Source organism: Anabas testudineus, chromosome 5 (assembly GCF_900324465.2).
Source record: "Anabas testudineus chromosome 5, fAnaTes1.2, whole genome shotgun sequence".
Taxonomy (NCBI): domain Eukaryota; kingdom Metazoa; phylum Chordata; class Actinopteri; order Anabantiformes; family Anabantidae; genus Anabas; species Anabas testudineus.
The window spans coordinates 25,565,755-25,709,933 of NC_046614.1; the positions used below are offsets into that span (position 1 = coordinate 25,565,755).

The following is a 144,179-nucleotide window of genomic DNA, read 5'->3' on the forward strand; positions in this document are numbered from 1 at the left end:
CGCCAATGTGGTCATAGAGAGACGGCCGCCTGTGACGCACGGCGGGAACGAGCAGACAGAGAAAGAAAGGATCCGAGGCGAACAGAGACAAGGCAGTGCCAACCATACCAGATGTTTTATCGTTTCAGCTCGGAGCTGCTCGGTCTGCTCCAACCAGCCCTCTGGCAACACCTCGCTATGTGACGCTCACGTTAATGCCAGAAGTGTCTGTGTCCCCCCCCCCCCCCCCCCCATCCATGTCTGCTGTCTTTTCATGAGTTTTATAGGAAGCAACAGAGAGGGTGGTTTAGCAGAGTGGGGTCGTGTGTGTGCTGGTCCATTCTTCCCTTCAAGCAGTTTGATCATGGTGGGAGTTCGGGTTTAGGGTTAAAGTAATAATCTATTACATTTGCATGTAAATTAATCAGTTGTGTAACTTCTGATCTCTGACATATTAGCAGTTGATCCCGTGCCCTGCACAACGGCAGGATGTTTGTCTGGACACAGGGTGTCTGCAATTTAGTGGTTTTTACTCTCTGCTAAATTTTAACCCGTACAGGCATCCTGCTGTTTTTTCTGTATTGAATCCCAGATTCGTTAGTATTTTCTGACTTTTAGTGTCCAAATGAGACCAGATATTGTATTTAGAGGCCAAACATGTTGTAAATCTGATTAGAATCTAGTTATTATTGGTTGTTGAGCAGCCTGTTTGAAGCACATAGAACAGGACATGAAGTGACCGCTGCAGGAGAGATTAACAGTGAACCGGTCCCTGCTTGAACCTGCTGTTTCAAGCGACTTATCATGTTTGGTAAATGGTTTTGTTTTCTCTTAATTATTACATCTGTCTGTGACATGTTTCCTTGTCTCCTGCTATATCCTGTAGTTAAAGTCATAACAGCAACAACATTTGAATGTCTGAGCTGCAGGAGTGTGTTCAGGTCAAGGACAAAGTACAAGCTGTCGAAACGAAAAGACTTTTATTCTCTTGGCTTACGTGACTGTACAAGAGACTAAATGTTAATGTATGTGTAGCTGTGATGGAGGGAATGACCCCACCCTTAACCCTTCACCTCATGCTATAATCTCTTCAACCTCAAGCTTGTTCTGGTTTGTTTTAACTTGAAAAGACACAGTTTTTAACAGAACGCACTCTTCCTTCTTCTTACACAGAAAACCTGCTGTATTGTTGTAAAAGCCCTGACAACAATATTCTGACCATGGATTCAGTTTCCAGCAGCAACATGAGTTTGAGGAGAAACAGGTACAGACCACTATGACCTGCAGCTCACGATGCACTGGATAGAGCTGGAGTAAGACTGGGGGCAGTCCACCCTGGTTGGGGGGGTCATTAAAAACTGACCACATACTTGCACATTGTGGTAGCCCCTTTGAGAGTCTCCATGTTTCTGTGTCTGATCACTCAAATGAAACTGAATGTAGCTGTAATTAATGTTTCCCTCTATGTGAGTCCTAATCCAGCTGTAAATACTGCAGGGTAAGTGGGAGATTCTACCTGGAGTAAATACAACTTCACACTCTTTCTCCCGCCTTGGGTTTTTTACACAGGACGGACTCTGACACTGCCCCTCGAGGAGGCTGAAGGAGGGTCAAGAGTGACACCCCAGGCTGGTTTGGTACATTTTCTACAGAACTGTGAGGTGGAAGAAGGAGAATTATTTCTTTTGATATGAATTAATATTAATATTCTTTAATCCAGAGTTAATCTGTACTCTTAAATACTCCCACAAAACAGAATCAGCTTCAATGAAACATGAAATGTTGATTGTTAAGTCTTTTTCTCTGTTAGTCTGTTTTTTCTACAGACATATCTGAGAATTGACATTAGTACCAAATTAAACAACGTTTTACAAAGAGTCAACAGCAGCTGTACGTCTTGTGGAAGCTCCTTCACTCTCTCATTCAGAGGATCTTGTCAGTCTGCATCCTCTGCTGGCAGCAACACTGAATATTTCCAACAAAATAATTGGTTCTCAGCGAGACAGCGTCTGTGATATTCACACAACTCAGTAGCCTCTCAAAAACCTGAACGTTTGCCACTTCATCCACAGCTCTCCCAGACTTTGGGCCAAACTGTCAAGAGTAGCAACAAGAAATCATTTTCCCATCAAATCCCAAAACAGCTTTAAATAACATACAAACATGAGCTGTAGTTTAAACGTGAGTGTTGTTCTCACAGTATAATTATAGTTTATGCTGTAGAACAGAAAGAGTTACGTATATTTTGTACTGTTGTTACACAAATGTCTTCGAGTTTCTCATGCTGAGTCTTTGCACTTGATAATTGATGCAGAGCAGTGTTGTGTGTAGACACTGTCTTTACTTCTTCATTCCTTCTTTGATTGTGTTTGTGCCTATTCTGCAAATTGATTTCCCTCTGGGTAAATAAGCTCCATTTACAATCCAGTGAGGGATGGGTCATGAAATGTTAGGCAGATTTAACCAACAGATGCAGCGCATGTAGTAGAAGTAACAGCACACAGTAGGAGGGTTGTCGCAACCACGTGCTGCAGAGACCACGTCTTCGGCAGCATCCATTGTCTTGTATGTTCTGTTTTCATGTGGTAAAAAGACTCGGTGCACTTTCACTGAGCAGCTGACAGGTAAACGTCACAATAATGAGCTCAAGTCCCTTCGATGGCCTAATAAACACTTTAGAATGAAAAACATCTCTTGAACAACCAGCTTATTTTTAATTGATGTAACAGCAGCGTTGTGCAAGAAATGAGTTGTGCACAAACGCAGAGCATTGTACGTCCTACAGCCCTGCTATCCATTCAGTTGGCGTCTGTTGCTGTCAGACTTGTAATTCATTCAGTCTTAATCTTGTATTATTATGCTAATACCACCCAATCAAAAACATTTCAACAGTAAATTGAAAATGCAGAGTATTTCAACAGCAAACAATTCAACAGTGACAGCAAATTTGGCAGTGCTGAGCTTAGGGAAGCATTTGGCATGGCTGATTCATGTTTTGAATACCACTGGGCCACAAGCTTTAAGCACTGAGAACCACTGACAACATTCAGACATGTTGATCCAAGTGGCGGATCCTCAGCTTCACCAAAGACGCTCGGATGTGTGGAAGTGAAGTGATGTTTTCACAGAGAGTGGAACGAGAGGGCCGCGTTAAATTAGGGCGTTCGCTTGGATGTACAAGTACATTTTAAAACTTATATTTACAGTGCATTTCTCACTGTTAGAAACCATCAGATGGTGCAGAAATAACAGGGCTGTAACCAAACTAGCTTGGAGAAGTTTTTAAAGCTTTGCCAGTGACTTTGGACCTTGTATGCAATAGTCTGCAAAGTTTATTAACCATTCTGCAAATCCTGTTAACTGTAATTACACCAGTGAGCCAAAACATTATGAACACCTCCGATCATGTTCTCCACAAAACAACTCAGCTCCACCGAGACATCAACCTCTGAAGGAGCCCTGTGATGTTAGCAGTAGATACTGTGTTTTTGTGCACTGGAGCCACCGTGGATCAGACTTGTTCTGGTACATCGTCCGACTGTTTCAGGTCCAACACTCATCTGTCTAGACCTGTTCGTATCTCTGCATCCAACACATTCACTATGAGAACCACCCAACTTAAAGCAACTTCTAATATATCCAGAGTTAATCAACATAATTAGTGCTATTCACCTTATTGAGTGGTTATAGTGTTTATTCATTTATCTTTGTATGACGTGAAAATCAACTTGCAAGTTTGCTAGAGGGTTGATGGATGATTCGGATTGATTCGTCAGAGAAACACTGTCATTAACCTTTAAAGGGAAATAGCTTGTGTGTCTTTCCCATAAACTCTGTCCAGTAGATATTTTGGTTCGGATTCATGAATTAAGCGTGATGAGAAAACTCAATACAAAAAGTTGCCTTGTGAAAGTAAAATGAGGGTTGTCAGTGAATGTCAACCATACCTGAAGACAGGACTTGTGTGATTGTCCAGAGGCTGATTCCAGTTCACTTAAATTAACCTCAGAATCCTCAATGAGCCCACTGTCCCTCAGTTTGGAAACATTAGCCCCTGCTACAGCTCCGCAAACAGAGCCAGAGCCTGTAAGGTCACTGATATTATTAGCAACTCGCTGACATTTGGTTGCCATGACAAGAAACAGCAACTGGACCAGCTGAATCAAGCTGAGACTGTGTTGGTCAAAGAGCCAACAACAGAGGGCAATGAAAGATCAGCGAGGCCCAATGATGGACCAAACAACGAGGGGTAAACCACCTGTATCAGGACGCTGTTTCCTGTTTCCTCATAACTCAAATATACAGGTTAGATTCTTGAAGATAGGAGTTTTTTAATGCTGCTTTAACTTTTTTTTTGGAAGGTAACTTTACCCAGAGTCAAAAAATGAATTCTGCTTTCTAAGAACCAACTCATCTGGATCAGAAATTATTTTAGCCTGACATCAGCACAGTAGCATAAATTACTGTCACCGCCTTTGAAGAACAGGGTCCTGGGCTCATATGTGCAGCATTTGATCTATGCATACTGCCTAGGAAATTAGAAACTCGATTTTTCTGGGTGGGTTGGTTTAAGTTTGATGTTGTGCTGTGTGATAATTTCTGTATTATAAGCTCACACCTTACTGTCCCGTCCTTAGTCAGGTTCTCCTACCACCAGTTGGGACACTTCTCAGTCTCTCGGCGTCATAAAATCGTCTATTACATCCGTTTTTATCCGTCTCACATTTTGACTGTCATAAAAGACAAATTAGTCTCAGTCCACATCCCTGTCTCACCCTCCGTCCCCCCCATGTCACCCCACCTCTTTCTTTTTCACAGCTCATCAAACCCAATCAGTCTTGTGGATTCCAGTTTTGTTAAAGAATTACAGAGTTGTGGGGCTGGAAAAACCTCTCCCCCAGATGTTCAGTTCACATGACTAGAGACAGACAGTGGTGCTAGTGGGGGTGATTGAAAGGGCGGTGCAGACTGGTACCAACTAATTAAAGAAACTCCCAGAATCCACTGTTTTTTTTTTTGTTGTTTTTTTCCCGGCTGGCTGAGGCAAAGCCATGTGACCCATGAAGAGAATGAAGCAAGTGACCCGCGAAAGACCACAGGAAATAGAGTCTGGGGGAGAGAGAGAGAGAGACAGAGATGACAGAAACAGAAGTGGAGAGAGATAGGGGAGGTGAGTGAGTGCGCAACTGAAAACGGGAAATGAAGGAGGGAATGAGTGAGAAAGGCAGAGAATTAGCAGGACACAATAGTAATAATGTCAGGTCACGCCCTCGTGGGTGGAGATTTGTAGAGAGGGATCAGGAAATGCACTGAAACAAGTAATGAGTTTGGTCTGGATTTTATTACACGGCTGGCATGAGGTCTTGTGCAACACTTGTCCACCAACTCATCAACACCAGCTGAGAACTACGGTTACTACATATATGATAAAGAAAGAAAAGGAGAGCAGCAAATAAAGACGGAGGAGTAACGCTGGATATTATGGAAGCATGCGCGTCCCTAACAACAGAGTCTCACTTACTTTGTCCTCTTTATGTGACGTGATTCTTCAAATCTACTGTACAGTATGTCCTGGATTGCCAAAATATCTGATCCTGCAATACGACATCCTATTATTAAAGTTTTTATAGCTGGTTCAGACACTCAGAGCCCTGGGTTAAGGTCAGAGAAAGACGGTGATTGATAGAGGAAAAATTCAAGTCACTTCACACACAAAACACCGTCTTTCTCTAACTCTAACTAACTCTAAGTGTCTGAACCTGACTGAACACGGGAGTCTGGACTCGGTGAACAGACCCACAATATTAATGTTTGCACCTTCTGATATCTGCGAATATTCTCTTCACCTTCTGGTTCTTCTTTCATTGTAGAATATAAAAAATAAATAAATGTCACAAATGGTTGTTGTGATGTTCACTGCAGCCACGAAATGTCGTTTAACCGTACAACTTGGTGGCTGTTAGAAATGACCTATAGGGTTGTGTTTTACAGGAGGGCAGTGTTGGATACAAGCACCTTTTTGAAACTGTCACTGAACAAATCTATAGTTCATCATAGATATCAAGTACCACTGATGTTGATGGAAAATGCTAGGTTTGCAGGTATTTGGTAATAAACCAATAAAGTGTTGACCTGATGATGGTGCTCGATGAAAACTCGGAAGGATTTATTGTCTTGAAACCACAAATCTCTGTGCAAAAATCTTTAACTTGCATAATGTCATGAAGCGCCTCAGGGATTTTAAGTCAGGGCCTGAGTGATAACAAACACATAAATACTGTCTTGTTTAAATCTCATGTCACATTTTATTGCAACAAAACTGTAACTCGCTCTGTTGTGTCATGTCCCTCTGTGGTTTAAACAATATAACCAATAGGATGAGTGTCCAGAGCACCAAGGCACTTTAAAGCTCTGTAGAAATGCTTGTATTTGAGGCTGTGTGATAGTAAAATGCCACTTGTCCGGTCTGATTCTACATTACTGCCCCCCTGGCCGAACACTTAGCCTCTAGCCATGCATCAGCATTCGTAATAAGGTGCACTAAGGCAACCGTTTGCTCATCACAGATAAGTGCCAGGGAATGCACTGGGTCAGTTTTATTTTATTGCCCTTATGCTTTGTCCATCTGACAAATGCACACAGCAGGAATACGTGCATAAACATGTACAGGCAGTTACTCACACATACACTTTTATTACACTTGTGAGAGCTTTTTACTGACCTAATTTAATTTCCTTAACTTTAACTTTAAAACCTAAATGATAAATTTCAGGCTCGTAAAATGAAAAATGATGCCGATCCTCTAAGACCCAGGCAAGGAGGAATGGCTTCTTTTTCATTTGGTTCTCTATTGTTGTTGGAACATTTGGGCCCTAAAATAAAAGAATATATAGCCTTTTCTCTCCCTTATCTCCATCTTCCTTTCCCTCGCTCGCTCCATCCTCTCTCCCTCTCGATATATAAACAGAAAAAACACAAATGAAGAAATAGCCTTCTGCTTCTGCAGGCATTTGTCACATATTAAGCACATTTTATATCACAGAACCTAAATCAACGCTGTAACAACAGAGCTCCTTCAGCAAATAACAAAACACCCATATGTAAATAACCTGCACAGCACATCAGGGGTTGGGTTTTGTATTCTGAAGACACAATCTGACCAGTAAATATCAGCAGTAGTTGCCAAATGTTAGTGATTGAAAGGAACAACTAGCAGTGCACCTGCTGTGCCGATATCTGCACTGGAACCACTACAGGTTTCCACAGGCCCTCTTGTTTCTGAGGACCTGAGAACAAAAGTCGCTGACTGACGATTTAGCAGAACGACTGAAGTAACTGCTGAATTCTTGTTTTGAGATCGACAAGACAAACATGAAAAATAATAAAGTTCAAGACAAATTAGTGAAGAATGTCTTTTTGATTTGGATGAGCTCTGATCACACTGTGTCCAGGTCAAAACTGAACTCCTGTGTCAGACTCTTTTGTTTGCCCAGTAACAACCAACCCCCATGTTGTAGGTTGTAGAAAGCAGCTGATTATGACCCATGGTTAGGTTTAATAGTTGAGTGACTGGCTGTGATGGGAACAAAGGAGGAAGTCAGGTGATGTACAGCAAATGGAGCGACAAAGTCTGCACTAAGAGGAAGAATTCAGTTTGTTGCCCATGTGAAACCAATGGTATGTTGTTTCTTTTATCCGCGACCTTAACCACACGTCTTCTAAAATAATGAAGGACTTTTTTATGACCTATAAGTAGCTCCTGTGTCTAACTCTAAAGGCCAGTTCATGTTTTCACTTTTTTCAACACATATGTACTCATAAACATGCACTAGTTGGGATGTAGACAGACATGTTGTCCTCATGGCAGTCTGCAACAGAAACAAGAAGAGCTCCTCTGTTTCTAGTATTTGGCTTAACTACAAGAAAAAGTGGTCAAGTACGTGAAATAAACAGTTCATACTTTCAATGCATAAAACAGCTGTCTAGTGTACTTGTCTTGTACACGTGCACTTTCAGACAAACAGTCTACTGTGACCGTTGTTTGTGGTCACGGATACAGAGAACATGCAATAGCCTTCGGCTGTTTTTATGCCTAAACCTGACCAAACTGTGGTCATTCTCTAACACTGTGTTTATTATGCTCGTTGGTGTATCGGTGTGTCCAGTAAATTAGTAGAACTGCATGCACCACAGCGTGTTCAATAGAAGTTTTAAACACTAGTAAAGATGGTGTGTTGTTTACTGACAGATTGCTGATAACCAGTATCACCAATGTTAAAGGAAAACAGCAGAATCCTCTGATCTGACAACAAGTTTTCATCAGGTCAGTAGCTGAAACAGTTCAACAATAGTCAGAGTTGAGGAGGAGGTTAAGAAAATCTGTAGTGAGCTGTTATTTGAATAGTTTTTGTGGATGTTACAGAACCACAGTGTCTCCAGCTCATGTCTGCTGTTGCACATCAGGCTTCTTCACTGCCAAAACTGTCAAACATAGGCAAAAAGCACCCCTGAAATTAATCTCAAATAAATATATACACAATAAAATGTAGTTGTATCGACTACATAAGACATTAAGTTGGTGAAGGAAACAACTACACAGCATTTATGCATTGAATTCTTTGGAATTGAATTTTCCTCCCAACTGCAATCAAACTTTCTCAGCCACTACACCTAATCATTGCACTCAATAACCAACTTCTTACTCTGTCACACACCCACACACCAAGCTGACAAAAACATATGGTTCCAAGGCTATTTGTCAAGCAGATTTTTTGCAGATTTGTCATTTAAGTCTCTTTGCTGATTTATCACTCTTGCTGTGCTTCACTTCAGCTGTTCTTAACTACAGCTGAAGTGAAGGTTGCTACACTGGAACAATTCTTCATATGCGAATACTCGTAGCATTTTCTTCTGCAGGGTGATACGTCTTATTCATACACACATTAACACCTGGGAGCTTCCCTTGATCACCACAGCTTTGTACTGAGAAGCTCCATTATACTGAATCACAGGTATTACTGTTACACATATGCTCTTTACTCATGTACATTTGGGTTTCATGACTTTAAATGTGCAGCTGAAGTGTCTTGTGAAGTGTGTTTTCACAAAGACTACTATGGCTCAGAGTTCAGGTGTATGTGTACTGTATGTGTCTGCCTGTGGATTTATGCACCCCCTGAACAAACATGGTTTCTGGGTGCATCTGTGTGTGAAGGTAGGGGTGTGTGTACTGTATGCGTCTCTCTGTGCATAACAGTGGAACAGAAGAGCTGCCATCTGGTAAAGCTCCCCACCTGCTCACACTTTTGGTGGTCCTCCATTGTTTGTGTGTGTCTGGGAGTGTGTATGTGTGAGGTAGGTAGGATCTTGGTGGTCTCCTAAATCCCTGGATCTGTCTTGGTCTGATTAAGCATAGACATGTGTGTGTGCTGACATGCTTCTGTGCAGCAAGGACCAGAAAACTGTATGCAGCGGCTTGTTCTCTGCTTGGAGACAGTTGCATTACTGTCTGCACACACACTTTCCAGCATGCACTGCTAAAGTCACCAACATCAGACTGCAAATTTAGCAGGGAGAAGGTTACATGTGCTGTTACTGCACATATTTCTCACAAAGCTTTATATTATTGTGCCAGAAATATTTACACTTAATTAATTATTGTAAAAATCTGAAACATTACAATCTGCAGTATGGCCCAATGGTCCTGGTTCAATTTTGATGATTAGTTTTCTTGTTGATTGTTTAGGGAAAACGTGATTTGAAAACTGCTTTAAATTCTCCAGAATAGTAAAAATAAGTAAAACTGCACTAAACTATCTGTGGGTGATCCTTGTGTTATCTCCTGGTGATTTTCAAGTGGTCTTGCTGCACAGTTTTTTCACAGTACAAATTACTTTGTCAAAGTACAGAAGCAACTTCTGTGAGGTCGGGAGCACAGCAGCACACATCAGTGATCTCAGAGAAGACGGTGCGCTGACAGGTGCAGTGGCGATGACAAACGCTTTACCAGTTGGAGGTGGCTTCACTGCTGGATTAGGACAGGGTCAGTGCTGAGAACTTAGATGATTGATTATACTTCATCGTACGTTGAGCTCAGATCCTTAATACATTTTTTTGCATTTTTTCTGCGACCATGGCAGCTACACTGGGAGCAACACATTCACCGTCTGACCTGTTTGTCAGTTGGAACAGTGGGAGGTTAAAGGCCTTGCCCAAGGACGCTGCACCCATGGCAAGTGTTCATCAACCCCTCCCAGATTCTTTCATTTACAAGACAGTGGATTTACCTATAACCATACCAGCTGGTTGAATGCATGCAAAAGTAGCGCTAATACACCAACTATACTGCGCTATAACTATACTAAATGTCTTGACTGAAAAGTAAGTAAGTAACTGAAATGTTTGAACAAAAACCTGAGTGGTCCACAAAGTCCAGGGTTGCACCACTGAAAGGTTCATTTTAATCTCCTCTTTTACACAGTGTTGGTTTTATAGTAGTGTGAAGGATATTGTGTGTTGGTATAGCATTATGTTTTACAATATCAGTTAGTGTGAGAAGTGTTAAAATGTAAAAATGAACAAACAGATGAAAAGCACACAATGAACAAGCTTTGGCTCATCATGTTAAAATGTCACCTTCAGTTAAAGTCAGTTCCCACAAACATCCTGCAGAAAATATCCTCAACTGTTAGAAACTGGAGGTTGAAGGAGGTGAAGTCATCCTATTCTCAGTGCCTTCACTCCCACCATATTAGTTCAGTCTCCGTCTGCATTCTGCCTCTGGTCATGGCTCCATGTTTGTTTTAGTGTACTAAACACAGCATCACATTAAAGGCAGAACAAGAGACCCAGTTGGTTAAAAAAATTCTAACTGCTCCACATCGATGTGAATATTTTAAATGCCCAGTGAGAATAGCCCATCGTCAGCCAGGCCTGTAATGACTTGTTTGCTTCTTTCATTAACTGTCACTTTAGATTGTCAAGAGCAATTCCTCTGACACAAAGTGCAGTTCATATTAATGTGCAAGTCAAACAAACAGCCCAATAAAAGGCCGCTCTAATATCGTCGTTTGTGCTGCTTATGAGATAAGATTTGTTTCGTGCTACCTGCCATAATCTCCATACTGCTGCTGTAATACGGATTTTATTTTATAGCAGGATTTAGTTTATGTACTTATGGTATTCTTCCTGTGGAGTAAGGTTGTAAATGATGCAGAGCGTAGCCCTGCAGTCGGAAACAAAACCAAAATAAAAGAAGGAAACAAAGAGAGAAAGATGGCATCATAAAGAGAAAAAGGAAAACAAAGACAGAGGGTGGGCGTGGGGAGGGAGAGGCCTGCAGAGAGAGGACAGAGAGGGGGTGAGGACAACAGAGAGATAGATGGATGGAGGAAGAAAGAAGAGAGAGGCTGGGTGATCACGAGAGCAGGATACACAGGAAGAGAGGGGATCTTCAGTAGCTGCTGACCAAATGATTCATGACAAGTTAGCTCAGCGCACAGACCTCTGGGGTCACCCAGGAAGATAATGGGGAAGAGATGAGGAACGGGGGGCGGGGGAGGTGAGGAGGATGACGCAATGAGTCAGAGCAGAACACAAAGAAAGAGAAGGAGGAGAAAGCTGGGAAGATTACCAGACAGGGAGAAACTGTGAAGAAGTAGCCAACACAAATGTGGGTCATGTGCTGCAGTGTGGAGGTCACAGTGGGAACAGCATCAGAGCAGGGGGAAGCAGGTCACTGCACTCTGGACACTCTGTGTGTGTAAGTTAATGGAAACGTAGCATTCAGTGCACCACTGTGATCCAGAATACCTGATTACGTGTTAGGCTGAAATGTTTAGGGAAAAAACATTTTGTGCAGACATTCAAGTCCTTTACATGATGCATCCTCATAACTTTGGTCACAAGTTCACGTTTGTGCTTTTGAATGAAACATAGCAGCAACAAATAAATGGACAGCATGGAGTTTAGTTCACATATTCATGTCTTTGTCAGGTTTAATGATCCTTTCTCACAGCCATGAGGGGTTGGAATTTTGTTTACTGCTAATCAGCAAATTTTACCATGTTAACATACTGAACTAGGACAGTAAACATGGTAAATGTTGAATCTTCGGGTTCCTTCCATGTCCTCACCATCACTGAGAGCATCTTTCTCATCTGTAAGTTCAGCTGCTGAAGACTGTTGTTATTGGTTATTGATGAAGTTAAAATCAGTGAGAAACTGCAGTAACAGCCTGGATTTTAGAAGAGGGATTGATGATTGCATATCTCCAAATATAACGGCATACATCAGGTTCATCTGGCCAAAGTGCGAGTTCTCATTTACCACTGGACCAAGTCGAGGAAACTACGCTGCAGCCACTCACCACACACAGTCGGAAACATGAGACTGAAGAGAGCTAACGACTAATGATAGCTTTGCTCAGGAGACCAGCTACATGGAGGCACACATAGATGCTGTAACAGGATGGGACAGGCATGAAGAGAAGGCATTTAGTCCGATGGGAGCTATGGGTATATAAAAATCCACGTTTAAAGAAACAAAATGCTCTACTGTCTTTTACCGTTCTTAATGTGTTATACAGTATGTGCTACATACTGAACTAGATTTCACCTTGTGTAAAACTGTCTTAGGGAAGGTCAAGTGGCCAAATGCTTGGTTTTATTATTAAATACTGAGTGTTCAGAGCTTTTCTCTGTTTATATTTAACATTTTCACATTGTCTTCCACTAATTATATACCTTATTTTCACATATGCAGCAGCACCGCCAGAGCTTGGACTTGAGAAAGGTAAAATTGGTGGAGTTTCCCCACTTTCAATTATGCTGTAATTATTCTTTTAGCCCCAAACTATCAGTAGACTAATGTTAGCTGCTTTTCCAGGAGAGAATCTGAAACAAAGATGGCAAGAGAAAGAAATTAATGGTGTTTGAAGAAGCAGTGACAGAAAGAAATGATATGAGAATGGGCGAGAGACATTCACTGAAATACAGAGGGAGAGAGGTGCCTTGACTCATCACAGAGCCCATTATGTCTGTGGAAGGAAATTGGACTTGTGTGAAAGAGAGAACACAACACTAGAGAGAAAGAAAATATCAGATTGTGCCAATGAATGCCACCTCCCCCTGCGATGGTGGTTAACAATAACAGGTCGAGGAGAGGGTCAGCACAAACATGTCATTAGGAGGAGATGAGATGAGCAGAAGATGAGGCTGGCAGTTTTAACAGCTAGTCATCTCTCATCTCAGCCGCACTAAGAGCCAGACTGGCTGCGATGGCATTTCTAGTGCTGTACAGTGACTGCTGCAGCTGTGTGGAAATGCACTTCACAGGGAACACTTGACAAACTGTGAAGGGGGAAAATATGGACTCAATCCACAACGAGAAATCTAGCATTTAATAAAAGTGACACACACACTGGAAACGTGATTTACAGCACAAATGTACAGTGGTCGTTTGAATGTCAAGTTAAAAGTTAAGCAGCTGGTTAGTGTAGTGATAAGATCACCACCTTCCATGTGGGAGACTGGGGTTTGAATCCCAGCTATGGCCTATCTCCAGTAGGGTCCTTACCCTGTCTATCCTTGTAAGTAGCTTTGGATAAAATGATCTGCCAAATGACTAAATGTGAAAGTGTAGTGAACATTCAGTAATCATTCCAATAATGTTATACAGATTACATTATAATATTATTGGATAGAGAGTACTTTTACTTTTTGGACTTTAAATTATCTATCATTTAATGCGACTACTTTTACTTTAGTTAACTTTCCAATGCAGGAGTTTCACTTTTATTTCCACTGAAGATTTGAGGATTTTTTAACCTGAAACACAGAGTTGGCAAATAAAACGTTTTCTCCTCCTGCCACTTGACAGCTGCTGTTTTGTTCCACACCAAGTCTCTAGGTAACAGAGTTTTTTGGCACTTTTCTTTTTCATTAATTACTACGATTTTTTTAAACTTTCACATTTAAAGATTTGTTCACAGTTTACAACACAGATGTGAAATGAGATGACAAATATTTTCTCTATTTAAAAGTTGAATTTCTCTGATGTGTAGCTCTAACATTGTTTTTTTCTGCTACTAACTTAAGGGTCAGATTGTGAAGAGCACAATTACATGATTTTTAACAGTAAATGTTCAAAAATCAAACAAATTAAACTTAACAAGCTTCTTTCTTCAGAAATCTTATTCATGAGACAGGTGGTACAAATCTGGACTAGATCTGAAGCATTTTTTGAGTAGTTTTTAACATGCTTTGTTTCTGACACAGTTTCTTCAACTCATAATTTAAATTGTACATCTGTAGTAGGCTGCTTGTAGTCTACCTCAATACATAAAGTAAATTGTACACTGTAGTATCCAGGTTACTGCTTCAAATTGATTACATGTAGTGGAGCATGTAGTACCTGCACTTGATGCAGTACTGAGCAGAGGTGCTAAGTAACCAGGCAGATGAACTCAGGTACTATAGGTCCTGCTGTAGTTCAGTATCTAATAAACTAAGTACAGTATCTAACGAACTAAGGACAGTATCTAACGAACTAAGTTCAGTATTTAATGAACTAAGTTCAGTATTTATTAAACTAAGTTCAGTATTTATTAAACTAAGCTCAGTATTTATTAAACTAAGTTCAGTATTTATTAAACTAAGTTCAGTATTTATTAAACTAAGTTCAGTTTTTAATAAACTAAGTTTAGTATTTATTAAACTAAGTTCAGTATTTATTAAACTAAGTTCAGTATTTATTAAACTAAGTTCAGTATTTATTAAACTAAGCTCAGTATTTAATGAACTAAGTTCAGTATTTATTAAACTAAGTTCAGTATTTAATGAACTAAGTTCAGTATTTATTAAACTAAACTCAGTATTTATTAAACTAAGCTCAGTTTTTATTAAACTAAGCTCAGTTTTTATTAAACTAAGCTCAGTTTTTATTAAACTAAGCTCAGTATTTATTAAACTAAGCTCAGTATTTATTAAACTAAGCTCAGTATTTATTAAACTAAGCTCAGTATTTATTAAACTAAGTTCAGTATTTATTAAACTAAGTTCAGTATTTATTAAACTAAGCTCAGTTTTTATTAAACTAAGTTCAGTATTTATTAAACTAAGCTCAGTTTTTATTAAACTAAGCTCAGTTTTTATTAAACTAAGCTCAGTTTTTATTAAACTAAGGGTTAGGGTTATTAGTAAACTAATAATGATGGTTCTTCTTATAATAACCCAGCTGTGTTGTTACCTTTGACCTTTTAACACCTGCACATCCACAGCACTGACTGACTTTAAGTATATTTTACAACATGTCCACAGAAGACTTTAACTTGAGTTAATCACCTCTACTTCTACTTGTTCAACTTTTATCACGTAGCATTTCGTTTTATTATTCATTTCTGTTTCCTCTGGTGCCTCTGACTCACAGGCCGCTCTCCGCCCTGAGCTTGGCCGTGTTAGTGCGCAGGGCTCCCGGGCGCATTACGGCCAGGTCCACGGTGAGAGGCGACAGCAGCGTGGACGCGCCAGTAAAAGCTAGAGGAGGACAGGACCCGTAATGAGTGTGACGTTAGTACAGGTAGGGTCCGTAATGAGTGTGACGTTAGTACAGGTAGGGTCCGTAATGAGTGTGACGTTAGTACAGGTAGGGTCCGTAGTGAGTGTGACGTTAGTACAGGTAGGACCCGTAATGAGTGTGACGTTAGTACAGGTAGGGTCCGTAATGAGTGTGACGTTAGTACAGGTAGGGTCCGTAGTGAGTGTGACGTTAGTACAGGTAGGGTCCGTAATGAGTGTGACGTTAGTACAGGTAGGGTCCGTAGTGAGTGTGACGTTAGTACAGGTAGGGTCCGTAATGAGTGTGACGTTAGTACAGGTAGGGTCCGTAGTGAGTGTGACGTTAGTACAGGTAGGGTCCGTAGTGAGTGTGACGTTAGTACAGGTAGGGTCCGTAATGAGTGTGACGTTAGTACAGGTAGGGTCCGTAATGAGTGTGACGTTGGTACAGGTAGGGTCCGTAATGAGTGTGACGTTAGTACAGGTAGGGTCCGTAGTGAGTGTGACGTTAGTACAGGTAGGGTCCGTAGTGAGTGTGACGTTAGTACAGGTAGGGTCCGTAATGAGTGTGACGTTAGTACAGGTAGGACCCGTAGTGAGTGTGACGTTAGTACAGGTAGGGTCCGTAGTGAGTGTGACGTTAGTACAGGTAGGACCCGTAGTGAGTGTGACGTTAGTACAGGTAGGGTCCGTAGTGAGTGTGACGTTAGTACAGGTAGGGTCCGTAATGAGTGTGACGTTAGTACAGGTAGGGTCCGTAATGAGTGTGACGTTAGTACAGGTAGGGTCCGTAGTGAGTGTGACGTTAGTACAGGTAGGACCCGTAATGAGCGTGACGTTAGTACAGGTAGGACCCGTAATGAGCGTGACGTTAGTACAGGTAGGGTCCGTAGTGAGCGTGACGTTAGTACAGGTAGGGTCCGTAGTGAGTGTGACGTTAGTACAGGTAGGGTCCGTAGTGAGTGTGACGTTAGTACAGGTAGGGTCCGTAGTGAGTGTGACGTTAGTACAGGTAGGGTCCGTAGTGAGTGTGACGTTAGTACAGGTAGGACCCGTAATGAGTGTGACGTTAGTACAGGTAGGGTCCGTAATGAGTGTGACGTTGGTACAGGTAGGGTCCGTAATGAGTGTGACGTTAGTACAGGTAGGGTCCGTAGTGAGTGTGACGTTAGTACAGGTAGGGTCCGTAGTGAGTGTGACGTTAGTACAGGTAGGGTCCGTAGTGAGTGTGACGTTAGTACAGGTAGGGTCCGTAGTGAGTGTGACGTTAGTACAGGTAGGGTCCGTAGTGAGTGTGACGTTAGTACAGGTAGGGTCCGTAGTGAGTGTGACGTTAGTACAGGTAGGGTCCGTAGTGAGTGTGACGTTAGTACAGGTAGGGTCCGTAGTGAGTGTGACGTTAGTACAGGTAGGGTCCGTAGTGAGTGTGACGTTAGTACAGGTAGGGTCCGTAATGAGCGTGACGTTAGTACAGGTAGGGTCCGTAATGAGTGTGACGTTAGTACAGGTAGGGTCCGTAATGAGTGTGACGTTAGTACAGGTAGGACCCGTAATGAGTGTGACGTTAGTACAGGTAGGGTCCGTAATGAGTGTGACGTTAGTACAGGTAGGGTCCGTAATGAGTGTGACGTTAGTACAGGTAGGACCCGTAGTGAGTGTGACGTTAGTACAGGTAGGACCCGTAATGAGTGTGACGTTAGTACAGGTAGGGTCCGTAGTGAGTGTGACGTTAGTACAGGTAGGGTCCGTAGTGAGTGTGACGTTAGTACAGGTAGGGTCCGTAATGAGTGTGACGTTAGTACAGGTAGGGTCCGTAATGAGTGTGACGTTAGTACAGGTAGGGTCCGTAGTGAGTGTGACGTTAGTACAGGTAGGGTCCGTAGTGAGTGTGACGTTAGTACAGGTAGGGTCCGTAGAGCCGCTGCTGTGTTGTACCAGTTAACACGGTCCACCTGCGGGGTGTGGGTATGTGCTGGAACTAATAGCATTTAGCTACTAGCGTTAGCACGACGCAGGCTAATGTGTGTTATCGATTAGCATACTGATTAGCATTAGCGACTCACAGCTTAGTGCTAGATGTCGTTATTGTTAAGTTAATGATATTAGCTTAATTATAGTCCTAGTCCTTTGTTATATTATAGACTTTCCTTGGACATTCGAAGGGCGTTTTGTGTATTTGAATTTGCTGAATGTAGTAGTTAACATTAGTGAAACTACTGTTCACAGCTTTTAGTGACTTAAGTAAAATTAGCAACTGCGTTAGCATAGTGCGAAGATTCAACAAGCTAACTGTCTGTTAGCGTAACGGTACGTGTTGCTTTATATTTTCTAATAATCTGAAACTACAGATTTTACGTTATGCTATGAAATAAATGTTGTACATCTGCTTTTTACATGTAGAGGAGTAAAAGTACAACATGTAAAATAAAGCAGTTAAAGTACTGGGACTCACTAATGTGCAGTGCTTGAGTAAATATACTTAATTCACTGCAGACAGACAGTAAGATAGAAAGTCTAAATATTATTAAGAAATGCTGTTAAAGGGCTTTAAAGAGGTTTTCAACCTGTAAAAGTGTGAATTAGAGAAGTGTGTGGGGTACACTACATTATACATTAAATCTGCTTATTGTAATCTAATGTGTAATTTAATAGAAATTAGGTGTAGTGTTTGAATTATGAATAAGCTGCAGGGGCCTCAAAAACACATAAATAACATTTCTAAAGCTAAATAAATAAAAGAAGTTCTTAAATTCTAATGAAAATCTTATCACTAGTAATTTGAGATGTGTACGGCCTCTGTCAGTACACTAAAACCTTTTCTTTTCTTCCATGATTAATTGTGATGTGTGGGGAAATGTTTAGCTATCAAGGTCCTGTTAACTGCTTTCATGTGTATGTTTCATGTTTTTTATGCATGAATCTGGTTTTCAGATCTGATTTGCAGTGGGTGTCTGAGGCACCATCAGCACATTCAGTTCAGCTGTCTCTCTGTCAGCCTCCACTCAGTGACACATGATTAGCAAAACACACTTTTAATGAAACTAGAAAAAGGCCCAAATTTCTAATTAGTGTTTTTCTTTCAGTTCAACTTGATAAAGATTCTCTCTCTTTGTCTGTTTTTGTTGTTTAAAGTTAACTACTATGAGATGTTAATATCTATCTTAAATATATTTTGCACAGGCAACCCCTGAACTTGAATGTGTTTGGAAGTTTGGACACAACGCTTCCTTCTGTACCTCTTAACAGGTAAGAAAAAAGATCACCAGGAGAAACATAAACACATAAATATTGACTCACTTGCTGGTGGTTAGCAGGCGTGGGTGTATACTGTGACAGTGCTTTTAATTTTCCTCAAGAGTTCACAGAGTTCAGCTCACAAGTTTGAGCAGAGAAAATAAGTCAGTCACTGTGACAGATAGGAGAGCGTGTAGTGTACTCACAACACTGCTCAATCAAATTAAGCAAGGTTTGCGTTTCAAAAATGATGCACTCTGTTATTTGTTCCGGCAGGGAAAAAAGATGTGGTTCAAGAAAATCTGCTGTAACCTGTTTTATGATTGATGCGTTTTCTTGTATTGCTTGATTTATTTGGTTGGTAAAATTCTGGCCGTTCTCAACTTGGGCCTCAAATCAAATATGTGCTTTCTATTTCCATATCTGTCCCTTTAGTGTTCTTTAACTTTTGTTGTAGTTGTTTTTATCTGCTATCATCATCAGTTTCACATTGTTTCTTTCAGCGGTGAGTTTATTTTATGCATTGCCGTCCTGCTGCTGCTGAATAAGTTTTAGATAAAACACTGGTGTGCCTTCTCCCTAAGATTCTGTGTCTGATAGCTGAAAAATTACCACAAAAGCAGCTCATTGTGTTTGAATGTGACGCTGTAGCTATTCAGTGTGTGGGGCTGATGAGTGTAACCTTGCTGTTTGATGACAACACAGAATGTTCTCTGATAATCTCCGGAAGAAAACTACTTTAATAACAGATTGGCAGCCACACATCTGTGACTCTATATGATGAGTTGTGAATGGACTTTACTTGCAACAGCTGTTAAAAACACATCTGCTGGATGATGATGATAGTAGACATACACATATATATATATATATATATATATATATATATATATATATATATATATATATATATATATATATACTTTTCTGTAGCATAACCGGTAAATCATAGGTAACTGCGATTAAGTTTGAAAGCCCAAACACGATATAGTATAACAATAAATTAAGAATTTCAGTGTTAGAATTTCATACTAACCTCAGTGCTTTGCACCAGTGTTTAACAGTTATACAGGGATGAATCTACAGAGACACATATGAGATATTTATAGTTCTCTTCACAGAGAAAAGCTGTAGCTCTTATAGAGTGACCATCGGGTTCTTGGTCATCTCCCCAACTAAGGCCTTCTCTATCGATCGCTCAGTGTGGCCTAGTCGTCCTCTAGGGAGAGTCCTAGTGGTTCCAAACTTCTTCCATTACAGACAAACATCATTGCAAAGACATGTACATGTGATTTTTATCTTTTTCTCCATAATTATGCAAAGATTTCAAACAAACTTTTAAACTCTCACATTTTGGAGTATTGTTTGTAGAATCTTGTGAATACTTTCTGGATGCACTATAAATGAGACATTCTCGTTGATGTCATGAAAATATTATAGATCAGCCCATCAACCAGAGTGCGGCTGTATATGCACAAAGGATCATAGATTTAATTTAAATAAAATAATAAAGTTTCAGTCTCATTAATCAACACTTTGTCCCGTTGGTTTTCACTGACTTACAGTAAACACATATTGTATTTTCTCTTCATTATCTGCACATTTTATTAGCTGTGCCTCATTATGTGGAACCGCCTCGCTACACGCTCAGCTGAAGTGAAGACAGGCAGTTGGTGTCCAAGAACTTTATTAATCCCAGCAAATTGCTCACATTAGGGTACTTGGATGGAAAACTGTATATACAGTGTGTTTTTCTGTCATATTTACCATTTGTTTCATACTTGAACCAGCACGATAATGTGCCCACAAGCTCTTGAACTTAAACATCATTCATTAATGTAAAATGATATCTCACTGTGTTTCACTCTACAGCTACCACAGCCTGTCATCCATTTCAGCCCCAGTGAAGTGCACTGGAGATAATGAGCAGCATGATGAAGCAGGTAGGGCAGACCTTTATTTTTACATACGACATATCTGCAGGTTTGAAACAATGGCTTAAACAACGTATTTATCCTCAAATGGTAAATTACATGTTAGGGCTGCAGAGATGCCTGATGAGAGCTGTGATTAGGAGTGCGTTAGTGTTTTATTTGCAGCTCCTCAAAGTCATCTCTATTGTACACCTTCTGCTCACTGTGACCTGCTTTTGTGGCAGAGTAAATTGAACAACAGAAATATGCTAGCTGCACAGAATAGTTGCTAAAAACACAAGAATGATCATAGTGAAGAGAATTGTTATACTATAATATGGCCTAATGACATATAATAATACTGATAAATACATTATTTATTTGGACTGTGTTAGTGTGGTTTGATTTAAAATAACTAAATAGCCAACTGTTATTTGATATTGTGATTAATTCTAGATTAAATGGAGAAATCGATCCTGTTGACTTAAACTGTTTCAACTTGTTCAGAATATAAAGGTGATTAAGAAAATGTATTGTCACGGCCTTTAAGATTCTCTTCCTGCTATGAGGCGTGTGGGACAGGAGAAGCACTGAGGAGGTGATCAGTTGTAAAGAAAGTTGTGCTTCCCTTTGGACTCGTAATTGTAGTCTAGATTAGGCAACAGGGATGCTGGTGAATTTTATTGTACTGCTGTGGAGCCAACTGAGCCCATTAGCCTTACTGTAACAGAACAGTGAAGTTCTGCCAGAAGGAATTGGCCAAGCTATGTCAGATACTGACTGATAAACTTAATCTCACCTATTGTAATACAGGACATTTACAGTTATTTACTTTTTACTTTGGGTATTGATTCACCACTGAAAGCAACACTAAAAATATCTGTGAATATTGAGCACACTGGTGTATCCTGTAAAGAGCAGCAACAGGGACTCATTTTGAGTCTAATGGCCATATTGTCATCCATAAATGTTTTTGACCTTTGTCAGACAAACTGTAAACTACATCAGCACCTGTTTGCCTCTCTTTAAGCCTGTTGTTCTTTAATTGGTAGAACAATTTAGAGTAAATACACATATTTGATAGGTTCGTCCATGATTTGTTCGCAGATAAAGAACCCCATTTTAAAGGACATTTTCTTTGTTTTCCATTCAAGCTAATGTCGATGTTATAAGAAAATAGTCACAGTGTTTTGTCAGAGCTGTCATATGGAGTGATTGTGTGGCAGTGGCCTCTCTTTGAACCGCTGTACTGAAATAAAGAGATGCCTCAAAGCTAACGAGTGTGAGGACGTCTTGAATCCACAATGCACTAAACAAACATTGTCGGCTACAATGTGCCTCTGTAAACATTGGTAAAGGCACCCTGCTTTTACCAATGTTTGTTTATGAGATGCATTCACCGCTGTGGCACCGACCCAGGCTCATAATGTTCAGCACTATTGCATCAGAGCAGCAGAGTGATGGTTGGACTTGTTCTTTGCTGAGGTCTGATACAAAATTTAAAGTTTCCAGGGTGATTTGAATAGTAAGTTGAAAAACTCAGAGGGTTAGGAAGTGTGATGGTGCACAACCCCGAGATGACTTCAGGGGAAGTGAGCTTGTTCCTGCAAAGCAGCATAGCAAATGTAAGAGACCACAGCATGTGTTTACACAGTGGTGAGTGTAACTTAGTGAAATCTCTCCCTGTCTGTCTCTGTCCCCCTTGGCTTCTGGATGTGCAATGTCTATCAAAGAGAACTGTTGAAGTTGTAAAAGATTTCTGCTCTGTTTTTATTTCTCTCCCTTTTAAAATCAATATGTGTTGTGTCTAGATGGTGTTAAGGGGGCGATGGGGCCGAAGGAATAAGTAGTGGGTTAAACAGGAAATAAGGTAGATATGAACTGACAGAAGGGGGAAATAGATTTTTTTTTTTTTAGGAATTAAATAACTTAAAAACCTGAAGGAAATGGATGAGAAAGAAATAGCAAGAGATTTCTCTATGAACCGAGGGAAAGATGGTTGAGCAAGATCAAGTGTAAAGAGAACCAGTGTGTTGGGACTATAGAAATATTTTCAGGTTCTAACTCTAAGGAGTCCACAGATGATTTGCTGGATTGAAGCTACCCTAAGGCCAGAGCACAGATCTTTTGATTCTGGTAATGTTCCTCCACGCGTCAACTCTCTTATCAGCCTCAGCACTTAACACCAGTTCACAAAAGCTAAAGCAGCATGGTGATTTTTGAAAATTATTTTAAATTTAAAATCAACCTTTTACTTTGCAAGTTGGCAACAAAAAATAACTAAAGTTTAAAATATTTTCACATTTCTAATATTTCCAGATCAAAGCAGAAGAAGAAGTTTGGGTCATTTACAGTAGAAGTTAAAACCACAAAGCTAAGAATGAAATAATTTGTTATCAAACGGTAAAGTTTGGATCTGATTAATAGAGGTAGATGTGTTTGATCCAGGAAATTAGACATCAAGCAACAGATATCTGATAATTTAGTCTTTGATTTTTGGTCAAAAGCTGCTAAAGATAATCTTCAACCACAGTGATAACATATAATCTCTGAAACAAACGATTGGACTCAATTTGGAAAAAAAAAATCAACATAGGGTGACAGAAGAACTAACCCCAAGACTTAATTACACTTTGTGTGTAAATGTGTGTAATTGAGTTAGGGAGCAACCAATCTGGACACAGAATGAAAAATATAGCATTGTATCAGTATATTAAAGGGGATTTTAATCAGTTTTACACATAACCTTTAGTGTCGCCAGATGGAGCTGTGCACAGTGAGAACCACCAGGTGCTTTTTAAGTTGTAACAGTAACAGTATCTCCTTTGTTGGATGATGTAATAAGAATTGTTTATATTGACATTTTATGCCATTGACGGAGAGCTTCCTAAACATAATGACGTACTCCATACAGTTCCCGAATGCCTTACTTCTCTGTGACTTCTACACGTGTCATTGTTTGTCTGTTGTGTTCCAACGTGTAGTGGCTCAGCTGGCGGGTTGAGTGCTCTCTGCTTTGCGAGCAGTTATTGCATTTGCACATACGACACAGAGACCATATAGTGTGGCGGTGATATTTATTCCCATGTTAAACACACATGTAGACCCAGTAGTCAGTATCAAGGTCAGCAAAAATGATTGAAGTCATATAATGTGTATATGTCATTATGTAACTATTGTAATCATTTATTATTATTATTATTATTATCATTACCACGGCAATCGTCTCACTCATCATCTGTGCTGTCAGTCTATCTTCAATAGACCCTCGTTTGTTTTCACTGACATCGAAGCTTGACCCTTGGGTCCAGGGCAGAGGCCATGTTAAGTAACTCTTGTGTCGCTGGGTCGCTGTATTTTTCATTGAGGTAGTCTACTATCTTCTGTTTAATGCTTTTGGCAAGGTCTGTGTCATCCTCCTGCACTTCCAATATTGAATTGCTAAAAAGGTGGAGGGTTGGTATCAGAAGAGACATACTTATTTATTTTTTCACCAGTAAGTGTGTCAGTGAATTCAACGTGAAGGCTAAGAGACTTATTGATGGCCTCCAGTGCGTCAATGTCCTGCCAAGAGAGGGTGAGATGTCTGAGTTTTCGGTCGCTAGAATGAACCTAGGCAATGGCCTTATGCTGTTCAAGGACTCTGTCGATCATGGCTAGGTAGCTTCAGCTGCCTTTGTGCCTCTGCAAGTTCCCTCTTTATTTTCCAAAAATAGGAAAAGCTGCTGACAAGCTTTCTACAGACTCACATTGCACTTTCGATACTATGATCCTTCATTGCATTCTCAAGATTACAATAAGTAATATGTAGTATTAACAATATGATCATTGTTACCCTCGTCAAAGTCTCGTTTGTTAAAACAGGGTAAGATAGCATTAAAGATTAGTTCAAGTCATAGTAATAATACCAGTAAAAGGTTAGAATGAGAGATACACACAGACATTTGAATACTTTTTTTGGCCTATAATTTCTAGTATTGTTATTGCTGTTTTTAAAATCACATGCAGTTAAATCCCCACATTACAAATAATCTGTATGAAGGATTCCTACTCTATGGCCAAGTGGAGTCTGTGCCTGAAACACTGAAGCCAAATTCATCCATTTATCTCAGCTGCCAGCTTTATGTTTGCAGCATTGTCTGTAGTGATTCAGGTCAGCTTTTCCCCATTTAAACCCCATGCAGCCATAACTTCCCTGACTCTATGGGCTATGTTTTGCCCAGTATGGTCATCAGGAATAAACACAGTTTGGAGACATTTAGTATTCAAATTGAAGGGGAGGGACGAAAGTCTGCCTGAAGAATAATAATAGTTTTTTCTAAATTACATAATTTTTGTGATCGTTCATACCCGAAATCAAAATTTGATTAATTGCACAGCCCTATTTTATATATCCATTAACTAATATCATTAGATAAGGAAGCATCCTGTAAGATTTGACTCTCAGTGGTTTTTACTTTTCATCAGACCAAATTGTTTGAAACAGAATTTCCATATGATCTTTTTTTACTCTTTAAACACTCAGGTTTTTCTTGCAAGGTAGTATATAGTCTCTGGGTTCTACGGCCTCCAGATCAGACACTTAAATGTAAAACCATGACTAGGTAAAAGATATAGCTGCAAAGTGTGCCTTAAGAAATCTGTTACTGTTGGTCCACACCACCAATCTGCAATAAATGAAACTATACGTTATCTATATACTTATCTAATTATACATCTTTGGCAGAAGTAGAATCAATTGTGGCAAATGAATTGTCTCTAAGAAAAACAGTTTGCTAATATGAAGCAAACATTGTATAATGTGAGTACACTTTAAATTATGTGTAATAAATAAATCTATTCACCGCTGACAGAGTGAATAAAGTCAGATTCTGTATTGATGTTTCTTTATACACTATGTTGTGAATCAGTCTTTACATGAGGTGAAGTATTACTCAGGATCTTGCATAACGATCCTTTGTATAGTCCTATTAAAATGGAGTAAATACATACACATATTTCTTCATCTCCTCTAACAAGAGTGCCAGTTTCTATATGTGTGGGTGTGCTTATATATGTGCAATTAGTTTGGTATATGGGTTATCAAATGGGCACCTCCCACCACAGATGTTTCATTAAATTAAACCCACAGCACCTCCAGAAGGCTCAGCAGTAAATTCTTACAAACCAGAACACTTAACTGCTCAGAACCCACAGAACGTACACTGTACCAGTACTTGGACTTATGCTGTGGTATAATTATAGCTGATTAGTCTTACTGGGGGAAAACTGTGATGCCATGCAACAATAGGTGTTGTCAAACCTTCAGATGTTTTAGTATCAATAGCTGACCCATTATATACGTTTGTGGTTTCCTCTAGAGAAAAGCAGCTATGGTCAACTTGAGGTTACATACATTTATACCTAAATGGTAAAGTCCTTTGTCAAGAGAAACCTACTGTATGAAATCACTTATGCAGTATAATCCACTTCACTGCTCTAAATGCTGCTTTGAAATATACCTGCGTAGCGTTATTTTGTTTCTCACACAGCTGAAAACAACCAGACGCTGTGTGCATTTTGGTCATTATTTAAGCTTATCCTTATTTTTCAACGGCACTGCCTGAAATAACTTTGATTATTTTAGAACTTTTTTAACCCAGAGATGTGTCCAACACATCATAAGAAACCTTGATCTTAAAAGTAGTTTTTCCTCTGTAGTATCTCTCTTGCACTCAGATACAAAAACATTTGAAACAGCTCTTTAATAACTGGTTAAACCATCTTTGGCAGCAACAATCCCAACCAAGCACTTCCTATAGCTGCACATTACACCTGCACAACAGACAGCTCAGACATATTTGTAGGATGTTGGGATATGTTTATGTATGTAATGTAAATCTACTGGGTTATTCTGTTGCAATTCCTGACTTTTCATCCATTGTTTTTGCCCTTTAAAGTTTTTTGGGAGTTTTTCTTTATTTACTTTGAGCATCTAAGGACAGAGGATGGCTTGTGGTGTACAGACCGTAAAGCAAATTTGTGATTTATGATATTGGGCTTTATACGTGAAATTTGGTTTAATGACTAATATCTACAAAAACTGTGTGTTTAAGAAAAGGCCAGTATGGTGCAGACTATTTTCTGGCCAAGAGCAGTAACTGCCTGACAACCTCACAGTAATTTTTCAGGAAGTCATGGCTCCAGGCCAAAGTTTAGTCAGCATCATCCTTACTATTGGGCAGAGACAGGGTGGTTGAAAGTAAAACATGTGAAGTTGTATGATTGTGAACTAGTAGTGAGCATATCTGACACAAAAATGTACACAATGTACAAAATTACAAACCAAGGGAATAGAGTTTGCATGTGAGAGCAAGAACTTCAGTAATTCACTGTGAAAAGCATAAAACTAAACTTTACAATGGCTTATTGAGACATTGTGTTCAAGAGACAGGGTCACAACTACAGGACATGAAGTGTTCTGCTCTGCTCTGTAGAGAACGGCAAAGAGAGCTTGACAGACAGCCAGTAACAGACAGGGAGCAGTCAAGTCAAGGGAGTTGGGGGATGAACAGGCAAAACTGAGCAATCTATCTGCTCTACAGCAGCTGTTTAACATATGATGTGTGCCAATCAGAGCCCTGGGAACATGAGTGCTTCAGAGCAGGCGAGGAGAAAGTGGGAGAGGAGAAGAAGAAGAATGCTTGAAGTTGCCTGATGGGAATGTGAGTGGGATGGAGAGTTGGAGAGAAATGTAGAGAGACTCGGTGGAAGAGGGGGAAAAATAGAAAGATTTAGAGGAGGCCAGTGAGAGAGCAAAAGAAAGGAATACAAAGAGATGGTGATGGAAAGGAAGTGATTGTGAATGAGAAGAGAGACCAAGAAAAGCATTGATAGTTGAAAAGGAGAAGAAAGAAAAGTAAAGACGAGAGAGAGATGAGAGGGGATAAGTCTTCAGAGCATTAAACTTAATTAAAGATTGAACGTTGAACACTTTAGTGGTTGAGAGGAGAAGAGGAGTGAAGAAAGAGGGAATGGGCGGGAGGCCCAGAAAGATAAAAAAAAAAAAGATGATGGAGAGCCAAAAAAGTTAAAAAGTGTAGGTGAAAAGTGAGCATGTAGTTCTGTGGATTAAAGGAACAGCATCTGCACACACACGGGTCATTATTGTGGGCAGTGAAGTTGGACTTAATGATTCTGTGTTCATTTTGTGTTTATGATGATAATTCGTTCACGCTAAGTAAAAATAAAATAAAATAAAATGTTTGCATAAAGTTTTTCTTAGCATTATCAAAACATTTTCCTATGTTTGACAAGTTGATCACTATAATTTAGGAAGTCTTTAAAGTTAAATGACCCCTGGCCCCTGCTGAAGGGGCAGCCATCTTCATTAAAATACATGGTTTATACATGGTTTGGGGGCAGCAGTAGCTCAGGGGGTAGAGCAGTCGCCTACGGACCCCAGGGTGAGTGGTTTGATTCCTGGTTCCTCCTGACTACTTGCTGAGGTGTCCTTGGACAAGACACCGAAACCCCGTAGTAGCGCCGACTCAGTCTGGCAGCTGTCCAAAACGAATTTCCCCAAGGGGATCAATAAAGTATACATTATTATTATTATTATTATTATTATTATTATAATGGTTGAGGTTCGGTTTGGTGAGCAAACCACTTGGTTTGGTTTAGGGAAAGATCCTTGTACTCTACATACTAAACATTTATAACTGATGCTCTGAGCTGCTCTGTTCATTTTCGGTGCAATAAATTAATAGATGAGTGCAGTCCGTGGACAATTTTACCTTAGGGTCTACTGCCGGACACTGATGTTTCCCTCAGTGGTTAGGGTTAGGGTTAGCCTAACCCTTCTCTCTGCATATTTTTCCATTTACAACATGAATTGTCCCTGAACTTTAAGGTTTAGTGAGATTTTTCTTTTGATTACCAAGGCACAGATGTCTTTACCTGTGATGACTATAGTACTGTAAACAGACATGATAAGCAGTCTGCGTTTTCATGTAGTTTATTTAAAAAAGGAGTACTGTGTACTGTTATTATGAGGTACAAGTTTGTCTGTTTGATTGTTGGTTATTTTTTTGTGTGAATTTTTTTTCCTCTTTTTCTCCTACTGTACATCAATGAGGTGATAAGAGCCAAACGGACAAGTTCATACTGTATGGTCCCTCAATAAATTCTGCGTCTTTCTGATTAGGCAAGAAAACGATTTTAAGATGTGTCTGACATTGAGAGCAAACACTATGTAAATAACTGTTATGATCTCTGTGGGTGGTGCAGAAAGTAGGGTAAGAAAAATAAACATTAAATTCACAGCTACAAGCCCTCCATCATCTCAAACAGCCTCCCTCTGCCTGTTGTTAAAAAAGCATACCGAAAATCTTGCAAACATTTGTGCAGTTTTTTAATGTATGTGCTTTTTAATGTGACAGTGATTCATGCTGTATTTTCTATGTTAGATCGCATTGAGTAAGTTAACTTCAGGAGCCTGACTATTGGCCAGTGAGCATGAAAACTTTGGTGTTCATTTTCTCTACGTCCACTGCTAGTCTAAAACTTATTTTGAACAAACAGAAACCAGTTCACCACACTAAATACATGCATTTACTACATTTCTGTTCTACTGAATTTCATTAAGTCCCGACAGGATTGCTGACACTGTCAGCGCTTTTACACTCTTGCTCCATTCCAGTAGTTCAGAATAACATGAGGCAAGTTTGTGGTGATAATTGGAACTAAAATAGTATACCCACTGTTGGGTTTTATTAGAAAGAATCCACACACTGTTAATTATCTCACTGTAAATTATAAATGCCATATTTCAGTCATCACCACCTTCTCTCTGCGTTGGCAGCAGAAACAGCCTTCTATTAATTTTAATTTTTTTTTTGTGTATCAAATACACATACACACATACAAATACAATATCATAATACATAATGAACAAAATCACTGTTGCTGTAATTCAAAGACTTATTTAGAGCTTTAGCTTTTACTATATGGAAACAATTCTAGTGTGTATTGTAATCAGTGGTGTTGAGGAGAAATGTTGTGATAATATTTAAAAAAAACAACGAAAACCTCTCTAGGGAGGATGTGATAGAAACTTTTACATTTTCGAGTGCTTTGGTTTTAAGTTTTCCCCAATTTGGAGTGACAACCAAAGTAAGACAATCAAAACACAGTATATAGTATATGTATATTACTAATCTGAAATAGCAGATGCATGTGGTGAGAATTGTAAAGCAACATAAGTTAATGTTTTAAATGAACATAAGTTTCTTCTGTGTGTGTAGTAGCAAAGTCACCAAATAATAGGCAGCCTGATGCTGTATTTGATCTATTTTTCTAACAATATCCAATCTTAATGTGACTGTTGTGAAAGATGATAGCTTTTAAAAATTAAAAAGCCAACAATCACTTCAAGCACATATTGACTTTAATAACATTTAGCCATAACCCCAGTCATTCCCTGACCACAGTGCTTTTGTTGCTTCATGGACTAGGACTAAGGACTAGAACTCTGGTCTGTTGTATTAAAATCCTGTGTCTGAGTTTTTTTTTTTTTTTAACCCAATTACACCATTTACTGTTGAGTATTTATTTGAAGTGATAAGTACTCCAGTTTGCCCCAGAGTAATTGCTATGAAAAGAATAAACTATATTACAATTCTAAAACTGTTTTTTCCAATGAGAGTTCATCAGTCTTTGTGAAAAACTGAAGACTGGATTTGATGTAAGAAAATGCAGCGGTTAAAGCATCAAGGCTGTCCAGTGATTTCCCAGAAAGTAGCTCCCTGTTAACATGTACCCATGATAGAGAAAATGTTAAGATTGTAGGTGAAGGTGTTTACAGCTAGCCTTTCTTAAATCTTCAGTGGCATAGATTGACAATGAAAAGTGAGTAAAAGGCACAATAGTCAGTGGCCAAACATTTGCAGAATGTCGTCTTATTCTCGTTCATAATCTCTTTTTATTGTAAAACTTTTGGAACTATGTAAAACTCTCCTTTGTCGATCACTTTTGCGGACTTACATAGATTAATCTGGATCAGTGGGAGGCAAATTACAGGGATTTAATCTCTTTTTCTTACAATTTTTACCTGCCTCAGCATTTAATGGGTATTAAAGAAAAAAATCAATTTTCTTTTAAATCTAATAACCTAAATGAAGCCATATATCTGAAAAACCATTTTGGTGACTCTGGGGGACCGACAGTTGCAAGAGTGGCACATTGTTCCTCCTAATTGGGGGAACTCTAGATTTTAATTAGCCAAAGTCTTGCTAGGCTTGCACAATGCCTTCTCACCTGTGAGTCTAATTACATGATGTCTCGCTCCAGGCAGTGTTTAACTTAAATACAGAACACGGGGGATATATTAACTAATGGAGTCAGGATCACTCCATTTTGGCATGAAACTATATGAAAAAAGTTGCTTCTCACTACAGGAGCAATGCAGAGTTAGATTAACTGAGCGTACAGGAAACCAGAAATGGGTGAAGGAGGTTCAGAAATGTGTTCCTAGTTAAAAAAGAATCTCACCTCAAAGTTCATTTGAAGTTCTTGACCACATCACTACTTGTAATGGAAACATACATTAGATTAGATTCAAATTTCCTTGGCACTTAAAATAACTTTTGTAAAAAAAAATAAATAAAAATGTTTGACTGAAGGAAGTTTAATTTGAGAAATGCTACAAACAACAGCTGTGAAATAAACCAATCAATTGTTTTTTTTAATGTAAAATATTAAGTTACAAATGAACATTTAAAATGATATCACAATACAGTTCTTGGTTAAGGCAACTACACCAAATAGGGAAATATTTGATTTAAAGCTACAAAATGATTGTGATGTTCTACTATTTACTGTAACTCACCAAGTTACAAGTTGGACCTTAGTGACCTTTAAATGTCAAAACATTGTGAAATGATTGTTTGGTGATATATATATAACCTCCTCATAAATATTTTCTCACTGTAACAAATATCAATTCTGCTCTCCTGGGATATTTAGTATATGCTGGAGCAGGTAGTGCTTCCAAATCCTCATTTACAGTTCTACCATAAACTGTATTGTATAATTGCTGACATAGACATTTTGATTGTAAAATGGGATGTATTTATTGAAATGCTACAAAACTAATTGTGGAAACGGTACTAGTTTACTTTGCTATTTCAGTACTTCAGTACACATGCAGATGTGCACATGTGCTGCAGAGAGATATTAAGGATTTGCATTCCTTAATCACTATTTTTAATAGGAGCTCTGCACATAGTAAATTTGTAACTAGTAGGTTCAGTTCAGTTTCAGTTTCAGATTTGTTTAGACTTTACTGTCTTGTAGCTTAAATCAACATTTAATTAAAGTTTTTTTCCTATTGGTCTACATTCAGTAATCCACAATAAAAAGGGAAATCTCTTATTATTAAACAGAAACAGATTTTTTCAGTTACAGTTACATAGTATGACGCTGCCACCACCATTTTTCACCATAAGGATGGCATTAGCAGGTGAGGAGCAGTGGGGTTGGCCAGGCGCAGTGCTTGGTGTTCTGCCCAAAGATTTTTATTTTGTTCCATCCAGTTCTTTGAAGGTGTTTTAGCAATGTTCAAGTGAACTGTCATGTGCCCTTTACACAAAGTGGCTTCTGTCAATGCCATTACACCATAATAGTCCAACTGATGGAGTGCTGCTGAGATAGTTGTTCTTCTGGACATTCTTTACTTAGACATATGGTGGCTAGGAACAGTCCCAGTGATTCCTAATTTCTTTCATTTCAAAAAAGAAAAATAATTAGCAAGGAAATGCTAACAGACACAGGCTAACTAAAAAGTGCTGAGTCATGGCAGTTTAAACAGAATCAGACCTCTCAAAAAGACAATGTTTCTGGCAAAACTGTAAATCCTACTACCAAGAAAATGTGATTTCCTGACACAGTAGAGTTTAGTGAGTTGCCTGTGCAAATTTTATGTTTACGGACTGAAAACTGTGGTCACAGGAGCAACTTACAGAAGTGGGCCCTTCAGCATGTTGACTATAAACTCAGACAAAATTCAACACAGATAAACCTAGTTGTTAGGCAAACAGCTGATCAGAATCAGAACCAGTATTCCTACAATTTTGTAAAGAAAGTATATAGAAAGAATGAAAATTGTGGCCGACAGTTTGAGAAAAGATTTTGGTTTAAAAAATGAGCCTTTCCACTGTAACCTGTGACATCACATCATCATTGAGCTAAAAATACCTAAAACTAAAACTGACTCGTTTAAAGTTTAAATGACGTTTCTACTACAAAGTACGATGTTACGGGAAGCTGAGGAAAAGAGGAAAGATGATAGAAAATTGAACAATGACGTTCATAGACGGCCATTCAAAAATAATATTGATGAAAAAAGTTGAATAAAATAAAAAGTTGAAATGTAATAGAACCCGTCGCCTAAAGAAAACACACGTTTAGAAAGTTGAATTACTTTTCTATAACAAAGCGTCGAGAACTAGTTAATGACCGAAGGAACTGGCGAAATAATAATAATCAAAATAATAAAGATCGAAGATAACAGTAATTATGGATCATTTGGTGGAGATTGGGCAGATTGGCAGTTATGCCCATTTTACAGGTCTACCGCAGATTAAAGTGTAATGAAAGTGAAGGAGTCTGAATATTTTCTGAAGCAAAACTGTTTGTCAGTCCTGTGCACATCCTCAGAGAATATTCACACCAGCAAACTTCTCATTTCCATCAAGGTCAGAGGGGGGGCGAAACTTGCAGCCAAATACTGGGCCATGCTCTCCCTGAAGTTTTCTCAAACTGTTGTCAAGTTCTTCCAGGGCTAGGGGCCATTCAGAGAGTTTTTCTATGACACATACCAGAATTTCTTGATGCTGTGCCAGCACCGCTTAGCCCCAGCCTGGCTGTGACATTCCTCCTGGCAGAACAAGTTTGTGACTCGGGCGAGATTTTCAAACATTTCTCAAAGCTCCAACGAGCAAAATTATGGCTAATTAGTCACCAGGCTGCCATGGTTTATTAGGAGTGACAATGGCATATCTGTAGCTGACAGCACGTCTCTCTCTCTTTCTCTCTGTACATTTGCTTGCGCCATCCATTGCTCGCTGCCGTCAGCAATGACATTACAGAAATGGAAGACATTATTGAAATAAATAATTCACCATCACATCTGTTATCTATTCACGGTAAACATTTCTCTCATCAGCATTGTGATGTGTGTGGCTCCTCTGCCAGGTCCTTTGACGGTGTGATAATTTTGTGCTGAATGAACAGTAGCAGCCATTCAGATGTGTATGGTTTTCACTCTCCACAGCTTTTTAGCATGCTGTGTTTCCTGGTTGGCCTACATGCTGCTTGGCCTACATTTAGACTAGTTCAAATTAGAATTCCACTTACAAGTGTGTAGAGACAGTGTCATTGGTAGTTAATACCCGGGCTGAGACTGTCTTAGTTCATTTCCAATACAAGAAAATGTAAAATAACATATAATCAGTTACACTTGGGTCTTTTGGAGATGGCAAAAACAAGCTGTAAACAAATTAAATGATCTCAATTTATGGTGTTTGCAATTAGATATACATCCAGCAAGTATTCAATTCAATTTTATTTGTATAGCGCCAATTTACAACAGAAGTTATCTCAAGGCACTTTACAATGTGTAAGGTTTAAAACCTTACAGAAAATATTTATACAAAAAATTATAGAGAAAACCCAACAATCCCATTTGAGCAAGCTTTAGGCAACAGTGGAGAGGAAAAACTCCCTTTAGAGGAAGAAACCTCCAGCAGAACCAGGCTCATAGTGGGCGGCCATCTGCCTCGACCGGTTGGAGTGAGTGGAAAGAGAAGAGAGAAAAGAACAGCAGGCAATAAAGACAACAACAAGCATCAAGAACATTGGGCAGATGAACTGGATTCTGGAGATGTACAGCTCCAGGCCGAGGATACCTGCAGAAAAGTACAGAGAGAGGGAGAAAGAGAGGAGGAAACACAACTACAGGAGAGAGAAGACACAAAGTTAATGACATGAAATGGTAGAATTTGAATGGATAGAGGAGAAAGGAGAGAGGAGAGGAGCTCAGTTTATCAGTAGAGGTCCCCCAGCAGACTAACCTATAGCAGCAGAACTAAGAGATGGTTCAGAGTCACCTGATCCATCTCTAACTATAAGCTTTATAAAAAAGGTAAGTTTTAAGTCTAGTCTTAAATGTAGAGAGGGTGTCTGCCTCCCGAACCTGAACTGGAAGCTGGTTCCACAGGAGAGGAGCTTAGCTAAAGGCTCTGCCTCCCATTCTACATTTGGAAACTCTAGGAACCACAAGTAAACCTGCAGTCTGAGAACGGAGAGTTCTGCTTTGTATGGAGCAACATTAGCATTTATTTGGACTTAAATATTGGATCAATATTCACTCTATTTTAGCTCTGCTTTACTCTCCATCAACTGTGGAAGTAAATAGATAGATAGTACATGGCTCTTTAGATGCCAAGTGCTCCCACATAGTCCACAGCGGTGCCTATCTGCCATTTGTTGCTAGGCTGATGAGAGCAATATGAAAGTGGTGAGTGAACTGAAATAGTAATGTTGTGACTTGAAAAAACAAAATGGTGAGCTGAAAGACGCTGCATAGTTGTCACATGCTGCATAGAAAGAGAGGAGTAGTGGTGATAATTTGATATAAAATATCAAAAACATCATATAATCTGGTTGTATAGAAACAAGTTGTCTATCTATAGTAGGCTTTGTAAATAAAAAAAAAATAACTCTATAGTATTGGATTGAATTTATGCAATTTAGTAATGCCATCATGAAACAACAAAAATAAACAAATCAAAAATATCCATTTAATTTTTCTGATTTAGTTTTTTATAATAGGCCAGAGTGAGTAAAAATACATGGTGCTTATTTATCATGTCATTCGTAATTTAGTATAATTCCATTTATACAACAATTCTGATTATTGTGTTTCTGAACTGGCATGTTTCACATTTTGTATTTACATTATGAATGAAGGTTTATATACACTTATCACAAACGCGACTGTCATAGCAATATTTGTCTTTATATGATTATTTACTACTATGAAGTCGGTCTTGGCCTCGGCGGACGTCGGCAGCTGTTTCTTGGAGGTCTCGACTCAACGCTCGATAGTCCAGGAATGGAACAAATCTGCCTGCAATTAACTAACTGGACTCCACATTAACTTAAAGACATTAACTGTTATACTGGACTTCTGCCTACACAGCATGTAATCACCCATATGAGGATGGGTTCCCTGTTGAGTCTGGTTCCTCTCAAGGTTTCTTCCTGTTGCCTTCTCAGGGAGTTTTTCTTGCCACTGTCGCCCTCGGCTTGCTCATCAGGGACAATCTGATTATTATGATTCATACACATTCACTGTTCATGTACTGTTCTTTGGTTGTGCAAAGCTGCTTTGTGACAATGTCAATTGTAAAAAGCGCTCTACAAATAAAATTGAATTGAATTGAATTATGTGAGATGTAATTTCTTTAAACTCTTTTTTTAGGCAGAGTGATTTTCCAACATACATATTTCATTAACCAACAAAAAATAATTTGTGCACATTACCTCATTAATTAATTAGCACAGGATCAAAACCACACTCAGATCATTAATTCAGTGGTGCTAAAAGATCCATATTTTAATTTGCAAGGCCCAGGGCCTTATCCTGTTAGTGATCATGATAAACTGGTAGCTTATAAAAGCCAATGACTGCTGTCATTGGATTGAACAACACACAATGAAGAGGATGGTCTAGAGGATGGTCTAGAAATGTCTCTTGGAACCATTTCTAAACATCTGCATATTCCAAGATTAACAGTTCAAACAATCAAACAATACATAAGTTATTAGGAGGTAGAGACACTTTTCAAGATGGAGAAGAATTCCAAACTATCTCAGCTGAGGGGGGCGTTGGTTTGGATAGCCAGGAAAAATCCAAGAAGCGTCAGGCCTGCTGTGAAGTGATTACTGTTGAAATGCGAATGTCACTGTCTTAACCAGTTTTACATTGTCATGGACTTAAAGGCTGCTGTCCAAGTAAGAACCCACAGCTCCTAAATCACACCTTCAAACTTGACAAAAGGTTGTAGGATAAAGCAGGGTTTTTTTTTTCTTAATGACCTACCCAAAGCCATGAGCTCAGCTCTATTAAATATATGTGGGCCATATTTAAAAGGTAATTAAATAGATTCTGTGAGACGAGAGGTCACCTATCCAGAATTCTACCAGAAGCTTGTTGTTCGTTATCAAATATGTCTGCAAAAGGGGAAAATTGCTGCATGTATAATTCTGAGAGTGTGTTGATGAAAAAAACCTAATATGAATCAAACCATACACCAATTTTCTGCAGTTTTTATTTACTGAATATGTATGTGGTGCAGTAATTCTAACTAAAGCAGTAAAAACAGTTCAAATAAATAATTTAAGGGCTAATCTTGTCATGGCATTCATGCCTATGTAGAGTGTTTGGAAACCTTTGTATTTAACACTATGTAATTTCAGGTATTAGGTCACATCCACCAAAGTTTTGCATTTCATTTGTAATTTATGTGTTTATATTTGTTACAAACTTCATTTTATAGAACAAATGTTATGTCCTACGGAGTAATTATCTTTGCATTCCTTCATCTCTCTGCCTGTCTCTCGTTCTCACTCTTCTCTTCCTCTCTCCCTCCCCACTTTCTTCCTTCAGGTCCTTATAAAAACCATATTAGTTGGATGTGAGTAGCAGTAACAGCCGCTGGCGACGTGTGGGGCTAGGGGACCTTAATTAAGATACCCATTTATAGTTCCTCATGCCAGCATGGCAAAGCTACAGCTTTTAGCTTTGACAGTGCTGTCCGTCTATTTGAGTCTCTGTCTGTCTCTCTCCATCTGTCTTTGTCTCCATATTGTTCTAGCGGGCCTGACTGACCTCATGAGTGAATGTAATGAGCAGAACAGGGCTTAAACTGAATGATATACTGTGACAAAATAAGAGTTATACTGAACTTGTCTGTACTGGCAATCACCATGCCACTGAAACTGTAGCACGAGAAGTAGTCATGAAAAACTAAAAATGTTCACAACAGCAGGTGAAGGTCTGGAAAGTTTGGTATAAGGTGATCAGAAGTGGGTGTGTTAGTAAGCCTCTATCTGTGGTGTAACACTGAAGCCACTGTGTTTGATTTCTGGTGACTAAAATATAAAGAGGTTTGAAATTGATTTGTACTGGGCAACAAGCACAGTGATGCATCCGAGCTTCCCTCCCAGACTGTCTCTCAAACTGTCTCAAGAAAAATAAAAGAAGAAAGCAGTACATGACCAATTCTGAATCAGGGCAGTTGTTTGACACTTACTTGTATTGTGAATATATTTTCTCTCAGAATTCCAGCAGACAGAGTTGGAAATTCTGGTTTTAATAGTACAGTTGTGCATAAGTGAATGTACGCTTTTTTTAAAACTATGTCTTTTAATGTAAAAACATTGTGTAAAAACCACAATAAAAATCATCTGATGATAGTGCGTTTTAGTGTTTGGCAAATACAGCCTTAAACAAAGAATCCATATAATTTAAGAGCATAAGTTGCAGCCAGGTGTTGCTATTCATTAGCTTTAATTATTAATTAATTGCACCAGGTGTGCAGACCTTGAGAAAAACAGAGGTTTGCTAGTCTGGAGCATTCAGGTGTGTGCCAACACAATGCCAACAGGAAAAGCCATAATTGTTGCTGCACATCAGTGTGGAAAGTATTATAAAACAATGTCTTAACCATTTGAATTTAGTGGTCTACAGTGAAAAGATTATTCACAAGTAGAAAGCACTCAGTCTTCCCAGCAGTGGATGTCCCAGCACATTCACCCCAAGTCAGACCGTACAATGCTCAGACAAATGCAAAAAACAATAACATCCCAGAACCTACAGTCCTTACAGATCATGTTAAAAGTCCATGACAGCACTATTAGAAACAACTGAACAAGTACATTTTGTTTGGAAGGGTTCCAGGAGAATACCTCTTCTGTATGTAAAGAACATGATGACACAACTAAATTATCCACAAGGCTTTTGGAACAATGTCCTGTGGACAGATGTGAGTAAAGTGGGGTCTTTTGGCTTTAAATCCCAGTTCTTTGTTTGGTGAAAAGTGAACACAACATTTTGGCAGAAACACCTCATAACCACCGACAAGCGCCACAGTGGAGGGTTGATGATTTGGGCTTGTTTTGCATCCACAGGACCTGGGCACCTTGCAGTCAATGAGTTGATTGTTAACTCCTGTTGAATATTATAAAGGCATTTCTTTCTCCTAACATTTGAACATGTCAGTATTTGTAAGGTTTTAGCTTCTTTTTGAACAGCATTGTTTTAGTAGTTTCTCCTTTTCCATGACACTGTGGACATTTATGTCATGCTTTCAGCCTCAATTTTAAAACTGAGTGTAGGTCACTTAGGTGTAGTTTCTCTGTTGTCAGTATTACATATGACTATAGTTTCTGGGGAATGGCATAAAGTTTCAGTAAATAAAATTAGTCATAACTTAATCTGAATATATCAATTTTTATTGTTTTGTCTAATACAGAGAATGTTTTGTCTTTGATATCCAGAAACACAAGAGAAATTTGGCAATTCAAAAGAAACAAGAACGTAACAAGATTTGATCATCATTTCAAAAGGGAAATTTCACTTTCATCCTCTGTATAGAGAATTTCATATAGGGAGGCTACTATTTGATCCTTCTATCATTTATTCTGTTAGTAAGGGTGTTTTTGTGATCTAAGACTGTGACAAGACGAACAATATATTAACTTCAAAGGGGTATTTTATATATGTTCAGACCCTTCCTCACGTAGTAGCAATAGTAATTTGGTATTCGGAGTGAACAATATAGAAAGCACAAGCATTAGGGCATATCGGGCTCATTTGACATTTACATATGCCAAGAATCCCTCATATGTTATGTTGTTGTTTATTTTATGCATGCTGTCCTAAGGCACTGTACAAACTGTCTAAATATACACAGAACTAAACATGTAGTCCACAATTTAAACTAATTTCAGTAATGAAGAGTACTGTATATCTTTGGACAGTCTCATACTTGGACAGTTATATGACAGAGAATTGAATCTGCAGAGTTATAACAATGACACTGATAATAAAATGTTACCAGCACTGCTTTTTAATCACACACAGTGTGAAATTTCATTATGCCATTCAAATGATTTATATGCTGCTCAGTGCACCCTGTGGAGTGCATATTCGAGTGTTTGAGAGGTGTCCCATAGTAATTTCATATGTGTCTCACCTTAAATTTATATTAAATCTCATGCACTCCACACATGTGCGAACAGTCAGCATCACTATTCCTTTTTTAGTCATAAATGCAGTGTCTCTCTGTAATTAAAAGTCATGAACCACAAATGTGTGCCATTTATCAAATGTTAGATTCATATTATACAGACAATATTCAGAACACCCAAGGGTAGCCACATTTGTATTAATGAATAAACACCATAATTATTCATGGGCATAAACAAGGAAAGGCAAGGAAGGAAGTTTAGGATAACAAATTAGTATTGGGCTTCAAGTATACTTAAAAGGAAAGATTTATATTACTGCTGACACACACATAAGAAATCAAATGCTCCTGTAAACTATTAGAAATGTCCTGCTTTCCAACATAAATTGGTCATGAAAGTGATCTGATCTTCAGCAAAGTCACAAATATCAACACAATATTTCTTAGCTTCTAAAACATATTCAGGGCATTTTATGTCTTCAGTGAACACACCATTAAACAAATTATGTGCTGGTGGTGGTAAAAAAAATGTTTTTTTTAATTACTGGTTACTGGATGAACCACCTTCAACCTTTGGCAGCAATAGCTAGCAGGTTGTTCCTGTGGCTGTGGATTGGACCTGTACAACATTCTGAAAGAATTTCTTCCACAGCTGAGGTCTGAGCTGAGCAGCTCTCTCAAGGTCATTCACTTGGTAGGGCAATAGATCATGAACCTCTGGGTTGGTGGTTTAGTGAAAAGAACACTCAACCCCAAACCCTTGGTGCTTTAGTTAAACCGCCTGTCCCCAATAATTTCCCCAAGGAGATTAATAAAGTTATCAATTATTATTATCTTTTATTGTTATACATTTTCATTTCTGCACCTGCCAGCTGGTGGACCAACAAGCCATCGGTAACCATCAAAGTGTAACTCCAAAGGGTTTATAAGCCCTGCTACTCCAGTCAGTCAGAACTCATGTTGCTTTCTGGATGGAAGAAGACATACGGTGCATCCAGAAAGTATTCACAGCACAGTATTCCAGATTTTGTTACAGTTACGGTGTTATTCCAAAACAGATTAAATTCATTATTTTCCTAAACAATCTACAAACAGTACTCCGTAATGTGAAAGTGTTTTTTTTTTTTTTTTTTTTGCAAATTTATAAAAAATAAATAACATGTACATGTACATAAGTATTCACAGCCTTTGCTCAAAAATTTGTTAAACCACCTTTAGCACCAATTATTTTGAGTATGATGCTACAAGCTTGGCACCTATTTTTGGGCAGTTTCTCCCATTCTCTCACTCTAACATACACAGTGATTGGTGGAGATGGTTGTTCTCTCTCCACAGAGAAATGCTGGAGCTCTTTCAGAGTGACCATCAGGTTCTTGGTCACCTCTCTGACTAAGGCCATTTTCTCTTGGTCACTCAGTTTGGCTGAAACACAGCCTTTGCAAAGAGTCCTGGTGGTTCCAAACTTCTTCCATGTATGGCTTATTGAGACCACTGTCATTGGGATCTTCAATGCTGCAGCAATGTTTCTGTACCCTTCCCCAGATCTGTTTCTTGATACAAACTTGTTTGAGTTCTACAGACAATTTTTGGATTTCATGCCTTGGTTTGTGCTGGTAACTGTGGGACAGGTTAATGCATTTCAAATCAACTGAATTTCCCACTGATGGACTCCAAATATGTTGTAGAAACATCTCAAGGATGATCGGTAGTATCAGAATGCACCAGGGCTCAATCTTGAGTGTCATGGCAAAGAATTTATTTTTTATTTTTAATAATATTTCAAGAATTTATTTATTTTTTTTTTTTTACTTTGTCATTATGGGGGATTTACAAATAACGAATTTAACCAATTTTATAAAGAGGCTGTAACCATAACAAAATCTTGAAAAAATTTCTGGATGCACTGTCCTGTTTTAAGCAACTTAAAACAGGACCACGGATATATATATATATGTGTGAGAGAGAGAGAGAGGAAGTCTCGTATTTGTGACGTTGGTCACAAGATCAGATCACATTTTACCAATTTATGTAGGAAACCAGGAAATCTGCAACTGTTTTCTTGCCATTGTAAGTTGTAGCTTTCACAGTCTGGCAGTAAAGAAAATCCACCTGAGTTGTTAACATGATGGTTTTACTAGCTATTGTTTCCAATTTTGAAATATTTTAGAGTAAAGTCAATACGAGAAATAGCTCATGGAGCAAGTGAGTCTATCTACGACTGCCAGACAGGTTGCTGAGGCCAAAAGAGTCAAACTCCAAACTGAGCGCCAGCTGTGAAGAATCCTACAGAATTGGCTCTCAATTATTTTATGTTACCCCCCCCCCCCCCCCCCCCCCCCCCCACAGGAAGAACTAGTGACTGGGCTACAGTAACGTAAACAACAATATGCACTCACCCCCTATCTGAAGGAAAAACTTCTATGTACAAGGTTAACCATTTACTTTAATAAGGTCAGGACTTGGTTTTGGTTAGGGTGGGGTTAAGTCTCCAAGTACTTGATGTTGGTCAATGAAATGTCCTCACAAGTCCCAGAACACTTTGTGAGATAGAGATACTTGGAGAGACCTACACACAGCTTCCACCACAATTTCAGACAGTCATCAATAAGCTATTTTCTTACCGCTCCAGTGTCGTTTGTCTGGGCGGCAGAAACCAATAGGAATCCATTATATTGAGCACTATCCTGATTTCAGTTGGACAGTCAGGCTCACTGTGTCCTGACAGTGACCAATTGAACACTGAGATACAGTCTTTGCTGTCCAATACAGTTCAAGGAGAATGGAGGGAGATCGGGATTCTTAATTGCTAATAGACTCAGTGGCAGATTCTGTTCTTTATCTTCCCCCGTCTACTCCAAAAGCTGTTAGTTTCAAATACCCATTCATAGCTTAAATACACAGAAAACCAGAATATTTAGTTTGAATTCACTACTCAAACATGTTGTGGTACTTATACTACTACTAACCATCTTTCCCCACTCAATGACCTGTTTTATTTTCCTGTATTCCTTAGTGTCATAGTGGCAGAATTGTTCAGAGAAACTTTTTATTTTCTCTTTCTCAAGGTGAAAACGTCGACATTGTAGCTATATAAGAGTAGTTTTAGAGAGCTTTTCTGTCTTCCTGCAGGTTACTTTAGTCAAGGAGATACCTATGCACATATTAATTGACACATTCCATATAGTTGTCTTAATGAAAACAAAATCCAAATCCCCACTGCTTTATAAGTGCTGTTGTTAGATCTCATGGCCTTACACCCTGATGGAGCTGCAGCAGTTCTAACTAATGAGTTAAGTCAGGCCCACTGGAGCCTGTAAGCTCTCCCCAGGCTTCTGTGCTTGTATGTAATTTGCGCTGTAAACATCTCCCCATCTCTCTTGACCTTTAACACTCCAGCTGGGATGAAGAAAATACTGCCAAGCAAAAACCATCAGCCTGCCAACTATATTCTGGCTTATAGAACCGTTAATATCTGAATAAGTTCTGTGAAACTATATTTCCTTTTGGTCGTTGCATTGCTAAGTGAGGTCTTGACAGTGTTAGATGATAAATATGTTTTTGGTTAATTTCTTCTCACCAGTGCTTATGGAAGGGAGAGCTACTACTGAGCAGTGCTGTATCTGTCTTTTAACTAAACACGTCCCATCTGTATCTTGATTGTACTAATATGATTGAGTGAAACATCAGAGATAGACAAAATTCTTCTCAGTAGGAGTCATTCATTTCTACTGTTGTATTACCATTCATTGTAAAAGAAGTGATGATAAAACACAATAATTGCATACAAGCCACATTTCGAATGCAGTTCTAATTATAGTTATAATTATTAGAATTATGTATGCAAGCAACACATCAAAACAAAGCAGTAAATATTTGAGCTGAACGCAAACATATGAATTGCTCTTTGGCTTTTTTTTTTTTAGTTCAATTATTCTTTCTAGTTTTAGTTTCCAAGACTCTGAGTAACTTTATTTAACTAATAGCCACCTGAAGCACTGGTTATTAAAATAATTAGGGTCTGAACCTTCCTGTCAGGCTCTCGTTTTTATTATTGCACAACAGTTTTTCTTTTTGTAAGTGCAATGTAATAATTTCCTTAACGGAAAGACTGTCCAACCTGTCCTTCACACAGGGGAAACCATTTTTGCATGAGTCCCACCTCAGTAACACTAGGCTTTAGCTTTGAATGTGCTGTTAAAACTTTAACCTTCAGACTTTATTAAATGGTGTGATGTACGATCTAATTCAGATTAATGCATGAAGTTGCCTTTACAGTAGTAGTAGTTGTATATTTGGAAATGTAAACTCATCTGTTGGCTTTTAAATAAAACCAACTCTTTATTAGTGTGTCTGTGAGTCTCCAAACTAAGAAGCAATCCATCCAAATAATCACTTTTAAAAATCACAACTGTAAAAACATTATAGTGGTGCTAAAGGAAAAGTCAGAGCATTGTCATTGGTCTAGGATTCATCTACTGGGAACCATGACTGGACACAAAAAAGGTTATTTGAAAGATTTTTTTTTAGAAACTTTTATATCAACACATTGGGATAATAATAATAAACTATATTTTGTCGATGCCTTCTGCAGTGTGCATTAGCTTTTCCATTCTGTGATTGATCTGCTTTGGTTCTTCACCTGTGAGTGTCAGTTTATCATTAACAGGTGTATCAAGTGGCCTCTGCTTTCACGGGTGTCCCCAGATCTGCCTTTCTAAAATTCCCACAAGGCAAATGATCTTTTTTTTCAGTCTGGGCAAAGAGAGAAAAGATTGTTTTCAACAACTCTATTTTACCTTTCATTCTCCTGAACACTTTTTTCTTTTTATCTCCTCTACCACGCTCCTTCTGCTTTGCTCGTCTGCCATCCCTTGACCCATGAGGGAGATGGACAAATAAAAGACCTTGGCAAGAGTAGACGACAACTTTACTTTTTGTTCTTTGGCTGGCATCCACTGTATTTCTGTTCTTTTCTAATGCCTCTTTACAGTACATTTGTCTTCCACAGTTCTGTCCTTTCCTCTCCTCTTACTTCTCTCCCCAATTTTCATGTCTCTTCTCTCTCTTCCGTCACTGCTTTCATCTAACCCATCTGCCCTAGTGCAGTATGGCAAATCTTGCCCCCAAAATAATTTTTCTTCTACACTTTCCTCCTCTTCTCCTTCCTCCTCCGCTTCTCTTCGCGTCTCATTTAGCCTCTTCCTGACTCGACCCCTCTGATCCTGAACCCTTAGGGGGCTAAGACAACCTTTGATATCAGCTCTTCTCTATTTGACATGACTCCTTGGGGGAATGAGTGTACCCAGAGAGAGAGAGGGTGGAAGGAAGGAAGTAGAAGAGGGAGACTAAGATTTCACTGATGTTTTAAACACTGTCTCAGTCTCTATCTCAGTGCCCACGGCAAGAAATGTAGCAACATGATACAAAGGTCACAATGCTTCAAGCGGCAATATATGTTCAGAACAGAACTCAGAAAGACTCATCATTAGAGGGAAACACAGAGGCTGGAACATGTCTTATACTGCCAACCAATTAACTTTCTGTTACTGTTATAATAATTTATGTTTAACTTGCATTCTAATCATTTAATGTTAAACAACTATTGACAAAGTCAAACTTACTCATAAATAGCTAAACTAACTTATCTAGTCACGAATCAAAGGAAGGCTGATTGTCCTGTCATCTGCTCTGCAATTTACAGCTTCACTGGTGAAAGGTTTCATCACATTAGGTTTTGATCTCAGCCAGAGAAAAGCAGCGTCATTTTTTGTTGGCAAACAACCGTTTTACTGACCCAGTTACTTGCTGATTTCACTAGGTGTAGCTAGTTGGCTAATCAAACTTAGCTCTGTGAGTTGGTTAAATACTCTGACAGACTCTGAAATTGATGGCTACATGATATTTTGTTGGCACCATGAGGCTGAAGCTAATTAGCAAAATGTGAAACTCAGCAGTAGGGATGGATATCAACACCAGTTTCCTATTTTGATAAAATATTGGTACAGAATGATTTTATTGTACTTGTTGAAAATTCTGTTACATCAGATAAATACCTATGTTGTATTAGGAGCTAAATTTATTCTGTGAAGTCTAAAGATTGAAGTAGCGAGCAACATTGCCTACTGAATTTAAAATATGGAAATAAAGCATTATTTTTAGTAGTACCTTGCAGAGGTAATAACTCCTAGTATTAAATACATTAAGGCAAAAGGTAGGATGAGATATTTACTTGGTTCTTCATATTCCTGTGTTCTGTAATAAGGAGGAATTAAACTCTATGCAGATTTGAGTACAAAATATTTAAAAGATGTGAATGAGGTTTAGTACCCCTTTACAAACAGCATCTGAATGGCTAGTAGAAATACCAGTGAGCCAGTCAGTGCCCATAGGTGTGGTAAAATTCTGACAAGGTATTGGGATGAATCTCACACAGCTCAGTGAGAAAATTACATCATTCAGATAAATTGCAAACAGGGCACGGTTTAAAGGTCAGTGTGATCAGATAACACAATTACTTTCATGACGCAAGTGAGAAAATTGACCTCCCGTCACTGTCGGAGCAACACTCCAGTCCTTGACCCAGGATAGTTTATAGTATCTCTCAATAACAAATGGACACGTACAAAACAAATACCAGAGCAAGCACAAGGTAGGTCTATAGCAGGTGAAGGGTTGGTTGGTTTTTTTAGATGTGCACATCGAGTATAATCACTTTTTTAAAGGTTTTTAATGTCTATATTTGACTACTTCTGTAATTTCGTAAGGCCCCTTCACTCTTCGAATTTGTTCATTCTGTTTATTGTTGGCCAACACAGAAGAGAAGTCACATTCCTTCCCTGTTGAAATAGAAAAGGATATACAGAATTAAGGTTCAGATAACTGTCTGCTGGGTCATTTGGAAGGTCAGCGTTTGTTAAACTTGTTAAGGCCAGATATAATAATATGTTGACAGAGGATACAGTAAGAGTGGGGACACAATCATATATATATATATATATTATTCTGATAGAAATGACCTGCTAGATGTGGATCATTATTTGAAAAAAATAGTAATACAAAAGCTCCGTGCTTTAACACACAGAGGGGGTGGACAACAGACCAAACAGACTCCTCATTAAACCAGCTAAGCTACTCATAACGTTGTTGTGAAAGATTGTAAAAGTAAGTGCCTGTCTGACGTGAGCTTTACCATCTTATCTGTTGTCTTGAGCAAACATTGGCTTAATCCCTCACACACCTCTTGGGACAAGACAGGAAACCGAGACAATGCACAAAAACACTCCCACACCAAGAAATGGTACATACATAAATACATATACACATGAAAGAAAGGACATGTTAATAGGTCTTGACTGGCACATAAACAGTCACACACATACATTTGGCAACAAAAACAGACACACACACACTTCCACCCTTGCTGGCAGGACAATGTGTTGCTTGGCATTCTGCAAATGTCAGAAGGATAGTGTTCAGAAATTCAGCCAGGCACCTGGGAGATTACATTTTATCAACATACAAATGAGCACTGCTTCATACTACGCTGGGCACTGTGACAGAATACTAACCACGGCTGAGATGATAGGAAAATGGCTGCGACATTGAATTGTGCTGCCCCTGTGTGTGTGACAGTGTGCTTGTGCATTTTGCTGTTTGTTTGCTTTTGCACTACTTTGAGCAATTTTTTGATTTGGTTTTGAGGTTCAGGTTACAGTTAGGTATGGTTTTAATTAGTGGTTCAGGTTCAACTTTTAGTTTTTTGTTTTTATAGTTAAGGTTAGGGAAGGCGGTTGGGGACTGTTAATTCCTGACATCTGGATCAGCAGACTCTTCATACCACTTTAGGGACGGGCTTACAACTATAGGAACACCATTGTGTGTATTGGTGTGACGTTAAATAAGTGGATGCAGCTGAATATGAAAGCAGAATAATCAAACAGGGAACCTGACTCTCACTTTAATTTATTTCATCTGCAGTCCAGAGACTTGAATTTAAGCTCAGATAGCTGTAGGACAACACATCCTATTAACGTAATCTTAGCATTTGAAACAGCCAAGGTAACTTTAGTCTCACTTGAAAGACTCACAATGTGATGTTTAATAAATTTGGGCTGCAAACGTGTAATTTTCTAGTGGTTAATTTCAATTTAAAGAAATGGAATTTAATGTCATGTGACTGAATTTCCAAAATGTATATGAAACTAATTAGTTCTCCTGTGATGTTTTGGAAGCCAATGTTGTCACTGATGATGTAATATGTGATGATGACAAGTGGACAATTAAGGTGCCTAATGAGGACAGGAAGTAAGGAGAGGAAGAGATGAGCTGTGAGGAGGAAGTATCCCTATTTACTTGCTAAATAGTTGTGAAGGTCAGATTGTGTGTTAGATAATGAATTGATGATTGCAGCAGGAGCTCAGTGAGACACTGATCCCAGATCCTTTTTATTGTGAGCTGCAGTGTCATGTTTGACTCCCTGAACAACTCATGAAACAGATGAGATATTGATGTTCCAATATGCTCGAGCTATTTCACAGGTATCGATATGTGATTTAGTCTTTTTCATCATGCACTTCAAATATCTATCTTGTATATGTGCATGTTTTTGTTTGTGTGGGCTATTTGTTTTTCTATCAGTATGTAAAGTATTAAGGTTGCGATGTAATACCTCCTGACTGCAAAGAAGTGCAGGTTATACAACAACGGATGTAGTGTGATATAAAGAGATGGAGGGAGAGCAGAACTCTGCATCTTTCATCTTAAATCAACCTTCCTTATGTTAGGTATGCTGTGTATAAGTGACAAAATGCTGTCGATGTTCATGTGAACATGTGGAGGAGAGATCAGGCAGTGAGAGAGATGGAGAATAAATATAAACAGACAGAAGTGGGGAAAAAATAACCTTAAGAGTTAAGAGCTGGGAGGAAATGTCATTTCTTTTTAAATCACGTCTGATTTAGTTGCTTTCTCTATATTTTCAAAACTTAATGAGGTCCATCGTCACAGAGGTGAAAAGGGTGAGAGAAGCATTAAATCCAGATACAGGTGACAGTTGTTGTTGTTTTCTTTTAGTAGTATATAATATAATATACTGTATGATATATTATCCAATGGGAGTCTCTTACCTATTTGCTTAGTTAAATCCAGGTGGTGACCTTTTTCGGACGGGCAGTGTATGATGGAGCTTAATTATTAAGTACTTTATATCATTATCAGCACTGTGACAGGTCTGCAGCTTCACAGGAGCTGGTACTCATTGTGTTGTAGTTCTGACACGTGTCGAACACAGCCAGCATTAAAATGAAACTACAAGTCAAACCACTGGTGTAATCGCTCACTTTAAAACTCTCCAAGGCAGAAGCTGTTAATGTAAATAAGACTAGGTCTGCTAGTCCACCCGCTGTCAGTCAACTACGTTCTGGATGACAAATTTAGAATAAAAAAACAGCCGGTATATTTTATTTTGTTTTCACTTTCATCTTTATTTTATTTGCTATTCAATAATATTTTTACTTGTTACTCATACCTGCAAATTTAATAAGAATCATTTCTTTACCCACTGCATATTATTGATATAACGGCACCATGAAAGGTGACATGACTAAAACACTGATTAAAACACTGAGTTTCTCTGACTAAATCTTGTCTAAAACTAAGAACCAACCCAGTGCTTCAGCTAGTTGTTATAAAATACCAAAACTAAAAGTTCTCCACAAATGACTGAACTCGATTTGAAGTTTGTTGCTCTATCTTTGCTCTGCTGTTTAATAAGTCTAAACATGTGATAGCATGTCTCCACATTAAGTTTCCACATTACTGAAACATGTTAAGAAGCTGTTGTAAACTGTAGGTAACATAAATATTTAAAGACACAACAAGAGCACACTTCAAATGATGGGTTTGGAGAAGAAGGTGGAGTCAAAAGCTGCGAAATATGGGAGGAAAATGAGCAACTGCTCATGCAGCTTACAAAGGGAATAGAGAGGTGGGTGGTGTAGAGACTATTCACACCCCCTGTTAGAAGACGGAAGGTCAAGAACACTCAGCCTGACAAGATGAGTGATTGGAGGAGTTTAAGGAAAAATCTGTTCCATTAAAATTGTTGCAAATCAGAAGTGGAGGCGCCTTCGTGTGTCTGTTGAAACATCACAGGAAGATGACAGATCTGGATCACTAGACAAACAGCCCATCGCATATACAGCTTCATAATAAGGAAAACTTCTTAAATCCGCTCTTTTCTAAATGTTTTTAGTTATGTGCTCACCATGAACTGAGACTGTGTACAGACAAATGATGTGATAGCTGCTGTGGCCCATTAATGGCCCATTAAAATGCAGTTATGCGTTTTGTTTTTCCTTGTATTTATTCACAGTGGTTCCAAAAAATCTTTTTCTTTTTTGCATATTTTCATACTAAATCTTCTAAAATAAACAGTTGAGCACCTCCAAAGGGTTTGTGTAGTTAAAACATCTTTAGTGGTGTTTGGAAGAAAGAAAGGCGAAGACGACCAACGTGTTATATCAGCAGAAAACAAGTAGAGCATCGAAGTGGTTTGAATGTTTTTCAGTCCTATGACATGACAACATGACAATGACACGATTCATCAGGCTCATGTTGTGGAAGAGTGGTTCAGGGAGCAGGACACATGGATTGGCCACCACAGAGTCCAGACCTTAACCCCACTGAGTCCAGACCTTAACCCCACTGAGTCCAGACCTTAACCCCACAGAGTCCAGACCTTAACCCCACAGAGTCCAGACCTTAACCCCACTGAGTCCAGACCTTAACCCCACTGAGAGTCTTTGGGATGTGCTGGAGAAGACTTTATGCAGCGTCCGACTCTCCATCATCAAAACAAGATCTTGGAGAAAAATGTATGCAACTCTGGATGAGAATAAATGTTGTGACATTACAGAAGCTGATTGAAACGATGCCACGTGAATGTGCTGTAATCAAAACTAAAGGCAACGAAATATTAGCTTTTTTTTTTTTTTGGACGGGCAGTTTATAACACAGTGAAAAGGAAATACAGCCCCTGACCAAGTTCTTTTGCCCATAAAGTTCTTTCTACCAGAGTGATTAAAGTTGTTTTGGGGTCCGTTAGTAATAATAACTTAATAAGTGTTAATGCTCCTGAAAACCAGGCTGAGCTCTCTGTAGCTATACAATAGAAACCGTTGTGCATGTAGTAGTGTGTTACAAAGTTATGAAAGTGACACATGACACTTCCTTCTTCATGTAGTAGTCCAGTGATTAGACAGTTCTGTCTTCAGTGTGATACTGTCATACTGATAGTATACACTTTCCTTTGTAGTATTTTCTTTTTAATTGTATGAACAAATCCCCTGATTAGACCACCACTAGCTTTAGTGTTGGTCTAATCAGTTGGTTGCTTACGCCTCATTTCCACAGAACTGCTGTTCTGGGCCACATATTCTACATTTATTACATTAAACACAGGCTGTACTTTATTCTGGTGTGTTTACAGCAGCTATCACTTCCAACTCAGAGACTCATGTTGACTCTGTTGAGTAGAGTAATGCACAATGGTCATGTCCATAGTAATGAAAGACTATGTCACAGTCCCCATGATTGTATGTGTGAAGGCAAACAGCAGGAGACTCGCTGAATTGTTTTCTGAGTGACTTTCCCTTGGATGGAGAGTGAATTTATTTTCAATTTCCCAATCCTAAACTGCACAGCACAGTTTCTGCCAAACCATCAGACTCCATATGGTCCCCTTTCTGAAACAAGCACACTCCAACACATGGGTTACAGTTGAATATAATCCACGTGGACTCGTTCTAAACCTTTACTGCAAAAAGAGCCTTTGTAACTGTGGTTCTTTCTTCAATGTACAGCTCAGCTGTCAAAGGGTACAACCTTGTACCTTTCATGAGATTAATTTACTGAAAAAAGTCACCTGAAATGACATCCCATAAAGACACAGTTCTAGAGAGAACTAATCTAATCAGATGGCTGGCTCTAAGAAAATGTCTTTTTTCCCCTCTTTGTTCCATTTTGTCAAATAGATTTTTACCTGGTTATCATTTTTGGAAATGTGCACTTATATTAAAGGGGTTCTTGTAAATTATATCATATTCTATTATATCTTGTCAAATTATATTGTATGTTACAAATCTGAAAGTGTAGATTGAACATTTAACTGTCTTAAAGTCTGAGTTAAGGACCACGTGAAGGGAAATCTACAATAAATTGTACTTGTTAATATTCATACTGCATGTCAGAGATATTCAAACCTTTTTACCTTTTGCAGTTTTAACAGGATAATATTGGCACTAACGAGTTACTGAGAGCAGTTTTTTTTTTAATAGCACTTTCTTATTGGAACCTCTGCATATAAATGCTTATCAAGCTGAGCTGCTTATCAGCTGCAGAAAACGAGTCACTCTTTTCTTTGTGTTTCCTCTGTTTGCAGACTTTGACCAGATTAAAGCCATGGCAAAACATTAGACCTTTTCCATGAAACTGACTGAACTAGCTTGTGCTGTAAAAGCATTTTAAAGCCCTGTAGTATACAACTCGTTCCCAAAGATCAAAGAAAAGTGTTGGGTGTTTCTGCGTTCTCTCTTCTCCTTTGTAGCAGCCATAGGCCTCAACAACTAGAACGCTAAAGTAATTAAATCAAATGCTACAGAAGCCGATAGTGAACATCACCGCTTTGCTTAAATGTGCCTGCTTGTTATTTATCTTTGTGTTTCTTCATCTTCTCTAGAACAGGATCAAGGCGTCCAGGCTTGTGACTGAGATATCACAGGGACACGATCTTCGGAATCACAAGTGAGTATTGTACATGCACATTCACGGGCCATCTTTAACATCAGTGTCGAGGGAAACAGAACTTTACACTCCCAAGAGTCTCTTCTGATCTGAATTTAGGCCAGTATGTATCCGGTGTCTGAGAATTGGAACATAAGAACTGGGTATCCAGGGAACGTGGAGTCGGTGCTAAGTGTACAGTCTGATAAGTGGTCCTGCACAGCAGCTTCTATTCTGAGAAGTTCTCCTATTCTTATATTTATCAAGTGTAGTTCTGCTACTCTGAGGCTTTAAAAAGCAGCAGCCACAGCCTCTTCATCACAAGTGTCCTACAAAAAGCTTTCCATTATAATTCAGCCTCCGTAAACTTTTACAAGCAGCTGTTGTCTTTGCTTATGATGAACTCGTGATTTAAGCTTAATTATTAGTTTGACCTTAAATTCTACAGAGGAAAGTTGACTTTTTGTGTTACGATGTTCCTGCAGGATACAGACAAAATGACGCTACAAATCATTTTAGCAACTTCCCTGTGATAGATGGAGCTTGTCTGGTGCTTTGAAGGCGACTGATTAGGCCCTGTAAAATGCAAACTCAGCACATCTACAATCTGCCAGAATCCTCCATCAGATATGCTGCACACATGACAATTTGCTTGTCAGTCCTGAAGTTACTGTATGTTTATGCTTAGTTAGTCTTCATCTTATTTAAATATCGTACTGGTGATTCTTTCAGTTATAAACACACAATCTAAGCCTGAAGACACGTCTTTATCTCTAATTTCTGTCAGCCACCACACAAAGTTTCTCAATCAAAGATCAATCCTCCATTAATCTTTGTCATCACTATGCTCATTTTAGCAGCTAGAAATGTCGTGGGGATGGATTCATGGTCGCCTCCTCGGCTTCCAAATTAAACTCTGTCATGAATTATCACAGAGGTGCAATAGAGCTGGCAAATAGTTTACATCTAATCAATATTCCAAGTAGTCAATGCAAATTATCTGTATGCAATGTGCGGAAAGACAGATGGAGCTGAGAGACTGTTTTCACAGCGTAGCCTTTTTAATGGGCAGAGCTTTCAAACTGAATTGTCCAACTAGTCATTCAATAGCAGAATAATTTAGTACAAAAAGGACAGCAGTACAACTGTGTCAATGAGTCCAAAGACTGTAGATGGTTGCCAGGCAGCAGGCCATCTAGGGAGGTAAAACCTCCTGTGGACTCCAGACAGATTGATTTATCAATTCAAGGCTAAGTGGGAGCAGTAGAAAAGTGACAGTGACCAAAAACCTCATTCATGAACATCATTCAGGTTTTGATCAGGGAGCAAGACAGGATAAGACATTTCCCATTCCCAGAAAACTCCCAACAGAAGCATCAAGGACAAGTTAAATCTGATACATGAATGAAGAGGGGTGGTTTGTTTTAATCGTACCAGTTGGTTTTATTATGACAATGCACACTTGATAAGCAAAAGAGCCTTGGCATCCTGCAAAACCAACAATGTCTTGACAATACGAGTCACTCGCTTGAGCCTGCATCAACCAGTCACTGAGCGGACTACATTATTATTGCAAAGGGTCACTTTCAGTTGAAACTCATCAGCAAACATAAGGACATAAAATTAAAATCTGATTACATAAAATGTGGGTCATTCCATCTTTGTATAGTGGGAGATACATTTTAAATGCAAACACACACAGTAAAATAACACTTGAAATATGTGACCCATGACAAAAAAAAGTACATAATTGAATCATAATTAAAATTCTAGGCTACGATTTTACAAATCACAGAAGACTATTCATTAATCATGGTTTATTTTAATAATTAACAATTTGAGGCTGTATCAAAAACGTAAAAAAAAAAAAAAAATTAGATTTTTGTTGACAGTTTTCCAGTGAGCTAATTACTGTAAATCTCCTCTGTGACCCCTAAAATGTGAATACCTGTACAATCCCGTCTGGGACGGTCTCATGGCACAACGAACTGCCTCCTGCATAAAAAAATAATTATTCCAGGACCAAAATAAGCTGTGGGCTCTTATTCCTGTTTAGGTACGTGATGGGGTTGTGTATAAAATAACAATAGTTTCATTATGTGTTCACTGTAATTTTGTTAATTTGGTGACAAGGCTAAATAAGATTAAGGTCAAATTGTATGAGCTGAAATTGAATTCTCTTTGTAATAACAGTAGTTAACGGTAAGATTTTCTGTCATTGGTTTTTACCAAAACAGGAGGAAAAAAAGCTTTCAGGTTATTTTAGTGAGGCAATTCTGTTCTTCCTGATTTCTTCCACCACCAAAAAAATAGAACACAATTTATCAGAACATCTTCCAGATATACAGTGAATTTTAAAACCAATGAAACAAAAAATAATAATTCTTCTTCTCTAAATCTTTTTAGGCTACCTTGTTATTGTCAACTTTACTAGACATTGTGAATAAGAATAGAAACAGACAGCTAGTGTTAAAGGCAAACCGTATTGAATCTGAAGAAACACACCCACTCATTCGCACCTCGGCCTTCCATTCTCTTGTCGGCTGCAGGGGTGATTGGAGAACCTCGTGATGAGCTTCTCTCTGAATTCAGAGAATCACACTCTCCTTCATAAAAACATGAGTTGTTGCCTGCAGTGGTCTGACGGCAGTTCACTGTCTTCTCGTATTGTTTAAAAGCAAGACCAAAAAATATATATAATAAAATAAAGAGGTGTTAGGCAAACGATTTAGTCCAGAATCAAAACAAAACTCTTGGGATAAAGATGAAAAAGCTAAATCAAAGCCAGTTTCCAAATCAACAGAGAACAAAATGAAATGCTGAAAAGGGAGAGCACGTCTCCCATTTGTCGCTTCTGACCAACAGGTTGACCCTGAAAGCCAATATGACGAGAATTTGTCTTAGGCCACTGTAGCAGCTGGGCCACCACTGAAACAGTAGTAGTCCCTCTTAGCTGTTTCAACCAATCATCCCATCCGTCTACAGTAAAACCCCACCCGACTCAATACTTCCCCTCCCGAATAAGTCCCCAGTAGCTGTTTTGTACTTTAGCACCTCATGTCATCTCTCCCTGTAAATGTCCAGACAGACAAACACCAGAAAGGAAACCGTTAGAGTTCCTCAGGCATCCTCTCCCTCCACCCTATGAGGGGAGGGTTAAACAAGTCTTAGGGTGGCACGTAGGGTGGAGGAGATCTGTAGGGAGTCATGTTCTTGGGACGGGAGCCCTTGCCCTCCATGGGAGTGGTGAAGGGAGGTGGTGGCTGGTAAGGAGGTGCGTTAGGGTCCTCGTCCCGCAGAGCTGTGTACTCCCCCAGCAGCTCCTGGTTGAGGGGAGTGGTTTCTGGTGTGGCCATGTTCGGGTATTCAGGGGGCGGAAGAGGGGGCTTCTCTTCCTGGAGAATCAGGGGCATACTGGAAGATGGAGGTGGCTTAGAGTCATCAAGTTCATCAGCAAAGATAATCGGCACCCCTTTTTTGATGAAGGTGGCCTGATCCTCGATCGTCATCTTGCCCTTTCGTTTCTTTCTGTAGCAGATCATTGCAATGATACCTGCTATTAACAAGATGGCTGCGACCACCACAGCAGGAATGACCGTGTGGAGGTAGACATCATCCGTGCTCTGCCGACCTGTTCCCAGAGCCGGAGTGACTGCTGGAGGTTCTGCTACATCGATCTCTCCTGGTGGGATGAAAGAATACGTTCTGCAGCTTGCTCTTCCCTTGACCATGACATCCAGTGGTTTGAACTCAGGCTCCATTGAGTACCTGAAGGTTTGTGTGGGCCTTCCGTCAGCGTTGGCAAGTGTCCTGCTCATCACTGTGAGCTGCTCCTTTGGACATGGGTGCTGTGGGAGGCTGGTGTTTGTCCACTCTACCACAATAGACCCTTTGCTGATATTCCGTAGACTCACTGTACTACTGTTGCGGTCTCCCAGTGCATATGCCAGCTTTTTGACCAGAAGGATCTTCTTATGGATATCATTTGTTATTGAACGAGGCTCACCTTCAAATCGAGCAGTGAAAATAACAGGGGTCTTGTCATTGATGGGCCACCGGTTCACACGGACTTCAAAAGCATCAATTGCATTTAAGCCACCTTTGTCGGTCGCCTGCATGAAGTACTCATGTTTTCCCACATGTTGGACATCAGGCAGGCCATAAAGAAGTTGGCTAGTGGTGTTGAACTGGATCCAGGAGCCCTCTCCCACCACTTCATTGTGGTTCTGTCTCAGGGTGAGACGCAGCTTGTCTGTTGTTCCATCTTCTTTATCAAAGAATGTGTCAGATGGGATCTTAACTTCAAAATAGGTGCCCACAAGTGCGTTGACCTGGTCGATAGGATTACGCAGGACAGGTTTCTCATTGTATGGATCTGGGATGACACCAGGGGATGGTGTGGTGCGCCTGGATGGCTTTGCTGTAGAGGTCTTTGGCTCTCTGGGCACTGGTGTGGTTTTGGGCTTCTTAGGTCTCTTGGTGGGTTTTCTGGTAGGTGTAGGTGGTGTGGCAGTGGCTTCCAAATAGGTAGGTCTCGTCATAGTTGGCTGAATGGGAATAGTGCTGGTTGTCTCCATTACCCTTGTTGGTTGAGGGGGCCCCAAGGTTGGAGTGTGGGCAATAGGGTCACGGACTCTGTTTGTTGGCTTGATTGGTAAGGGAACAGGGCCTCTTACTGGGGGAGCAGAGCTTTCTGTTGGTGCAGCTATTGAGGGAGAGGAAAGTGTTGGGATAATCCTCACTGGAGGCTCCATTACAGTTGTTGGAGGAAGCACTGCCAAAACAGGTGTTGGAGTGTTGTTTAACTGGCGCCTCACCCGCTTGGGGATGTGGGGTTTCTTGTTGGCAATGTGCCATCCCACTACAGGGTAGCCCAGCTTGGCTGACATTGTGCCTTCCTTTGCAGGATCTTGGACACTGTTGATATTTGGGACTGTGCTCTGGTCCAGTGAGCAGCCAAGCTTCCAGGATAAGAGAGCACCATTTTCCACCACCTGAAGAGAGAAAAAGAGTTGTTAATTTAAATCACTAAATGATTCACTGATAAGCAAATATTCATTTTCCCACAGAATGATGCACCAGTTCCACTCATTTACACATCCGCTCACCTTTTTGGCATTCCCTGGACCAGCCATGAACGCAGACATATCAAACAGCCTATTGTTGACCACAGGGAGTATCTTCATGTGCTGGAGCTCCACACCACTAAAGCTTCTCATTTTATCAAGGAGCTTCACCCTCTGTTCAGAGCTCATCTTTGTCAAATCGGCATCCAGGATCACTGTCAGCACCGTGACTGGTTCCTCGTTGCCGCACATGAATGGCTGGACTTCATCTTCAATGGAAGCTTGGTTGGATGCCAGCTGGGCTGCATCTGCATCCAAATGATCTTCAGGGTGAACCTCGATGGAAAACACCTCTGAAGAGGAGGATTTTGTGTGATTGGAGATGGATACAGAGATGTAATGGACACCTTTGTCCTCCTCCAAAGGTAGACCCTGCAGGGTTCTGTTGTTGGCATCCCAGTGCAGCCAGGCAGGGAGGGAATCTTTACCCATCTCAGTAATCTGAAAGAAACAAAGCAGAAAACAAATATATATATTAAGAGTTTTTTGATTTAAAGACGGTGGAGAGTTAGAGAAAGAAAAAAAAAGATTGATGAAATGTAGATGAGGGAAAACAAAAAAAAGTATGAAGCTTTGTTCACTACACAACAGTTTACCAGATTCTATGTTAGGTGGTTTTATTGGTTGTGGTACGAATCAGTGAAATGCAGATACCATCTGGCTTTACCTTCTTTTAAATATCAGTTATTTATCATTTTGTCATTTGACTTAATTTAACTGATTTGTTACTGATGTAGGTTGTGCTTTAAATATCACACTGTCCTCCACTAATTCCTGTTCCTTGTACACAAACATACATGCAGACACACTGAAGTGTAATTTAAACCTGACTAAAATTAAAATAACTAACTTAATTATACAGCTGGGGACGTCCCTGTGGCAGGAGGCTCACGGAGAGAAATAGATTACAGCAGACTGACAATGCGTCTGCACACACAAATCCAAAAACAAGAACAAATGCATCCTGTGCTCCCCCAGCTCCTAAAAGTTAATTCTGCGGCTAATAAATCCTGGTTGATAAATTATGTAGAGGCAGTGCTCCCTAGACACATCATTAATGGTCTAACCAGCGCACAGGCAGCGCCGGGGGAAAAGACACACACTCACAAATGCAGACATAGACGCACACAAGGCCACAGACGGGCTACACATAGAAAGCTGCATGTGCGTTTTGTCTCAGACATGCAGTAGACGTGTGGCCACCTACATTAAATGAAATGTGCACACGCTCATCCACGCACCTTGCCAGGAGCTTAGCTTTTAACAATGATCCCCTCATGGACAGCAAATGAAACCCAACCCGCTGGACCAGCATCCACACCTCCTCATGCCTCTTCCCTTTTTCTCAGAGTTGTTTTTTTTTTTACCCAAATTTTCTGGCACGGCTGAAAATACTGACAAATCTGATAAAAGATCAATCCTGTGGTGGTCATTTAAGATGTCATGCTCTTTGCCCAGATAAATAAAATCCATCTTAAAAATGATCACTGCATATATTCTTTTTTACAATTCAGATCACCTACATCATTATAGATTAAAACATGTCAAGCTTTTCTTTGTTCTTTCCAACAGAAATAAGCTCAAACTGCTGGTGACAGACCTAAAATACCACGGAAAGGGTTCACATCCGACATCAACTAAAATCAAGAAACAAAATGGCGAGTCTTCAAATTGAGGCTCCTTCAGCTATGTTTGATTTAATTTGTCACATAGTGTTTCAAAGCCTCAAAACTTCATGCCGAGTGCCTCTTGACATGGCATTGCAAATTAAATCTCAAAGAGATGATGAAGGACAAGTGAGTTGCCAGGCACTAATCTCATAACTGTCATAATTGCTCTATAAATTACTAAATTGCATCCTGGAAGTACAAGGATGATCACTTCCTTATCTGCTGCCTAATAAATATGGGTAAGAAGAAAATTCATTTTCAGGTAAAAGGTGAAAATATAAAACTTGCAATAAATAAAAGCAGCTGAACCATTTTACAACATTTGGGGCAACTGAAGAACACAGTAAAAACATAAACCAGCAGGTGTTTGAACGGCTCTAAGGAATAAGAAATGACTCCGTCTCTCAGCAACTTCTTATCCTGAACTGAACAAACACAAAGTCTGTGGCTGTACTGCCACTGCAAATTCTATAGTCTGCCCAAAGCTATGGACTAAAATCTCTTAAGTCAATGTTCCTGGCCCAGTAAGTTAAAGCAAAAACACAAAAGTGTCTTTTGAAATCCTGCATACACCCAACAGAGAGCTTGTAGTTTCCTGCCTTCCTCAAAGAACATGAAAAATACATCAAATCCCCCAAAATGTCAAGAAAAATATTTCATATCTTTTACTGGCACAAGGCTTCAGCACAGGAGAGCTTGATGTTTGGCCCTAAAGGTTATCGTATTCTCTGGCAGACAGGTTACCGCCTAAGTCCTTCGAAAAAGCCAGGGCAAACCCTGCATGTTGGAAGATTTATTTAGAGAAGCACAGAGGACCATGCTCCAGAGAAGATAGATACCAAACTACTTACTGAGAAGCTTAAGGCAAAGACAAAACATATAGAACCAGTAATCAGAGATGTTTTACTGAGCAGTATTATAGGACTTTTCAAGGACTTCAGCTTCAACGTGTCTTATTCACCTAACAAATGTTAAATTGGTTGTATGAAAAACCAAACCACCACCAGGAGATAAAAACCTTATGGAAGATTTAAACAATGATTCACTGATGTATATAAAGACGACCAAGCTCAACTGTCACCAAACCACTTCTGTAAAAGACTCACGAGATTCTTACTTTGTTTTAATTAACGAAGTTTGGACTCCTTAGATCCACTGACACGTACGCACATCAACCATAAACCCACCGTGACTATCTGCATCATAAGCTACAGTGATGGGTACTGTGCTGCAATAAAATCGAATGAAAATGTATTTGAAGTCTATATGAGCGACAGGCATGAAACACTAGGAGACATTATCGCATATCACCGGCATCATCCTTATTTTTCTCTGCATCACTGGCCTCACTCCCTCTGCCTTCTCAGCTGTTTTTCTTTAGAGTTACAGTAGCTGAGAGTAGCTGCAGTTTGAAGACAGGCAGCATTACAGCTCAGACAAAGCAGCCTCAGTGCTGACGCTTAATGTTGGAGATGGAGAGTCCAATGTCAAAGCCGATTGTCTAGAGCTGAAGACATTTAACACTGAAATCCAATGTGAACAGACATCGACAGGGTAATTAACGGGCTTAATTAGTTCAACTTTAGTAGTGAAAACTGTATTTTTTAATCAATAAGAGGTCATAAGATCAGTGGTAGAATGTAACTACAGTACATTTACTCAAGTATTCCACTCACAGGGCTCGTTCTGTTTCAGGTTAGTACTGTACTTACCACGGTTTACAGCTTAGATTTCACATGTAAAACGGTAAGATTAGCTCTACCCTGTCTGCTACAACATTAAATTATGTTTACACAGTATTACAATATGGTAATGATGGTAAAACTTTAACCAGCGTAATAACAACAACAATTATAATGATAAGGATTAGAAATTAACTATATTTTAAATTTAGGTCAGTGTAGGTCATCTGCATTGTGAGGCATTCAGGGGTAGCAGAGTGTAGGTCATCTCTGTTTCAAAAGGACCCAACCAGCAAAAAACAACCATGAACCAAAGCAAGGCTCAGAAATGAGGTGAGCTTGAAGTGTCCAACTCACCATGAGCAGAATACACAATGTACTTAAGATTACTGATTTGAAGTTTCCAATTTGAGTAGTGTTTAGAAGACGGGTGGGCAATGATTTTAAAAAATCGAAAAGTCATTAAATAAAAAAAGGAATGTTTCCTGTGACTGTGGTTTTGATAAGAGCAGCAGTTATCCATTATCTATAGTGAGGTAGGTTTATATTTTTACTACAGCGTGAAATCCAAATGGTCACAGCATGACTGGATAAACATTATGATGAACTGGTTACGGCTGCACGGACGTCACAACAGGAAAATACAGAGCGCCGTTCTTCACCCGTGACCTGGTTATATGGCACATACCGATAGTGTTGTCTCTATCAAGGCACCAACCACACACATTTTTATTATCCCAAGAGACGTGCAATCACAGAGCTCTTTACAAGAGGAAAACCCGTAGACTGGAAGAAAGAGATGGAGGTGAAAGATCATAAAGACTGGGACGCTGACAGAGACAGAGAGGCTGGAGCAGGGATCAGAAAGACGAAGAGGTCAAGAAAGAAGAATGAGAGAGAGAGTCTCCTAAACATAGAGATATTACAGGGAAAGAAAGCAGCTCATTGTTGTGGCAATGAGAACGTGGAAAAGAAGGCCATTGTTAGCGGGGAACCATTTGACAGCTCCACAGATAAGTCTCATATTCTGGAGGCAGTGAGGAGGAGGAGGAAGAGGAGGTGCACTCTAGGCACATGGTTGTAATATGATGACTTGGGGTGAAATGAAACTCGGCGTGTTGAGGGACGGGGAGAAAGAAAAAACAGGGAGGTGAGGCAGAAGAAGGGAGGATGCATGGACATTGAGACAGGGTGGAGGGAGGTAAGATGAAAAGAGAATGATGGAGGATTAGGGGAGCTGAGGGCGGAGTGAGAGAGAAGGAGACTGGAGGGGAGGCGGGAAAGAGAGGGCGGAGAGGGAATAACTGGCACCGTCCAGTGTTTCCAGTGGAAAAACAGTGTGAGATGAGGAGGAGCGATGGATGGAATAACTATAGAAAGAGGGTGGGACTGGGGGAGGGTTGGGTGGCTAACAGGCAGGCGGATGTTTACGAGGGGAAATTCATCTTAAAGCCCATTTTACAGTGTTAAAAATTCATCTGTGGCTCATGACCACAGCAGCCACATTCACACTGCAATCTAAGAATGAGAAATGCACGAGCAGCCTGAAATGTCAGCAACCATGTTTTAAAATGGAAACTAGGTAGATTAAAATGAACTCGCAGCATCAGCTACACTTACCTCCAGCAATAAAACACAACAACCCCTAAATCCTGTCTTAACGTTTGTTTGTCTGTCTTTGGTTGAAAGCAGATGAAAACTGGCCACAACAAGGTTTGTGAATTGTTTGTGGAAGGACATATTATTGCTGAAGTTGCTGAATTAAAGTTGTTGCTGCTTTGGGCACTGCAAACTAAAGATTTACAGAAATAAACCTGGACAGTTATCAAATGATATGCACAGTGTTATTAAAAAACACTGGAAAACAGTAAAATACTGTTTTCGAAGTGATGTGAAGTTTAATCTGTGTTAATAATCCTTTCACTGTATTCTTTAAAAAGCACTTCTCTTATTAAAAACTTTGATAAAAAACAGATTGTAAAGCAGAACATAATTATTCACTGAAGGGCCTTGAACATTAAACCCACAGTCCATGTCCAGAACTCTACATGCTTCCAGTTTAGTAGTCCAGCAGTGAAACATGAGTTTGGAGGCGTTCTCTTCTAGTAATGAAGTTGAATTGAAATGCAGATCCCCAGAGATAAAATACGTTCCAGGAAAAATACACTTTCTATTAATAGGCTCTACTGTAGAACAGTTCAGCATCAAGAGATCCACAGGAATCTGATTCATACAGAAGACATTATAGGCTGCAGACTAAATAGTCATTAAAACACTACAAGAGGCTACTTTGCAGATGTATGCACAAGGAAACCGCTCCTAATACAGCAGCAAGAGCAATGTGTTGTGCACATGTGCGTGCACAAACACTCGTAACCACAAAAGCACCCAGATTATATGGTCATTAAAATGCAATGATGGAGATAAGCTATAAAATCTGTGTGAAAACAGAGCAGGCATTCTCACTGAGTCGTGTCTTATAGTTGTGCTGCTTACCCAGACCTAAACCATCACAACTCCAGGTCCAACCCAAACCCTGAGAATGGTAAACCTAGTTGTTAAGGCCTGCAGCACCTCTCCAAGGTCTCTCTGTGTCTCTGTGTCTCTGTTCTTCTCTTCATCCTGTTTACAATGAACAGATACTCAGGAGCTAACAGGAGCTGTTTGATTCCAGCTGTGTCTGTGTGTGTGTGTGTCTGTGTATGTGTGTGTGAGGGCAGGTCAGCTGCTGACACTGAGCGAAAACCGATATAAACAGTGAATAATGTGTCAGTGCAAATGACAGGAGGCTGAGCATGTGTGCAAACGTGCATTTTGTTTAGAAGGATGTTCGTACAAACAGCTTCTCTTTGCCAACACGCTACCTCGGTGCCTGCTGCACTACACAGGACACTGGGAGTAAGAAAAATAAAGCAGTGTAAACAAAGTCGTAGGGGACAGATGTGTGTAAGAGAGAGAGGGAGGGATAGAGGGCTGGTGTCAAAAACACACACATGTACTTCACTGTATATACCAACATGTATATTTGTATAAGTGCTGAACAATAACTGAGCGTGTGAGCATATGTGTGTTATCTCTGTCTCAGCGTGTGGCTTGTTTTCTGCAGACTCTCAGCTTCAGCTCTGACTAATGCTGCAGCTCCAACAGAATTACTCACCATCATCAGCGCACGCACACACACACACACACACAGCAAATATCCTCACCAGCAGAAAATGTTGTACTACATATTTACTCTTGAGGAGAATCTCAGCTGTACTAAGAGGCTGAAGCTGCACAGGCGTCGGTTCTTCTTTGCAGTGCTACCCACACAAATACTATTTGTATTTGTAGAAGTATAAAGACTAGTGCACGTTTCTAGAAGCCGTGCATGTGTTATTGAATAAAGAGGACAAACAGAAGAGTTTATTCTCTAAACTCTGACGTGACTGAGGCTGTGTCCTGTTTATTTGCAATCAACATTTCTAACTGAAGAAGTGTCTGTGATTTTCATTCTGCCTCCTCATCTGTTATTGTACAGAAAACCACTAATCCTCAGATCACTCTAGTAGGGTTAGAAAAAGCACCCAGATCAGATTCAAGAACAATATTTCATCATCACAGTAAAGAAAATAAAACTAGAAAACCGTCTTCCACATTGATGATTTATCTGTTAGTAGATGAATCACCTAATTCATTCAGCTCTACCGCTGATCATCATCTCAATTAACTGATTATTCGAGGTGTCAGTGACGAACAAGGTCAGTTTCCTGAAGTCCAGAAGTGAAGTTGTGGGGTTAAAGGTCCAGAAACCAGATATTTAGTTTATTTAAAAGTAGAAAGTAGAAAATGCTCAGAATTTGCTGCATAGACTGAGACAACTTCACAGACAGAAATAAACATGGCGTCGTTCTCTATGAGCGGTGGAATATATTTGAATGTATGACGCTTTATAATGCTAAATAGTCAAGAGTAGACTAGAGAGGGAGCTGAACGCCACATCACACTGTTAAATCTACTCTGACACAGCAACAGAGGAAACATTCAACAATTACACACAACATCCAAAGTTCCCATCATCTTTTCCTCTGGCAAATAAAAGAGCTCAGCTACAATTCGACATGCTCTTCTATACAATAGGGGGGTGTGATCTATCCCCGAACTTACAGCTTCTGATAGGTTGAACACACCTGAGCCAGGTAATCAGCACTGGATTTGACACCTCTGCAACAAGGTGTTGGTCAGACTTCCCTCCAGTTGTCTTCATCATTTACCTCTTTTCAACCAACACAGACTAAAACAAACTGAACTCACGCTGGTTCAGAGTCAGTTAAGAACCAGTTTAATTTTCTATAAAGCCTCGTCAATACATCACTATTCACCTTCACAGGCTTCAAAACAGTCCTGGTCCAACACATACGTGCTGTTCGTCATCATCTCTAAGAACACTGTTTACATTTGAAACGTTTTGATTGTTGTTAAAACTGAACATCAGATCTCAACATTAGCCTTCGTTAGCTTTAGTCTTTAGCTAGCTAATTAGCATTCACTAGGTTTCATGGATCACACTGCAGTTAAACAGATCTAATAAGTGATGCTCTGATTTTATTTTACAACAAAACTTTACCTGAGTTGAAGAACCGTTTCAAAATGAAGCACTGGCTTCAAACCAGACCTTGAATCGGCATGGTGGAAAACGGGTAAGTGAGACCTGACAGACTGAGATCACCCTTAAAGAATCGTTTCTCCTCCTGATGAACAACTCGGCCAGGCCCTCTCTTGTCCCTAGGTCAGCAATTATCCCTCTTTCCTCCTTAGATGCCGTATGAATAAAACATTAGCTATCTTTATCCGGCTAACGAGCTATAGTGCCGACACAAACCATTAAACCTTAAACACATTGCTCAGGGACAATGAGAGACATTGAAGACATATAGGAGAATCGTTTATAAAGTGGCAGAGGTTCCTGAAGAGTAATCTAAAAGCTGGTCACTAAAAAACAAGATAAGAGGGACAACGTGCAGTACTTGTGGTCCTTTAGCATGTACATGACCATCTGTCATCTCATTTTGAACTCTTGTACATCATGTGAAAAAGATATTAAATTTCCTTTCATGTTTATTAACAAGCTCTGGAACACTCCTACTTTTAACTTGCTGCTTTCACTGTGCAGTTTTTTGGAACACCGGGTGAAGATCAACAACTCGCACTGTGCAGAACTGCCTTAATAGGCCAATCTTTAATCACAGTGTCCAGTGTCTAAATATAATCTGCTACTAACCCTCACACTCCAAATACGGCTCGGCTCACTAAGCCTGGAAAACCAATGAAAGCAGCCGGCCGTGCTGCAACTTCACTATACCCTTGGTTGACAACCAAGTCTGCTGAAGGATACAGGCTGGTCCAAAACCTGTGGTTGCTAGGCGACAGGACACCCCATAATAACATCAGGAGACATTCTCTGCATTGGTGAACAGACTGTATCCACGTTCTCCGTCTTTCTGGAAGCGTTTTCTGTGGGACGTTAGGGAACCAAACGGTGGCTGTTTGGCAGTAATTATTTGTGCTAAAGGTCAAATGGAAATTACGCCCTGAAATCCAACACTGACATGAAGGCATCAGCGTGACTAACAGTGAACTCGTCTTCTACCACGGACAGAAGAAAACGCTCAGCTCAAACTAAGAAACACCAAATTATGAATGAATTTGTGGGAGCACATAATTCAGAACATGTGAATCAAAAAGCCTCGTCTACTGTGTGTTTAATTACATAGCAACATGGCCACCACCAATCTGGTGCCAGTAAACTGATTGCGGCGTGCCAGCTTACAGCTCGGGTGACTCATATGTTCTGGCGTGTGTGTTTTTATCTTTGGGTTGCCTCCTCCCTCCTGCTCCCTTAATACCAGTTTTCCACTGCTGTCCTGCCAGCTATCAGCTATGGAGCTACAGGAGCGACCAGGGTGAAAAGACACTTTTAGTGCAGGGCAGCAGAGAAGAGAGATAATAATAAAAGTATTGTCATCGTTGTCTTCTGCTTTTCTACTGTGGTGAACCGTGAAAATCAGAACTGACATTTTTTTGAAAAGATTTGTCAAGATAAACTGCAAAAAGTTGAAGAAATAACACTGATGGTTGTGGTTTTGGACCCGCTGAAAACGAAAATATGGAAGGAATTTGTAATAAAGGAGAAAAGTGCAGAGAAGAGAAAAAGGAAAAAATAATTGTTGCTCCTGTTGCAGGAAAGAAAAATAAAGTGTGCAGAAGCTGAAAAGAGACAAAGCTTTGTGATCTGGAAGAGAAAAGAAGAATGACAGTGATAAAAAGAAAAAAGGGGGTTCCTTCAATCACAGGCAACGAACTCTGGAAATTTAACAAGATGGCAGGAAGACAGTGAAGAGGAGGAGACCGTGAACGACAGCAACACAGAGGAGGAGGAGAAGATAATGAATTGAGAGCAGAGGAAAGGACGCAGCGGGGAGGAGAAGAGAAAGTTAGTTTTCCCACCAAAATGCCCCCGGGGGAAAAGGTTCTTTACAACAGCAAGCTACCGTCTCCATTCATCAAGAGGGGAGCGACCCAAACAGCCAGGCAATGTGATCTGACAACCGCACACTCGCACAATCCTACTCGCACACACTGTGTGAGCAACATCTCAACAAGTAAATGTATTTGTTATCCAGGATTTTTCATGCAAAGACTCCCAGACACCCCCCCCTACAGGGAGTAATTACAAATCAGTTAGCTGTGAGTATCACGCTCTTTAATCTAAATGCAAACACAATCAAATGCACTCAAAGGAAGATGCAACATGCTTGTAGACTGATTCACATTCCTCAAGTCTGAATTCTCTTTTTCCCCAAGTACAAAAGAGTTTTCAGCTAGCATCAGTTATTTCCTGGAATGAGAGGGGAAAAGAAAGGAAAGGGGGTGAGCTGGCCTGCCAGGCAGCCCATCAGCCAATCAGCTAATTACGTTGGTAATTGTGGTAATGAGGCTATGGAGAGTACTCATCTGTTGGCCAGAAACTCCGTTCTCACAGCCACTTCCATTAATAACAGTAGATGATACAACCACTGCAGGGTATTTCAGTCCCAGCCGCAGCCACCGAGGCCCCACCTTTCACCGCACCGGTGTCACCGTGCCGCTGCAGAGTGCTATGATCCATCACATTTGCAGATATTTCAACCGTGGTCAGTATCAGTGGAATAAACATGCAGCGCATCCGACTGGTGCATCTCTAAGTCACATGACACCTCAGTGGAGGACGTTATCAGTGAGGTTCAGGGTAATGTGTTATACAGTAATATGGGAAAAGCCTTAGCAAGAACACATGATGCATTTCTTTTAATGAACATGTAATCTATTAAATTTGACAGTTCACTACCCCAACACTGCAGATAGTGTCTGTAAACAATATATGTTCGTAGGAGTATAAGCTCCATTTCTCTCTTTCAGGTTCGACCCGTGGCCTCTTGAAACCCCCTCCTCCTCCTTTGAGATTGATGTCCTGCCCACCCGGCTGAGAATCCTCTGCTCTACACTGCATGAATGGATAAATGGTGGTGTATTCACTGACGAGGCCCAGACCGCTCAGTAAAAGGTGAATGGGCAGGCGAGCTGTCACGGAGCTAGAGACCTCTCAAACTCTGGCAGATTTTCATAAGAAAAGGCCATTAGTATGAGTGCAACACCAAGCACAAAAATTGATTTGGCCTTTTGCTCCACAACCTTGAGTACCGACCTTCGTAATACCTGAGGGGGGACTCACATCTAAAGAGAAGGGGAAGAAAGGCGGATACGGGGGAAAGTGTTGAAATTTCTAATAGGGAACAGAGCAGCAGTGGAGGGGGAAGGGGAAGCGGCGCTGAAATTAGAAATCGAGGGGGAAGTAAACAAACTCTCTTGAAGTTGTAGGTATTGGGCTGACAGTCAAAGAGCAAAGGAGGAAGGAGGTTTTGAGTCTTTCACAAGGACACTGAACTTCAACAGGACTATGTAAGTCCAGATCTAATCTATGACCTTCAATTTACAGAGAAGTCGATTTAACCAAAGCTGGTTCTGCAGCTTTTAAGGTCATGATCTCGTTCTGTCTGTACCACCCTTCATCTCTCTCCAGACCACCTCCAGCCTGTCCTCTACTCCATCTTTGGGGCTTCTTTGCCCATGGTGTCAACTCCTGTTGGCTCTAATGTGAGGCCAAACAACTTGTAGCTTGGCTTGGAAGAACAGTGTTATCTGCAGGACACATGGAGAAAGGGGACAAAAGAAGAGGAGGCAGCAAGGAGCATGAGGAGAAACAGGCGAAGACATCAGGAGGAAAGGAAGGAAGTAACTGAGTAGAACCAAGACGAGAGGAGAGGTGATGAGATGTGATAACAAGGGGAGAAAAGAGAGGAAAGGAGGTGTGAGGAGAGAACATGGTGGATTAGAAAGTGGAGAAGAAAAGAGTACTACAGACACGGAGCAGTGCCAAACAACAGACTCACAAAATACTGTTTCCATGATAAAAACTAGTCCCTACACATCTCAGACAAGCCGGCGACTGATCCCAACATGCTGACTACAAAAGCCAACTGTTCTCTGTCTAATCAATCTATAAGACCTCGATGTGAAACTTTACAACATAATCGACGTTATTCATTTCATCTGAGAGTGATCGTAATGTTTTGGCTCAATTTATCATCTCTCTTTAAATTCCCCAACAAACCACACACTGTGCCAACAAACCAAATCAAGTCGGCTCCAATCAGCTAAAATTCTGCAAATAGCCTTGTTCAGTCATCTGTAAACTGTACAAAAACATTAGGGTGAATGAAAAATTGAAGAGCAGTTCCTACCAGAAAAATGACATCTACCATTTGGAAACGGACCAAATAACTGCTGCTGCAAAGTAGGACACAACTAACTTTGAATCTTTTCCCATCAGTTCCTCTTCACAAATGCACATTTGACGTTTTTGTGACAGAAGCTGCCTCATGAGCAGAAAGACTCTTTCCGTCTAGTCTGAATGTGTGTAAATGAGCTGGGGTTTTATTAGAGCTCTTTAAAAGATGAGTGTATTTTCATGCTGCTCTTCGCTGGGGAACATGATTGATATGATCTGATGTGATCTGACGGGGAGGGAGAGATAGGACTTTAAAGCAAAAAAAGGGATGGAGTCAGGGGAGGAGGAGAGGACGTAAACGGCAGGATATGAATGACTGGAATGTGGCGATAGAGATAAAGGGTGAGAGAATGTGGGTACATTAAAGGTTCAGCCTGCACATGAGAGGAGGATGAAAGATAATATGTGATAATAAGTGTGAACCTACAGAAAATAAACATTAAAAAGTGTGTCAGGAAGAATTAGGTAGGGGTGGAGGAGATGGAGGAGGATGAGCTGTAGCTAGAGGTAAAGTCAGAATGGATGGAGTAAATGGATTCAGACAGAGACAGAGGAGGTGAAAGAGGAAAAAGGGAAGTGAAAGAAGGAGAGAGAGGGGCACAATTCCTCTGAAGCCCCCAGTTCAGATATGAGGTTTCATATATTACTGAGAATTGGCCATCGTAGAAAATGCACTGCAATTAAAAAAAGGGCATAATGCTCCGAATGGCTTCAGATATCCGCTGCCTCGGGGCAGGTTTTGAGCAATGGCACACGCTGGAACAGTTTCACGGACATATTTTTTAGGGGAATGGCTCCTTTCTGCTTGTTCTTGGAGTTCATCTAGAGTCAACCCACTCATTCAGGCTGAGGCAACTGTACCCGGACCCCATCACCCCCCTGCCCTCTCAGTCTGTAATCTGTCTGTGAATGTGGTTATGTTTGTGACCGTTTATAAATGTGTCATATGTGATGGAGTTCATAATACATCTTTCTGCATGACTACACATTATGAGGACTGCATAAAGGCCTCATATGCAGAAATAAAACCCAGTCATATACAATAGGATCTCAAATGGTTTTCTGTGATTCATATTCTCAGTTTTTGTGCTCCACTATCCCTAATCCCCTAATGTCTGTTTGGGCTTCTGCAGTTGGCCTGGACCTCTTTGTGGTCTGAGCCCAAACATAAATGATGTCACTCCATAAATTTCAGTAGACATGTGCCTAAGCTGGCTCATCAAACATGGATATTTTCTTATTTAGTGTAACGAGCTTTGGAAAAGCAAATAATTTGGTTGGTTTTGGTCGACACATTATGAATTTTACCCAGTGACGCTCATGTTATTAAAAACACAACGGTTGAAGATGAAACTGTGGATGATGAAATAAACAATCAGACTGATACTTGGACTCACCTTGACAATATCACCCAGGTAAACATCCTCCATCTTGTTTGGCACCTTCATCTGGAAGATCCGTCCCACCACCGCTGAGGAGTCTGGGAAGGCAGTGGGCGCTGCTGTGTTCTGCTGAGTCGCTGGCGTCTCTACTCTGACGGCCTCCATCGCCTGGATACCTTCCGCCGCTTCCTGGAAGTCCTGAAGGAGCGAGGAGTGCATGGATGCCTCCAGTTCACTTCTTCTTCCGGCCCTCTCACTTTCTCCTGCTTCCATTAACATCATCTCGCCCAACACGTCGATCTCCACATCTGCACAGGCCCGTGGAGGGAGCCAGCCCACCATGGTGAGCAGCAAGCCCAGCAGCAAAGCTCTAGTCCTGGATAGTCTCACATCGAGGCCCCTGCTTACTGCGAGGCATCCCAAACTTACTTTATTGTGCATTCTTTGACTTTTATCGCCTAACGATGGTGCAGAAAATTAAATAAAAAGGACAATGTCCAAGTGGGAGGGGGGCCTTAGGGTGGAGCATGCACCCCCGGCAAACTGAGCAAATCCCCCTTTCAAATCTCCCTCTCTCCTTCTCCACCCACTCTTCGATCTGGAGCCGGGAAAGAATATTCCCTTCTTCTTCTGTTCCAGCTCCTCCTCCTCTTTTGTCCTCTTTTCCCCCTCCCTCGGCTTTATTCTTCCACTTCCCCTTCGGTCTTTTGTGCTCACCCTTCAGAGGTTTAGGAGTCCCATTGTGCAAACCACCTTTGAGATCTGTGGGGAGACAGACAAGAGGGAGAAAGACAGAAGGCACGGTTAGTGGAGCTGTTTTCAGAGCCGGGGAAACATCCAGCTTCTAACGACTCGATATTCAGTCTCGTCACAACCCGAACACCTCAACTTAAACCGCCTCACACTGAATCAAAAGTCAATCTCCTTGATAAGTTCAACCCCTTAAACTGATTTGTGCCACACAAATCTCATTGTGGATAGAAATCCATCATCAAGGGGGGGTGGAAGGGGGATAATATTATCAATGCTGTGGAGTAATCTGATTAGTTCGTACAACAATTCTGGGTCTCTCCTCTCACTCTTCATTTATGTATTTACTTATTTTAAAACGCTCATTCAGTGACTTCAGAACGAAGGATGAACGAGTCAGAGAGGGAAAAGAGAGAAAGTGGGATGGATAGATGGAGGAGGGGGAGTGAAGGTGATATACGGTGGGACCTTGGATTAACCAACAATAGCGAATCAGTCAAAGCTTTCTTGGAACTGCTAATGAATGCATGCCTTGTCTATTGTGAGGGGGTCAAACTGAGTGTGTGTGTGTAGGTGTGTGTGCGTTTCCATTGTCAGTGTGAAGGATTGAACGCAGGGGTTTGTTATTCAACCCGCTCTTTCATGGAGGAGAGGATCCCCTCCTGCGCAAGGTTGTGTGTCACAACCACACAACAACACAAATGATTTTTCTTGAGGACTTTGGTTTGAGAGAAAGGAAAAGAGGGAGAGAGAGAGCCCCCCGCTGTGACTCCATTTTGCCCTGTAGCAGATGCCCGTTGGAGAAAGTGAAATCACTGCAGGAATTCCCTGGCTGCAACAACACAAGGCCTCCCAGGTAGCTTTTAACCAACTAAAAAGACCCTTTGTTGCTGCTACCTCGCCCTTGCCGTGCATCACCTCTGGACAAAACTTTGTTTTTAATCATGACGGCCAGTGTGCGGTTTCCCTGCTGCTAAAAGCTTTTATCCAAAGAGTCGACTTCAGCACGCTTCTTACCGTCGCTTTACGAGCGCCCACTTTTTACCTTTGTAGCTTTGCTAAAGTTTAGCCTTTAAATATATATTTGCCATTCATCCCACTATTTCTGCACCTAAAGTTTCACCAAGCCCTCTCAAAAGTAGACCAAGATGGCTGCCAGGGATGATCCCTTTTGTATCTACTACTTTAACTGCGTCGCCACAGGCAGCATCCCTCCTATTTCCCCTTTCCCCTTATTGCTTTCCCACAGTTGTTCAGTCTGTCATCTATTTCTCTTTTACCATGATTCTGCTCATCTTTTCATGGTTCCTCTCTTTCTTGGGTCTCAGGATGTCTCTGTTTTCCTTTTTCGCACGGCTTTTATTTTCCAAAGCATCGTCTTACTTCTTCCCGTCCTCCCCTTCCTCCAGAGGCTTAAGGTACGCCACACCTTCTGGCTCAAATCTCCAAAACCGTCAAGGCCACTTATTTCCTCTCGTCCTCGCACTCAATCACTTATCAAAAACACAGCCTGTCTATTCATCGTGTGACAATAGAGCTGACGATGGCGGGGGAGTGTCGCTATGAAAGGCCTGCTGAGCTGTCTCTGCAGCAGGATAAAGAAGCACTGTCAGCTCAGAGAATGAGGGACACACACAGATGGAGAGGTAAAGAGAGGCCAAGAGAGAAGAGAACTCTTCTACTCGGAGCAGGACGAAAGATGTCATTACCTCAACACCTACAACACCACCCCCAAACACTCGACACCCACCTCTTGGCATTGATCACTGACAGACAGAGAGACTGTGGAGGAACAAGGACGTTTAGAATAGTTAGATTGAAAAAGAGGGTGAGAGATTATGGGAGCGAGACCGACTGCAGAGACACCGTCAGACAGAAAGAAGAAAGTGACATTTTTCTGTTTCTAAGCATCAGAATGAAACATTTTGATGAACAGGAAAAGAGGCAGAACAGACAAACAACTCCCGGGGCTCCACTCGCCTTGCAGCGTGCCTCCAGATTGGTCGGAAATATCAAAGAAGTACCGCTAGGAGATGCTGATACACGTGCTCGACATACAAGTTACAGCAAACACTTCTGTTTGTGTGTGTCCACAGCTCAAAGATTAACATTTAGCTTGAGGAGGTTGGGGCCTTTTGGCCGGCTCACTGGACACCATGAGGACACAGGGGGGGTTCTAAATGATGTCTGACTCTTCCTACTGGTCAGGAAGTCTCTCGCTGCCCTGTAGTTACTTCACCAGTAAATGCTGAGATTTACGGTACTGGGGGAGACGGCTGTCCAGGTACTTTCCTACATGTTGATCGAGTTCAGGCTGAGTCAAGAGGACGGATAATCAAACTAGAAACAACTGAAATCTTTGCTTTTATACTTTGGTGCTGAAATGCACTAAACTACTGAACACAAACACATAAAGTTAACTTTTTGTGCCAATGAGATTCTGTTTAATGGAAGCAGCTGCAGTGTGTGTGTCCTTGTTTCAAACTGAAACAGGAACAAAGACATGTCTGCACTGAGCAGTGTATTCAAAAGCTAACCTCTTTATAATTGGCTGCATGTTGTAATCGCTTAACAAAACCAGGAGAATTTAACAGATGAACTTATCAGAATAATCACACAGGCTTCTGCATGTAGCTGAGAACAAAATGAGGTCTCTTTTCCAGCATGGTACTAAATTCAAAAGACAGTTCTAGACTAAAGCTTTAAAGGTTTTAAGTTTTCTATCCCAGAGGTTAATGTGCGTTTCTGCTTAAACCACAGCAGCTGCACCTCTAAATGACCTAAAGTAAAGGTAAAGACGGCAGTCTGCGAAGGAATTACACTTCTAATGCTATTTAATAATGGTTTGTTAAGACAACTGTCCTAAACATGTTATTTTTATTTTTGTGTTCAGTTAATAAATGTTCTGTCACATGTAGATAGGTCAAAGTAGAAACACAGATTTCTGCTCCAAGAGTTCTTTAATTTAGCTATGTTGTAAACTTTTACTTGAGGTCTTCAGTTACAATAGATTAATTGTCAGGATCTCAAACCACTCGTACATGTCATATAACAATAATAATAATAATAATTATTATTATTATTATATCTGACTTAGCTCGAAACAACATCAAGAACAGTGGTGATAATACACAGTGGTGTTTGTGCACGTCTGTGTCCGACCAACACTGAGATCTGGGTTAAAACTAAATATCCAGACATGACACCAACCCCCCCCGTACCCCATCAAACGTCCACTATCAGGTGGTTTTACCATCTCTTTGGGAACTGGGGGGGAGGTCAGAGGAGGCTCGACTGGTGTTTGGGGGCAAAACAGAAAAGGAGCTAAAAAAAGACAGATGATTATCTGTGACCAACATTACTGCTGTGTGAAATCTATAGTTAACTAAGTGCACGTGCGTTTCCTATTCTGTTAATAACAGGGTGGATGTCGTGCTGCCTTCATCCTCTAACTGCCTCGTGTCCAAAGATAGCTGGAGCGTGTTTTCTGCTTCGTTACCCTCCAACATTTACAGCCTGCAAAATGGCAACAAGAACGATATCATATCTCCTCATCTAGTAAATAAGAATGTGTGCTACGTTTGAAAAGAAGTGTCTGCTGTACCGTACGCCCTCTCTGAACGACAGACAAATAATCATTCTATGACGAATATCAAGTGAAATACAAACAGTTTCAGGTTTGAGCTGTAAGTACGAACGTGTTGCTTGAGTCAGTTTTATGAGAATCTAATTTACTACACAGCCTGTGACCAGAGGAGACGGATTTGGAGGAAGGACAGATTTTGATTCTTCTCTATACTAAAGCTGTAACCTAAGTTAGGAGGGAACTGAGGTAACAAAAACTCACAGTATGTGAGCGAGTTCGGAGGTTTTTCAATTCAGTCAACAGACAGTAAGAAGCCCAACAGCAGACAGCTGAAGTGAAATGTTAACCTACGTGGACCAGATCCTGAACAGACACTGAGAGGACCGTCTTTAACAAACCAGCTGCATTATTTCTACATTAGAGCCGTAAGTTGACGGCGAGGTTTTATTTATCTTCCATCAACACAAAAAGTGGAAAAACTAATGACTGACTTTATCACACATGTTGTGTATTTTCCATGTACAATTAGCTCAGTGTGATAGTGTCTGTTTAGAGCGGTGAGGAAATTACTTCTCGGGAAATTCCATCAGAACCAATGAGGACACAGAAACTCCCCACGACAGCCAATTAAAGTAAAGGAATTCCCCCGTGGTAGCCAATCAGAGAGATAGACATCTAGTCAGGAGAGAAACATTTCAGTAGCACTTTAAAGTTGTGTTTCTCCTCCTCCTCTGGTCCCGTCACCTTTCAATCTCACAGTCACAGCTGCTGCCAGTTACTGGATTAGACGGGACGAGAGAGGCTGAGAAACAAAGAGAGAGAGAGAGAGTTTCTAATATGGTCACATTCCTGAGGAGTTCCCAGACTGACGGGCGGCACCGACGCCAAGCAGGACTCAAATATTACTACACACACGTCCTGCAACTCCAGATTACACCGCGGTTTACCTTTTCAATAAGATTTAGATATTTAGCACGGAGATTAGGAACATTTAGGTATTTAGTCTGCTCGCTCATCGAGGCCGATTTGCAGTGTGTAATCAGGAGAGTGAGATCATTCTTCTTGTGTGAGCACATAAAAGTCATTGTTCTCTTCATTGTGTGTGTAGGAGAGAGAGTCTTTGTTTAATGATGATTTGCAGCTAATTGTTGGTTAATTATGGAGGAATTTTAAAACAGCAGCAGCTACAGTGTTTTCTCAGAGACTAAACGTGTGTGACCTCACGAAACCTCTAAAAATATATTTCAATTTATTCTATTTCCTCTCAGAACCAGGTTTGGAACGAGAAGATCCTGCTACAGAAGACGACATTGATAGTTATGTAAATCCAACACCCGTATGTGGCTGCTTCACTGTCAGAGGGGACATATGTGATAACATAAGGTAACGAGGAGACGGTCTGTGATCCATTCGAGTACTGAACCGACCCGGTGACCCAGTGACTTATAAACCATGTTCACTGAGAAGAAAAGAGCTGAAGAAATTACAAACGGGTTTTCTGCAAGATTCAGATCGTTCAGTGGACACAGGTAGTGGAGAGCAGCAGGAGGGAGAAGAGAAAAGTTTGACAACAACAGCTACAAATCCAGACACATACAACAACTCCTGGCAGAAAGTTCCGGCCGCTCCTCAGTTGCACCAGTTTGATATTAAACTGGGGTGTGACAAACAGCTGGAGGCAGATGTGAACCTGCCTTATAAAACACAGGGGGCGGTGGGAAAGCTGGCGGAGCGGAAAAACACGACAGGAGGACACGAAAACAGCGTCACCTCTCAGCAGACTCTTGGGTGGGCCGGCCGTTTGAGGATCCATGTCCAGTCGTGCTGCATGACGTGAGGCACAGATGTAAATGCATATGTATAAGAAACCTGAGCCTGTAGAGGAGGGAACGACGCCATTCAGGGGCTGAGAATCATGTGTCACTAATGAGGTTTAGTGGATCTCTGAGCCGTTGTTTACATAGGATTCATTCATTCTGCTATTTATTGACTTACATCGTGTGTTATCAGTTCCTGTCTGCTTCACTACGTGAGGAATTCAGATCTGCAAAAACAAGCATCAGAGGTTCATCATCCCTGAGGCGTGGACGCCATATTGACGTCCAGATGTACAGAGACACAGAGGCTCTTCCGGACCTCCCAGAGATCCAAAAACACAGCGCGTAGGTTTGTATTATAGAGTTACACAGGCAACCTGCGGCGCCCGGGACGCCATTTATTATCTCCGAAAACAAGATCCTTATCTACCAAATAATCCTTTTATTGAAAACAAGACGGTTTTAGCACAAAAGATCATGCAGCAGATCGTCAACGTGGCACCTAAACATTAGAAAAAAGCATCACTTTGATGCTTCTACTGTGATATCACAAAAGAAATCAAACTACAGCGTGAACTTCACCCAGATGAAAGAACCAGATCAACATCCTGCTGTTTGAAAATATTGTTCATATTGATGTGCTGGTTTTAGTTTCCTGTCCCATCCGTGTAATGTGTTTACAAAGCCGACCTGTGCCCCACGGGGCTCGGTGCGCTTTAAGTTCCTCGAAATGAGGGTTTAATTTGAGGCAAGGCAAAAAAATGAAAAGTGAAACCAGAGGGGCAGAATCATGGGAATTGCGGTTCTTTTGCGAACACAGCCAAACACACGTCCACTTTGATTAGAGTTGTGTTTTGGAACGTCGAGGCATCAGCGCTTTCGCTCGCTCATGGGCTTGTGAGGGAGAGTGTGTGTGTGAAGGCTAACGGCTCATAAGGGGAAAGTGCGACGATGCTTTGCGCATCTCAGTTGGCTAATTATAACAGTGCAACCGCTGCAAAAATGAAACATGAAAGAATTACCAATCACAGCGAGAAAGAGAGATGGACTGGTGGGAGAGAGAGAGAGAGCTAGAAAACAACAGAGGAGAGCAGGGAGGCACTTATTGTTAAAGAATGTGTAGGTAGCAGCAGTAATTATCTCTCACTCCAGCTACACTGCTGAAGTTGTGTTTTCTCTCTGTGTGTCCTGTTAACTTTAGTCTGGTTCTTATGTGACAGCAGACACACTCACAGGGCTGAGGCGTTCTATCAGCGCGCCACAGTTGAAGATTTGCATGTACTGTCAAGTGTGGGTGACCCTGGTCCTGCTGGGACCACCAGCCAGGACTGGAGATGCACTGACAGCTGGGGGCAGCTGGTCACGTGTTGGGTCTGAACGCAGTGTGTTAGACGACTGGAGACAGTTGCTAGTGGGACAGAAAATGACAGCTGGGCAACACGAGACCTTCTATACGCTCCTCTCCCTCAGACGAACACACCCCTTCCCCTCCTCAGCTTCCAGCCCTGCCGATTTGCTAATCTGTGCACTTTAATCCAGCGCTTCAATCCGTGAACTTTCCCTCCCAGGTGCCATCTAATTCCCTCCCTACGTGGCTGCTTTCCTTCCCTTTGACAGCTCTGATAGAGGTAAATAACTCAGGAGTGACTATTTTTAGACTTTGACTTAAAGAGCTGGAGGTTAAACTGAGGCGGTGCAGTAAACTTCTCCCGCTTTCATGAAGGCGTCGTTTCAAAATGTCGTCCGACCTTCACTCGTCATTTCAAGCACTCCAACACTCCCCTCGTGCTATTTTTGTACAGTAAGATGAGCAACCCGATGGACTTTATTTTTACATCATGAATCACTTTATAAGAGTAGGTGTCAGGGTGGGTGTTTACTGTTGGGGATAGTGTCTCATTTTAGATTAAACAGTTTGACACTCGGTGCCACATATTTATCTTCTGCTGCCGTGTTGAACAAAAGTTTTCTTCCAAAATGACACATTCACTTTAAATAACACTTTATATTTGACACATGAATTCAGACTATATACATCTCCTGTGAATAAGAATTCATCCTGGATGCAACATTTTGTTCTTCACAGATGCAAATTTATACATTTGCTTTCCAGAACTCTTCCTTTTACTGTCAGGTTCAATCCACATTTCATTTGACTGATCAGTCGAGCCTTTAGCAAACAGATGGAGGCCGATGCAGCTTCGTCTGCACTGTGACACAGCTGTCGGTTACTTGCCCTAAAACTCCGCAAGTCAAAAGTCAGAAAGTGCAAATCTAGCACACAGAGATGATCACAGATGTGAGCTGGGGGGAGGTGATATTCTGTGGGGTTACAAAGGCCAGACCAGCAGCTGAAAACTGATCCATGAGGACTCAGGTGTTGTCAAGTGATCTGAGGTTGATTCACCTGGAAAGATCAATCTGGCTCCATAATGCAACACATCTCTCGTCTCCTCCACAAGACAAACAGGAGTGATCTGGGTCGTCCAAGTGCAGGTACGGCTCCGATCGTATATCTAAACATGCTGCAGTGACCTGGATACAGCAACCAACAGCTACGGTTGGTGTGTTGTGGTGACGTAGGCGGTGAATGTACACGAACATGTTTGCATTTCTGGTGTGTGTGTGTGCGTGCGATGAGTTTGCAGTGATAGCCATCTCCTCCCATCCTCTGCTGATGCAGGTCATCAATTCTCATCTCGGTGTCTGTCCTATCTGGCTTACACCACCGAGTTATAAATACACAACCAGTCAGCAAAGCAAGCAGTCGGCAAGAGCGGATAATAAGCCAGGCAGAAGGGAACAGAGACAGTCAGCCACTTTATAAATACCTGCATGAAAACAAGCTTGCAGGCATTAATGTGAACCTAAAGCTTGCGTTATCTCTTTACTTACAGGCTTGAAGCACTACACATATTAGCCAGACATGAAAAATATCGTTTTTACGATCCTACTCTGACATCAATACTCTGACTGCAGTGTGTCGTTTAAGATTCATGTCGACTCAGAGCTTCACTAATGTCACATAAATTAAAACGGTGCACAACAAAGGTCACTTTAATGTACAACCTGAAATAACCTAAGAGAAGTTAATTACAGACGACCACTGTAAATGATTCTGCTTGTCTGTTAGTTGGTTAAAACTCCAGCTCCTACAACCTGGTTCCTGTTTTTTAACACGTATTTGTTTCTGTTTTGACAAAGTGGCTTCATTAGACGTAGCCAACCTGACTGGTCGGTGTGTTTACGTATTGTACCATCAGCTGCCGATGGAAAACCTGAAAACCTGGTGATTCTCACGCGAGTTCTGGTAATAAAGATATTCCTCAGTCCACCAGCATTTCTCTGCCTTACTGTCCAACACCTGCAGTCAGCAGGCCAGTAATCACTAACAACATTTATTTACTCAGTCAGCAGGACGGCATATCGTTCACACAGTGAGCCCGTCAGTCTGTCAGCTTGTAAGCAACTTATTCACTCAATCAGTCTCAGGCAGTCACACGTTCAGCACTGAGTCACTCATGAATCCAGTGGGTGATACAGCCAGGCAGCAGGTTGTTCACTCCCCTGTATTTCACACTCTACCAGTCACTACGATTTTTTTTTTTTTTTTACACAGAAAGCTCATAATTCTCTGCAGCCAGTCGCTCATTCAGCCACTCAGTATCTCCAATCTACCTTCACACCCTCTCCGGCTCCCTCCACCTTTAAGTCCCTCCACGGTCACTGCAGATGTCTCAGCTCCGAGGTTCCATTCTTTATCTCTATGATAATAGCGGGCCACGGCTGATAGCCTTACGGGCCGAGCAATGTGACCTCCAACTCTCTGGCAGGGTTTTAAAGGCACGGCGACTTGGATTTTTCGCCAGGCTAAAGATGTCCCCCGTCTGCTAAATTTATCACAGTCACTTAGAAGCGAGGGGGCGAGCGACGCTGCTACGCTGAGCTGATATCTATCACTAGATTTTATTTTTTCTCCTCTGTGCTGAATGTTACTTTATGCTCCACAGTAAAGGGATTTAAGTAAATGCCAAACTTAAAACCCTCTAAACTGTTGCAAATAGAAACACAACGAAGAACATGAGGGTTAGTGACTGCTAAGAGCATCTGGATTATTTTCCTGCTGCAGACAGTAACACATCATCAGTAATGATATGGCAACGATTGCATGTTGTTAACAACGGTTATGAGGGCGAGAGGAGACAAACAACTGGTGATTGTAATATTACAGCTTTGTCTCTGACAGAAAAAAGAAAATATCTGTTATTATGAAAAGAGAAAATGATCTCGCAATTCAAAAGCGGAGACACCATTAGTGAGAAAATTACAAATCCTTCTCCTCACAGCCCACTTATAAAAACATATACATACATAAAGTAGCTTCAGTGTACGTCTTTTTCTTGTTCCTGTGTCTAGACGTTGGATTTTTGTTCTCATTATCAACTTCAGCCTTCATCCATTTTAGTTTTGAGACTTGTGGTTTGTGTTTGATGCCACAGGTGGTGGGGTCAAGGTGACACTGCATTTATCTGAAAAACAAAAGCTCCCAAACAGGGAAACTGATCCTATTAAAGGAGCGAGGAAGAGAATGTGGCTGAAAACCTGAGTGTTAATATCTGGAGTTTTAGATACAGGGAGAGAATGATGAGCAGCACAAGGCCTTTTATATTCAATGATCATCTATCACTGGACGATGGAGCGACGATTATATGAAAGGAAATAAAGAAATGCTGAAGTAGATTCAAGGATCAGATGAGAACTTGACCTGATGAACTCAAGAACCACATAGACTCCAACTTCACCCTCAACTCGCTCCCAGCGTGCTCAGTGATGGACTTTTAGTTTTAAACAACAGTAACACACTGATCGTTTTCATTTCACAACAGAATCAGCCAAAACACACCAGAAACTGAGGGGTTGATACCAGATACTGGAGCCACTGGATTAAGGAATGCTCCGAACCTCCCGGTCAAAAACAAATCTGTAGCACATCAAAGTTTTAGAATTAATCCTGAGCGGACTGTAAAAGTAATGTGGACCGTGGCTAAACAGAGATCTGTGAGTGATGTGTTTCATACCTGCAAAGGTAGAAAACACAAGTCAAAGAGTGAAACCAGGAAAAGACAAAGACGTGAGTGAGGTGTCGGTGGTTCTAGTTCTACTGCAGCAGAGAGAAGCTGAGGGATTCAGAGCATCAGGGGACTTCCTGCAGGCCTCAGGATAACAAAAGTATTTAGTATCATGTAAACCACGGAGCTCGACACAGACCTGCACACGTATGTACATTCAGCAAACACAAACACAGTCTGTCTCGTGTCTTCAGGGACTGTAGGCGGCAGCCTCGCAAATTCAAACCCATTCCTGCTGAGTGCGATAGCTCGCTCCGTCTTCTCTGCTCCTCCTGCCCTAATGACTTTCTCTCTGCCTCCTTTCTCTCGCTCCCTCTCTCGGGTAAGTGGGTGACAGTCTTTTAAAGTGCAGTCCTGTACCTTCTGATAGCACGGAGCAAACAATGAATGTATTGGCTATGCTAGTGAGTCTGCTAGTGTCTCAGAATAACAACGAAGCAGAGGGAGGATGCTATGGATGAATTACCGTACTTCAAAGAAGAGTTAACCAGCCTCTTGCTCTCTCTCTCTCCCTGTAAACAAACACAGTGAAACAACAGAGCAGAGCCCTCACTTGAAAATGAAGAGGAAAATAAAAAGCACAGATGCTGATTTGTGTCTTTGTTTCCTTCTGAAGGATTTGCATTTGATAATTCAATTGTTTACAGAAGGGTTATGGATGAAAACATCACTAAGTAACAACAATAGGCCTGTTGTTCATTTGGAATTTGACTTCATCAGCTGCTGCTGCTTGGTGCAGCTTCAAAGAAAAGAGAAGAAGAAAGAACAGCTCGAAAACGAAAGATGGCGCCCACACCAAGCTCTCGCTAAGAACAACGGAACACTCAGAAACAGGGTTTTTGGCTAACTTTACTTGAGCGTGAGGGTTTGAGCCTCGTCCTGGATGTTCCAACTGAATTCACATCATTCCAGCCGAGCTCCGGCTGATTACAGGCCGAGCTCTGCGGAGCCTAAACACCTGGTTTGACGTAAACTTCAAGAGGAGCTCTGCAGCAAATCCACCTGCTGTCTCAGGACTTAAACACAGAGCAGATGATGGCAGAGCGCCTTTGGCTGCTTCAGCGAGGACATTTTCTCTCGCTCCGATTCAAAAGCATAACTCATTTTAGAAGTTATGAAAATGTTCTTCTCTGGTGTTTTTGGGTTATTGCTGCCGACGGTGGCTGACTATACACAACCGTCCTCTAAATGTTCATATCCTTACAATGTCATAAAGACGTAAACACATTCAGGCTGAATCATCACAACAGAAGATGTTGGTGAACATTTCCGAGCCGCTGAAACAAAATTCCGTCGTCCGAGACGTCCGTGGACCCCTGCGGCCACTCGAGAGAAGTGAGAGAAATCACTTCCCTGGCTCCACTGATGACTTTAACATTATTACAGAAAGAGGAAGTGGGAAGAGTCCGTATCTCATGTTCTCAGACAAACTGAATCCAAATTGTCCTAAAAGTGACTTAAATGATAAATGTCCATAACACCTTTAACCTGCTCCTGATGCTTGTACTGGGGCTTCAACAGTCGATGACGTCAAACTGATAATTCAGTGGATTTGTTGAATTGTAAAGAGCTAAACATTAAATCTGTTGTCCCCGTTAAAAACATACAGTATGATGGAGTTTTAGTGGGAGTTTATAAGATTGAAATAATCTGTTATTAATCTGTTGTTAGTTTGAAAGTCAAACATCTCGTCACCGTCAGTGTGAACAGTCGACTCCTGATTCTTGATAAACCCGTTCAGACCGCTCTGAGCACAGCAGGGACCCGGGTGTGTGTCCTTCTGCCCTTGAAGATTATTGGTCTTATTTATCAGACGGCTCTTTGAAGCAGCAGCTATGTAAACAGTAACCTGAGCCCCCCCCACTCCAGGTCCAGAGCTGCAAATGGAGGTCAGAGTGAACACGTGAAGGACATTCGGGACAGTCAACTGCTCCGTTTCTCCTCCCTCCACTCACCTGTCCTTCTCTGCTGCCAACCCCCCCTCTCATTTTCTCTGTTGCTCTCACTCCCTCGCTTTCTATTAACCCCGTTTCTCTCTATCTCGCCCACCTCGCTGCTGTATTTCTGCAGGCTCCAGCCCCATCAATCAAGACATCCCATTACTACATCCCCAGCAGTCCCAAATCCTGCCCTCCCCCCTCCACCACCACCACCACCACACAGGCAAACACTGAGCACCTCCTGTCTACATACAAACACACACATAATGTCTCCAGGACGTGAATCATCAGCGCACGTTGGCAGACGACAGCTCTCGTCCCTTTGAATGACTGCCCATCATAAAAGACAGACTGACGGATGAATGGGTGGGGTGAATAAATGGCTCGATGGGTGGGTGGGTGAGTGTAGGGATGGATGGAAGGGTGGATGAATAGAGGAATAAATGGGTGACTCACGACATCCTGATCCGTTACACAAATCTGCAAATAGGCTCAGAGATGAGGATTCATGCCCAGCGGCACGTTTCCCCGAGTGTTTACTTCCTGGTGCATCAAGTGTACCCTGCACAGTACACAATACACAGTACACAGTACACAGTAGTACTTCAGAGTACGTACAAGCTCCAAGGAAAACTTGTGTCATGGAAGACTCAGTGAAGTGTGTTTCAGATCTCAACAGAGGAGATGGTTCTTCAGAGATAATCTGCAGTATTTGAACGCAACGATTCAACGACTTAGGAAATACACACTTCAAAATAATTAACAAATATATATATATATATATATATATATATATATATATATATATATATATATATATATATATATAATGTTTGAAGTTTAGAGACATCATGATGTTAATTCAACTCCAAAAATGTAATTTATTACTTTAAATAAATCAGTGCTCATGTTAAGACAGACGTGTTTCTGGTTTTCTGTTTCTCAGCTCAGGGAACTACTGCGTTATTGTTTTTCACCCTTTTCTTATATTTTAAAAGTCAAATAATTAGTTATAGAAGAATAATGGTCTTTATATTTTTTTACACTAAGGATTTTGTCCCAATCATTTAAATTAGAAAGACCTCTGAAGAACAGGAGAACTGGTCTTCAGTGTTCATATGATTGATTTGAAATTCAAAGACGCCAATACTGATTTTTCTGATACTGATTTTTCTGATACTGATTTTTCAACATGTACAAACTGTTAACACTAATGTGTGATTCCTGAACCTTTCCCTCCCCCTCTCGGTGGAATGTCTGCTATTTGCTAAACCTGCAGAAAGTGTTTGAGCCTTTGGAGGAGCCTGTGTGAGTGTGTACGTGTGTCAACATGCTCCACCTGATAACCTTCAGCACCGGTAAACGCCCCGGCTTGTGTGAGTGCGTGAATCCCCGTGTTTGACTCCCCTCCAGGAACAACGTCATCTGTTTCCACACACACAGAACGGCCCGGCGGTGTTTGACTGTTATATTTAACATGCCAGGTTTCCTCGAGTCTCATTTCCTTTGCCTGCTGTATTTGTCTCCCACCAACACTTTAAAAGTCTGTGACCAGGTGGAAGGGTCAAGCTGTTTGCCTGAGTCAACACACACACACACACACACACACACAGAGGAGAAACGACGTCCTTTTAGGACATGTGAAAAATGTAAGGTTTGCTTTTGGAGCCTCTGAAGTGTCATTTCTTCACTTCTCAAGTCTTTTCCGGCTCTTTGAGCTGCTCTGCAGTTATTCATTTTTAATAACAGGGCGTGCAAATAGTCCCAAAAGCTCTAACACCATGTGTCAGATAAAAAATGTCTTTCTTATGTTTCTTGGCCCGGCACGTCGGCTAAAACAAGCACTCAGCGTTTCATTTTAATGTATCTGACCATCAAAGGAAGCTTCAAGCCACACACCAAGAACCAGAAAACAAATGTTATTTGAATATTTGTTAATGTCTGGCGTTTTTTTATTTAGCTGAATGAACACAACGGCTTAAAAAACGCTTGTTAAAGACCCCGCCGCCCCCATTCAGCCAACCAGAGGAGTCTCCATGGTTACTGCTCCGCTCGGCTCTGACATCCTCTGGCTGTTTTGGCTGCTGTGGTGAAGCTGAATTCCTTCATGGATGACCAAGCAACACGCCTCAGCATGTGGGTTTGTTGCCAACTCTTCAAAAAGGACAAATATACATCATGAAGCAGCAATCTGAGAGAAACTTTGCTTTGAGCATGTGTCAAGATCCCAAGATCAGGTTTTTCTTTTACTGCTGCTGCTGCTGCCAGAAATGAAAAACTCCAGAGAACTGCTGCTTTGTAGCACAAGACAACAATTAGAATGTCAGCATTGTGGTGGATTTCCTCCATGGTTCACAAACCAAAATGGTTTCCATTTACAGATAAAAATCTGGCAAAACCAACAGAGCCAACAGACTTTTGAGGCTTCAACAGTTCTTCAGATTCTGAGTGTGTAACACTTCACAGCAGGAGGCGGCTGCGTTGGTAGCAAAGTCGAATCACAATTAGTTCTCACAGCATTAAGGTTCTGGCGTGGCAGCGAGTTCCTCCATGGTTGACCGGACAACTCAGAGCACCATTTGGCTCCATGTCCACAAGTCTTACCAGCCAAAACAAGGGGGCTAATAAAACTGTCCACTGATAAGCAGTTAATGCCCCAGAACTAATTACTGCACTGCCACCCTGTTCAAATCAGTGGTGTGACACACACACACACACACAGCTGTGATATGAGCTGCCTACACAGTTGGTGCTGTGACTGGACAACAGGGGGAAGCTTTAAGTAATGAGGGGATACCAGAAGTCGAAGGAGGAATTCTGGGAGCTCGTGGGGGGGGAGGTGTTGAATAATATATATATATATATTAATATTATGGGACTTAAATGGGGACAAGGCCAAAAAAGGTAATCAGGACAGGATCAGGTACACAGCACGACACACTAGAAGTATCCTAGAGGTCTAACAACACGTGTTTCATTCCTCATTAAATTAGCATATTGTTATTCATCAGTAACACTCATTATCATATATATATATTTAACCATATCACGCAGCCCTAGATGATCCTATGTCCAACAGCACAAGTGTCAACAACACTTCACAGTGTGAAGAGGAGAGATCAACGATTCTCCGAGCAGTTAGCTGCTCTGACGGCCCGGACACCTCCATCTCTGCGGCAGCTGTATCAGCTGACATCACAGGGTACGGTTTCATCAGGAGCAGCGTAGTAGCTGCAGAGACGTGGACACATGGTGGAAATTTGTCACGCTCCTGGAAAAAGTAAAATAAATAAAAGCATTTATTTCCCACACCGTCTGAGCCTCGACATGTTGAGTCTTTTGGTGTCTATATCTTCCAGCCACTTCCTGACACGGCTGAGCAGCTGATTACATACGACTTTAAACGTGTTGATGACGCAGCAGGTTGCTCAGATGTTTTTAAAGGGTCAGGTCACTTAATCGATGGGAAAGGACATGTTGAAGTTTTCTAACATTCACACTGTGGCCACGTGATACCGCTGGCAGCTGGGCTTCAAACCCCACACAGGGAGGATTTATTCCTGTTGCTGGGTGGCATAATGAGTCACCAGACGAATACACCCCCAGTTCAAGCACACTTCACGCTCGTCAGCGCGCAGTCGCACAGCTGAGCTCGCTATAAAAGAGAAAACACACGTCCATCAGGAGTTCTTTCATTACAACACCGCTGCGTGTCCTGCCCTCCCTCCTGCTGCATGATGTAGTTCAACGTCCGTTCTGATCGTGGATCCTCACAACACATTCTGTCTGTGTGAACATGCAGGATCTGTCCCGGTGTTGATATTAGTGACAGTTTCAGTGACGATTATTTAAAGTTGACAGCTGTTGATTGGAGTTGATTGTTCAGTCACAGGACTGACATGCCTCCAGGCGAGTGGTCAGATCCCTGTGAATCCTAAATGAACTGTGATGGGTGTGAGCTTTTAGAAACCGTCAACAGAACTTTTCCCTGACTCTAAAAGACCTGATGAATGTGATTACAGCAGAAACCTCCTCTGACTTTTTTGGCTCCTCCTGATTGGAGCGATTTAAAATGCGGTGGAAGCTACAGAGCTGTTAGCTCTCTGTGACACCGCCTGGCTCCCAACAGGTGAGTGAACGCAGCAGCTGAAGGCTCTGACAGACTGACAGGATCTGCACTGTAACCCAGAGGAAATGTGTTCTGAAGAATTACAGCTCACAACAGGAGTTATTGCAGATTGTAGTAAAAAGAAAGCAGCGAGCCCGAATGTTCAGCATACAGTCAGAGCAAAGGTACTAAAGCAGTGGTTGCAGGTGATTTGGTTAAAATGTTTTATTGGTTTCTATTTTAAACCACGTTGAAACCATGACAACAGCAAAAAGACCAACTTCAGCTCTGGGTCCCAAACGGACTCCCAAGTTTAACAGACCAACGTCTCTTTGCTTCTGTTGTTATCTCTAAGAATAGCAGCGCTAGCCCAGCCGACACCACTAAAAGCCTGAGAGGTTCTTTAAACATCCCATGATTGGTTTATTTTAGAGTGCTGACAAATGTGCCGTACGTGTATCGACAAGTGGAGTTCAGTCATGACGAGCGCGGCTCACAGTGGGCAGGAAGCGCTGCTGGAAATGCCTCATCCCCTATTTTAGCCCAGATGGGCTGAGGGAGGAAGAGGAGAGAGAAAGAGCCTAAAGGATCTAAATCTCATCTCCCAGTGTGGTGAAGGTTGAAGGTTTATCCCACAACATATTTTTACCTTCCTCCCCAAGATTTCAAAATAAGAAAAGAAAAAAAAAAGCACGTCCTGATCTGTCGGCTGGAAAAAGAATCCTCTTTTCCACTTGTACTTAAAGTCTAAAAAGCAGGGAGCCAAAGATTAGACTTATCATTTTGAGGATACACAAGGCTTTTCATAACACGGGAACTCAATCCTATTTTGGATGATATTGATTTCTGAAATAGGGAGTAGCTCAGACGTAGACAGGAGAAACACCTCAGAGAGATGGGAGGAGGAGGAGGAGTGTGTTCGACTCCAATCTGCCTCTAGCTTTTCGATGAAAATCGTGTTTGCCAAGATGGAAACAGGATAAAACCAAAGCTGTAGTCAGATGAAAATATGTATTTCCAAATAGTGAAAGGGAAAAATAGTGTTGTTACAGTGATTCTACTCTGATTCCTCAATGACAGCTGAAGGCCACAAGTATTAGTCTTTAGAAACAACATGCAGCTCAGTTTGGGTCAAACGTCACTTAGCACATTAAAGATTATGTAAGAAACCAAAGAGGAATTCCAGTGTTTCCTTATAAAACCACCAAACAGCTGCAGGCGGACACAGAATGTGTGTGTGCTGCATCTCGTCCAACACGTCTTAATCTGATCATCACCTTGAGAAGACGGCGGCAGCAGCAGCAGCAGCAGCAGCAGCAGCAGCAGCAGCAGCAGCTCTGTTGCCTTCTAAGAGTAAATGAAACTCCTAAACCTAGAAACACACCTTCTCAGTGAAGACTGAGGCGCCTTTCAGAGACGAGCTCTGCTCCTGTTGACTCTTTGATGCATAAACACACACATACACACTGTTTATTTAACCCTTACATGTTCACACACAGATCTCCTCTGTGCGTCAACAACTGCTGCTCTGTTACTGTAAAAGGAGCGAGCGCCACGCGCTTTTCCTCGTCGTCGCAGCTCTTCTAACAGTGCAGCGCGAGGAGGTGCTGCACAAATAAATCCAGGCACATGCAGATAAATCCAATGAGTGTGTGTGTGTGTGTATGTGTGTGTGTATGTGTGTGTCACTGCAGGGTGTGTGTGTGTGTGTGTGTGTGTGTGTGTGTATGTCACTGCAGGGTGTGTGTGTGTGTGTGTGTGTGTGTCACTGCAGGGTGTGTGTGTGTGTGTGTGTGTGTGTGTGTCACTGCAGGGTGTGTGTGTGTGTGTGTGTGTGTGTGTCACTGCAGGGTGTGTGTGCTGCTCCTCATACTAAAATGTAGAAAACTCCAGATGAGGTTATTTACTGCAGCCGCCTGAGACACTAATCTGCTTTTTAATCCTTTTTTTCTATTTGGGGAAGTCGACTGAACGTGTTCGCTTCTCCCATCAACACTCAGCTTCACATGTGAGAGTTCAACGCTGCCGACCTCTGATCAACAAACCAGCGGAGGCAGGAGGAGGTCGCACGGCGAGAACTGAGCCACTGACGGGTAAACGAAAAACATCTGAGTGAACACGTGAGAAACTAAAGTCAAGTTACACATTAACGGAGCGGTGTAAAAACAAACGCTCATCATCATCATCATCATCATCTTCTTCAGCGCAGGCCGCTCCTGCCGTCTGCTGTCGGGGGGTTTAAAGGCAACAACACACCTGTTTACACACACACACACACACACACACGTCACTGTACTCGGCTGCAGGTCCGTCTGATTTACGTCACTGAGGACTCGGTAGAACCCAGGAGGTCTACTGAGAGGTATTGATTCATGTCCATAGGGAGTAATAAGAGAACAGGTGAACCTGTGGGCCCCCACTCAGCCTTCAGACAGAGTAACAGCCCCCACGGGGCCACTCCGAACCCCCCAAATTACCCATTAGTGAACAACAGAGTCCCTTCATTTATTTAGGGCCTGTGGGATAATAGCAGAAAGAGAACAGAACAACAGGCAGCTCAGAGGTCAGGAACCATCAGAATCCTTTATGGTGGATCCAGAACATAACTCCCTGATGGAACAACAGCTCCCACTAAAACCAAACTGCCCCCAATAAAAACACCTGAGGACGAATCCAGACCCTGTTACAGCCGTTTTTCTTCTGTCGGAGGTTGAAATTCGTAATTCACACATCAGGACCGGGACCAGGACCTGAGCAGGTCTAGCTGCAGCTCAGTAAACAGTCGTCTGTCCCCCGGTCAGAGGAGACGAACCCAGACCGCGGCAGCCTGTCAAACGTCTCCATGGCAAAGCCTACGTGAGAGGAATCACGACGAGGTGGGCGAGCTCATCCCCCGGTGCCCGAGCTCATCCCCCGGTGCCCGAGCTCATCCCCCGGTGCCCGAACTCATCCCCCGGTGCCGGTGCCCGGTGCCCGTTCCCTTCACCTCCACCGAGCTCCGTTATTTAGGTTGGCTTCTTTTCTCTCCCTGTCACGCACGGAGGCCCGAGCGGGCACGTGTTCACGTCGTCCTCCAGCGGAGCGGGCTTTTCGGAGCTCATCACCGGGCTGAGAGGCTCATACCGGGGGTCTGTCAGGGTCCACGCCGCTGGACACGTTTCCGATTCACTGTGGCCAACTTCGCATCCTTTGGCGCACGGGAACACGCACGGGAACACGCACGGGAACACGCACGCACACGCGTGCAGCGGCACCGGAGGCGACAGGAGACCGGATCAAGAAGAACGGGGTCACAAACTCAGTCCTGGGGAGTCGCAGCTCCACTTTGAGCCACATTTGAGGGACTTCTCGGGTCTTAGCGGACACTCGGTGCCAAAAATAACCCGAGAGCGGCTGTGAGACGCCGCCAGCGCGTCGGGAGGAGGCCCCTCTCGGTCCTGGACCACAGCCGGTCCCGGCCCGGTTTTAAAATGCACCTGTTCGGGTTTGAAGCCAGAGGAACGAGCCCGGAGGAGGCTTCAAACGGGGTAGGACGGAGAGAAGGAGACGAGAGGAGGAGGTGAGGGAGGAGGGAGCAGGGCGGAGAGCGGCCGGATAAGAAGCCCAGAGAGCAGCAGCTAAACCCGGCCACGACTAAAAATATCCACCGCTACGAATCACGGAGACGTCACCGAACCGACCTGACGCACACTTCAGTTCAGCTGATCCGGACTCGGGGTTTTTCCTCTGCCCCGGTCCGAGCAGCACTTTCTCTTCCATCAACACACACACACACACACACACACACACACACACACACACACACACACACACACACACACACACTCAGATCGAGGAGATAACACACACTGACCGTCAGAGCTGCTCCTCGGTCGTGTCCCTGTAGAACCGGGTCTGGTGTCGACAGGAGCTCGGTTTCCTCCTCGGAGTCAGGCGGACAAATATAGCTCTGTGCTCGGTGTCAGATCTCCTCTGCCCCCCCCTGACTGACGACAGACCGTGTTCGGAGGTCCAAAGTTAGCGGTCTGACACAGCACGGAGGAACATGAGCCGCAGAACCGGGTCGAGATTCAACCAGCAGCGATACAAAAATCCGACAGGAGCGAAAAATGAAAGAAAAACGAGAGTGTGGAGAAAAAGAAGCAGCAGAAAACAGGAAATCACATCTTTTCTGGGGACAAATCACCGCAGGAAGCTGCTGCTACAGCGGGACACAGCTGCTACTGTGGCCGCTGCACCATGAACCAGGCTGGGGAGGCTGCTCAACCTCCGCCGCTCCACGTCCCGTTCTCCGGAGGTCTCTGCACAAATGTCCGCTACCGAGGCTGAAGGATGAATTTCCACCCGGAGGAGGAGTAGAGAGAGGAGGGAGGAGGGAGGAGGGAGAGACGGAGGGAGGGCAGAGCCGTGCATTCTCTGAATTACTCCACCCCCAAAGTGCCCCCCCCCCGCCTGTTTTCCAGTCCCTCCACTTCTTTCATTCACTAGATTCACTGTCGTCTCCCATATTCTCCCCTCTTTGTTTTTCCTCCTCCTTATTCCTGTCTTTCCTTATTCCTGTCTTTCCTTATTCCTGTCTTTCCTTATTCCTGTCTTTCCTTATTCCTATCTTTCCTTACCCCCCCCCTTCCTTATTCCTGTCTTTCCTTATTCCTGTCTTTCCTTACCCCCCCTTCCTTATTCCTGTCTTTCCTTCAGCCCGTCTCTCTCTCGTTTCCTCCCATCACACCTCGTCTCCTCTCTGGTCCAGTTACTGGAGAATCATCTAAGGCTCTAATCAATGTGTTTACTCAACACATGATGATGACATTGATCCAGAGTGTGAATGATCACCGTGCAGGTTTCATCAATATCCGTGAGTTGTTATCACGCACAAACTAAAATTTGCTAAATAAAAAAGGAACTGACCGGTTAACATGATATGTGACGTTTATCTTTTACCAACACGGGTGAAGTTCAGCTCCTCTTTCCAATATTTTGTAAAACCAAAATAAAAAAACTAGACCACCCTGTCAGATATGAATCTTTGTTGGGTAAAAGCCCATTTATTTGGCTGCTGTAGCCGGTCTTTGTTCAGATTGACTTCATGGACACGGTGGCAGCACCTGGAGTGGTTTTATGTGTGCTCATGCATTTCAGCACTGCGTGAAATGAGCTTTGATTGGATATAAAAGCCCAGCTAAGTGTTGAGTGAATTCATAAAATCATTCTTTTCCAGTGGTAAAAGCCTTGTGTCTTTAATGGCGCTCTTGTCTTTCTGAGGGGAGAGGTTCAGTTCGGCACTCACGCTGGTGGCTGTGAGCGCACGACTTGGATTTGGTAAGTTTGCCAGGAATTGTGACCGTGCGTATTTTTGTTGTTCACAGCAGGGTGTCGTCCAGATTGATCTAGCTCCATTAGCCAAACCGCAGTCCTGCAGAAGGCGGGAAGGTCACAGGCCCGACCCGGAGGATGAAAAACACTCAGCACAACAATCTCCACTGTGCAGGTTGCTCCAAACTGTTGTTCTGCTGAAGGTGGAGATGTGTGAATATACAACAAGCAACAGTCACAGCGGAGTGTGAAACAGGCTGAACGGTAAATGGACTGTGTTTATACAGTACAGTGGCTTTTTCCTAAGAGCTCCACAAAGCACTTTTCACATCCTCCCATTAATCCAGTCACACGAACACGGACTCATAAAGCGACGACGGAAAATCAGTCATGCAAGATGTCGACCTGCTCACCAGCAGCAGTTTGACACGATACAGCAGTCGGACTGAAACTGAGAGGGAACAGCCGCGTGACGTGTGGCGGGTTTTAAATAATAAAAAGTAAAAGATTCTCATCTGATGGGAGTTTTACTCCTTTTCTGACTGTGCAGATGTTTCTCGTTTCAGATTTAAGTGTCTGACCGTCCTCAGGAAAAGTGCTTTAATTTGATTCAGCTTTGTTCTGTCATCCACTCGTTTGTACAAGAAGAGCGTAGGTGTCACTTAGAAGTAATGTATGTCTCATTTCCGCATGAGTGAAATATGACACTTGAATCTGCTCATTAAATTTGTTTCATTTAATTTAGGTTTAATTGGGGGTGAAGTCGTCTCAGATCAAACAAACAGCAGCTACGGGAACCACAGCGAAACACAGGGACCGGTTCTCTGTGACAGTCATCACACAAAAGAAAAACAGAGAGGAACATGTGGACTGAGAAAAGAAGATATGCACTTAGCTTTGACGATGTACAGAATCTCTGTCGTGTTATTAGCAGTGCAGGGGTGTGGGAGAGACTGATTGAGGAGAAGAGGCTGAAACATATCTTGGAAATTGTTGGTATTTTGTCTCAGAACTAGGCCACGTTTGTTATTCTGACAGCAGACACTGTCCCTGTTGTGGAGGAAAAAACGTTCCAGAACTGTGGGACTGCGGCAGATTGAAAACGTATTGTTAATGTCACAAATCAGAGCTACAAATGGACGACTCACTAATCCACGCTTAACTTTGAAAAGAAGCCACATGACTGATTAAAGAAGGCCTCTGTAGGACACACAGCTCGAGTGTCTCTCATGTTTTTACATACATTCAAGTCCCTGCGCCAACTCTCCGACCACCTACAAGAGTAGAGGTGAGGATTCATTGACCATTTTCTAGGAGTTAGGAACAGTCGCCATGTGCTGCTTTACGGGTATCTGTAAATACATGGGAGGCAGAAGCTCAGAGCAGAGTCTCAGATAGATTCAGAGGCTGGTTGTACAGAAGCGACCACGGCTTTAAAACTTAATAATAATAATAAAATAGTTGCCATATGCTAAAAATACAGCTCAGACTAAAGCAAAGATGAAAGTGCAGCGTGGAAGAACCGTCCATCAACAACATATAACACTTATATGTATGTGTTATATTGTGCATTCTGCCGCAGAGTCGTTCTCACCTCATGTGGTCCAAGACTGGAGCAGATCCTGGTACCGCGCTCTCCAGGCGGCCGCTGTGGGGAGTCTACAGTCATCTGAAGGGAGGTGGAGCTCAGGTTGGTGGTGCCTGTGAGATTAGCAAAAGAAGCTGGTGAGAATATGGACTAGTTTACAATCTGTCAGCAGATTTGGGTGGATGAGAGTCTGTGGTCAAATCCCACCGTTGGATTTCAATAGAGTACTTAGAGTACTTAATTAATCCCAAAGTGTAGAGTTTAATGATTAATGCTGTCTAACAGTTACTGGTGAAGCTGTAAAAACTATTTTGTAAAACCTACGGTGGTGCAAAAGAATAAATCAGGGATCAAACCGTCAGTGCTACTGATTCTCTAGGAACCATAAAGTCCCAGCCATGATAAATCACGGGACGTCTCTGTAACGCTGCTCACATACTATCTGTAGTATCTGCGAACACAATCCCTTAGGACTATTAGATACTGGTACAACCTTTTGTTCCAGCCTGTCCACTGCTTGAAGAGAAGCAACGTTAAAGGTCTAAATATGGAAATATTTACAACACATATAACTTTCATTAATGTTAGCGTAGGTGAGCAGATGATGGTGATTTTATTTTGGTTTTGAGGAGGAAAATGAAATAATACAGCAATAATAGCAATGTTGAACTAAGACAACGTGTGGTTACCATATTTTTGCAGTCCAATTAAGAGGGCCTGCCTCTGAAAACACACCTACTGAGACACTAAGATAAGACTGGACAGACTGTACGTGTTGACTGGAGGTCAGCGGACTGTACACAACATAATGGACTACCAGGCGACTCCCTCTCAGTGCACCACTCAAACACCGTAGCAGCGAGCAGAGGCTAGCTGCTGGAGGAGATATTCATTGCTCTTAACATCTTGAGACAGGCCAGGCTTTACCGAGGGAGGTGGTGTTTCAATATTCATGACGGTACATGACAGAAGCGTCGATGAGAGGTGAAGCAGGAGTAAACCAACGCTGTGGAGGGAGACGGGAGAGGGGAGAAGAGAGAGAGGAGAGCTGGAGAGGGAGGGAGAAAAGAGCTAAAAGTGATATTGAGGCTGACAGAGATAGTGTGTGAACTGAAGAGGGGAGAGACTGAGAAAGCAGATACAATACTACTACGACCTTTCATTCCAACCTTATTTTATGAAACCAAAGGCTCTCAATACTAAGATTGTTGTTAAGGAGAAGTCAGAGGTCAGATTCATGTTTGTTAGCTGCCAAAGTACAATTGAACTAATCAATGTGAAAAGAGATCCTGGTACATTTCTGCTCATTTTACTTTATTAATTGTTATAGGATCAAATCACAACAAAAATACTCTCAAAGTACTTTACGTAGTGAGGTCAAGGCACAGAATTAGGAACATAAACCAACACAGAATTTAGGATGACCTCACAGTGTCGCTGCTGCTAGGAACTACGTCTACTAACCAATCAGAATGACACGAGACGATACACTGATGAATGCGACACACAGCTTTGCATTGGTCAAACAGTAAACAGGCTTTGAACCTCTCTCAAGCTGCTTTTTCAATCTTTACACAACTATTTGACGCCAACGTCTACAAAACGTTTTTTCTTAGGAGACCTTCTGATATTGTTCCCCGTTACTCCTGTATTGAAGCAGCTTTTTACCTTATCTTACAGGGTACTGGAGGAAATACTCACACTAAATCTTTTCTGGCACAACCCAGTCCTCCATTTCCCCTTAGAGAATAATATAGGCCACATTATTTCTTGCATCAGCACTGAACATTGATCTCTAGGAGCAGAATTTACAGAGTTGTGAATGGAAACTGTTTCTTCAGTTTGACCTGAAGCTGAAGATTGAGTGGCCCCGAGTGAACTGAATTTTAAGCTTGATGATGGGATGTTTCTAACCCAAATGCTGCGTACAGGCACACAGTGCACATGCAGTCACACACTGAGGCGGAAAAGAAGGTAAACGTGTCCAGCTGTACAGCTCTTCATCTCCCAGTACAAATGCAGGGAAGGCACCGTGCGAGCTAGGACCTCGTCCGAGCGACTGTACCTAATGAAAAGTGACAGCTCCCTTCTCCAGCAGAGCCTTCCTCTTTAGCTAGGCTTCAAATCCCATTCGCTCCCCCACCAGTACCACCACTCTCTGTCGCTACTCACATTTCTAATGAGTGCTCCCCACTTTCTGGAAAATGTGTTGCCAATAAATTCTTGTTATATTTTAAATAGCGTAATTGTCCCCTGGGGAAAGACGGGGATAGAAGATGGATTTTAAATGTGTAATGATATGAAAAACTGTAGACAGTGACTAGATACTGAATGGCAGATGTTCAGGGAGAGAAAGCAGGAGAAGCAGTGACAGTGTAATGTGAGAGATAGCAAGTAAATTGATTATTGAATGGCAGGTATTCAGAGCGTGTCAGATTAACGGATGAGAATGTGATAAAAAAAACTTTGCACTGTACTCAATCAATCTACAGCAGAGACAAACTGCTGCGCTGATATGACAACTCCCATCTTTGGCAGGTGTTCTTAAGTTGTTCTAAGTGCACACTTCATTTTTTGTATGTGCATGTGTACCCATGACATGTTTTCTGCATTATAAACGTTGGAATATCATTAAGGAAGCTGCATGTATGTGCGTATGATAGAATGAGTGCATGTCCTTGGTGTAAGTTTGTATGTTTTCAGTCAGTTTCATTAGCAGTGGGAGATACAGTATGTGGGTTAGGGTGCCGTCCTCATTGTTAATATTTAATCTCAGCGCTGGCAGAAAGAAATGGGGCAGAGAAACAGAGGCCTAATGTGACGGAGACGCTCCGTATGATGGGGGATGTGTGTTTGTGAGTGCACGTCTCCATTTTTTGTGGCTCTGTTGTTTTTGTTTCTTTGATTTCTGTCTGCATCATGTTTGCATGGATAAAATAGGCTACTACACAGTTTTTCATGTGTTTTCAATGCATCTATGTCCACAACTACATGCAAACTGTTCTCATTCAACTCTACACATGCTTATTAATGTGTCATGACACATGCGTGCTGTCTTTCTTCACGTGTCCTGCTCTTAGGCTACAGCTTTGACCATGTGTATATTTAAGTAGCTCTGTACTGTGATCATAATAATGTTAATTTAACACTTTTTCCAAGGTGCTGTCAAAGACACGTCAGCAGCACTGACTTGTTGTAAGAACGTCCTAATCCTGCGGAATTAGCAAGAAGTTAAATAAAGACTTAGGAGTCTCAGTAAAGGAAACAGTCAGTAGAGGTTCGGACTGTTACCTGTTATCTACTGCTGTTCTTTATGATGAGGAGACTGAATATTCAGTTGTAAAGTAAACAGACGTGTAAGGAAAATACACAGCAGGTTGTACAAACCACAGCTGTAATGAGAGACAGAGGCTCAAAAAATAATAATATATTCTGGGTGATTGGCAGGTGGGGATCATAACACTGTACCATTACCATTATCATGTTTGGTTGTTGGTGTACATGTTCTCTGGAACATGAATGAACTGTTGGAGTTTCTGTGATTTCACACTCCTTCTCAGAATATACTGCTCTTTCCCACCGCAGCTGCGTGTTAATTGATCTAATTAACTGATAGTGGATCGTTCTGCTGCTGGCGTTGACGTTCTCTCTCTGTTCAGGTCTACTCGGGTCAGCTCTGGCTGTTTTCAGGTCCCCGTTGGATCAGGTCTCTCTTTATTAAAAATTAATTTATTCTTGTCTAGTTCAGGTGAGTCTTCCATGGGTCTGTGTTTTAGACCTGTGACAATCTCTCGTGAGCCTGAGGGAAAGCTGCAGAGGGGAGGACAGAGGAAAGATGGCAAAAGTCATTCATTCATTATCTTTACTGCTTATTCTGTTGAGGGTGACGGGGGATGGAGCACTGCTGATACTGGACAGGGTCCACCCTGGATAGGTAGCCAGTCTGATGCTAACCACATCTATAACATTATACAGAAACCTGACTCTGGATGATCCACATCCTGTAACTTCTTCTGACTATCTTACAAGCTTTTTGTAGTGAAACTTTTATTTGGTATGTTTATTCTCAGGTTTTGTTGGTATGACTGGTGGTACGCACAGATTTACAAGAAATGTGCCAGTCTGGTCTTTTTATCCCAATCTAAGCCAACAGTCCAATCCAACACTAAGTTACCAGTAGAACTTCACTGAATTTGATGTTCTGAACTATCTGACACAAAATAAAACACCTTATATTCCGAAAGCTTAAATCCAGGTAAAGTAGTAATAAAGCTCAATGGGATTTTGAATGGGGTTTTCAGAAGTGCAGGTTCACTTGAGTTCAGTGGCTGTGGTACAGCATCAAGCTTCACTTCTGCACCGATTAAAACATCCTGATCATAGAAATGATGAGAAACTGTCTGACTACACAGTTCACATAGTTCACAGGCTTGACACATGCTCATTAATAATTGTTCAACATGTTTAAGTTTATATGTTTACAGTTATAAATTATTGAAGGGATATCTAAATCTGACATGACATGTTCATTTAGAGTGAAGACATCTCACCCTGTTGGACTTTCTGAACTACACTATCACTCAGTTTAAACACCCTGAATGTGTTTTCAAGTTGTCATTCGCACTGAACAGCGGCAGACACTGGACATGAATTATAAAGGTCTGTAGGTGGAAGCATTTTGTTTTCATGCTACTACATTCAATAAATAATTTATTTACTCCAAACTAGTTGCACTCAGCTACAGGATTTTCAGGAAACATCATCCACAAGCTTGTTTTGGCTAATTTAAATTAGTACTTAGACTGGTAGTAGCTTTGTATATTCAGTGATAATTATTTCTTTGTGGGATAATTGTATTTATTTCCAGATTTGGGAGCTTATAACTGCAGTAAGCAGTGAGGTCATTTAGTTTTGTTAAGTAGAAATCACAGGAAAAACATTGTGAAAAGCATAACTGGGCAATTTGATAGAATATGTGAGGTTTGAAGCATTGTGTGCTGATGATATTACACTGACCTGAGAATTACCATGTGAGAGAGGGGTGCTTAAAAGTGAAATAAGAGAAATGAAAGCCAAGAGGACAGGGAGAAAGGATTGTGTTAAATTCAAGATAAGAGCATATTATAGCCAGTAGAGGAGGCAGATATGGGAGAGGGGATATGATTCAGTGGGGGCAAGGGGACGTGAGGCACTTCTCGAAGAGATGAGTTTTCAGCCTGTGGTGAAAGATAAGTCTGATGTTCTGACTGGAGTAGGCCTGGAGGTATCACAGTGAGCCCTCTTGGCTTCTGTAGTCATTTCAGAAATCACTCATGCCTTCTGAAATATACTACAGAGAAAAAAAACCAAGCTTTTTCCTCTTTAAGATAGAAGATCATTACACGAGACCAGAGACCTCAAACTCTGGCTATTTGACGTCTTCAGGAAACCAGCTGATTGATACACGTGTTCCCAGACTGCAGCCCCATCAGACACCACGCACCATCGTAAACAAAGACGTAGCTTAGCGGGGGTTTGTCTTATTTGAAGAAGCCGGTCGTGACTTGAAAGTACAGTGATGACACGTTCATTTCAATGGTGTTTCGTAGTGAGAGGACTAATGAAGGAATAACTGATGACACGATCTTCAGAGTAGCTCAGTCCTCATTAAGGCATATTTCCAGGTGAAATAAACTGGGTTAAGATGTTAATGCAAATGAAGCTAAATTCTATTAATTCCTGAATACGTTGATAAAATGTAAACTATAGGTTTGTTTGGTTTACTTGCAAATGTTCGTTATTTTGGTGACACGAATGTTACTTCTGGTTTAAACGACCTCAGCCTAGTGCTGGGTAGTCTGACCTACACCTACACTACCCACACCACAGACCACACATACCCAACCACATACCACAGACCCACCACCACACCTACCCACAGACCCACACTACCCACAGACCTACACTACCCAGACCCCACAACCACAACCCACCCACAGACCCACACTACCCACAGACCCCACACTCACGACCCCACACAGACCCACACTACCACAGACCCACTACCACGACCACACTACCCCAACCTAGACCCACACACCCACAGACCCCACTACCCCGACACACTACCCACAGACCACAGACACACCTCACTACCCACACACCCACAACCTACACTACCACAGACCACACTACCCACAGACCACCTCCCACAACCCACACTACCCACAGACTCACACTACCACAGACCCACACTACCCACAGACCACACTACCCACCCCACTACCCACAGGACCTCCTACCCACAACCACACTACCACAGACCTCCTCACACCCACAGACCTACACTACCCACAGACCCACAGACCTACACTACCCACAGACCCACACTACCCACAGACCCACACTACCCACAGACCCACACTACCCACAGACCCACACTACCCACAGACCCACACTACCCACAGACCCACACTACCCACAGACCCACACTACCCACAGACTCACACTACCCACAGACCCACACTACCCACAGACCCACACTACCCACAGACCCACACTACCCACAGACCCACACTACCCACAGACCCACACTACCCACAGACCCACACTACCCACAGACCTACACTACCCACAGACCCACACTACCCACAGACCCACACCAATTTAAATGTAATCACCTGTTATGTTTGAGATACAACAGCAGCAGCAGCATTTGTGATGTAAGCAACGAAGAAGGTGAAGTAAAGAGCAAAGAAACTTAATGCGTCAAGAAAAGGTTGGAGTGGACGGATGGATTGATAAACTCACTTAGTTCTGTTGTGGAAACCAACTTAATGTTACGTTAACATCACTAATAACATACTTTTCAACAAATTGTTGATTAACTGCTATGAGAGGTTTTAACTTTTAATAGGTTGGTGGTCTTAAACTAATCTTTGAATCTAGAAACTGATCCAAAGAAACATGCTTCAGAAGAAGAACAATGCAAAGGGAATCTTAATGGGGGACTGTACTGAGTTGCTGATGCTTATGGAACAGATGCTGGTCCAGATGCCACGTAATGACTTTAGCTCTCTAGATGTATCTCTCTTTTTTTGTTAAATCACATTAGATTGTTGTTTTGGGGCTGAAAGGACACGGTGACATTAATAGTTCCATGTGATGTTTAAACTGACTTGCAAACATAACATTAACTAAAACTGGAGTGATGTTTTGTGCAGCAGACCCACAGAACTAAACACAGACATTTAGGGAACTAACAGTAAATAACCTGTGACATTCTTCATCAAGGTAATGTGAGGCTCACGTGTCAGCTGTACTCGTCCTATGGATCATTAAACCTTTGCACCACCACCAAAACCAGCATGTGGATTTTCCTGGTAAAAGACCCGAGTAGAAAATACAATTTGTGCTTTGGTTATTTGCACACCACTCCTCACACTGCTAAAGACAAAAAATCACATTCCATTAATTAAGCCGCCTGGTTTCTGTGCCACTCTTCTTCATGCCTTTGCTCAGACTCAGTCTGCTGAGGCACAACTAAGGGCCCAGTGTGATAAACATATCATACCACCCTGTCAGGAATTTGCCTTGTAACACAGATAAGTATCTTGACAGTGGTCTTTGTAACAAACAGGAGTCTAGCGACTTAATTAGCAAATTAGAGACCCAGAGAGCAAGCGGGGTTTGACAGATGAGACAATAAATGTCACTGGTTAATGCCCCCACCCTGTTCTCCAGCTCTGAGTGTGCACATAAACACACTCACCAAGGCAACACAGGCAGACACACGAACGCACAAACATTACTGGAGGCGTCCCAGGATGTACACAGATACATAAATAGGATTCCCACACAGAAGAATGCACAAACACACTTTAACACCTGTTGCATGATCAATAACCATTTGTATATGCAATAGGCTCCCAGATCCCTAACCTAATAACAGCCCAGTCTGTGTATAAGTACAACGTTTGTCTCTTCTCTCTTACGTGGTGATGAACTAGTAGGCGGTTCATGTGCAGGCGAACAGCATCAATACATAATCTGCACATGCACAGATTCTACTGCTCTGTTTTCTCTGTCTCTATCCACCTCTCTGTCCTCAGGCCTCATAGACCAGGTCACAGAAGGTATTCAGAGAATTACTGAGAAACATGCAAAGTCACGCCATTGATCCATTGTTCCCAGCAAGGAGGGGTCCTATCTAAAATCACCCCCCTCAGGCAATATTGGCTGAAGGAATGTGAAAACAGAAGACGTCTGCCTTGGGTGCTTTAGGGCGCACATTGATCACCTAGACAGAGAGGGACAGTTCTTTGGGAAAATAATGATGACACAGGCGATGAAATTGATCTTAACTCATGGTCTGTCATTAGGTGCTGAAGTTAATTAGGTGAGATTGTTGACTGGACGCAGCATGTGGTGCAGAGCAGTTTGTGATTTCAGAATTATTTTAAGTTTGGTTTAAAAAGCGTCTCAGATTCTTGGGATTCTTGAAAGAGCCTTTTACCGTTTTGTGACAAACTGGCAGCAGAAATGATTCCCTAATTGTGAAAATGGAAAGTGAGAATGAGCCAAACCAATAGAGAACAGGGAGAATGAAGCGTTTTTGGACCGTGTTGGAGTTTCATTAAAAAAAAAAAAAAGACCTGCAGTGATCACTCAAATGGTTCAGTAATAAAGCTGAACGTATGCAGTTTGTTGTCATTTAGGAAGTAGCATTTAGAGTTAATTAGGTGAAAGCCTCAAGAGGTTGTAGTGTTAAAAGGAAAATTCTGTGTCACTCTGAGGAGCTTGCAGTGAAATGATGCTCAGATTAGTTGGAATATAGCTGACGGTCGCCAGATCAAGTCATCGACGTCACTAATTCATAGGTGACTGTATTTTTTGTTTCTTCGCTGTGATGAAAACAAGCAAATAAAGCTTTAAAAAAAGAGAGAGAGCAATGTCCCAGAAAACCCTCTGCTGCCTCGACGGCCTCTCTCAGCCTAAAGCACAGAGTTCATGTAGAAACTAATAACTCGCGACCCAATTACAATGAAGACAGACAATAAAGTCTGGTCTGAGATGCTTAGCTGCAGGCATAAAACACTGGTGGTATTTTTAGATAAGAATATCATAAAGACAGAGGAGAAAAATCCCTTAAGTAAGAAAATGGAAACTTCATAAAGCCCGGGTTCATCTGTTCACTGATGTGAATTATTCTTTTAGACTCAGTTTTTGTGAATGACTTCAGTGATGAGATCGTCAACACATTATGCACCAATCCTGAGCAGCTTTTAAACTTAATGTACACCTGGATTTGGAACTGATTAAGGTTAATAAACAAGTGCACACATAAAGGTTGGAGTAATGTGAACTGAAGTCAGCCAATTTCAGTCACCTCTTCTCTCTGCAACCAGGAAAGTGTGAAATTGTCTAATTCAGCTTTAAAGCAGAATGCCTCATTTTATGGGGCCTCTCTTTACACAGCTACTTCCAAAAGACACTTAAACAAGAGGCAGGGTTGTGGCTGTGGTTAGGTTCATTCTCACTTGGGCTGCGCAACAAAGGAGCAGGAAGCTTATCCCACTGTCTGTGGATAGCGTCTGCACATGTGCATGCAGATTAAGCACTGTATACGCTCGTCTACCTTCCATCTCTGGGAGAAAGGGAGAACAATATTCTGAGTTGTTGAGGCGTGGGCTGCAGCAAGGCAGAAGGAGAATAACAAGTTGCTGCTCGTTCACAGCATTAATGCAAATGACATTTACATGTACAAGCATTTAGAATTTAGTACTTTAATAGCTAAAAGTATTTAATTTAATGCACCACAGAATGCAATGAATAAAAGGATTATTTCCATACAGGCTAAGAGTGTGTGTTGACTTCTTCGCTCCATTCCTGTCAACACAATCACACAGGGACTTTCCAGAATTAGGGAGTGAGCTAAATGACCCTTACGTTCAGACAAATGCCCACGGGAAGCGAGCAGAGGCGGAACTGGCTCCTGAAGAGGCTTCGTGATACAACCTGCCCAGCTGAGGAAGACAAAGGCTTCTGTGAGTCAGTGCTACTTTGTGTTTGTGTTGGATTTCTGACAAGCAGACACATGGGAAGAGATTATTGTTGAGTGGTAAGGTGCAATTTAAGGGCCTGTGTGTGTAGCAGCGGAAGACATCATCAGTTTTCCATTAGCAGGCTTATTTTTCAACAAGTGGTCCTTGTGATCTGCCCGTCTGGCCTCCCAACACCGCAACAACCATGGAAATTACAGCATAGTATGTTTCCTGTTGCCTTTCACGAACAGCACAAAGTGTGAGAGATAATGACATATCACACACATCTGCAATGAGAATATGCATTTCTCCCTAATGTGCTTAAAAATGTACAGGTGTTGAATTCTATTACATACAGATAGATACAAACCTGCACAGATACACACATCTCACAACTTAAATCCATCCTTCAGAACAGGTGCTGATTACATTGTGTTGAAACATGGTTTGAGAATCGAATTAAGGATTGATTTTTGGACTCATGGTGCTTTGTCACCTCTCGCTGCAGAATCTCAACAGAATTCCAGCACATTCACCTCTGCACTCACTTGAGTTTCTCTTCTGCTGCCTCCACTTACAGCGAGGTGTTTTACAAACATCCAGTCTTCTTCTCCCTCCACCCGCCGATACATGAACAGACTAAACAGAGTATGTGGGTTTAATGAGAAATATGTTGTACGGTACTTTCTTTTCTTTAATTCTGTTTCTATATGAGGTGAAGATGGTGTGTGACATCTTTACGGTGTGTTAAATATAAAGCTCAGTTTATAAAAAGACTAAAACTAGCACTGAATATGTGTCCAGTTACTGAAGTCACAACACTCCCCCCACCACCAATCTGATATTTCTCACTGTAACAGGACCCCACACTGTAGGTGTGGTGTGAGGCGTTTAGGGACAATACAGAGCGCAGCCCTTTTTATACAAAAGACACGTAAATAACACGTGCATCAGATATACAGAATTAATTATTATTAATTAATTATTCTACCAACTCTAATCTAACTACAACTACACAGTCCTGATGATGCACATTATAATGTTTTGTTTCATTTTGTTGCTGATTAATTGAATATTAAATGTGAGAGGAAAAATTTAAATTTAAGCCAAGCTTTTCTTTCTCGCTGGAACAGAAGTAATTTGACAAAATACTAATCCATCTGTTAAATATAGAATACTCACAGTAAATGTCATGCACCATAATTAATGTTGAACAGAATTCCTATTTATATTATTCATAAGAAAACGGACCATAATATAAGCACCCTGAGCTTCATCAGGGTGAAGATGACCTTAGTTCACCTTTACCACATTCAGCCTCAGGAAGTAAAGCTCCACCTATTGATGAATCCTTCTCTCTCCGTACCTCGAGGCAGAGCTGACATTACACTGAAATTCAGTAGTGACATATTGAAAAGACAGAGTCACTGATGACCACAGCTCCCACAATTCTCCTCCCAACGAAAAACGATATTCGAGCCCCCTACACACACACACACAGTCAGAGGCTCCTGTGTGTTTCCCTGGACTCCGATCAATGGGCTCATCGCAGCAGTGACACTCAATACGAGAACAGATAACACACAGACTCACATGCTGCACACACATAGACTCTCTGAATGACTGTGCACACAGTTAACTCACAGCAGGTACAAACATTGTTGAGGCATTTCACTATTTTTCCGTCATTTACATCTATTTAATCTTATTTTGTCTTTGTCTTATTTGTTTTATTGTCCGTCTCCACGTCTCCCTCACACCCCCACATCTGTTATTGTATCGCCTCACTGTCACACTCACCATCTTCCCTGGAGGCTGGGATGGGTGGATCAATGGTAGTGGCCCCTGCATGTGTCTGAGTGTGAGTGTGTGTGTGTGTGTGTGTGTGTGTGTGTGTGCATGCGCACTGATCAGCGGTGATTACCTGCAGCCCTCTGCTCTTTGTAATTGTGAAGTGTGGAGTGATTGGCACGATGCCACAGGCCACTGCCGTCAGCAGCGTACACACAAACAGAGCTCTATTTTACAAGAGGGGGTTGATGGCTAGTTGACTTCCATTGTTATTTTGCAATTGCTTATGTGCGTATGAACTTGAACACACACACACACAAACACACACACACACACACACACACACACACACACACACACACACACACACACACACACACACACACACACACACACACACACACACACACACACACACAGCTATTCAAAACAGATGACAGGTGATTTTCTTCAACACACTTTTAATACACAGACACTGTATGAAACATGCTTCTATCTTTTACCATCCAACATTTGATTTTATTTCATTATGCCACCAAACAAATCTACTAGTAGCTGAGCATTTGGTCTACTGTCTTCCAGTCTGTCTGTGTTTATCCTTCTTTCTCATTATGAACTAAGCCATGTTGTAGTTACAGCTCTTCATGTCGCCACACACCGAAGGCAGCGATCTGGAGGTCACTTACAGCCAATCCTCTTAGACTTTCCCCCAATCCCTGTTTAGCAGCTTGACTGCTTAAGCCTGGGCCACTTTACATGAGCGTGCCCTGGCAGGGAACAATGCCACCATCGCTGCCTCCTCCACTGAATTGTCTTATTTTGGTGGGGACGGTGGCTAATTATGGTTTTGTAGCCAGTGTAGTTCTGGCTGAAATGTTGCTTGGAAAGCTAAAGCAGAGTCCCAGTTTGGCCACAAGTGTTGTTGGCTTTGGTTTAAGGAGGGGACTGAATTATTAAACTGGTTAAAATCCATCTTTGTTCAAATTCATTTTCACGCTTTAAAATTTCACATTTCCAGCATGGACTGGCAAACACAAAGAGCTTTATCTTCTTTAAATCTGAACAGGTTTCATTCTTGGGTGGAAGGCGAGGAAACATAAAGCAGATGGCAGAAAAGAAAAACAGCACATTTTGTGTTGGCCCAGAAAAAATGACTTTTTGAGGCCTAAACAAAGAAAAACTAAATGTTTTTACTCCAGTAATAAAGTCAGAGCTACGTCTGGGTTCAAACTGAAGAATGTGGCTGCACAACATTAAAAGCTTAAGAGATAAGATCAGTCATTTTCTAAATGTTTACTATTTTCAACCAGTTAGCTTGAGTCACAGTTAGGTGAGGAAGAAACATGTCAGCCAGTGCACACTGATGTGTTTTCAGTCATTTTCAGACAACAGTGGAGCTCGACTGCACAGGAATATTTATCAGGCTTATTTATCCTCCCAGAAACTCTAAAGGTGTTACACTACTTCCTTCAAGCCAGGGGTGGAGGAAGTGTAAGGTCATCAAGTTCCTGTTTTTCTGTATGAACATGAACGCAGCTTACTGGTCGTCTTGTCGCCAGTTGATGAAGGAGCCAGGGATAGTTTCTCCTGCTCCAACAACAAGCTGTAGATCAGTCTAAATAAAGCATCTGCAAACTGCTAGAAATGACCAACAAGGACTAATCTCCTCTACCAAAGTGTGTGTTTGGCAACTTGAAGCCTCTCTGGCACAGCCCAGACTTCTGGTTTCACTCACACTGACCTGCAGATAAAACCACTCTGAGGTGAACCTGCAGCACGTGATGCCTCCAAGTTTACTCTGTTAAACTGTGCTGAGGGTGAGCTGTACATCTACAGTACAAGGTGATAATGTATGAGGATGTGATCTGAAACAGAACTAAATTAGTGTGAGCATTTCTACAGCACACCGCCAGACAGCGAGAGAGAGACAGAAAGAAGCAGAGAGACAGAAAGAAGAAGAGAGACAGAGAGACAGAAAGAGTCAGAGAGAGACAGAGAGAGGCAGAGAGACAGAAAGAAGCAGAGAGAGACAGAGAGACAGAAAGAGTCAGAGAGAGACAGAGAGAGGCAGAGAGACAGAAAGAAGCAGAGAGACAGAGAGACAGAAAGAGGCAGAGAGAGACAGAAAGAAGCAGAGAGACAGAAAGAAGCAGAGAGAGACAGAAAGAAGCAGAGAGACAGAAAGAAGCAGAGAGAGAGAGAGAGACAGAAAGAGGCAGAGAGAGGCAGAGAGACAGAAAGAAGCAGAGAGAGACAGAGACAGAAAGAAGCAGAGAGAGACAGAAAGAAGCAGAGAGACAGAAAGAAGCAGAGAGAGAGAGACAGAAAGAAGCAGAGAGAGAGAGACAGAAAGAAGCAGAGAGACAGAGAGACAGAAAGAGTCAGAGAGAGACAGAAAGAAGCAGAGAGACAGAAAGAAGCAGAGAGAGAGAGACAGAAAGAAGCAGAGAGAGAGAGACAGAAAGAAGCAGAGAGACAGAGAGACAGAAAGAGTCAGAGAGAGACAGAAAGAAGCAGAGAGAGAGAGACAGAAAGAAGCAGAGAGAGAGAGACAGAAAGAAGCAGAGAGACAGAAAGAAGCAGAGAGACAGAAAGAAGCAGAGAGAGACGGAGAGCTACAGCAGATTTAGCTAATCTGGATAACTACAATCCCTTTTAAGTCCTCTTGTTTACAGGACAGAGGAGTCACAGCTCCCATAGGCAGCGATGCTGGCAAGGTTACGCTCAGAATGTAATCTGGCACAGACGAGTGTTTATCTGCCTCAAACTGCAGTCAGAAATGTGATCTACAGGATTACTCTGAGCAAACAGTAATGAAATCACGTCTCGTTCCCTCTCTTAGGTCATTTCTCAGAGGTTCTTGCACCAGGAGTCGACATCAAACCACATTTGAATGAAAACATAAATTAATAGAGGGAATGCCAGAATTCACTAATTAAAAATTCTGCATCATGTGACAGATTTTCAGGCTGAATCATCACGTGTCTGGATTCATCAGTCGTTTCAGTTGGAGGTGACACAGGAATAAAAAGGATGAGGTCACTGTTAGAATCAGGGGCTCGTCAGCACCCAAACATGGCTCCTAAAATTACACTCTGCTAACAAGCAAACATTAGCAGCTCACATATATCAACCAAACAACCACGGTTATGTTATTCCTCTGTTGGTCACAAACCTGCACGCCGTTGTGTTAGAGAAGCGTTTACTCAGTAGTCAGCAGCACTCTTATTGCTGTTGGCATCGAATGTTTCTTTCAAGATCTTTCTGAGGCAGCAGCACCAACAGCCGGCTAATAGCCGGCAGCCAGCTGCTGGCTGATCATATACCTGTGAGACTTGGAGCAGGGAACAGGCTCCCAAGGAGTGTATGACGGCCAGCATGGGGTTTAAAATTCTCCTCAGTACCAGAGATACTGCTCAACAGCCAGGAGACCTCTGCTTCTGCAGTCACACAGGACACAGAGATGCAAGATCTGTGTGATGATCTTGTAAATGTGTAAATGAACAAATCAAATACTGTAGGGTCCAAAAGTCTGAGACCACCTGGAAAATGTAAATAATTAGAAAATGATTTACAGACACAAGAAGTTCTGACATGTGAAGAAGAATAAATATTCCAGAGTCTGCACTAGAAGTCAAATTGAACCCATCTGTGACATGATTCGTGTTAACTCCTTTGTACAAAATCTCCCATTTCCGTGAGCTTCATGAATTGATCTTCACTTTTAATATTTATCCCAGCCGAACAACAGGCTGATTTACAGAACAAGCCTCTGATGAGTCGATCGACGTCGTCTGAACATTAACTTCAGTGGATAAAATAAAGCTGGACATCGGAGCTTTGTACACAGCGAGTGACATGGTCAAAGTCACTGCAGGTTAAATCATGGCCTAAAAATTGTTGAGAATCTCATTTAAGTTTTGGAAACTCACAACCTCTCAGTGCCCTTTGAGCTGCATTAACTTTATTTTTGTTGTGGGTTTTACAGGCACAGAAGTATAGAGGCATGTTACCCTCACAGCGTAACTACAGGTGACAACACACTGAGGAAGAAATTCATCAAACGTGGCCGAAAGGTCAAAAATAGACAAACCAGAGACAATATTAACAAAGGACAGAGGGTTTTAATTAGAACGTGTATGTTTGTGACCAACACGGCTTCATCAGGGCAGATCGGTGGTGACACACTATGTTTGTGTATGCAGATGTGAACATGCGTGTGTGTACACAGCTCTCATGATAAATCAGACCGAGACACAAATGTAATCGTCAATCAATGCTTATTAAATTGTGCATGTGTGGGAGGTGCTCTGGTCTGTTTGATGTCAACACACTCATTGATTAACAATAAGAAGACATCAGCATATATTAGCTGTTTGTGATGTACATTAATTCATGTGGCAGCAGATATGCAAACATTAACATTTGTAGCCTGTCAATATTTCGTATTGTAATTAAATCAGCATAACTTATTCGTCAGGCACATACATCAAGCCAGACTTTAACTATAACTCTCATTATCAAGTAGTAAATGACACATGGTACATTTCTGCCCAAACTAAGTCCCAGTAAAACGTATGAATGTCCACGTCGCAGTGCACAGAGTCTGTTGCCTGAAAGCTGCAGGCTTATATAAAGAGAAACGATTTAAGTCCAGGAAACTTGATCCAGATTTACTCTGATCTCTCTTTTTGGAACAGAAAATCTGATATTTTTATGACTTCTAGTTAACAGATGCTGCTTATTTGCAAATCCCACTTTCTGGAGTGGCCCCAAATCCAAAAGGGATTGAGACTGAGTCAGGAACGCACCAGAGAGACAATAGTGGAAATGTCTCTCCAAACTTAAAATTAACACCCGACACGACTCACAGACCATCTGCAGGAACGCAGCAACAAATCCATCAACCGTCTTCAGCTACCTCAGTACTTCAAATGAGAATTCAAACACATAAAAGTGTGAGGACCATCACAGGTGAAGGAAACAGAGAGACTTTCAACAGGTTTAACACCACCTGAAACCAGATGTTTCAGATGTAGTGATGCAGAGGATTTCTGCAGCAAAGCACAATTGTAAAGTGAAATCTGACATTAACAAGAGGAAATATTATAATACAATAATAATGTACAGTGGCAAGAAAAGAATGTGACATAAAATTCAAAAATTCTGATCTTTCAGAACTGAACAACCATAAAAACCTCAGTGATAGTGGAAAAAGAAAATTATCTTCATTACTGACATGTCAAAACACTATGACAGGTGTTTCTTATCAGACGCACTAGTTTTTTTTTTACAATGTACACCTTTTTCGATTAAAATATGAATTAAATATTTAATTAGATTATTAATGTGTGTGTCACTCACATCACCTGTTGACAATAATAAATTATGTTTAATGAGCTAAAAGAAAACTCATAAAAGTTGCAAAAAGAATGAACTGTGAAAGGAGAAAGAAGAAGTTCATGACAGCAGGATGTGCGAGAACAGTAGGTCTGCAAAGACGTGTTTGCAGTTGCACCTTTGAAGAAGCAACATATGTGCACTGGCACAGACCCTGAGGCTTCACATTCCAGAGCTGTGGGCCAGCAATGCTGAAAAGCCTGTCATCCACAGAGCAAAGCCTGCAGTGAGCAGTGGAGCAGATGGGCAGAGGCGGGTAGGGATGGAGAAGACTGAATATGTAGGGAGGGGCCATGCTGTGCAGGGATAAGAAGACAAGGAGAAGGACTTTGTAGTGGATGCTGTACTGAACTGAGAGCCAGTGCAGGTGCTGGAGGGAGGAGGCCACGTGACACCAGGCCCATGGGACACACAAATGTCATAACTGGACATACTGTAAGATATTTGCATAATCCATGAAGACGTTTTATGTCAATGGAGACACCGCGATCAAAAGATGCAGTGACACAGTCTTAAAGAATGATCTAATGCCAGCGAGTCACAGTGCGCAGGTAGAAAGACGCTGAAGAGATTTCATGCTGTTAACTTCAAACATTGTTACTCAGTCAACAACACACAAAAACATAAATACAGGCAGAACAGAGTTTTTAAATATTAACGCTGCAGCAGATGGAAATCTTATGTTTGAATTGTCAAATGCAGCTCTGATGCAGCTATACGACAGACGCTGCATCGGTTCCTGTCATTAACACGTGCATGTGAAGCCATTTGATTCCAGCAAAAGAATGACAGGCTTTTTCAGTAAAGTGTGAACAAACAATATCCAACCGTGTCTCTAGAATTATTAACTATAAACACGATTACAGTGTAGTCACTGATGTTATTATATTGTGTTTATGTTTCAATGCAACTTGTGTTATGAAGGAATGAGGCATGTTGACTAATGGAAAACAGGTTGCAGGGAGGTGGTTGAAGGATGGTGGGTACCATTACACAATTAATCTAACTGCAATTGCAATGTCAGTCTATAAAATTTTACAACAGTAAAAGTTCCAATTTAATGACACACAGTAAATATGTGTGAATGTGACGACCATGCAGCTGTTTGTTTGCAGCTTGCTCAATATCTATGCCCCTAACTAAGAGATGACCAGTCAGTCTCCGTTCAGGCAGAGGTGGCCGAAAGCTGCTCAAAAAGCAGAACTTCTTCTAACTACGGGACGGTCCTGGTCCTGGTGGGTTAGGAGTAAAGGTGCGGTGAGGATGATAACTTTAACCATGCAGATATTATGTACCTGTGTGGATGTATCATGGTACAGTGAGACTGCAGAACAGTGCAAACACTGCAACAATAAATACTGTATGAATAATACATCGTGTCTATTTACAGAGGTGGTTTTATGTACATGCTGTATATGAAGAATAAATATAGTGTAAACAGGCGTACATATGGCAGTAAATGATATCATGCGCAGGTCTGTGGGCTCCATATGTCAGTTTCACTGAGGCTTGAGAGTTCACAGAATCATTTAAAATTCCACAGTCTGTGAGAGGAGGAAAGAAAAAGATTAAGATAAATGTTCTTTATATTTATTGTCTGTGAGATGGTCGACTTTATGATCTCTTTTTATACAACAATCATTTGGAGCTGCTTCATTTACCAGAGGTCAGACTGGGCAGACTCCAGGTGTGTATGTGATCTTAGTGTGAAGACAGGGAACAAAAAAGTCTGTCCTCACTTGTTGTTTTATTCTTCTTTTTAATTCTTGTTCTCAGTCACATGCTTTGAAGAAAACTCTACAGGTAGTTAAAATGTAAAATGTCAAAGGAAGAATTTTCTGAGAGCCATTATACCCTTGAGCATGTTCTCTACTATGATTATTGCTACCTCAGTGATGTGGCTAGGAGCAAAGCGCAGCCTAATCAGTGATGAATGCCCTCGTGGTTGTTATTCATGCCTCTCCAATCACCTGCGCTCTCATTAACCAGCCATTGTGCCGAGGCCAGGTTCAGGAGGTGGTTTGATAATTGACAACAGTTCAGTCTAGATTAAAAACTAAAGAGAGAATGGAACCTGATTATCTTGTCCTCCTCGCCGTTTAGCAATCTGCAGCTCCATTGCTTCTCCGCTCATGTCACAACCTCTGTGTGTCACCTTTAAAATAACGAACTAATTTAGCATGTTTGTAACTGAAGGTGTATGTGCACATAATGTGTGCGTGAAAGACAGCATTAAAACCAACAAACACCCATAAGCTCCTTTCTCCCAGTGCAGGCTGGGACTGTCACTGTGATGGAAGCCATTTTGTGTCCTCCTCTCCTTTGACCCGTGAAGAGACAGAAAGGCATTGTGGGACCTCAGACTGGAAACATGACATCAACCAGTGGGAAAAGAACAGTCACCTCACCTCTCTGTGTCTTCTGAAGAAATGTCGTCATAAATCTGTGGTGCATTCACTGACAGTCCAACAGCATTTCTCAAATTATTGCTAAAGATGCAAATGGTAAAGACGACACAGGCAATTATCTGATCTTTCACATGAAAGTAAGTTTTCTATTGTTTTTTTATAGTTAACGTAAGTTTAACGTATCAGCGTAATTGATAACAATTAGAAAAATGTGTCACTTTTACATTCATCACCATGTATGACAGTTCTATAACACACGTGTTGAAAATGTGTCTTTATCCCAAAAAGCACCGACACGATGATCAAAACTGTGCTTGAAATGGCCGAATGTTACCCCAACAGAACAACTGATACACGTAAAACATCCTGGAGCTCTAAAATTAAAGTCCAAAGTTACAGTTTTCAATTCAAGATTCAAAAATCTTTATAAATCCCAAAGGGAAATTGATTGACCTTGTTACAGTTGCTCTTAGTGTCTCCACCTTCATGTTGCTGCCCCAGCAGACCACAGCATAGAAGATGACACTGGAACCACAGACTCATAGAACATCAGCAGCACGGTGCTGCAGACGTTGAAGGACCTGAGTCTCCTCAGGAAGTACATCCAGCTCTGAGCCTTTTTGTGGTACTCTGTGACATCTCCACCCTAAATATATCCTACAACTGCAGAGTCATCAGAGAACATCTGAAGGTGGCAGGACTGCGAGTTTTTCCTAAAGTCTCAGGTGTGCAGGGTTAACAGGAAGCCAATCAGAACTATGCTCTGTGGAGCACTTGTACTTCAGACCACAGTGTCAGACACACAGTTCTGCAGGTGGAAGGTAGGTTGGTGAGGTAGTCCATGAGTCCATTGAGTTTTATTCAATAAAACTTAATCAAATGTGTGAAAAAAGTGAAGAATCATGAAGAATGTGAGAAAAAAACACACTCCATTAATAACTGGAGGTTTTTCCAGTATCTCACTGTATGGGTGGTTCCACTGGGAATCAAACCTTTGACCCTGACATTGTTAGTGACTTGCTCCACCCACGGAGGGTACACAGGAAACTGCAGGAAAAAAGCCAGAGCATTTTTATAAAGGCTCATGTATCTAAGAAAAGTGTTTTCCCACCCACACTGCAGCAGCACCGAGCACAACAACAGGCTCAGAATATAAAAGCGACTCCTAAATGAGATGTGTGGCTGAATATAAAGGTCATATTGTTTGTGTCACTGTTGTTGTTCAGTGGCAGCAGTTGCTTTCGAGAAGCTATCAACGTGACGCTAATAAAGGCTCCTGCAGAATTATCTGTCCCCTGATTATCAGTGGCGAGCAGGAAAGCCAAATAAAGCTATATGTGTGTGTAAGTAGCAAGCCGAGAGTCCAAGTGACTTATCGAATGTGTTTGTGTTTGTGTGTGAGCAGTAGCGACATCAGAGACTAATAATATCTTAGTGGAGATAGCGTTTAGCTGGCAGCAGGAAGGAGCCTTGAGATAACTTATCAGTAGCAGTAGGAAATTTGGTTAATAGGGGACAAATCTACAAGGTGTAAACTCCTGAAGCGCTTCAGTGCAGCAGACGCCTGCAAAAGAAACCTCGACACTAACTGCACCTGTAGAGACCCATACACAACACTAAATACACAAGTTACAGTATACTGCATAAAATTACAAACTACTTTATAAAAAATGTTCTTAGGCTAATGAACTGACTGCTAATGACATGAACAGGGTGCTGCTCATAATGTTACTAGGTCCCTGATTTAACCCTTCAGCTGTGTGTGTGCAGCACCCTGTGTGGTTTATATCGACTCTCTGGTAGCTGGGCACTGCAATTCATCCGCCACAACAAAATAGTTGATAGTTTGTTTTTTACTAGCAAATGTGGACAAACTAATTTTCCTCATACAAACAGGAAGAGTGTTAAGTCTTATTTATTACAGTTCATTTCTCCTCTCTTTAATACCAGATTATCAGGTGATTAATGGAGGAGGAAAGATGAACACACAAGTTGTAATATGTAAATCTGTATCCATGTTAACGTGAAAAATTGGACGTCACAAGAAAAAAATGTTGGAAACCACTGATGTTTAGTTTTAATGCACCATTCTAGGAATTTCCAAATGTAAAAATAAAATCACATAGGTGGAAAAAAGAACTTGAAATAAACATGAGTACAGATAAATACATATATTTGTATATATTTTCCTGAAATATTGTGGGGTAAATAAAGTGAAAATGTAAATATACAGGTGTCTACGTTCTTAAAGAACTTCACACAGCTGGTAAAGGTACTACAATACTACTGTTCAAAACTCCTGCACAGTAAACAAACACACACTGCAAACACACCTACACGTCTACATTTTTACTGCATTGAGTAAATGCACTGGGATCTGCTCCAAGTACTTTGTGCCATCGCTCCAGTAGATGCATCGGAGCAAGGCTGTCTAAAATTAACTGATAGAGGTTATCAGACGAGCTGATTATCTTTGTTAAAGGCGCCAAGGGCTCTGGCAAACCCCAACAAACAACTCCTCACTGATTTCCACATTTGCAATCTGAATAGCTAAAGCTTACACAAGTTACTGGCTAATAGCTACCAGTAGGGATTCATTAGGGACTTATTGACAGTGTGTACAGCACTGGCCAAAACCATTAGGCATAATAAAGTCAAGGAGAGGTAAAGTGGCTCTAGGCCAGGATGCTATACTGGTAACCATTATAGCCCACTGCATCTACACTCCATTAGTGAGGCCGTGGATAAAATGGCCTGGTCTTTCTTGAGTGATGTGAGTCAGAGCAGCTTGGAGCAACATGTAGTTATTTGCCAGGCTCACGTTTCCGCTTTCACTTACGACAGCAACTTATAGATACACTTTACATTGTGCTAAGTCCTTTTCATGGTCATATACCAGCATAGCGGTGCTGTTCTGGTGCATTTCCTCTCAAAGATCTGCAGTCAGGCCCATAATAGTTTTAGGCTGTGGATTAACAACAATAAGGATTGTTGGTTGCATCCATTGAGATAGTTACTGTTTGTTACGAGTGATTCTTAAGTTAGTTTCATCCTGTCACATCTTGTCAGGAAAGAATACTCAAACAGGGGATAGCAAATCCCTTCATTAAAACTCCTAATTAGGTGTGTATAATGCTTCGAAACAAGATTTGATTCAGACCTTGTTTTTTGCAGGGTTGAGGATACAAATGACCTATACTCTGTACTGTCCCTGAAGGCATCACATCACAAATGAACTACACTCAGTGCTCTCCCTGAGGCGTGCACTATAACATTAACATAAACATTAACACGACTCTGCACCACTTTCGAAGCATTGAAAAAGACGACAAACACAATGACGTCACCAACTAGTCAACAAACAGTAAATTCATCAGCAACTAATTTGGTCTTTTTTATTTTCTAATTTGGTCTTTGGTATTTTTTTACTTTATTCAACTATTTTAGCTAATCATTGATCCCTTTCTCAGAAATGTAAAACTCAAACTGGATCTTTCTGCGGAAGCTAGATCTTGTTTCTCTTTTGAAAACTGGATTATGGAGACATCCTGTATTCTCACGCACTACAGCTATCGTAGTCACCACTGTGAGTTATGTGTTACAATGGGGATGGTCATCACTGACATCTAGAAGGCATTAGCACACTGGTCTTTATTGTTAAGGTTCGGTATCTAGGTATCTAAACTTCGGACATTTTAAATAAACATGAAGCCAGATCATAAGCAGACTGGTTTTTAAAGTCCATCGTAGAAACTCAATTAACTACTGTAACGAGCTGCACCACAGTCTAACGTTCCACTGACAGACATTTAACTATTTTACCAGCAAGGTCTGATTGTTGTAATCGGTTTTGCAATGTATGTGTAATGTTTTTTTGGGTCAATGAATTGTTGTATCCTTAATTTAGCTTACAGCACATATATCATCTGTTCTCATGCTTCTCTTATAAAAGAGGTGATCCTGAAGATCTAACCTAGTTAAGATCACCTTAGATGAAGATTTCAACTAGCTGTATATTTAAATATTAAATGATGCGTACATTCGGTATGTTATATATAAATTCTGTACTAATTGCCAGCTGCTGTCAACACTGAGCACCAAGGTCAGACAGGGGAGAGGAGAACTGCAGGGAAACAGCAGATTAAAGCAGAAAAAATGTGAGACAAGTGAAGAAGAGATGAGGAGGAAGAGGAGTGACTGAACAAGAATGAAACGAGATGAGAAGGTGAGTCAAGACGAGTGTGGAGGAGAGTTTGTCCTCAGAAGCTCAGGGTGGTTCCACACCGCTACTCTGAGCAAATAGTTAGGATTATTATCCCATACTGTGCGTGAGTTCCTGAGAGGACTGTATTGTGTTCATGCACAAGCTCAGCACTTTGTTCTAGGCCTTATATGCACACATGTGCCTGTGGTTGTGTTCAGGTTTCTGTGTGTTCATTCAAACTTCTTATGTATGCTGTATGTGCATTTTACAGCAAAATGTGTGTTTGTGTGTGTGTGTGTGTGTTAGGTACAGACACTGGTCCTACAGAGGGGAATACTAGTTGTCACCCAGAGAGCTCAGTAGCAGCTGCTCTAAATTAGAGCCAAATCAGGTCTTCTAATTGATATTCCCAGGTTCCCCGGCGCTCCCTAATTGGTGTACCTGTGCCCTGATTGGTTACCTGATTATAATTGATTAGTTGGCTCAGCTGGCCCAGGACACAGAGACAATGAGTAAATTTTCAATCAGCCATCAGGGACAGAGCTATGGAAGCAGGGAAGATGAGAAATCTGTGCAGAGCCATGTCGGCATTTTGTTGTCGTCTGCCATTCTTAACCCTTGCTTGACCCAAACAGGCCTTTGTGACTATGATTAGTGTATCCTACAGCACTATGGAGATGAGAAATATTCACCAGGCTGAGCTGGCATTTAAACCACATAGCTTTGATTGACCCTTCAACAATCTCTATCGCTGCTCAGATTCAGCTGTGGTAATTTGGTGACATTTAGCAGTTGTTGTAAATGAGACAGAAGCAGCAAAACTGGTTTGCGACATAAATTAAAAGAAACAAATTCAGCGAAGTCTGAGATCAGGGTGGATGTACGGAAGGCAAAACTGGGAAATTAGGACCATGGGAGATCAGGTTGTTTCTTTATTTTGATCCAATCACAATCTTTTTACTAAACCTAACCAATTCAGGACTGTATTGTCCCGCCGTCTATATAAACACGTCACTTAATGTAAAGTCTGTGCACAAAGGCCTCTTAAAACTAAATATATGAGCAGATGACAGACACATCAGCAGACGCAGTTTCCAAACACAGATACATGAACGAGGAACACATCCTATTAGGTGATGATACATAAAATAGTGTGCTTTTACCCAACGCAAAAATTGAGACCATTGATTGATGAACTTCATTCAACATGGAAGTACAGGAAATGAGTACTGCACAGATTACTGTCTCTACAGTCTATAGATAGATGCATTAGCATTAATATGCACAAGGATGACATGCATCACTGAGCCATGTTTATATCATGGCTAAATGGACTACATGTTGAGTCATCCATCACAGGGACTGATGTTGAGAGTTAGAGAGGAAGATGTAAGAAGCTGCAGCGTGCAGGAGCAAAGACGCTGAGACGTATCAAATAATGTAGGCAACAAAAGAGAAGGAGAACAGCAAGAGAGGGGAGGACAGAAAGACGGAGACTACATCAACTAATGTCCTGCAACACTAGTGTTGACAGATTTCTGGGGACAGACAGCCCAGTCCCGAGTCTCAGCTTGTTAAACCTGTGTTTGTCTGCCAAACTCATCATTTAGTTGCTCTCATTATGTGTCTGTTGTCACACAACTCAGCAATCATGAAATTACCATCTGATCAGGACTGATAAATGCTACCTGATATGCAAACAGCACATTCTACATGTCAATCAAACCTTCATGATTGTAAAGTTGTGATTGGCTGTAATGATGTTTAAAATGAGAAGGTGACATAAAGTTCCCCTTCTTCTCACTAAAATATGAAACATTTATGTTTCACTTTCATGTCTGAACCTCATGTAGTCACATTATCGCCTGAAACAAAGTTTAAAAATATAACTTGGGCCTTATGAAATGAAGCAAAGAACGAGGGAGCTGTAGTGTTAAGATCCATCCTATTGTTAATGTCAGTTCATAAAGTTGCCTGGAACTAAAATAGCCTCAGATTTATGGTAATTGTTGCGTTCATACCGTGGCTCTCTGTCACAGTCGTGAATAGTCTGTGTGAAGCTGTGAATAAAACTAATTAAACAGTGACCGATGTCTAAATGACAGAAAGCTGCCACTTTAACAGACTGATCAAATTCAACATGACTCACAGCAATGATTCAGTGAAAGGAATAGTGTTAATCGCAAAACCCACCAACTGTCTTCTTCAATTCAATTCAATTTTCTTTTATTTTATTAAGTTTTATTTGTATAGCACCAAATCACAACAGAAGTCATCTAAAGGCACTTTACAGTGGTTAAAGTTTCAGACCTTACAGTATAATTGTGTGAATTGTATTCTCCATGCTTTGTTTTTACACCTCATCTTGCTCTCATTAGTGTGAGACTAATTTTACTAGATATACAGGTGCATACAGTATATTTCTGTTGCTGTTGTATTGTTTAATTCACAGCTTTGAATCTCAATCCCAACAGTTATTAAGTACAGGCCTTTGAAGATGATACTGTTCTTAATGGCATGAAATCTGACAGTGTAAAGAGAAGGAGAGACGAGTAGAAACGGGACGGAGGGAAACATTTGTAGGAGACAAAGATATTAAATTGAAAAATAGAGCCTGTCATAGATTTGGAGAGAACAGAAAAAAACAAAGCAGAAGCACAAACAGCACATATCTAAAGGTTTTTACACTCATGAAGTAAAACATGTTTTGATGCAGGATGATGTAACAAAACGAAACATTAGCTGAATTCACAGAAATGATTGTTTGCTGCTACTGATAACATGTTGTCTGTACCATAAAATGTGACAAAGCTACTGTATCTGTATTTCTTATCTGCATTTAAGTCCTCATCAGGTTTTCTTTTCCCCAACTTGAGGTTTCTGCTGACACTGAGTCAAACCCAATATTTATTTGTACATACAGTAAATGTTATATCTGTGTCGGATGTACACAGCCAGGTACTACTAACTTTAGCAGCAGTGGAGCTGGGCTATCAAGCCCCCCTCCTGTGGAACCAGCTCCCAGTTCAGGTTCTGGAGGCAGACACCCTCTCTACATTTAAGACTAGACTTCAAACTTTCCTTTATAAATCCTATAGTTAGAGATGGATCAGGTGACTCTGAACCAACTCTTAGTTCTGCTGATATAGGTTAGTCTGCTGGGGGACCTCTACTGATAAACTGAGCTCCTCTCCTCTCTCCTTTCTCCTCTATCCTTCTAATTCCACCATTTCATGTCATTAACTTTGTGTCTTCTCTCTCCTGTAGTTGTGTTTCCTCCTCTCTGTCTCCCTCTCTCTGTTCTCCTCTGCAGGTATCCTCCTCCTTGGAGCTGTTTTTGCTGCTTGTTGTTTTTTGTTGCCTGCTGTTTTTTTTTTCTCTTCTCTCTCCACTCACCCCAACTGGTCGAGGCAGATGGCCGCCCACCCTGATCCTGGTTCTACTGGAGGTTTCTTCCTCTAAAGGCAGTTTTTCCTCTCCACTGTCTCCTGGCACTGCTCAGTGGGGTTGTTGGGTTTTCTATATAATTCAGTCATATCTAAAAAGAACAAGCTGTGGATAATGGATAAGGAGTATTACACCACATATCCTCAATTATCAATGAATATATATGTTAAAATAAGATTGATTAATGATTAATCACTGACATCAGTAGGTGTGATCGAACCAAATACTGGTTATGTTTTATTGTTTACCAGTTGTAATGTGCCTTTAAAAACACATTTTTTTCTCCTTTACAGAAAATAAAATATTCTTTTATTACATTAAAGTTTGAACTGTGTCCAACAACCTGCTGTACAGTATGTTTATCAGTACCTGGAAGTCTTTTCCCTGAGTTTTACACATTCAGGAATTCAGCAGCATGTTTACTAAAGACAGCACAGTCAATGTGCTCTGTTGGACCGAACTGAATTTTGCATTTTCTTTAATTTACGCCTAATAAGAGTTGGTTTTCTCTAACCTCTCTGTAGGGTGAGTAAATCACATCCATGAATATTTCACCACAGAAATAACAAACACAAAAGTGTGACTGTAAGAGCAGAATTCATCATCAGTGTTTGTTATCATTCCTCCTACCTGCAGAACTATGCCTTTATCACATATGCATCAGAGGAGGAGATGCACTTTGACTGTGACCCCTGCTTGATAAACATGAGGATAAATCTGAACCTTCGTTCTTATATCCAGCCCAACTGATTTAAAACACTTAAAACTGTTTGTTATGCAAGCTCTTACTTTGTCAGGTAGACTAGACAGGAAAACTAGAGAAACTGTTGAGAGCAGAAGTAGTCGTAGACTCAGCGTACTTTACTGTCTGACACAGGTTAATGAACAAGCGCGTTCCACCCACGTTTGACCCGTTCATATGAGACTGCAGCTGTCACAGGTTGTCATCTTTCACAGACTGCAGTTTCACAAGTCTGAAACTGCAGCTCCACTCATTTTACTGCTAAACCACAGTGCTGCTTAGAATCACACAGAGTTAATTACATAAATAAGCAGCAAATTCAAGTGTCAGTTTCAATTTTCCCCCTCACAACATAGTGCTGCAGGACTTCATGAAATTTGTTTTTTTTTTGGCCGCATAAACGGCTGTTGTGTTGTGTCCCTTTGACAAGTGCCTGACCCTAACAGAGTCAATGCTGATGAGTATTATCTAACCTGACAAACACCCTGCTGTGTATCATCCCTGAAAGCTTCATCTCACTTAAAGAACGCTGATTGGAACATTTGAGTTACCTTAAATTAACTTCCTGTCATTCAAAGACATATATGAATCCACTCCAGGAGGCGAGAAAAGGTCAGAGCCTGAGGGTCCTTGCATTATTACTGTGGCCATAAAACAATCATGCAGAGAGAGAAATTGCAGTCCGACGAAAAGAAGGAATATAATTAATTGGGATGAGATGAAGTATTAACTATTTAGATCAACTTCCTCAAAAGTTTGGATGAAATACCTAAACTAAAAAATGTGGCAGGCGTCGACTCAAAAGTTAGAAAAGAAAAATCGGAATTATAAAAATATGGAGTAAAGAGGTCTAGAACACTTTTCCAATACTAACTTTTCAGTTGGAATATGTGTAAATCAATAAATTATCTGCAGTATTTGCTGATTTTAAGGCAGAAAAAAGTGAAGTATGCACATCTTCCAGTATTTTAATAAACTGGACTGAGTGTACAGGCGATGCACCGTTGATCTGATATTACAGAAACAGAACTGAACTGAATATGTAACTGAGCTTTGGGCTCGCTGCGTTTCCAAACACCTTTTCACACCTGTTAGTGCTGAACAGTGTGCGCACTGCAGGGGTTTCATGTTGCTTTGCAGGTGTAATCCGCTTTGCAGCATGACGAAGATACAAGGGGCGAAGAAACCTCACAACCTGTGGGACGTACGACGACTCCAGAAGAGTCTTCAGTAAACAGCTAGTTCATCAAAATGTTGTTTGGATTCACCCTGTTTTTGTCTCCTATGCCACACTGTCTCATTCGGATTCCGTCATGCCTTTTCCTGTCTTCGCCTTTGTATCCCCCTCTATCTCCATCCTCCATTCTTCTCCACCTGCCCCCTTCCTAGTCACTCCAATTAACTTCCTTTTTTCTTTTCCCCTTCTGTCCTTTTCTTCGCCCAGTCTAACCCTTCACCTCTCTCTCATCTGTGCATTAGGTGTTTGTAGTTTCTCCCCAGGGCCACGAGACTCATTAATAAAGGATGCTCAGAGAGCTCAGCTGTGACTAGACGGACCTGCAGCCACTTAGTGCAGGTTTTAACATGAAATGGACACATTCTCTGGGGAGGAGGGGGGGTGTGTGTCTGGGCCTAAAATTCTCCTGAAAAACACAGCATAGTAACAAAGTAGGGTCAGCTATCAAACCGAGAGAGATACAGGGCGGTTAGTAATGAGTGGAATTCACACAGACTTTACACAACATTCAAGAAATGCTGTAAAAATCTGCATTTTACTTGATCCTCACACAGACAGAGGGCCTGTGGGGGCCAAAAGTTCACACTCCTATTAAGATAGCACCTCACAGACGGTCTGACCTGGTCAAACAGAAGATGAATAAAGATGGATTTTTAAATTAAAGAGCGTCTGATTAAAGTTAACTTACCAGTAATGTGTCGAAATTGAGTGCCTTTAAGTGCCTACGGGGACAGAAAAGCCCTCTGGCACAGATTAGTAGAAGTAAATAACTGGCTTTAGTGCTGCTGTGTGGAAGAGACGGGGGGCTGGTTTGAGGGAGTCATAAACTTGGAAGTGAGCCTAACGGAGCCTGGCAGGTATCGGGGGTGAAATTTCACAGAATTTCTGAAAGCAAATTAATAATTCATCTGTATCTGTGTGAGCGAGTGTGCACTGAATAAACATGTACATAAAACTTACAACATTCACCTCATTTATTTACAGTGATTTTCCTCAATGGTGGTGGAAGAAAAAACACTCCATTGCTTTCTGTGCAGATAAACCCTCGTGGTTCCTGCCTGTTCGTATTCATGAATGCAGCAAACACTGCGACGACGCGAACAAACACTTGTGCCTTGTGTCACGGAAAAAACCTTCACGGTTGAACTTTAATGGGTTATTGTGGGCTGCGCCCATAAATAAATAAACCCTGCTGTCGTTCCCATTACCACCAAGCTACCGGGCTTCTCACCTCAACATATGGGGTGCTGAGAAGTGACAAGAGTAAGAGACGAGTAATGAATCCTTGACTAGCTGCACATTCTGCTAAATAGGAGAGTGTGGTAGTCATGCTGTCCTAAAACTATCGTCACCTGTTCCTGAAATTATCTTCTGAAAAACATTTGTGGTACATTTGAATTTCAGGCATCTGAACATCTAGGTAACGATTCAGTGTCTTAGTGCAGGGTGACTGACATGACTTAGTGGTTACTCCTGCATAAAAAGTCATGTTCTGAACTTTAAAACAAATTTACCATAAAAAGCTTAAGTGTTACATTACATAGCCATTGTGGACACGTCTGTCTACTCTGCTCTTGTCATATATCTGTTTTTATTCCACCCTGGACTATAATTATTGACCTTTTTTCATCCATCTTATACATTCTGTCTATATACTGAGCTTTCTGTATTGATGTTATTCTATTCTTGTGTTGGTGTGGATCCTTTCTGACTGTGGTTCTTTTCCTTTCTGTCTGACAACTGGGTGAACTGCCCTGAACATTTGCTCAGTTGATGCATTCTGCTGACTTGACGATCCCCAGACCTCTTCTCTAGCATTATGACATTGGTGTTTGTAGTTTTGGGTGAAACACATTGGCTGAAACAATTTGGTTGGACTACGATTAATTTACCTCACCATTTTAAATCTGAACACCTGCAAAACTAAGGGCAATCCCATCAGCCTCAGCTGTACTGTGTGTGTATGGCTAATTAGAATATAAACACGCCAACATGCCAAACGAAGGCGAATATCGTCACAAGGAGAAGAAGCTGCTAAATATGCTGTTACCAATTGAGAAGTAAGTGCAGCACTTGTCAAAGGACAATAGCTCTGACTTCATACTTTCGACTTGGCAGCCCAGATACCCCTAGTAGTGAAAAAGAACAAAACTTCTGTAAGTTCTTTGCGAGAAAAGTCATAAAAACAGTCTGTTTGTTTCAGATTGTTCCCTTAACCCTCATCTTTCTTTCTCCCAGTCTGTATCAACTCCGCTCTTCGCCAGCCTCATTATCTCAGGCTTCCCTCCCTCTTCCTTTCTTCTTCTTCTCTGGCTTTCAGCTCCTCTCTCCGTCTGTCAGCTCCAATGTTTATTACCTGTCCTCTGCCCCCCGCTCTCCTACAGTGCTGGGTTGATCCAGTAAAGCATCTGTTTCTAAAAAAGATGGCACTGTAAACGGCCCCCAGCCTCTCAGGCTCTTTATGAGGGCACTCGGTCTGAACCAACAGTGGCAGAATAGCACTCTGAGGTGTTGTCCTCCCTCCTATCCTCCCGCCTCCTCACACATTTTATATTCCTCACCCTGAATGGACAGAGAAAGCACTTCGAAGGCATCAGTATCCTCTCGTTGGAGAGCCTCCCTCGTTCTCACTTGGATTTCTTCAGACCTCTGTGGCCTTCTTGCTCCCTCCTTGCCCTCTCATTACTTGTTCCTGCAGTTGGTCAGTAGACTTATGTTAATTTGTGCCCTCCTACTCCATTTTCCCTCCTTCCTTCTGCCCTGATGTGACCTGCTTTCCTTTACACTTGTTTATTGTTTTACAGCTGCCATATTTGGACAAGGTCTCGTGGCTTTAACACCTCCAGGAGAGCGACTGACCAGCTGTCTCTATACAGGGGGGGCTAATGTCCAGTCTGGTGCCATTTTCTTTTTACTAACTTGTTTGTTGTTACATTATCTGATCTATTTGTTGGTTTTGTGCAACTATTCTGCAACTTTCTTTTACCTACAGTAAATTATAGCTTTCTGCACCTCCCAACATCCGTTCTTTCCTCTTAAAGGACACCCTTGATGGACAAATAGCACTGCCTTCTCTCAGGGGAGCTGAGAGGTCATGCTCAGCTACAGCTCAGATATTTTACTACTACTGCTGTTGCTTCTACTGTAGATACTGTAGACCAAAAAGTATTCAAGTAAAAGTCCAGAAGGTCGGGTCAGGATCCAGATTGAATTTTTTTTCCCCACTTTTAGACACTTTAGAGTTATAAAATGAGACGTCTTGACAAAAACATGTCTCTCTTCCGTCTGCAGCTGACTACAAGTTAAATTCTTAAGAAATAATTCATTCTTGGCAATGCAAATATATTCTCTGAAAGGCTTACAGTCCATATTCTTAGTAAAACTAAGCTGTAACAGAAAATATGATGAATGAGTGTCCTTATCTTAAATACAACTTGTAAAATGCAGATAAAATTTCAATTTTTTCCTGAGTTTGAAAGGTAACTGCTGTGTCAAAGCCTACACTGTAATAAATACAATTAATTTAATGTTCAATAAATGAAGATTGAACAAATCAATATGTAAATGAAACCCATAAACGTGATTAAGGGTAAGTAAACAGAAATAGAAATGTTTTAAATTAAATAAAAGTAATTACAGATAAAAACACTTGGTAAATGCTATTTTAAAAGGTTTTAAGTTTCTTTTTTAAAGTTGTGAGCTACATAACTCTACAGAAGACAGTTCCAGAGTCGGGGGCTTATGAGCTAAATGCAGCTTCTCAGTAGAGTTTAGTCCTGGACTGAGGAGCAGTTAATGTAAGAGAGTCAGCAGAGCACAGTGATCTATTAGGAACATAAATTGAAACTGTGAGGAGTCCACTGATGTAGTCTGGAGTGAGACCATGAAGTGATTTAAAAACAGTAAGAAGCACTTTAAAATCAATTTTGAAACATGCAGCCAGGAGAGATTTTAATCTGTGGAAATGTGTGTGCTCAGTTTAGTTTTGGGAGTCATTGTCATTGTCAGGATCCCGGCTGCAGTGTTGAACCAGATGAAGCAGTTTGATATGGATTCTTAGGGAGACCAGTAATCAAGCCAGGGGTTCATGAAAGCACACGCATGCACATTTGGGAAGCTTACACCAAAATGTATTATTTATATGTTTGTATACTTGTATACACTGTTTTCTAAATTTAACCAGTTGCGTCTGCCTATGGTCAACACCTCAATTTAATTTTATTAATCCCTGCAAGGGCAAATTAATAAATGTAGCAGCTTTTATTCAACTACGTAACCACACCAAAACCCATTTCAAATACCCCATTAGAAAATCAATAATGCTAAATCAATAAATTAAAACAAACAAACAGCACGTAGAATTGTCAATAAAACTAGAACCACGTTAATAAGTCGGACAGTAGAGGGGATAAAGGACTTGAAATAACAATTTGTCTTTGACGAGCACATTGACGCCTGAAGGCAACAGATTGCCTGCTCTGGTAAATCCAGGATATTCCTATTCTTCCTTCCAATTGTTGATCACAGTAAGAACTCAGATCACTCTGTACCTGACATCAGTTATCTTAGAGAAATCCTTAACCAAGTTATGTATCTGTCATAGAACCTGAACAGCCTATGTACAGCATCTCTGCCAGTATCTGAGCACATTAAAATATTCTCTGCAGAGACTCCACTCTGGACCCTGACAGTGGTTTACCAGTTGCTACAGATCTTATGAGATCCAGTCTCATTTTCATGTTTGTTTTCCATACTGTACAGCATGTAGATTTCATACATGACCTCACATGGGGCATTTTTAGAGTTCTGTGACAGAGGCTGCCAATAGGTCAGTGGTGCAGCTAGCATAAACAGTGTCCAAGACAAGATCTAGTCACAAAATATTAAAAACAATACTGTGCACATGTGCACAAGAATGCCACTGTTCTGTTTTCTTAAAATTAAAAAAATCTACCACTGCATGAGTCATTGTATAAAAGTAAATCTAGGTTAAATAATTAAAAAAACAGAAACTCATTTAATGTTGTTGTGTAAATGTACTATCTGTGCATTAAAGGAAAAAAAAACTGAACACACAAACACTTCTGCAACTGGTTGCGACAGGCATTTAACTCCCAAACAGCTGTGAGTGACTTTTTTGTCAGACACATGTAAATTTGAAGACTGCAGGTCAGGAAGTGAGTCATGACAATTGTTTCCCATTTGTTGCTAGCAGACAAAAACACTAACAAACATCATCTATTGACAACATAAAGGTGTGACTGTCTGTGTAATTTGCATTTTTTACAGGTTGCATACATGAGTGGTGTTTTAACTTTCAGTGATTTCTGTGAACAAAACTTTAACCTTAGACAACTTGCTTTAGCTGCACTAACTCAGCCCCCATTTCTATTCACACTTTACGCAGAACTTTCTTCTAATATGACCCAAAGTTGTTTCACTTTACTAAATTATGGCCTTGGTCTCCTTTGTTCGATTTGATACTAATTCATCAAATTCTTTTCTGTCTAAATGAAATCTCCACACTGTAGACTACAATAAATATCTGCTTCTAATGTAATTTAGTTTTGAGAGATTATTTCTCCCTTAGCTTCTGTTCACCCTATTTAACTCTCTATTTAACAGAGACAGTAGAGTTTCCACTAGCCTATTATATTAATCATCCGATTTCCATTCTTTAGCCCTTTCCTCTCCTCCATCCTCTTTCCCTTTGCACGATTGTTGATCTCCCTGTGCAGTAAACTCCTTCTTCTGCAGACAGTATCATATCTTTTTCTTTCCCTTCTCAGAGTTACCAGATACCAAACTGATGGAAAGCAAGTAGTAAAGGTAGCTGAATTGAACCACCGAGCACACAGACACAAAGCTTCTGCACCACTCAAATACTAAGGTGACATCTGTACAGATAAAAAAACGGCACAGGAAAATTGCTCAGGGAACGCAAACACATTGCATTTGTCCAAGTAATCACATTAATGTACTTTTTCCTATTGTTCATTCAGATATTCAGAGAAACTCTGTGTGGGTTGTTGTTTTTTTTTCCTCTTTTTGTCTCTGGAGCTCATAAATCAAGATGTAAATTACAGCATGGACCGCCAGTGTGCCATCAGGAAATGCCATTGTATTATCTGGCTGGTATTGCTCCATGTAAATGGAAATGAATTATAGGAATGAATGGCTTGTTGTGCATTACGGCAGAGCTGTCTGTACTCTGAAGATAAAATTATATGCATTTTGAAGTGTTAAATTTGGATTAAAATACCATTTTACATGAAAGCTATTGTTTAAAGGATGGATTTGTGTAATGGATATATGGATTTTTCACAGCACTGTTTGCATTTCCTATACTGAGCGTTCAATGCACATTTAATATTAATGGTAATAAGATATTACACAGGTTTTAGTTAGAGAGAAGTATTATACACCTGCAATTGTTGTCAGATTTCTTTAACAGTACAAAGAAGAAAGTACTAGAGAGTGGGAATTTAAGGTGCATAATACATCTATTGTAACAACAACAAAGGAATCCAAACCTGTGGTACATTTCTATCCAACTTTTAATGGCTCTGTCGTCTTCAGTTTATGCTTCAAGTCCCACAGAAAAACTCTGACGTTTCAAGGAATCTAACATTTGTTCTTCTGCTCTGCAGCAAAAACAGACAATAAAGAATGGGTTATGTCTGCGCTCTGAAATGAAAATCCTCGACATTCCTCTGTTCTTTTGTGGATTTAGTGCATGCTTTTAGTAACACTGCAGACAAACATCTGCTCCGTGTCTGGAAGCAAATCAATCGCCAGTCTATCTGCAATTAGTTACAGCAGCAGTGGTGATACAGCATGCTTAAAGTCCCTCTACTGCACTGGATGACTTCCACAGTCAGAAAATCCTGCCCAGAACTGGATAAAAGAAAGAAAAAGAGAGATGAAAAGGGAAGAAAGGATGACTCAGATTTCATTTTGGGGAGGAGAGCAAAGAAAAGAGATGGATCGTGAAACACATTTTAAGTGGGGAAGAGAAAAAGGGCTTTTTCGGTCCCAGCTCTTTAGATTGTGTGAAGTCAACCCATGAAAATACAGTGGGAAGAAATTACTTTTTAACACAAACTAGCATATCTTTGTACAAACATTAGTATGAGTCTATGCAGACTGTATGTGTGCAGTCTTGAAAGTACAGTGCAGGAATAATGACACTACTTCAATTCTAATTCTTCAGCAAATATCGTTGTGGAGGAGGAAACATGATGATCTCCTCTGTCTTTACTTTGAAGACGTTTTGTATCAGCCTGAGATGCAGCTGCTGAAGGAATGCTCTGTTATTCCTGTAACAATGTGTTGAAGAGAAGTTGGTATTCCTTTCAGACAGTGATCGATCGCCACCACTCCCCACATTGTTTCCAATCATGTTAACACAAAACTCTCATGAACAGGCATTTCTATTTGCCACTGGCATCAGCATTGAGACCAGTTTTTCAGCTTGTCATACTGAGTCAATAAACTGCATAATGAAGCTGCTTTTTACAGAGAGAACTGTCTGAATTTAACAAAGAGCCAAATGTTCTGAGGTTGAAATCGTCCTATTTAGACTCCTGCAGGCCACTGTATGCTTGTTAAAGATTTTACCAAACTTTACATGGACTTGTTTTAAATAGGAGGAATCACTCCACCACAGTACAAGCGCACTTATAGAGAGACAGTTAGAAACCCCATTGTACGTATGTGCTATCCAAAACAACACTGTAACCTGGTCATTCAAGTAAGGCACAGAAACCACAGTGAGCATCAGGACACAGGATCCGATTTACCTGGTATTTACAGTATTAACTTTTCCACATTTTGTTCTGTTTCAGCCTTTTTCCAAAATGGATTCAATTCAATTATTTGGTTCAAATTTCAACAAACATTAACCCATAATGACAAAGTGAAAGATGTTTGTTTGAAATCTTGAAATCAAATTAAAAATAACAAACGTATTCACAGGCTGCTCAATACTTTGTTAAACCACCTTTAGCACCAGTTACAGCCTCGAGTCTTTTTCAGTATGATGCTACCAGCTTGTCACATCTGTTTTGGGGCAGTTTCTTCCATTCTTCTTTGCAGAACCTCTCAAGTTCCATCAGGTTGGATGGGGAGTGTCGGTGCACAGCCTTTTTCAGATCTCTGCAGAGATGTTCATTCGGGTTCAAGTCTGGGCTCTGGCTGGACCCAAGGACTCAAGGACATTCACAGAGTTGTCCCGTAGCCACTTCTTTGTTATTTGTGTGCTTAGGGTCATTGTCCTGTTGAAAGATGAACCTCAGTCTGAGGTCCAGAGTGCTCTAGAACAGGTTTTCATCAAGGATCTCTCTGTACATTGCTGCATTTATCTTTCCCTCGATCCTGACTAGTCTCCCAGCTCCTGGTGCTGAAAAACTTTCCCACAGCATGATGCTGCCTCCACTTCTGGGAAGAATCCTGGTGGTTTCAGACTTCTTTCATTTACGAATGATGGAGGCCACTGTGCTCATTGGGACCTTTCAATGCTGCCTTGGTTTGTGTTCTGACATGCACCGTTAACTGTTGGACCTTTTCAAATTATGTCCAATCAACTGAAATTTCATATAGAAACATCTCAAGGATGATCAGTGGAAACAGGATTTGAGGGTCATGGCAAAAACTGAATACTTAAGTGTTTTTATATTTTAATAAATTTGCAAACAAGCTTCTCTTTGTAGTTGTTGTATTGTTGGTAGTATTTTGAGGAAAATAATGAATTTAATCAATTTTGGAATAAGGCTGTAAATACTTTCTGGATGCACTGTACATTCCCAAAATGAAACATGTCTTCACCTACTGTGAACAAATGTGTTGATGCAGAGAAACAGCCAACTTCAGCTCAAAAAAAGATTTAGGATTAAATTTAGCAAAATCTAAAGCTTAATGCTCTATTTACAGCAGGTTTTTGAAGAAATTATAAGAGTTGAATAGCAGCATCCTGCAGGCTGTTAGTATGATTGCAGGTAGCCAGTTATTAGTGGTAGCTTTAAACCCTGCTGCTGCTGCTCTTACAAAATACAGAACCTCAAGTTGACGGGTGGCAGACGCAGCAACCTTTCACTGAGAGCACTTTTAGTGTGCGTTTTTATTCAGTTTTTTATAAAATAGCCATGATATTAAGGGTCCACCTGAGGTCCCTCAGTCAACTAGCACGTTTCACAAACATCAAGCTAAAACTTTCTCCACTTGAAAAGTACAATCTGAAGATGTAGGCAGGTAGACTAAACATGAAGTCTTAGATTTAAAATATTCTCACAGCATTCTTGTCATGTGTGTCAAAGCCTGGTGAACGCCAGTTGCTATGGTGCCAATCTAGAACAGTTGGGGTAATTAAAAACACTACAGGGGGTCCAGTGAGGTGGGGAGTGTGGTCTTAAAGTGCTTCATGAGTAGACCCAAGAGGGACTTCATGAAGACTGGTGTAAGCTTTATGGGCTTGCAGTGATAAAGCTCTCTTTTGTGGGAGAAGGGTTGTGGTCTTTAACTGTACAGCAGCAACTGCAGCGCTTGTAGAGGTGTTAGAAATGTGCTTCATGCAGACGTACTGCACTGACGTACGAACGCGGCCTGTTTGAATCTGAAATCTTCCTGATATCAACGGTAGAGTATTTGCTCACAAGAAGGAGGGGTTGTCTACCTTTATCCAAGTTTAGTACAAATTTAAAACAAATTTCTTGGTAAAGGAAATGCAGAATTGTGTTACCATCCACAACAACAAATGTGCCACAATTTTTGCGGACAGAGAAAACGCTGCATCTCAGTTTACCAGAGAAGTTGTTTGTCCTGAATATTTATGAAGGTCTGCAGAAGACTCCTTGTGCCTGGAGTGGAAGTGAATGGGCAGAGGGCAGATGGATGTGTTTTAGTGTTTCACTATTTTTAGCAGATGGGAGGTGTTTTACTGCTCAGCTATTTTTAGCTGGGAATGAAATTTAACTGCATAGGCTTCCAGGAAAATAACAATAATTAGGACACAATACATGTACTTTTCTAACTGTGTTTGTCTAATAAAGATTTAAAGAATGAGGCTGACAAAGTGAAACAGGAGAGCAGAGAACCCTGAAAATAACTCAAAGACCAACTCAAATATTCATTGATTCGACCTATCTTTCCTGCATGCCTCTCTCTGTCCTTTGTCTTTATTTTCCAGACAGTGCTTCAGTGGTTTGCCCACCTAATTTTTCTAAATTCAACAACAAGTGTCAGAATGTGAAGACATTGATTTCTGCTGAAGATAGGAGAAATGGACACTGTGGATTTAACCTGCATAAATCATCCTGAGCAGCTGATTCATGACTTGGCATCAGACAACAAGAGACAACAGCCAGGATACACTCAGCAAAGATGTTTACCAGAGAAAAACACATGGTCGAGCCATCGTATACGTACACACCTGCACAGGTCCAATAAAGCACACGTAAATGAAAACATATCAACTCAACTCCTCTGTTTGCGTCTTCTTTTAGTTGAGCTGGCAGTATGGTTTTATGCATGGTAATGTAAGTAAGTCCACCACTTTGGACTGAAATTTCTTAACGATTTTATTTACTGTTATGAAATCTGGTAGGAATGCCCAGTGTTCCCACCAAGGAAGAACCCTAATGACTTTGATGATCCTCTGACTCTTCATCCAAGGCCTCCATAAGATCTCAGTTATTTGATGAAATTTCGTCACATATAGTGGATGAATTGGCACAGGCATAGACATTCAGGATGTCTATGTACTATATAGTATATATATGGTGTAATTATACCGATGATCCCCTGACCTGTTCCCTTGCACCACCATAAGGTTGAAATTTCAGGTATTTGACTACTGAACCCAAAGGACCATCAAGATTTTTTACAGAATCCATCCCTGAGGAGTCTTTGTTTAGGAGCCAAGTGGACTACCAGAGAAACATGTATGCGCTAAGAGTCACAGGAAAACAAGCACCCTTAAAAAGACTTAGAAATTTGATCTATGTAGGTGGTGGGGCAGAAGGTCAGCAGCTCCATCATGGCTTTATAGGAAGCTACCTGTACTCATGCCTGCCAGAGAGTGAAAGGCCAAAAGTTCAGCTTTTTGTGGACAACCACCCCACTTCCTGCCTGCATGCCATGGTGATCAGCTCCTCAGGCTCATTAGTCATGCATATTTAAATCGGAACATATGCTGCTCCTGTTTTATTTGCATTCTTAAGCCTCAGCAGGGAAGAAGATGATACATTAGCATACTTGCAGCAGCCCACTAGTGATGGAAATAGCTGCAGACCCTTTTTAGAATTGTGTAACCAACAACAACAGTGGTCATTATGTTTTTTTCGCACCCTCCTTCGTTCCCCTACCCCTCAATACCTCCCATCTGCCCACTGAGCCTTTAATTATGTGGTATTTTATATTTTTGTTTAACAAGAACAAAGAAAATGTAAGGCAGCCTTTGAAGAAAGTGGGACTGATCGAGTGAATTGGTTTAGTCTTGCAAACTGTACTTCTCATCCCGGGTGTTGCCAAAGTTATTTTCTTGAGAGAGTATCACGATGCACAGTAATGATATTCTACAGGAGTCTGATTCCAACCAAATAATTAACATTTCATAACAAGTTTCATGACAGGATAATTCTTCCAGCTCCTCATATTGATGTCAACATGCGGTTATTTGTAAAAGCTGAAGATATGAGTGTTCTCACCTCACTCACACGTCTTAACGCCTGCTGTCAAAACTCTGGTTCTTTGAAACGTCACAAAGGTCCTCCTGAGAACATGCATTGAGAAGAAAATTTATCAGTAACTGTTCAATAACTATAAAAAAAACATTTTATCAATCATTATGCTAAAAGTAATCAATATATCTCAATCTGTTTGTTCCAAGTTGGTACATGGCATATGTTAAGGGTGTAAAAATTAAATAAAATGACACAATTAATTCTCATATTTGACAGCACATATTCACAGACACATCACCGGCTCTAAATGAGCTAATTTTACCAATAATTCTTCTTATGTTAAAAGAAACAAAAATATTAGTGTTCTTCCACCTCATCTTGTGGAAACGAACAGATGGATGATGACACTTTCACAAATTAGGTAACAGTTTGAACAGTATGTTCTCCATTTGTTCTTAAATATCCTGCAGTCATTACCCAGTTTGTGGTGGAAAATCTTATTGAAGTTCAGAGTTCTTCCTCATTCAACAAACTATTATGACAGTCTCTTTTCCTTATGCTGTCTAACGTTGAGATACACCCTCACTGAAGAGCAGAGACGAGATGAATAGAGGATGAAATAATTCATCAGTGCTGGCGTTGAGACACAGAGCAAACCTTCAGTTTCCACAAGTCACTGTACTGTATAAAAAGAAACACATGGAAATGTGGGCTGCAAGCCGAGCTGTCACAGCTAATCAGTTACACACATCCAGCAGAGATTATTGATCAAAGTAATAATGTGGAGAGACTCAAAATCATGCAGAGCAGAGGTCGAAGTGGACAGTAGGTGGGACAGATGAGGATAGGGGTTGCACATGCTGTTTAACAATCTCAAACTATGATTAAACTAGTGTATAGGTGGGTATAGGTGGACAGGGCTCTGTGTCATTGAGACATTGTTCTAAAACCAATTCTGTTTACCTGAAAACAATAGCAGATCAATGCACTGAGCTGATCTTCATATTGTGTGCACACTAAATTAATTAATGCAGTTTTAAATGTCATATCATTCAACACAGCATTCAATTCTTTGAAAGCTGACTGTCACAGTGTGTGACAGAGTGTGCTTTTTGTCACTGACAGAGTAGTCATCCTCTGATTTCTTGGTTAGGGTTAGGGATACTGACATGTCCTTCAGTGCTCTTTCTCTGCATCTTTCTCCCTCAGCAACTTTAAGGTTTGATGTTTTTTTATTTTGATTACTATGACACAGACACTGTTATCTGAGGTAACATCTTTTCATAGTTTCACAGTTTACTATTGATTTGACACAGTCCCACAACTTGGGGATTTCCTTCCTGACATCCTGACCTCACTGCTTTACTTAATAGGCTAGGTTCATTTGTCTTAATGATAACACTAGTGTCGATGTTAATGTGACCGAGCGCAGTTCAGACTTTTGCTCTGTTTAAAGTGACACAAATGTTTCTAGGTCCAAACTAGTAAGACTGTTGTCACGACTTTTATGGAAATATGAGCAGGATGCTCATTCAGAAGCCAACAGATTAATGGAAATGAGAGCACGTCTGCAGCGGCTATATTATCCTGCAGGAAAGAAAATCCAGTGGAAACAATAGCTGTCATATTTGTGCTGCCACATTGTTAAAAACAATTTTCACAGTAATGAAGATTATTTCTAAGGACATATTTGGTTTAAATTAAAGGCTCCTGATGGACACTGAGACGGGGGGTTTGTGTGTCTCTTTCACAACAGCAGGCAGTTGTGTTTAAGTACCTCAAACATTTTATCGCCACAAAGCATCTTTCTCTTCTCATACTCTTCCCTCTTCTTCATTCTGTTTCTGAATCAGTTTCCCCTTCTCCTCGCTCTCTAACACACTTGTACAGCTCTCTGTTAGTCTCTTTCGTTCTGTCTCTCAACTCATTCTTTGTCTAGTCTTTTTCTCTCATGCCAACCTCTCTATCCCCCCTCACTTTTTAACTCCATCTAAACCTCTCGGCTGCTTTGTCTCCCTTTTCTTCGTGCATCTCTCTCCTTCCCCCTGCGCACCTCTCCCTTTTATCCACTCTCCAATTAGCTGCATTTAGTACCATCGCTCCTTCTATACAATCTGACAGAGCAGAATGGAGCAAAAACAGACAGTGCAGGTTGCCAACAACTTCGCCTCTTTTGATTCAGACGAGATACCGAGTGCCATGGGGTCAAAGTTGTTGCTCACTACTTCTGCTGTGATACTTCAAACTACAGAAAGAGACAGAAAATGATTGTTGTTTTGAAAGTTTCTTCTTGTTTCAAGGTTCTGAGCCTAGTTTCCTTGTGGAAGGACAGAAATATTAAATGCTGAAGCATCAAACTGAAACATTTGATCTTTGAGCTCCTGATAACGGTTTTCTATCTCATATTATTCTGTTATTCTCCACCTCTCTTTCCTTTTTTATCTTTTGTATTTGGACATTTTTCAGACCACTCATGTTTTTTGGACCAAAGTTTTTTTGCTTCTTTTTTTGCTTCTTCAGTTTCCATTTCTTTCCAATTTTCATTTTCTTTCATTTGCCTCCTTTCCAAACTCTCAGTCCAATAAAATGAATTTAGTTAAGTTTATTAATATAAAATCCTGGCACATTGGTTACCAAACAAAACCAAAATTTTAATATGGATGGCAACAGAACAAAAATACACACAACTGAGCAATCGCATCCGTCGTATCAAGTAAGCTGTACTATTGGCCAGGAGTCACTACAGATGATTGTTCTTCTCTGACTTCGACTTTCACTGGAATTTAAGTGCTTGTAATGCTACAACATTTTTTTTTTATCAGGTCTCAGGTGAGTATGCCCCCAGGAAAAAGAAACAAGTTTTCTCAAAAGGAATTTGCTAAAAACATTGCTAAAGATGAAACGTGCTCCTCATTCATTAGACTAATGTCTCTCCCATCAGCCCTGTCAACTAAACTGCAAACATCAGTGCATGTCTGTTGCAGATGTAACCATATAATAATTTTGTTCTGATACAAGAAATATTTCTTGAATAAAGCTAAATGAATTAACAGAAAGTGAGTTTCAAAGAGGTGGTTGGAGTGGATAAAGGGTGTAGTTTGTACAAGACTGGGCTACTGTTGAGCTGAGTTTGAGTCCAGAGTCTCGTGTGGGTATGGGTTGAGGCAAAAAAGTGATTCCTTCATTCTGTATTAATATAAACAGTGCACAGCCTTTGGTGTCTGATAAAATCCTGGATCTATTGTTCAGAATCCGTCCCTAAGAATATTTACAAAAACAATTGTACAGACCGTTATGTGCCAAGCTTTTTCTTGTTGAGCCAGGCAAGTCACATCAGCTACTCACAAATACTGGACAGCAAGTAGCACAGCACTTTTTGACTGACAGGCTTCCACTGTGTAATGAAAATGTAAATAGATTTAGTTGACATGTCCAAAGGCTACAGTTCAGTAGAACCAGAGCCATGACATAAAGGTAGAAAGAAAGTCAAAATAAATAAAGAAATAAAAATGAACATGTAAAAAGCTCAGGCAATTTTAGCAAACTTTCCTATGTTCCCACTACCTCAAGGAGACAAAAGGTCAGAAACTGAATACAGAGTTTGAAAATGTTTTTTGACAGACAGTATATAAGATTTTCAGTGTCTCAGGCTGGCAGTGCTGGATTATCCACCGAGCTCATCAGACGGTTTATCAATAGAACTATCACTCCATGTGATTCTGCTTCCCAAGTGCAGTTGAATACTCATCTATGGCAGCATTACAGTACATGTTTTGATGTATTACAGGATGTAAGATTTTCAGATATGTTGGCTCATATAATTTTTTTCAGATTTGTTTATTTTCTTTTGATTTCTGCTCTTTTACTGTTAGTTCACACATGCACAGCATTTGGTGGTAGATCTGACATCGTTCTGGAGAAGTGTGTTGATCATATCATTTACATCCTCTGTGTTTCAACTGCACAGTTGTTTTTTGATATGTCCACTACAACCAGATGTTTGTTTCAACATGTCACTCTACTTAATGTTCCAGTAACTCAATTATTGATAAATGTGAAACAACAGCAGCTTTTTCTCCTTCATCTAGTAGAGTGTCATAGTTAACAACTGCTCTTGGTTTTGCTAAAATCAAAATAACCTCATTGGCCCTCGCTGATAGCTTGACCCTTCTTCACTACCCTAAACCCTAATAAATTCAGCTGAACACCATACCGGTGTTCACTTTACACAGCGGTCCGGTATTAAAGGCATGAAACACGACATCCAGTGTCAGGTAAAATGCATTCATTAGAAATATAATACTTATGTTATTGCTTTTTAAAAGAAATGGTGGATGAACAAAGTATTAAAGAGCTTTGGCCTGTTATGCTCATTTACAACATTAGTCAAACTCAGGCCAAGTTGTTGTGCATCATGTTCGAGGTGTTAGTAATTACAGTCACAGATCCAGATTAATGGGATTGACATACAGACAACTGGTTAGGATGGGAGAAAGACCCTCTTTCTCCTCCAACTCACTAATATTATTTTTACTATAAATACAAAACTGTTACTTCCAAACGTGACTGTAATCAGTAATGTTGAACATGAAGCACAACAACTTTGAGTCTCCCAGAAGAAACAACCCCTACCAGGTTGGCACCTTTTTTACAGAATGTAAAAAGGTATGACAGAACGTATTGAAGCAAAGAGCCTCAATAATCCTGCCTTGTAAAATCAGCTCAGCTTTTTAAATCTGGATGTGTGAACACCCCGTTAGTTTCTGAGAGAGGTAAGACTACAGCACACACCAGAGAGTTTCAACAGGTTTATAAATGTCAGCTTTTTCCAGTTAATGGCTACATAAACTGCAGCATATCTATGTAAACATTCCCTGCATACCAATAAATGTTGACACAACCCACATGCACATACACATATGAAAAGAGCACAAGCACACTGAATGCATTATCTCTGTTGCTCTCTAAGCTCCGAGGGTCCACGTGCCTGTACGTACCAGGTGGCTGCTCCAAGTTTGGGCAAATAAAGATGCTTGATTGAGACAGTGAATCAAAACAAGAATAATGTAATTTAAAAACTACTCCTAAAGGAGCGATACATGTAAACACAGTTCATAGCTTAAATGTTTATGTCAGATTTTAGAGGAAAAACAGAGGCAGAACAAATTTCAGCAATTTTCTAAGTAGTGTGTGTCATGATTAAAATGTTCTTCTTCCCCCATGAATCCATTCTTTTTTAGATGATATAACAGCACTCAGCATATTTGGAAAAAGGCAGCGTTCAACTTTGTCCATTTAGTGAACTGACTAAAATGATCTGAAGAATAACATGGTCACCAAGAACAGGCAGCGTGTGGAGCATTTGTTTGTGAGAAAAGTGAACAAACCTCTTAAATACCAGTGAGTCCTGTTTGCTACTGGACTGTACCTTCCGGAGGATGAATCATACAGATCAGCTTAAAATAAAACAGTTCATGTCACTGATAAGATCCACTTTTTTTTAAGGTTTTACTTCTTTGAAAATATGATTACTTTTATGCGAACAACCGCTAAATAATAAAGGATTACAGCTCTAAATTGAACCTATTTCAAATATATGAATTTTGAGCAGTGCGAACACGACAGCACCAGAGATGTTGGAATTCAGAGCACTGGTGGACTACACAGCAGTTGTGTGTGCATGTAGAAGGCTCACTGCTTTGTGTGTTTGCCTGTAATGTTTAATATTTTCTAAGTATATTAGTATATATGTCCAGGCCCAGAGGCAGTGTAGCAGCTGCAAATAATGATGCTCCCCCCACCATACTTCCCTAGTGGGATGACGTTTTCATGTTTATTCACAGTTATCTCTTTACATCACGGGTACTGCTGCAAACAATTCAGCCTTAGTTTCATGGTGGTTTTTAGCGAACTTCAGGTGTGTTTTCATTTTTCCTTACAGTAAACTCAACAGAGCTGTATTATGACCTCAAGAGAGCTGTAAGTTTTCAAAAACCGGGAAATGCTCCGATAATTTTTTGTTGCCACTATGAATCCAGTAAAGAGCCATCCATAGTTTCCACCTGTTTTTGGATGGACACGTGTGCCTTATGAATGCTCACACAGTCCAACTTGAAATAAGAAACACAAATGGACATGTTCCACATGAGACAACTGATGGTAAACGACAGCAAGAAGAATTCTTCCTTAGTTTGTTATATTTGGCTGAACAACAGGAAAAAGTGAAGAAAATATAACTAGATGTCTAACCTGAAATAAATACAAACAAGTTTACTTGTCTGGCACATTTGCACAAGCACAGCGACCGCGCTGACATATGCACCGAGTCTACCTGATCCTTCATGGACTTGGACAGGTGAACAAATTTACGTCACACACATAGCAAACACGAAAAGCATAAATAGGACTTTAACCTTAAACACCACAACTAAAAGCTGAACCCCTTAACTGACCCTTAGCCTTATAAACCATGTCTTAAACATTAAACAGCCCTTTGAAGGTGTGGCGACTGACCAAAATGTCCTAACAGCAATAATACTGAAGTAAAATTTGTCTCCACAACCAGTGTGCACATACTCACACAGGCACACACACACTCATTTAGCTGATAACACTGTGTGGACAAAGTGCAAAACAGCCAAACTTATTTTCTCTGTCAGTCTCGGTCTGTGCTGTTTCGGCCCTTTGTTTCTTCAAGGTTCCGTCTTTGTGTGCCTTCCTCTATCTTTCTACTCAGTGTGCCTCAGCCCTTGTGCCTCTCCCCTTATCAGCTCCTTTCCACACCAGTTTCTGCCTCCCTCCCTCCCACTTTCTCTCCTGCTCTTCCCCCTTGTTTATTTTTACATCTCTTATGCCGTGCTGCTCATCTGTAACCCGACCTATCTGCCCATCAGAAGCTACTCAACCCTGTCCTAATATGTCTACTGGCTGGTAGCTTAAGCAACAGCAGGCTGGCTAGTATTATTAGAACTACAGTAACAGCAGCAGACAGTCAAACAGCAAACTTACATGTTAATGCATTGCACTATATATTTTATAAAGTCATACAAACATTTCCAAATACACAGTGAAACACACACTCACACACACACACACACACACACACACACACACACACACACACACACACACACACACACACACACACTCACACACACACACACACAGGCAACAACATTATTTGTTCATACAATATTTGTGTCTGTGCTTTTTATTGACTCTCACATACAGACAGATTTGTACTCCTAGACACAGGTAGTTATGAGCTACAGTTGAATGTGGTTATATTATGTAAACCTGAATAAAATATTGATTAAATGAAGCTGTGGTTCATTAGTGGATGGAAGAGACAGAGGCAGTGTTAGACAAAAAGTACAGTCACAAACAGAGAGCAGATGGAGATAAAGAGCAGAAAATAAGATCATTTATGAAGGTGAGAGGAGGACATGGCACTAAAGAGGATGTTCTCTGAGTTGTTTGGACACTACAAGGCTGAAAACAAATTAAGGGGCATATAGACCTGACATTTATCACCTTAA

The 144,179-nt window shown here is 41.1% G+C and overlaps 1 protein-coding gene and 1 long non-coding RNA gene across 2 annotated transcripts; one reads left to right on the plus strand and one right to left on the minus strand.

Annotated features, from left to right (window-relative positions):
- Positions 1–17,620: 17,620 nt before the first annotated feature.
- On the plus strand, positions 17,621–52,802 carry LOC113155386. The gene is made up of 4 exons (XR_003298125.1): positions 17,621–17,840; positions 18,714–18,779; positions 20,640–20,710; positions 52,712–52,802. It is a non-coding gene; the product is annotated as an uncharacterized LOC113155386 (long non-coding RNA).
- Positions 52,803–54,160: 1,358 nt separating this feature from the next.
- Positions 54,161–93,144, minus strand: dag1 (dystroglycan 1). The gene is made up of 4 exons (XM_026348560.1): positions 92,665–93,144; positions 71,497–72,243; positions 57,864–58,322; positions 54,161–57,749 (listed from the first exon to the last, which is right to left on the minus strand). Exons 2-4 carry the CDS (start codon positions 71,920–71,922, stop codon positions 55,923–55,925), a joined length of 2,712 nt encoding a protein of 903 aa, XP_026204345.1. The 5' UTR covers positions 71,923–72,243; positions 92,665–93,144; the 3' UTR covers positions 54,161–55,922.
- Positions 93,145–144,179: the final 51,035 nt, after the last annotated feature.

Excerpts from the sequence above, each read along its gene's own strand:
- dag1 (XM_026348560.1), bottom strand. The coding sequence starts at position 71,922 with ATGCACAATAAAGTAAGTTTGGGATGCCTCGCAGTAAGCAGGGGCCTC. Across the intron at positions 58,323-71,496 it reads ACCTGGGTGATATTGTCAAG|ATTACTGAGATGGGTAAAGA; the intron begins GTGAGTCCAAGT and ends TGTTTCTTTCAG. Across the intron at positions 57,750-57,863 it reads GTCCAGGGAATGCCAAAAAG|GTGGTGGAAAATGGTGCTCT; the intron begins GTGAGCGGATGT and ends TTCTCTCTTCAG.